The sequence below is a fragment of the Cetorhinus maximus genome, chromosome 12 (assembly GCF_964194155.1).
Source record: "Cetorhinus maximus chromosome 12, sCetMax3.hap1.1, whole genome shotgun sequence".
Classification (NCBI taxonomy): domain Eukaryota; kingdom Metazoa; phylum Chordata; class Chondrichthyes; order Lamniformes; family Cetorhinidae; genus Cetorhinus; species Cetorhinus maximus.
This window is the reverse complement of record NC_135890.1, coordinates 87889038-88033216: the sequence shown is the minus strand read 5'-3', so window position 1 is coordinate 88033216 and position 144179 is coordinate 87889038. Positions and strand designations below refer to the sequence as shown.

Sequence of the window (144179 nt, the reverse complement as noted above, 5' to 3'; positions counted from 1 at the left end):
CAGAGCTCCCTTTAATTGTAGCATAACTTCCACCTTTTTGAATTCTAGCCTGGGTGAGATAAAGACCAGCATTCCATTAGCCTTTTAAATTATTTTTTATACCCATTCACTAACTTTGGATGATTTCAGTTTATGAACTCCTAAATATATCTGCTCTTTGTAGCTCCTAACTTCTTACCAGTTAGAAAATACTCTGATCTGTTGTTCCTACGTTCAAGGTAGATGACCACACACTTCCCCACATTGAACACCATGTGCCACAATTTTGTCCAAGCATTTAATCTATTAATGTCCCTTTGCAGCTTTCTGCTCCCATATACATTACTTACTGTGTCATCGAACATAGTGTCATCAGCAAATGTGGTTCTCTATCCCTTTATCTAAGCTATTGATATAGTGAAAACCTGTGACCCCTGTAGAGATCCTAGAGGGTCACCACTAGTCACACCCTGCCAATTGTAGTACATACCAATTATCCTTATTCTTGGTTTTCTCCAATTCCATGTGCTTTCATTTTTGCTAACAGCCACTTGCATTGAATCTTATTGAATGCTTTCTGAAAGTCCAAATAAGCAATTTTCATAGACACTCCCTTATCTACCACATGAGTCATATCCTCAAATAATTCAATTAGGTTATGTAGACATGGCTTACCTTTTACTTATTTTGCCGGCTAATTCAGTCACTGAAACTCATACTAATAGTGAAAGACCAGTGAGTGCAGGGCTACCCGCATGTGTTTAGTTATGGATTTATAGAGCTTTGCCCTTACCAGCTGCATGAATGTGCTAAATGAGAGTAGAATATGCAGACACCCACTCACCTCTTGTGAAGTTAAAGCCAATTCCACATTCATCGGTACAGTACTGAAGCAGGCATAAAATTTAATTATGAAGACATAAAATGATGACATCAGTACACTTGCAGAGACATGGGATGATCAAAAGCTTCTGTTGGCATGAAAACAAGCAGCCATTTACTTGATATGGCCAGGGGGATGAGTTTCAAACCGCAGAATACCGTGGGTGGGGGCAAGGTTGCTGTCACAGGCAGAATTTATGTCTTTACTTTCACTGCCTGTGGTCAGTATGTTTGTGTAAAAGAGATGTGTTTCCTTACCCTCAGGATGAGAATACCAATTAAACCATTTCCAGCAACAAGTGTTTTGTGAGTTCAAAGATAAAGGAGGTTATTTATATCATATTCTTGCCCTGGAATTTAAAAAGTGACATCTCATTCACTTGCTTCACACACTCAAAGATTAGATACAGATGAAGGTAAAAACAATATGGTTGCAATTTATAATTGTCTCAGTCTCTTAAACCCATAGTTTCTTAGATGGAGATGTTACTTTAAAGTTGAAGTGAAAGTCTGGTAAAGCAAAGAGTTCTCAGTAAGCTGTGAGGTTTCTTGTAGTCGAATTTCCAAGAGTTTAGTTCTCAGGTGAACTCAAAGTTGGAACAGGTTGGGGAGAGTCCTCCCACTTTCAATGCCTAGCCAGTGATGCTCACGTCCCATGAATGAATAAAAATAAAAGTATTGCTGTTTATTACCTTGGCTGCATGGATGACACGCAAGTGGTCCGATGGCTTTTGGTCAAGTTTTCCCTCTACAAGTAACTTTTGCTGAATTTAAACCAGGCAACCAAAATGGCTTCCTCATCATGTGACTTCCACAAGTTCAAAGTCCTTTGTCCAAAGGGCAATTGATTACACATCCCATGTTGTCGTTTCATACCTTGAGCGTTTGAGACAAGCAGTGTCTATGTGTTTAAATGACCCATTCAATTGATAATACACTTTTGAATTAGTTTCAGAGAATGACGTTGATTCAATATCAGTCTGAAATGTTCCTTTTGTTCTTTCTTGAAATAGGAGAGTGGTTTCAATCCACAAAGAAGTTGGGTGATCCTTGGGTGGCCATCTTTTGCAGCCTTTTGTGGTCTACTTTTGAAAATATAAAAATTAGTTTGAAGTTCAGAATATGCTGGGACATGACATTCTACTCACAACTTCACTCAGGAGTGATACTTATACTGGATTCACTTCAGCATGAGTTTTTCAGTTTCAATGGCAAAATATTCAGACATGGATTATTGAAGTTCTTCCAAATCGCAAGTGAAGACATGTCAAATTGCCTATGTTTTGTTGTTCCAGATGTACTGACACTTTTTGAGTTCTCATGGGATTTTATGAAGGTTAAGAATTCAATCCTTTCCAATCTCATTTCTAAAATCATAAAACTTGCAATGGTTTCACTATTAAGTCATTTGCAATTCAGTTTTTTGATGCAACAAAATCTCAAGACATTTAAAGATTTGGTGGGAGAGGCTTTTGTGATGTAGAAGGGACATGTCACTACTAATATTCAGCTATTTATCCTTACTTATCTAGTTCCAGGCTATGGAGTTTAATTCAACCATTTATGACTCACAGAATAGCGTGTGCTCTTGTATAATAAATCATTACTGGTAATAAAATCCTCCAGGTCTGAATTGCTTCAAAAATGGTAATAGTAAGCAACTCCTCTGATGTCCTTGTTATTCTACACTTTAGGACAAATGCACCAACATCTTTTTCCCAAGAATGTACCAGAACCTTTATAAACTGCACAGTGAAGGAACCAACAAAATCAACACAATATATTGTCCTGTGCTGGTGCTATGTAGTACCACAGGCAATATCATTAAAAACTTGCCTATTTTCTGGATTGGGCAGCCCATAATCTATTGCACTGGGATGCCATAATGAATATGATCTCATTATGTTATGGTAGAATGTCTTATGTGAAATCTGCTAATGCAACCTAAGACTTAAATATTATGTTTTAAGAGGACATACATAACTGTTCTCATTTTGAATTCAATATCAGATCTCATAAATATAATGAGGAATAACATATCTGCTCTTCCTGCTTTCGAAAGTGAGCTACACATATATTTATCACGAAAGAGCTAGCTTTATAAAAGATGACTGTAGGAGAGCATGCCAGGAGCAGGACCAAGCATACTGTAAAATGAGGTGCCAACCTGGTGAAGGTGCAGGACTACATACATGCTTAACAGCAGAAGAAGAATGCTATAAACAGAGCTAATCCATCCCACAACCAACAGGTCAGATAAAATTTCAGCAGTCATGCCACATCCAGTCATGAATAGTGGTGGACAATTAAACAACTAACCAGAGGAGGAGGCTCCAAAAACATAAAAGCAAAATATCACGGATTCTGAAGATCTGAAATAAAAACAGAAAATGCTGGAAAAACTCAGCAGGTCTGTAGCATCTATGGGGAGGGAACAGAGTTAGCATTTCAAGTCCAATGTGACTCTTCTTCAGAACTCAAAAACATCCCCATCCTCAATAGTGGGGGCACATCCAGCACATCAGTGCAAAAGACAAAGCTGAAGCACATGCAACCATCTTCAGTCAGAAGTGCTGAGTAGATGATACATCTCGGTCTCCTCCTGAGGTCGCCAGCAGCATAGATGTCAGTCATCAGCCAATTTGATTCACTTTGCGTGATATCAAGAAATGGCTGGAGCTTCTAGATATAGCAAGGGCTATGTGTTCTGACAACATCCTGGCTGTAGTGCTGAAGACTTGTGCTCCAGACTAGCCACACCCCTAACCAACCCATTCCAGTACAGCTACAACACAGGTATCTACACTACAATTAGAAACATTGTCCAGGTAAGCTGTCCACGAAAGGCAGGACTAATCCAAGTTGACCAATTACCGGCCCATCAGTCTACTCTCAATCACCCCAATGCGATGGAAGGTGCTATCAATAGTGCTATCAAGTTGCACTTACTCAGCAATAACCTGCTCACTAATGTTCAGTTTGAGTTCTGTCAGGGCCAATCAGCTCCAGACTTCATTTCAGCCTTGGTCCAAACATGGACAAAAGAGCTGAACTCAAGAGGTGAGGTGAAGAGTGACTGCACATGCTATCAAGACAGCATTTGACCGAGTGTGGCATCAAGGAGCCCTGGTAAAATTGAAGCCAATGGGACTCAGGGGCAAAACTCTCCACTGATTAGAGTCATACCTAACACAAAGGAAGACGGTTGTGGTTAATGGAGACTAACCATCTCAGCACCAGGAAATTGTGCAGAAGTTCCTCAGGGTAGTGTCCTAGGCCCAACCATCTTCAGCTGCTTCATCAATGCCCTTCCCTATAATATAAGGTCAGAAATGTGGATGCTCACTGAAGAATATACAGTGTTCAATGCCACTGGCAACTCTTTAGATACTGAATGTACAAAATTGTGAGGGAACTGGACAGTCTGGATGGGGAAGGCCTATTTACTTTAGCAGAGAGGTCAGTGATTAGGGGGCATAGATTTAAAGCAATTGGTAGAAAGATTAGAGGGGAGATGAGGAAAGATTTTTTTCACCCAGAGGATTGTGGGAATTTGGAACTCACTGCATGAAAGAGTAGTAGAGGCAGAAACTCTCAACTCATTTAAAAGGGGTCTGGATATGTACCTCAAGTGCCATAAGTGCAGGACTATGGACCAAATGCTGGAAAGTGGGATTAGGCTGGTTGGCTCATTTTTTGGCTGGCGCAGATACGATGGGCCAAGTGGCCTATTTCTCTGCTGTAAACCTTCAGTGATGCTATGAAGCAGTTCATGCCCGCATGCAGCAAGGCCTGGGACAGATTTTGCCCTTATCAGGTGGGCACAACAAGCGGGTCCGGGTGCAATCGAGCAACCAACTGACTGCGATTTGAAGCTGGCTGGCCAATTAACGGTCAGCCAGGATGAAACGCACATTGCAGCTGGGGTGGGGTGGGGGGGGCTGCGGGAGGAGCGTGAGCACTGAAGTTCGCGCACACGCTCAGGTGCGCGCTGTAAAAGCCCCCGAGGCACAGAGCTGCCTCAGGGAGCTGAAAATTTTTAATCAATAAAAATAAAGATTTTTAAAATAATGAAAACATGTTCCCCCCTTGTGACTCTGTCACATGAGATTTCACCAAAAATGCAAAGGCCGCTTAGCCTCTTTGCTTGCCCGCCAAGCGAATGGTTGGATTGGCAGCAAAAAATTCCAATCAATTAGTTGATTAAGAGCCTTAATAGGGAAGCTTGCCTGACATCGTCACACGTCATTTTATGCTCGAGCATGTCGGGCTCATGCCTGCATGCTGAGTGAAACATTCTGGCCATGGACAACATTCAGGCTTGGACTGATAAGTGGCAAATAAAATTTGTGCCACACAAGTGTCAGCCAATAATTATCTCCAACAAGAGAGAATCTAACCAGCTTGCTTTGACATTCAACAGCTTTATCCCCGCTGAATCCCCCCACTATCAACATTCTGGGGGTTACCATTGACCAAAAACTTAACTGAATCAGCCATATAAATACTGTGGCTACAAGAGCAGGCCAAAGGCTGGGGATTCTGCAGCGAGTTACTCACCATCGACAAGGCACAATTAAATCACAAATATTATAGAATACTCTCCACTTGCAGCTCCAAGAAAAGACACTTAAGAAGCTTGACACTATCCAGGACAAAGCAGCCCACTTGATCGGCACCCCCCTCCACCATCTTCAACATTCACTCCCTCCTGCACTATGCACAGTAGAAGATGTGCATATCATCTGCAGCAACTCACCAAGACTCCTTTAACAGCACCTTCCAAACAATGAGCTCTAATGCTTAGAAGGGCAAAGACACCAGGCACTTGGGAACACCACCACCTGCAAGTTTCCCTCCAAGCCACACGCCATCCTGATCTGGAACTATATCGCCGTTCCTTCACTATCGCTGGGTCAAAAGCCTGGAACTCCCTCCCTAACAGCACTGGGTATATCCACATCACATGGACTGTAGAAGGCAGCTCACCACCACCTTCTCAATGACAATTAAGGTGATAAATGCTGGCCTTGCCAGGGATGCTTAAATCCCAAGCACGAATAAAAAAAAAATGAAAACGCCATCTTTGGACACAGGTCATGGTACAACTCCATTGTTCGCATCAAAGAATTTTCATGAAATCTAATTCATTCCTAAGAAATTAGACCGAATACACAAAACCTGTTTGTGAAACAATTTGCATTATACAATCAATTGTACTTAGGGAAGTTTATCAGTGTTGATACTGAAATGATTATATTTTCAATATTGTTTCTGTTTTGCCAGGACACTGACTTGTAAATTAGAATATTCACAATAACTTCAGTTTTAATTTTAACCAGAAATTGGACTATACATTATGTTCAGTAGAAGTGTCATTGCCATTCTCTGCGTAGCATGCAATCTGAAAGTCACAGTCCATGGTTTTGAAAGACATGGCGGCTGGAAAAATGCAATATCTTCTCCATGGGCAGAATTTTCTGCCGGTTGGGCGGGCGGGCCTGACCCAATCTCCAGTGGGCGGGGAACCGATCCCCGCCAGAGAAGTGGGCCCCGCCGCCATTTTAAGTGGGCGGGCCAATTAAGGCCCACCCAGCATGACGCTGGGCAGGAAGTGCTTTACGCTTCCTGTGCGGGCGGGGGGGTGGATTCCCCAAATGTGAGAGTGCGCTCTTTCGCGCATGCGCATGAAAGAGCACATATCTCCCTGAGGCTAAGGGCTGCCTCAGGGAGATCGCTGACAGTTGTGAAAACATTAAAAATAGGAAAAAAAAATTGTTAACATGTCCCCCTCATGTAAGTCACATGAGATGAGACATGTTCATAAATTTCACTAAAATTTTATTAAACTTTTTAAATCCCAACATGGAACCTCATCCCGCCGGTGGATGAGGTTTCATGTTTTTTTTATTCCCCGCTGGGGCTCCTAGCCTGCCCGCCAACCTTAATTTTCTGGTTGATGGGGGGGGTGGAGCCGGAGCGGACCTGATCACCACCTGCGATCGGGTCCGTGCTGCCATTTTACGCGGGCAGGCCAATTAAGGCCCACCCAGCGTAATGCGCGACTTCCGAGGATAGCAGGAGTGGGCGGGCGGCGGTTGAAGTGCACTGTCCACCGGGTCCAATGGCGACCCGGCGGCCTGTTTATCTGAAGCTCTGGCAGCCTTTACAAGGCTGCTCACAATGGCAAGTGGAAGGGCTCACCAGACGGCTTCTGGTGAGCAGGCCAGTCCGGAAGGTAGGCCAGCGGGGCAAGCCAGGCTGGAGGGTAGAGCAGGGGGCCAGTGTTTTTCAAATGACTGCCTTGCTGCCCTCCTCGAGGAGGTGGCAGCACGGCGAGAGGTGCTGGTTCCCCAGGATGGGAGGAGGAGGCCCCCCCACATGACAAAACGTGCCTGGGAGGAGGTGGCGGAGGTGGTGAGCTCCCGTGATGTGGTGCGGCGCACCTGGATCCAGTGTCGCAAGTGCTTCAACGACTCGTTGCGCTCTGGCAGGGTGAGTACCACGTTGACATTGGTCGTTTAACCCAGCAGGTCAGCTTTCCCTCCTGCTGCCCCCACCCTCCAAATCTGAGCGTAGTGACTGCATTGAATCAGTGACGGCATTTGTCCTTTTGCTGGGTGGGCAAGCAGATATTGCCCATGCTGGGGTCAGCCTGAGAGGGTGATGAAGAGATGTGCTTTGCCCCCGCAGCATGTGTTACACTGAGTCCCACATGACTAGTTTGGGGGCAACCTGGAGGAGCTGCACCTAGGCGCTGTGTTTGAACTCCAGGAGATGTCCAAGTCAGGGTGATGACATGCTGGGAGGGAGCTTCAAGGTCGCATGGCAATGAACCAGCTGCTGCGCTCTGCGCTCCATGTGCTTGCGCCTCCTTGCTATGGAAGGATATAGCATGTGGTTCCTAATGTGATGTAGGCAGCATGTGTCCAAGGAGGGGCGGGGGAGGGGGGGAGTAGGGGGGTGGGGAGCAGTCCTAGCATCGTTGTGTGAGTGTTTGGCAGCAGCGGGGTGAGGAGGCACTGGAGCCCTGATATGTCCCACTCTGGGTGGGCCGTGCAAGAAGAGAGTCCATATGAATTTACACTAATCAATTCTCATCTCTCATTTTCAGGAGAAGAATGCTCATAACATGGCAGAAGGACTGGTGGCGGCCAGGTGCAGATTGCCATTCTTAGCCGCTTCGAGCAGGAGGCCCTGGATCTGGAGAGGCGCCATGCACCCTGGCCCACTGGTGTCGGTGAGGCTGGGATGCCACGGCCAGGTATTTATGCCCAACAGTGAGGTCAGCATTGTTCTACTAACAGTCATAGCAGTGCGGAATGTTAAGTGATTTAATTTTGCAACATTGCTTGACCATTGGTTATGGAAGGATGAGCGCACAATGATCCGGGGCACAGGGATGCACTTTGACATTGTCTCCACGCTAACTGATCCACTGTCCTTGTTCTTCCTTTCAGCATCATTGGAGCAGGGCCGGGAGGAGGAGCAGCAGAGGCCCCCTCTCACACCTGAGGGCCCTGAAGTCTCACCAGCGTCACACCATCTCTGCCAGGCAGGCACGAGCAGAGATACTCGCACCTCGGTGGGAATTCGAAGATTGGCTAGTGTCCCGGGGCATAGTGATGAGGGCACTTTACAGTCGCTGGAGGAGCTGGCAGAGTCAGAGAGTGCCCATGGCGCCAACGGTCGGAGGACTGCAGGGAACCAGGCACATGCTCAGTCGGTGCCTGATGATGTGCCTCTGGAGCTGTCCACGACGCAGCAGGGGCAGGAAATGCGGCCGGGTATGTGGGAGCATCTGGGGGAGATATATGAGGCTATGTTTGGCTTGGTCTCTGAGGTGGAAGAGCCTACGCAGACAATCGCCGAAGCAATGAGCCACGTGTCTGAGCGCCATGCGCCCTCCATGGAGAGAGCGGCGACTCTCGTGGAGAGGCTCCTCCAGAAGACCAGTCGGGGCTTCCTTGGGATACGCTCTGACCAGCAAGCCCTCACATCGGCAATGACCTCAGCTGGTCAGTGCCAGTTTGGGAGATGGTTTGGGCATCAATTTTCCCAGCTCGGTGCCCATCGATCCACGGTGAACAGGGAGGTCCGAAGCGACCTCACGTCAGCGCAGCGGCTGCCTGTCATCTCTGTGGGCACCTCTCAGGGTGCCCGGATGAGGGCGGCAGCTCCTCCGCCCCTCTCCCAGTGACCGTAGCATCCGGTGAGGCTGCGACGACTGGGGAGATACCAGCTGTGGAACTGGCAGCTCCCGGCCAGGCGGCGCCAGCACAGGCTCCACGAGCCAGAGAATGACCACCAAGGTCATCGAGGCCAACAGGACAGCAGAGTCAGCAGGCTGTCTCAGATGCCACTCCCAGTGATGGGGCAGCACCAAGACGTAGCACCCGGAAACGTAAACATAAGACACCTTAGGCACACCACGGGTTTTTCACTGGTGCTTTTGTGTTGGCCTGAGATGAGGTCTTTATGGTTTGTTTTGAGTTGTAACACCATTGCCTTTTTTTTGGAATAAGTTGGTTTGCTTGACATATTAAATTCAGATATGTCACCATGGCTGAGGCTGCCTCTTTTCTTCTGCATGTGTATGATTTCCAAAACTGTAATGAGTGCTTTGTTGGACATTCAGCTTTATTAACAAGGCCCTTAATGACTGTGCCTGCCCTGGCAAATTTGGCACTTAGGTGTCGAGTATCGAGCCAACAGTCCAGGCTTGTCCTAGTGGTCCAACTGTGGTGTGCTAGCTGAAAATTCATTGGATTAAAGCCTCCCGGGTGTCCCTGCCTCCCTGGAGTATGCCCAGGTTAGCGTCGACCCCCTCAGCATTTCCCTGTGTGTGCTCATCCTCGGACTCACTGCTGGACTCATCATGTGCAGCCACAGCCACTGCGTCGACGTCTTCATCGTCCACTGCGTCCCCCCCTTTCCAGTGCAAGATTGTGGAGAGCACAGCATGCAACCACTATCGCTGAGACACAATCTGGGGGTGTACTGGAGTGCGCCCCCTGAGTGGTCAAGGCATCGGAAGCGCATCTTGAGAAGACCGATGCTTCTCTCCACCTCAGCCCTATTGGAGGCTCCTATTTTACCGCTGCTCAGCTTCAGTTCTTGGATGGTGGAGAGGGGTTATGAGCCACCTTTTGAGGGGATAGCCCTTGTCACCCAGCAGCCATCCATCAAACCAGGCTGGAGCACTGAAGAGTCCCTGCACCTGGGAGTGTCTGAGGATGTAGGCGTCATGGGAGCTGCCTGGGTACCTTGCACAGACTTGTAAAATCAGCATCCTGTGATCACACACTATCTGCACGTTCATGGAGTGGAAGCCCTTCCTATTGACAAAGGCACCGGGCTCACCTGCTGGCGCCTTGATGGCCACATGTGTACAGTCTATTACACCCTGGACGCGGGGGAAGCCAGCAATCACCGCAAAGCCTTTGGCTCACTGTGCCTGACTTGCCTGGTCCCAACAGTTGCAGATGAAGGTCAATGCGTGCCTGAACAGAGCATCTGTAACCTGCTTGACACAAGTGTGGACAGCTGATTGGGAGACACCGCAAAGATCACCCACCAGAGGCATAGAAGTTGAGGGCAGCTGTAACCTTCAGAGCCACTGGCATGGGGTGTCCGCCCACATAGTTAGCGGAGATCTCAGGGCCTATCATCTGACAGATATAGTTGACAGTCTCCCTTGAGAGACGGAGCCTCCTTCGGCACTGCACCTCAGACATATTGAGGTAGCTGCTTCGCCACCTTTATACCCTGGCAGCAGGATAATGGGGTCTTCTGCGGCCCCTTCTACCTTGGGCTACCTCTTGGCCCTGCGCCCCTTGTGCCTGTCCTCCCAAAGGTGGCTCCCCTGGAGGCTGCATGTGCACTCCTGGCTTCCTCCCCCTTCTAGCCCTCCCTTCCTCCTCAGAGGAGCTGCCTCCAGTGGAAGTTCAGCTCCCATTCCCAGGCTATGGGAAGGCTTCCAGAAACCTGCAGGCCCAGAAAAGATTCCTCTCTGTAGAGTGCTGACCTGAAGGTTAAGAGTCCAGAAAAAGCAGCTGGTATGTGTTTTGAAGTATTGCAGATCACAGAGGCAAATTTCAAAAACTTTGAAAAATCAATACTTGAGAGAGCGCACTCGCGACCCCAGTGAGCTCTCTTATCCTGCCCGTGGATGAGGTTAATACAAATGTGTCCTACCCGCCTGCCCTTTGCGCCCATGTGGCGACTCGAAGATTGCACGGGCGCTGGAAAATTGATGTTGATTGCTAAGTCAAGGGCCTTAAATGGCCCATTAATTAATGGTGGGCGCGCGTCGGACATCATCGCGCGCCCGCCCAGTGAAATATCACGATGGCGTGTGGTGATGTTGGGACGCTCGCCCGATGTCACCGCGCATCATTTTACATGTGGACACCAATGGGAAAATTCTGTCCATGGTATTGTATATGTCTTTTTTCTTTAATTACATCTTATGTTGGGAGTATATTCAAGTTCCATTTAGGACATGTGTCAAATCTATGACAAGTCTACAGCGTGGTACTGAGACATCCTGCATTGTCAGATGCCAACTTTTGAATGACACATTCAGCCAAAGTCCCAAGTGCCTACACGGGTGAATGGAAAAGATCCCATTGCACGATTCAAGGAAAAGCAGGGAAGTTCTCCTGGGATCATCCTTGTCTAAATTCATCTCTCAACCAGCACCTGCCAAAAGAGGCTATTGGGCAGAATTTTGCTCTTGGCATGCAGATCAACTGGGGCAGTCGGGAAGCCACCTGCTGCCCACGATCGACAGCGCACCGCGATTTCACGCTGACAGGCCAATTAAGGCCTGCCCAGCGTGATACGCGAGTGGCAGCGCTGAGCGCTGCCTGTGCGGGCAGGAGTGGGGGGGAGGGCGAGCAGGCCTAGCGCAAACTTCGCACATGCGAGCGGCAGAGCGCTGAATAATCTCCCTGAGGCACGGAGCTGTGGAGATGAAGAATATATTGAAAAAAGTAACAGTGATTAAAGCTATAAAATAACTCACTGATTATTAAGCACTTCGGGACAACCTGAGGCATGACAGGCTCTATGGAAACAAAAGTTCTTTCTTCCTTACTTCCCCAAGTCTAACTATTCATGAATTGCCCTTTATGTTACTTCTAATTTTGTTGCCTATGTTTTCAGGACAAGGCAATGGCAGTCTTATGATTCTTGTTACACACATCAGATCTGAAAGCCATGTTTCTCAGACCACTTTTCCCATAGGCGCATAGGGTGGAATTGAATGTTTGAGGCGGGGCTCCCATCCACCAGTGTCAGTACTACACCAGGGCTTTCACCAGGGGTCAACAATTGAACTGAAAAGAACTTAATGTAGACAGGATAGGGGTAACAGGGAGGGGGACACAGCAAAGGGTGGGTGGGGGGTGTCAACAGAAAGGGTGGCGGGGTGGCTTCCCGCGGGCCCCCGTCTCCAGTGCAGGGTCTTAATCAGGCACAAATGTGCCTGACTATGAGGGACTCACCTGGTAGGCAGCAGCCAAAACTGCCAGGTCTTGCTGGACAGTTGCCTACATGGCAAGTTCCCTGCTGTTCACTAGTAGCATTCCAGCAGTGGGGAGCTTGCCTACTTAAGGGCCTCAATTGGCCACTGGGTGGGAAAGACGCCCTCTACCTTTCCTGCCTGGAGCTTGATCTGTGGGAGTTGGGAAGGCGGCAGGGTCTCCACACTGTACCATTCAGCCTAATCAAAGGATACCCCCACCCTCCACCACTCCAATTCCAAACTCACCTCTGAGGAAGTGGGCATAAAATTCTGCCCATTGTGTGATTGTGCCAAATGCCTCCCATATACTACTAATCCAAACACACCTGGATCTTATCTTTCTAAGTCCTTTACCCTTCAATTGATTTATTAAATATGGTGCAGATTTCAAAGGCATGTGTAATATCAGTGATATATCATACAGATAGACATTGATATAATATCAAATAATGGTAATATCAAATACTGCTCTAATTTCAAATACTGGTATATTAAATACTGTTTTAATAGATATTGAAATAACTGATAAATGTACATCAAATATTCATACTTAATCAGCTGCTGCAGTAGACATAGACATTGGTATATTATCAGACAATATAATATTTGATACTGTTATAATATCAGATATATCTAATCAGATGTTCATATATTACTCGACACTGATATAATATCAATACACTGGCATAAAAGAGATTCTGGCACAATATCAAATATTGGTATAATAAGATACTGCTACAATACCAGGTTCTGATATAATATCAAATACTGCTGTAATATCAGTTAATTTTATACTATCTGCTAACTCTATACCATATCTGTACCCATAGTGGATACTGGTATAACTTCAGATACCGGGTTAATATCAATATTGTTGCAATGCTGGGTAACGGTTTCATATCAGAAACTATAACAACAATTTCGCATCTTTAACATGATAAAACATCCAAAGGTGCTTCACAGGAGCAGTTTAAAGCAAAATTTGACACTGAGCCAGTAAGAAGATCTTAGGCTGGATGACCAAAATCTTGGTCAAAGAGGTTTGGTTTTAAGGAGTGTTTGAGAAGAGGAAAGTGAGTTAGAGAGGTGTAGAGGTGTAGAGAGGGAATTCCAGAACTTAGAGCTGGGACAACTGAACGCATGGCCATCAATGGTGGAGCAATTGAAATCATGGATGCTTAAGGGGATAGGATTAGATGACCGCAGATATATCAACGGGTTGTAGGACTGGAGGGGATTATAGGGATGGGGAGGGATGAGGTCATGGACGGATCTTAAAACAAGGATGAAAATTTTGAAATCAAATTTAAAATCAAATCCCAGCTGCTTGACTGGGATCCAGTGAAGGTCAGCGAGCACAGGGCTGATAGATGAATGGGAATTGGTAAAAGTTAGCACATGGGTGTGACAACCATTGACTCAGAAGCAGTATAAGAAGGAACATTTGTAGATTCTTTAAAATATCTAGAGAATTTATAATTATTTTTAAGATTGTTTGAAAATGACTTTTGAGAGCTTGCATCAATTGTAAAGGGATCAATTGTGATTTTCTTAGATAGTAAGAAATACTGATCCATGTGACTTGGTAACCCTTGACTTGGAAGTAGGGCCAATAGGAATTTATGATACAGAGGCTATGTGGTCAGACACAAAGGAGAGCTGGCGGAAGTACCAATGAGTACCAATAAAATTTATCTAGAATACTACTTCATAGTAAGCTAGATAAACAGAATTGAAGGACAGAGAAGCTTCTAGAATTTATCAGGAGGCACCTTTCCTCAAAAGTTGGCTCACAAATGCCTTTCATGGTTTCCATGGGGCACTTGGGACTCTTGTATGGAGTCAGGGTCTTGCTGGTTGCTAGGTATTTACCTGTCTTGGCCCTAACTCAATGTCTACATGCAGTATTGGCTTAAAAGCAAAATAAAGTGAAGAACCCCCAACAAATTACCTCTAACCACAGAACCTTCAAACCAAGACCACTGTTTGGCCAAACATGGTCTTATGGTAATAGTACTGTAGAAGAACTTGCAAATAATTTTCTTTCAGAAAATAATATTTTGTGATAGAGAAAATAACTAACATGAAATATAACATAAGCCAAGTGTAACATGCTTGGTAGGAACAGGTAACTTGGGGCCTATGGTTCCATCACTGGGCATGTTACTTTAGCTTATCTGGATCTGTTGTAGACTAATTGATAGAGATTTGTCATCATTATTGATCAACAACTATATTATTGTTGTGTTGTGTGACTGTCAAGATGATAGAAAATGAACTAGATGAACCTTGGTCTTTTACTCCTAGAGCTCCTATATCTAAGAAGTGAGAGGTATTAATGTAACTGACTGCAAATGTGCCCTCTGCCTTGTATTGAATGCAGGGATGTTGTGGGAAGGCAAACATGTTGTCATCCTTTATTCCTGAAGGGGCAAGGTGCATCAAGTCCTGAGTGCTATACCTTCAATGTAAATATGGCATTATACGTTCAAAGAAGAATCCACTTATCTTAACACTTCTGTGGATGTCTGAAAATATATTTTTAATTTGCTCTCTGATCCACCAGTTTCCATGTCCATTGCCGCAGCTCCCTCAGTAGGATGTCCAGGTGCTGAAAGGGACAGTTTTTGCCATTGTTGCTCCTTGAAGTCAGAGATAATGTTGCTTTGGTCAAGAAAATTAAGGTTTCCCCTTTAAAAGCAAGCACCTTCCCTTTAAAAGCTGTTTTTTGACTAGATTTTGCAGCTGACAGCATAAATTTTCCATTTACTAGCAGCCCAGGTAAATGAATTGGATCCTAAAATTTGGTGCATTCTGCATAGGATTGTTAAGACACTGTGAAGAAAGCAGATTCCACATGGCTTTTAAACCAGAATAAAATAAAACAGTTGAGAAAGAAAAACAATTTAAACACTACAGTGAAAGGGAAAGCAAATGGAACCACCTCAACAGCTCTTTCATCAAACTGACACAGGCAGGATCTGCCCAGTGTCCTCCTTTGGTGCTGTAAAACTCTGTGGCTCAATGGTTTAAATGTTAATGTGCTGATGGAAGAATTACTCTAATAGACCTGGTAGTTAAGGGTAAAGCAAGCCCAACTGGTGACAGGGGTACAAACCATGTGATACAGGGACAGGAATTCTGTGACACAGTTCATCCAGCAATAGTGCCTACAAATGGGCCATGATACAAATGCACCTCCTCATATGAATCTCCTTGATCTAGACCCTGACTGCAATCCCTATTTTGTGAACAAGAGGCCAGATGTCAGATGGACTAAATGAAGTAAATTTCAATGTGAATTTGCTATTCACTGATGCTACAGGAGTAGTTGTCTGTCTGTGTTCATTCTAGCAACATATTTAACATTAGGAATAGGAGTAGACCAGTCAGCCCCTTGGGCATGCTCTACCATACAACTTGATCATATCTGATCTCAAATTAGCTTAAGCATTCCAAGAAACTAGTCAAACTCATTGTGAAAGCTCAGATGGGTGGGCTGATTTCCCGATTAAGCCCCTCCCAACGAGGAGGGGTACTTGCACAGGGTGCAAGTCAGGAAATCACAGACCTGAGGCCCCTGGTTTTCCATTAATTAATTTAAATGGATGGGAAATCACTGGCCCTGGGCCTGCAATTTTCTGATACCTGCTCCCTGCAAATGTACCTCCCTGGAAGCAGCATCTTGTTGAGGAATTAGTATTAAAACTAAATTAGTATTAAAGTTCTATAGTGGAGCAGGTCACCGCTTGCCCTTGCTTGATAACCACAAACCCAAATGTTCTGGAAGGGTCCATAGGATAACAATCAGGATGATAGTTTCCTTTCCCAAAGAGCACTTTGGCAAATTTTAGCACTTGAACTACTGCCCCAGCTGACATCAGCTAACCTTACTGAATGTTTGTTTAGCTCAGTATTGCACAAAGTAGAGCATTTTCTCACTAGACAAAGTTTCAGGGCACAACCCATGGCCCTAATCCCCTTTATAAGCTCATTTTATTCAGCCTGCTAAGTCCCTAATGCTTCTGTAAGACTCAACTAAATTACTTCAGTCCGACAGTTCAGGCAACTTGGGACAAAGATGTTTGTAACTGTTTCTTTACTTAAAATCAATAAGTAAGTTGTACTTTACTTAAAATTAATAAGTAAGTTTCAAGTAAGCATGAGCATAAAACATATGTATTAACACCAGCAAATGATCAATTCGATGGTGACTTGTAGGTTGTTCTTTCTGTGCGACCGATCAAGTAGTCCAACTGATTGCAGTAGCCAGCGTGTCCTGGGGACTGCTACCCTTATACCCCAAAATGTGGCAGGCTGCCCCTCCCTCCTTCCACCGCCACATCACTATCACCATCCCCAACAATGCATAGTATTTTCAGACCAAGCTGACAATTGTCTAATTGTTGGTATCTCTTCTCCTTATCTGTGGCCAGTGGGGCCTTGAGGCCACTGACACTAAATCTGCAGGGTAGCAGAAATTTGCAGAGCTCTCAAAGTCTATTTCCTTATTGGAAATTCAGATGTTCCAACGGTAGCCTTTTTGTTTACTTAGTTCTGTTGAAGAGTCATACGGACTCGAAACGTTAACTGTGTTCCTCTCCACAGATGCTGCCAGACCTGCTGAGTTTTTCCAGGTATTTTTATTTTTGTTTTGGATTTCCAGCATCCGCAGGTTTTTTGCTTTTATCTTCCGGTTTTCCATGTCTGACACCATTGTCTAATTCTTATCAGCTTGACTTTGCAGCTTGCCACAGACAATAATGGCTGCTTACTCAAGCAACTGTGTTTAGATTAGTAAGAATAGCTTGGAATCACAGCAATGTCATCCTACAAAAGTTGCCAACAGCTAAGCCCTCAGCTTTTCAAGGCACGCTGGTATATTAATTGCAGTCAAGTTACAGCATAGATTTGGTCAAATCCAAGACATCTGTACCTTTTAACACTTCCTTTCATCTTAGTATTCTTCTGCGCCAAACAGATTTTGATTTCTGCTCAACCTCAGTTCTTAAACCATTGACTGCTATAAATTTCAGAATATCCAATATAAAATAAATGTCTAAATAGTAATAAACTCTGGTTCATTCCTAGCAATCTGCCAATGTTACTAGCTGGGCCCTCGTGTTTGACTTTTAGGAAAGAGGAAATGCTGCCACATTACCCAGTCCGTCATTGCTACACAAATCAAAATCAAAACAGGATCTAAGTTCTGTTTCATGGATTTCAATGTGTCTGTATAATTATTTTTAAGAAGTATAATTTACTGTTGAAATCACAGGATTCAAATGATAATTCTATTTTATGTTCTTTTTATTTTTCATTGTTTGGGTTTGGGATTAGCATTCATGAAAATAGCAATGAAAGTTTTGGTTAAACAGTAGCTATCTGTGGCTGTCAAATCTTGACTGTAGTAATTTTATCTTGGCACCTGAATTAACAATGAGAGGTACACAGATAATGTTAACCTCGCTTAAGATCTCTGATTAGCATGCAGGCTCCAAAAGTTGCATGCAAGTCATTGAAGCAGTCAGAAGACCATAGATACTAAAAGAATTCTAATGTGAATCATCCACCAGAGCAAAAGATGAAAGTTTGTTTATAGGCATCAGTGAGCCAATATGTACATCTGCATTGACAACAACAGAACAATCCTTGAGATGATGAGTTAGTTTTTTCTACGGAAATGGCACGGAATATAAAGGTAACGTTGAGTGTAAAGAAATATAATTGAGAAAATAAAAGTCTTTGTCCATACACCAACTGTTATCACAGTTTTCGCAAAGTTTTGGAACAAAACATTGAACAACAGAAGTTACAGTTCTTTGTCTTCGAAAGAAAATCAGCATCATGGAGGAATATGATAAATAGTTGGACATATTTTAAAAGTGCTGTACATATCATATGAAGGCGTAGAATTTTAGTGGTATGATAGCGAGTTACAATGGGTACCAACCAGAAGGACTGCCAAGGAAAAGAACATGGGCGAATGAAACAGAGGAAAGCCATAACAATTCTGGATATGTGTCACTGGAGAATATTGTTGGAAGCTGATCATCAGCATAACGAAGATGAAGATGACTCAGCTCTGAAGAACTTTGTCCAAAATCAGGTAAAGGCTGCCAGAGCACAATTGTAGTTCATCACCAAAGCAAATGAAAATAAGCCCTATTTAAAACAAAGGAAATCCTTTCTTTCATATCATTATTTTAGATTTATACTATTCATGCCATTATTAGCTCCACTACTAGTTTACATAATTTTTCTAAACACTTTTGAAAACTATCTCCACAGACTAATTGCTGGAACCAAAGTAAAATCATACCTAAGTGCCTTTCAAGGTAAAAGCTCAACGCATCAAACATGGTCTTGTTTATTGATTTTTTAAAAAATTGTGCAACTTTAGCTTTGGCCACCACTGAGTTACAGGGTATTACATTTTCTAATTTAAAACATTTGTATTGATGTTTCTTCCACACATTTGCAAAGACTTCTTCCTTAATTTGGGGAATGTGAGGGTTTTTTTTATTCTTTCATGGGGTGTGGGCATTGCTTACAAGGCCAGTGTTTGTTACTTTATCAAAGAACCTGATCAAGTTAGTAAACACAATTTGTCTTTAACAAGTCCATGCTGAGTTTCAATGAAATTTTCTAAATTCTGATTAACCTGGGACAAAACTATTGTCTCTAAAATCTTTTCCACCACTGACATTAGGCTGACTGGCCTGTAGTTGCTGGATACCTCGCCCCCTTTTTTAAACAGGGGTGAAACATATGCAGTCCTCTGGCACCATCGCCAAATCCAAATAAGATTGGAAAATTATGCCCAGAGTCTCCGCAACCAAATTCCTTCTTTAATTTGAGAACTGCCAACCTTTTAAGTACCTCCTTGTTATCTATTTTTATCCTATCTTACATCGCTATAGCCTCCTTCTTTATTGCTAAATTTGCAGCATCTCCTGCTCTAATGAAAACAGGTGCAAAATAGTACTTCAACCTCAACTATCAGCTGTCACTCAGTTGATTGTACTTTTATCTCTAAGTCAAAAAGTTGTGGGTTCAAGTCCCATTCCAGGATTTGAGCACAAAATCCAGGCTGACACTCCAGTGCAGCTCTAAGGGTGTGTTTGAGGTGCTGCCTTTTGGATGAGATATTAATCTGAGGCACCTTTTGCCCTCTCAGGTGGGCTATAAGATCCCATGGCACCATTCTGAAGAGGAGTTGTCCCCAGTGTCCTGTCCAATATTTATCCCTCAATCAAATTTGCAAAAATGCCTGGCCATTTGTTTTTGGGAGCTTGCTGTGTGCAAATTGACTGCATGTTTCTATATTACAATAGAGACTACACTTCAAAAGTACTTCATTGGCTGTAAAGTGCTTTGGGACGTCATGGAAGGCACTATATGAATCCAAGCCTTTTTTTTCCCTCCTACCTCCACAGGAAGATCATTTTGGCCCTTAATCAGCCCCACCCTTCCTTTGATTACCCTTTTACTATTTACATGTTTAGGGAAGACTTTTGGGTTCCTTTCCTGTTGGCTGCCAACCTATTCTTGTGCCCTCTCTCTACCCCTCTCATTCCCACTTTTAGACCTCTTCTGTACTTCATATAGAGCGTGGTTTCTCTACTGTATTATGAACCTCACAATTGTCATAAGCCTCCTTTGTCTGTCTCATCTAAACCTCTATATTTTTTGTCATCCAGGGAGCTCTACCTTTGAATGCCCTTCCTTTTCCCTCATAGGAATGTGTCTGTACCCAATCAAAGGCCTCCCATTATCGAATTACTGTTTTGTCTACTAACCTTTGATCTAATCCACTTGGGTCAGATCCTTCTCTATTTAAGGATTGTTGTCTTAATCGTACCTTTTCCTTTCCAAAACTATTCTGAACCAGCTGATATTATGATTACTGTTCTCCAAATGTTCTCCCATTAAAATATGCCCCACCTTCCCCAGAATTGGGGCCCTTCCTCATTGGGTGGAAACACATTGACCAAGAAATTGTACAAACACAATGTTAGAGAAAATAAGGAGTGTCGCCCGGGTCAGAGGTGCATAATGATGTAATTATAATGTTGAAAGCTGTCCCTTACAGAAATATAGGGCAATTCCAAATTACAGCTCAATGCTATTTGTAGGTAGATCAGGTGTTTCTCACGTGTCGGTGCAGACTCAATGGGCCGAAGGGCCTCTTCTGCACTGTGTGATTCTGTGTTATAGCACATGGCCTGGTTTATAGCTGCTGCAGCAAAAGGCTACATCTTGATCTTTCTAAAAATTATAAATTAAAAAAGGGAAATATATTTTCCTATATTGCCCATAGCTAGTCTTTTCAGGTAGCTTGTGATTTGCATAACAGATAATCACATTGGAATTTATATAACCATCATCCATCCATTTTTTCTGTAACTCATTCTTGACTACCTTTAATTCTCTGATTCTGGCCTTCCCTGATGTTCTCCCCCACATCTCCCTTTGCCCCACCATCGGTGGAAGAGACATCGGGTACCTTGGTTCTACTCTATGAAACTGTCTCCTAAATCTCTGACTCGCTCCTTTTCATCTTTAAAACCTCCTTAAAACCCATCTGCCACCTGCACTAACTCGCCAAATGGTCCTTTTTAATTGTTTCCCCTCTGTGAAACACTTCAGGATTATTTTCTATATTACAAGCACTACATAAATGGAGGCTGTTGTAACATACATTTTATGTTATTAAACCACTTTGAAAGCACATGCCTGCTCCATAACTTGCTTTCATCGGGATTTGCTTTGTTACTTTGCCTCTTTGCAGCAGGAGCTGTATGTGATGAAATGCATGTTTGGAAACAACTGTTCCAATGCCACCGTAATTTATTTATTAGCCGCCTGATAAGGCTGTTAATGTTACAAAATCGGATTTTAATGATTAATGGTGAATCCTCAGAGAGACAAAGATTTGCCGCAAGGAGCAAGCACGAAATGTCTGTTTGATTTCCAATGTCAACAGCTTCTTGGGTAAAATGGGAGCTAATAATCTATTTTGCAATTGTTGCAATTTGCAAATTAGTAAAACATTCTTGTTTTATCTGTAAGTGTGGGCAATTGTGCAACTGTTTGCGAGGGAGAGTGGTAGGCAACACAGTCAATCAGGTCACTCATAACTTTAGATTTCTAATTTCATTCCACTCTGTTGCCTCACTGAGATTTCATGAGATCAATGCATTTGTAGGCCCTTGTCTAAAATGCCTACGTGCTTTCCATAAAACTAAAATAGTATACATATCACATCATCAATATATATGAAAGAGAGACAGGCAGAGAAATCATGTGCATTGTGGAAAACACAGAGGCATTGTCCTTATGTACTCATGAATAAAGTGAACTCCAAAATGCTGGAACATGCACCATCTAACGTAACAACAATTATCTTTTCTTTGTGCGAGAGATACCTTCTGACTTCCCTAGGAAATAAATCTGACTTGCAGAGCTTGCACGCCTCAAAAATATTTAAATCAGCCATGGGGTAAATATGAATAAAGCGGTGTGACTATTGTTGAGCTGCAGACATATCATTAACTTTAAGGTATATAAAAAAAATTGTACAGGGGTCTGACTTTAAGTTGCCAGCTTTTTGGACCTGCTGACCAGCATATGTTAGTTTTCTAGGTATGTATGTCTATGACTAACAGATGTTTTAGTTACACAAAGTCTAGATGTTAAAAGTGAAAAGGTGAGGTATGAAATGAAGTACTGATAGACATATTAGAATACTGCAGCTGCATAATGCAATGTACTTGGGCCTGTAGAGGCTAAATAATCCCTCGCAGCAAATAATGACGCCAAAAAATCTCCATGGACTCTCCCCACAAACACTATATAATCAAACATGCAGTGGTTTTGTGTGAGCAGGCGTAGAATGTACATGCCTTGGATATATACAGTAAATCTTTTAAATGAAAATGTTTGAAATGACAGAAGTTATTTTATCCTCATTTCTTCACGGAATGCATAAAATGTGTGCACATAAATTTCTAAAGTTTGTAAGAAATAGAGAAATATTAATAATCCTGTATAAAATTTAATAACTGCTAAACAAATTAGTAGCTGTTTTCTGAAATGCAAATTATTTGGAGCGACAGAAAACTTGTCTATAATGATGTATTTGTATTAATGCCCTTTTCACACCTCTCAAACAGCCAATGAGTCATTTAAATTGTAGAAATAATGAAAGTTAATGTTGCCAGTTGCAGAGTGCACAATCCTCATGTAACATAGCTCCAGAAGAATAGAGAAAATCCTGATTTATCCTCACATATAGTATAAATTCAAGTCAGCTGACCAAAATTGGTTTGAGGATCTTCAAATATTCAGTTATTAAGTAATTTATGTATAAGACCATTTAAACTTCTAACATTCCCCCTCTTCACCATTCTGCTTCTGAAACAGAAAAAAATCCAATTAGCTTGTTTTAACGTGGACTTCATTTATACTAAAAATAACTTTTGAAAGCCTCCTAAACCAAATTATTTAGCAAGCCAAATTAGCAGCATGAAGCTCACTTCTTTCAGTTAATTAATGTTGCAGATTTTGCCAACTTTGCAGTTTCCATTTGCGATGATGCAAAACCAATCAGTTCCAGTATGGAGCTGTCTTAGAACCCTGGCAGCACTTTTACAACACTGGGGATGGGCACTGCATGTAGTGTAACTTCAGTGCAGTGCCAAACTATTTTAAATAGTACATTGGACCTCCTCCGCATTTAATCAACCTACCACAGAATATCTTGTAAAATTTTGAGAGTACAGATCCTCTTATCTGCACTCAAAATGTTTAAAATTTATCAGCATTTGGAGCATACTCACCTACACCTGAGAGTGAAGATTCACAGCCAGACAGTATTAAATTAAATACCCTGCAAATCAATTCTGTAACTGCTGATCTTAGACTGTTAGCGATAGTGTTGACAGAACCTAAGGATACATTCGGTCTTAATGGCATTAAGCCAGCAGTCGTATGACTACACCGTGAATATTTTCTTCACTGACAGTTCACATAGAACATAGGTTTCTAAAACAACCAAACCATGCTAATCATATATTTGCAATGGATTATAATCACATTTTAAACTTTAGTTATAATACAAAAATGTTAGGGGCTTAGATTGTGAACTTGCTATCCAGGCATAAAACTAGAGTTGTGACCTGTGATAGAATATGCCAGGTAGAAAAGTTGTGTGGTTTCTATAAGAGGCAGTTGATCCTGAACAAGAGTATCACCTCCAGACTCCAAGCTGAAAGTCTATCCAAGGAGTCAAATTTGAAGTCTGTTTGATACTAAGAGATCTGAAGCCTTTTACACCCTCATTATCTAATACTGCATATAAATGAACCAACATTTCAATAGCTTAGTTAATAATCATGTAATTCCATTTTATTTGTTTATGGGGAAATAACGGAATATAAGTTATCCATTTGAAGTGGGTCTAATGTTCAATATAAAGCACTTGGAATTATGCTGTGCAAACACATTTGTTTAACAGCGGCCTGTATATTTTAAATGGATTATGGCTCTGTTAAAACACCAGACAAAAGAATTTTATATTAAAAGTTAAATGTTCATTCATTAATACCCCAACAGCATAATTTCAAGGCCATAGGTGCTTAAAAGCCTAAAATTATTTTCTAAATTATTTCTATGGGAGTTTATTCTTTCAAATGCACATTGGTAGTCTGTAAATTTATAGTTTGAAATCTATTCATATATATATATATAAAATGTGAGTTTCTAATAACTGTGAAATTGTAGAAAATGCTTGATTAAATCTATACCAATGTTGTGTTCAAAGAATTTTAGTTAGTCAATGCAAGCTATTTCCAAGAAAGTTTCAAATACCTGGAGTGAGCTATGGCGGTTTTTGTGAAGCCCAGAGAGGCATGCTTGAAGATTGGACAATGTCTGCTCCATTCAGCTCTGTCCTAAGGTGGCATTCAAGACATCATAGGACCCTGATATATGCATGTAAAGGGCCTATTGCATGAAGCAGGCAGACATTTTGGCCACCTAGCTGAAAGTCCCCTGTAGAAGTGGCAGTGAGCAGAGAGTCAGTGTTACTGGGACGGTAAGTTACCAACCATTAATGGCAATTTCAGCAAGCCAGAATTAACCCAATTGTTGGGTGAGATTCCAATTCACTCAACACCCATCCACTTGTACAGAGTTAAAATCAGGCTCAATAGGCAACATTTTCCCCCCATCGGTGGGGGGGGAAAGTGCGGGAGTGGGCGCGAGTTGGCGGGCTTCCGATTGGCGCCCCTGGTTGGGGTGCACCGCCATTTTGCAAGGGTGGGCCAATTAAGGCCCACCCAGTGTGACGTGCGCCAGGAAGCACTATGTGCTCCCTGTACAGGCCGGGTGGGGGATTCCCTCAGCCGGGAGAGCACTCTTTCGCATGCGTGTGAAAGAGCGCACAGATCTCCCTGAAGCAAAGTGCTGCCTGGGCTCCCAGCTTGCAAGCTTAAGGTTGGACGGGCAGGTCCATTAATGAGTTTAATTGGTTTTTAATGGCCTTAATAGGCCGTTGACAGGTCGGCGGGCATGCGGCTGACTCAGATGCGCGCCCGCCAAACTGACAATCTAAATGACGCGGGGTGACATCGGGATGCACGCCCAACGTCACCCCGCATCATTTTACGTGTCGGCACCCCGCTCGCCGACCGGAAGACGCTGGCCAATGTCCCTGAATAGGCCACTGGTAGGTTGGAAGAGAAGTGACTCCTAGTTCATCCAATTCTGACTCCCCTTGCTTGATGGTGCAGAGCCTCCAAATGCAACCTTACTTTAACAGATTGGCTAGAAGTGGGAAGTCATGCTGTGCAGATGATAAAACCATGGCTACCATATACTTCCAAAATCTAGTGTACTTCAATATACTCCACAGGTGTATGGGTACCATGGTAGTTCCAATGCATTGGAGGCAAAACAGCATATGTTCAATCCCGTTTCCCGAATTTCTGATCCCGATTTGTGGTTGCGGTATCAGGTAAAGGCCGGTTTTGCCCAGTAGAGAGAATTAGCTGGTACAGAACAGAACTTGTCCATCTTTCACCCATTGCTAATCTATGGCCAGAGGGACTAGCTGAATTGCTCTTGCAGAGAGGGTGGATTCAAAGGGCTGAATGGCCTCCTTCTGTGTTGATCTATTCTATGATTTCTCATAGAAGACCATAAAAGAAATGCAATAGCTGGCCATCAAATCACTTATGTTTTAATGGCTTAACAATGAGAAAGAATTATTTTAGGATATGTAATGTTATCTTACCCCTTCTCTATATGGGTGACCACCTCCAGCTCATCAATCCTCTCAGGTCTTTATGTTCCTGAAATTCCAGCCTCTTTTGCATCCCTGATTGTCATTACCCCACCGTTGGCACCATGCCAAAGCTCTGCGGTCCCCTGCCTAAACCTTCTCACCTCTACCTCTTCCCAGTTAAGATGCTCCACTTTGGCCAAGCACCAATCCTAACATTTCATTCATGTGGCTCCGTGTGGAACTTTGTGTGATAACCCTCCTGTGAAACATTGAGCCGTTTATACTTGGCACAGTAGAAATTGGAGATGCTGCTGCTGCTGTTGCTACCTGTTACTTGAGGCTGAGGTGCCATGAACGCACCTTGTTCTCGCTCTTCTGCTGACTCGGTAAGAAACAGACACCAGGTGACGTGAGAGTGATTTGGAGGCAATTCCTCCCTAGACTGCTGATTCCACTCAGTGATGGTATTGGGGATATAAGAGGCTACCATCCCAGCAAGCAAAGCTTGCGGTGCTAATATATTTAGGATTCCAACTGAAAACAGTAATTACTAATTTTAAAAAGTCCCAAAGTATATTATCCCAATTATCGTGAGCAACGCCCGAAGGCTTTACGCCAACTAAAAAGCAGGAATGACTTCAATCTAATTGGAGATTTGCTCTGTAATGATATCCACATCTCTCGTTTGCACTCTTGTTAAACCTGTCTGCTATCCTGCAGCACGATTTCACACCAACCTCCGTTAAACGGAGGATCGGTTGGTTATGTAATCTGGCAACGGATCCTGGAAACCAACCCTTAAATTTATAGCCTAATCCAAGCATTTGAACACGGCGTTTACACAAGATTAGCACCAAAAAAAATGGTTCAGAGATTTTGTCATTGGCTGCTGGGCCCTCACTTCATCTTCAGCGAGCGGCGAAATGCCAACCGTTTCTTCTCTGGACTTTTCCAATACAGTAAGAGTTTTCTCTCTCTGAGACGCCTGTAATCCTCTCGGAGATCAGTTATGGGACAGATCTGCAGTGCTGGAGCTCCACCCTGTGGAATGTATGCGAGCGTTCAGAACAGCAGCTGCTTCGCTCGATACGCAATGAGAATATACGGCCAGGCTTGCGTACATCCGTTTTGGTTTTTTTTGCAATGATATTGATGGCCAAAAAGAGCAATTTGGAGAGGCTTTTATTTATTTATTTAATTTTTTTTTTTTTTTTTGCACCTCTTTCGTGTAAGCTTACCAGCCCTTGGTGATGGTGTACCCGCGGGGCAATGTTTGGAGTGCTGGTACTTTCAAGCCCAGAGGCCGTGTGTGTGTGTGTGTGTTAAATTGACACGTCGCCTTTAAATTGCTGATCACCCATCACAGTGCTGCCCATTCGCCCGCCGGTTGGCTGGAGGGTGTGGAAAGGGTCAGTGGCGACTGGACGCCCCGGCGTCAGGCTTTAAGTGAACCGACCCCAAAAAACAAGTCTTGTCACTCCTGCTGAAACAAACAAGTGAACACCTTCCTATAGATGGCGCCTTACGCTTCAGCAGCCGCAGTAAATCCGCCGCCCCAGCTCTTTGAGTGACAAGAGTGGGGTTTGAGGAGGACACGACGTCAACATTTATTAATCGCGCGTGATCTTCCAGATTGATCATTATTGTACTCGATTAGCAGGATCCATTTCAAAAACTTAACCGACCTCTGCAGCGTCACTGAGTGCTGTTTAGATTCACTGGGGGGGGGTAAAAATTAGATTTCCATTGTTTCTGCTATCCTAAATAGCTCGCCATCAAATGGATTATTACTGAAAATCGTCTTCAAATATTCTCGTTTGTTTTGTACTTTTACCTGATACCAGGTGACCTTGAATTTGTCTCCATTCCGAACAAATGACTGCATTATATATCCGAATAGCAGGTTTCTCAGTGGATAATATAGAAAGCAGCCCAGCGGATAATTAAACTTTTTTTTGCAGAGGTTCACTGTTCTATGTAAATTTGTAACAACAGCCTAATTGGAAAACAAAAGGGAAATGGTAATGGTCCAATATCCTGACAGCATTTTCGTCAAAAGTTTCTTTAGTTAAAGGGAAAAAAAGGTATTTCGGGAAATTAAATGGTTTCAATTCGCAGCATACCTCCGCTGTTAATGGTCAGCAACGACAAATCGAGCCATTAAGTGGCATTGCACTCCGCCAGATTTGTGTCAGTTCTCCAGAACATGAAGACTTTCACGTTTTCAAATTTATTGCATGCGAATAATGAATTCTTTCCAACCTTTTTTTATATATAAAGAGAAGGCCACGGTTTCCAGCATTGAAATATATTTTCAATCATATGTTAGTTTATAAATCAGAAATATGGATATTAGAGTTATCGCAGAAAGCGACGCTGTATGGTTTATATTTGACTTTAGGAATAATTCCTTGTGCAAACATCTGGTCAAATAAAGAGGATTTTAGTGCAGTAACAATGCATTGGTTATGGCCCAGACTGAGCACTCCCCACCCCGCCAAAAATAAGGAAAATACTGCAGCTAAATGAAATGATTCTCAATTATACGACCAGACAGGCAAGCCTGTAATGAATTTTACGCCGACTGGCCAAGAAGTGACCTTTACACTCTGCCCGGGTCATTGGGATTATTCAGTGTGCCAACCCCTAGATGGCGCTCAGTCACCAGGAAAAGGTTCCCGAGCAATCAATCGCGGTGGCTGGACTGCTGCTCCTGAAATCACAGATCAGATCAGCGGAGGCGCCAGGTGAGTGATATGCTAGGATAATCCAAGTACTATTGCACATTGTTTACTCTGATCCACGAGCGCCGCACTGGTTATTTATTAACGTCACTGTAAACAGGTCAGTAGACGCTATTTCCACTTCACATTCTGCTCACTTCAGAAGTTTTTGTGGCCTGCCCTTTTGAAAGAGGGGTGACTTCTCAATGGATTTAGTTAATCTGTTTCCTTAAACAGTCACAGGTTTTAAAATGAAACCAATTGCGGCATGCATTACATATCATAAATAAGAAAACAATCAACGCAGAATATAGGCCGGCTGCCCTTTGGCTTTGCTGATTTCCCTCTGACATTACATATGTTTGCATTTCCTAATATGACCACAGCATTTTTATTAGACCCTTCTTCCTTTTAGATCAAATACAAACTACTTTGCAATTCCAGAAGCATGGTATCGAGAAAGTTGTGAAGGCCTTGTCTTTTTGTTAGGCAGGGAACAAAGTAGGGAATTATTTGACTTTCTACTAATGTACCACAGGAGATAGCAAATGAATCCTGCAAGTGCAGATGGGACTATTAAGACAATTTACAGATTATTTCCTCAAACCACAAGTGCAGATGTTTCACTATATGAAGAAATGAGATTGGGGATAGTGTTGGGAGTTTTTCTTTAAAAAGAACTGTATTGTCAAAATAAAAATAACGCTTAGTTTTCATCACAGGTTTTTCACTGGGACACTGGTGAATAATCTGCAAGAGGGTGGAAATACAATGGCAACATGATGATCTGAAAGAGACATTCAGGAGTGTCAAATGAGCTTAAATTTTATTAGTTACAGCAAATCACTGATATGGTGGAGAATAAAGCTATGTAACATGGAAGGGAGTCAGGCTAGGTAACACAGTGGGGAGAGTATGTAACACACTTGTAAGAGGTAGGGTATGTAACACTGGGACTGAGACTATGTAACACAGAGGGGAGTGAGGATATGTACCGCAACTGTATGTAACACAGTGGAGAGTGAAGGGTGAATATGTATCACATTGGGGAGGCTATGTAACAGAGTGAGGTGTGAAGATATGTACCACAATGGGGAGGCTATGTAACAGAGTGGGGTGTGAAGGTAGGATATGTACCACAATGGGGAGGCTATGTAACAGAGTGGGGTGTGAAGGTAGGATATGTACCACAATGGGGAGGCTATGTAACAGAGTGGGGAATGAGACTATGTAACAGAGTGGGGAATGAGACTATGTAACAGAGTGGGGTGTGAAGGTAGGATATGTACCACAATGGGGAGGCTATGTAACAGAGTGGGGAATGAGACTATGTAACAGAGTAGGGAATGAGACTATGTAAGTGAGTGGGGTGGCAGGGACAGAGGGTACAGACAGAAGCATCACCCTTGGTGAGAATACTCCACGGTTTGGTGACATCACTTGTGAGAATTCTCAAATGGAAACAATATTGGTGAACAATAAAAGTGCCCGATTAATTGGCAAACACATAATTATCATGCCAACCTCCTCTTTTGTCGGCTCTGGTGTAACAGAGTGGAAATGTGATTGGAATAACTGGGACAAGAGACTTGGATAAAAATTTATTGAAACTTTTTGAGAACTTCAAAGCGAAAACAAAAATAGTACAAGAAAACCAAGAACTTTCAACATTTTATAACACAAAATATACCTTCATTTATTTTGTTTTCAACTCTCGGCACTTTCAAGCTGTAAGCATAAAATTTCCATTCATTTTGACACACCAAAAAAAAACCCCCGAAAGCGTCTTCATTACTTCTCAAGCAACTGGTGAGCTCTTATTCCTTACTCTAGACAGTAGCACTTTAACACTGAAACAATGGTAAAAGCTAAACAAAAATGGCACGTCTTGTACTCGGAATCTACAAAGGTTTTGTTTTAATGTAGCATGATAACACATTGCTAGGTAAAATAGTGGTAACGATGTGGGCACTCTAGTTAATAAGGAGTTGTGTTGAAATGACTATGAGGCACGAACAAAGGCTTGGAGCCTTATATACAGATGTATGTACACCAACAATAAATTAAAGTATAATTTCGAGTATTCTAATTTCAGTATATTTACACATGTTATCAAATAATTACATAAATACTTTATAATAGGTCTCCGTTTCTTTCTGTTATTGCATATATATGAAAAGCAGATTGACGGCTACAAACGAAACTAGAGATGGTGCCTGGAGACTCCCATCTTCCACTGTTCGGCTACTTTTTTTTGATAAGTTGGGAAACTCGATAATATCAAGGCTCTACACTAGCATTAAAAAAGAAACAAGGCTGTACGTGTGTGACATGCAAAGCCCTTTTCCTGGCTTTCGGATATCACCTTTCCTATCAAGGGGAGCCGCTCCTGCTTGACCGATCTTGTTTGGTTTCTAGTCCGCTGACCAGGCGCTGGATGTTCTGGAGTTGGTTGGGCGTTTCTTTCTCTGAACACTGTTTCGGCGACAGGGAGACCGATCCCGAGGAGAGGGTCGAGGACCTGCTGTTCACCTCAGACCCCGAGTCCAGGCCGGCTGACACGGGGCTGGTTGCCATACTGTTCACCTTCGTCTCGCCTGCGGTGGCCATGGTTGGAACGGCGGTGGTCAGCAAGCTGCTAGTGTCCATCCCGGGCACGGGGAACGTGTAAGGGCTATACCTCAAGCGAGGCCGTACTGCACTGAGGAAGGGGTGACGGTGCACAGAGGACGCGACAGATGATGGGACTCCACCAGGCATGGAAGCCGCGGCTGCAGCGGCCATGTAGGTGTAAGGATAGGGGAAAAGGCTACCAAAAGGTGACATCGCAAGGCCCTGTCAATGTAACAAGAGGAGTTAGTTTATGTTCTCAACAACTGATGCTAATTACTGATATATATAAAGAATGGATGGATTAGACTGGATTCCCGCGTTCAGTAATCAATTGACCTAGAAATAACGCAACGACTTGTGTTAAGATTTACCGACATGCACCTAAAATGAAAGTAGGCACTGTAGAGCACTTTAAAACTTCTGTCCAAAGTACACACTTCGGGCTCTTTAAAGTTCCTGACAACAAAAGGGCCTGTAATTATATGCAAATATCTCTACTATTCCCCTACAGGTCGCTCAGAGAGACAGCCAGCCAGAGAGAAAAAGTGAAATATCTGAAAGATATAAATCGGGTGTTGATTCTCCCCAGCCAGCCAGTCGGACAGTTTACCTTGAGCAATATTCGATATTTTTCATTTAACTTTCACTTTAATATCATGTATCAGTCACCTAGCGTTTAAAATTATTCTTTGGGTGTCGTTAGGAACGAAAGTCAGAGACTTCATGTGTTTTTTTTGTGCTTCAAATGATTAATACTTCACCAGGCTGACTTCTAAATGTTGCCCTCCGAAAGTTTGCTTTTCAACATTGAAAAATGACCGAAAAAGTAAAGCCTGAATGTCCTATATATTAGTCTCGCACCTACCAAGAGAAGTAACTTTCTATAACACAGGGTTCAGATAGAGAGGAGGAGGGTGGAGCTTTACCTGAGAGGCCAGGACATGTTGTTGGAGGTGAAACGGTAGAGTTGCCGCTGATCCACCAGGTAGTCCCTGCTGTGCGGAAACAAGTGTGTCCAGGCCGCTGATCCCGCCCGCGGTGCCCGACATTGAGGCCAACAGGTGACCCATACCTGCTGCCATATTTGGGAAGGCCCCACCCATAGCAAACTGGCTGGGGTGCAAGAGAAGGGGATGTCCTGCGCCCAGTGGGGCAAAGAAGTGCTGGCCAGATAAGTTATGAGAAAAGGCGAGGTTCTGTAAGTGTCCGTGGTTCAGGTGTGAGATACTATCCGTCTGGACTGTTAAGGGCGAATAGGACTCCTTGCTTAAAACACTGGAATCATCCGCTTTCTGGTGATGGTCTCGAACTGGGCTTTTGATCTCGGGTCCCTCGCCATTAAGGGCTCTGGTGCTTGAGGATGTGTTTGTCGGGCTCTGCTGCGAATCCGTCAAGCTCTTATCAGTCCTGGAGTTTTCATGTTCCCTGATTCTGCTCACAGAGTCCGATGGGCGTGGATGCGATTTGGCGGAATTGCGTTCCTCCTTTCGCTCCTCGCTGGCGGTCGACAATTTTCCTGAGTCATTCCCTTCCGGAACGAGGTCCTCTTTACTCTCCAGGTCGCTTTCTTCTTCATCGCTTTGCAGAGCACCTGGAAATGAGGAGAAGGCGATTTCAAAAACAGAAGGACAGACAGCTAAAATATTCTGGCACTTTTGGTAGCCATACAGTTAGTGAGATTGCCGGCTCCCAGGGAAAGTCACAGTTAATGACAAATCCCAAAACAATGACAACACTGTTGAAATACAGACAATGACAATTTAGGTGCAAGGAATCCAAATTCTGTCTTTTTGGCTTCTTATTGCTGCACTTAAAACAGAAAATGCTATTTTGTTATATGTAGTTTCTCTGAAAGGAGATTTCTAATTCTAATTATCTTTAAAAGCTATTAAATCCCACAAAATATCTAGAATGTGCAGACAAGTGGTCATCGTTTCTGGTGACCTCATTGTACACCAGGGGAGCAGCCAGTAAAAGTAGTGCTGAAGTCCTGGGTTATTCGGTGGTGAGGTGATAAGGATCTTCAATACAAACATGCACTCAATTAATGTGCGCGTGAAACACAAATTTAGTCGCGCCTTATATAAAAAGAACAAACAAGCACCTTGTGTAGGTAACAAAATAATAACCTTTTAAGTTCGCAGTTCCCGGAGTGGAAAGAGCGGGGGACGTGGACTGACCGAAGCATTTGAAAGCCGGCTGCTCGCTGGAAGAATCGTCCGATGTCCCATTCTCTTTGTTACCCTTTTGCTGTTCTTCATAGACTCGGAGGGATTGAATTGCCAACTGTTTTCTGTTTAAAAAAAAACAAAGCAGGAGGGGCAATGACTTAAGCTTTTAGTTATCAAATAACTGCCCCTTGTCATTTTCAGTTTTTATCTCACCCTGGATATCGAACGCATTATGATTATGTTGGGTCATGACTTATGCAGCAAGATTCTGTGGGCATGTCTTATTTTCTTATTTACTTTCGCATGTTCTAAAAAAATTAAACAGCTAAGATGACACCAGGAGCAAACATCAAAAGTAAGGCGAAAGACAGAGCACTGCAGCAACATGCAACAAGCAGTCTTCATTCCTCCTTTCGGTGCTACTGAGACGATGACAGTGCTCTATCAGATTGTGGTTAACATCATGAAAAGAACAAGGCCCAATAGTCCACCCATGGACAAATAGACCTGAATTGAACTCAACTCACCTCTTCTCTCTTCTCCCATTTCCCGTGTCACGAAAGCCTTTGGCAAATGGATTGTTGTCGATTTTTAACTGGGTTATCTAGATGTAAAAATTGTAAGTTTAATATTTCTCGCTGCTTTGCGATATAATACAGCATCAACTGCAATCTTCACTGGAAATGCGCAGGCTCCAAATAACACTGCTGCAAGTTGCTAGTGAAATGCAGAGGCCAGACAGTAGCATAAACTTATCATTGTATTATTATTCCGGATTATTTTTTAGAGTAAAAAATGTCGAATTATGTTAAAGCAGCCACCGCATTATATACTTCACTACAATCTATTATCCGTCTCTACCTGACCTGTAGCTATAACATTTCCTTCTCTTTAACTCTGCAATTATCGCATTAAAGTTTGAGCCAACACTGAATAGAAGCATACTGCAAGAATGTATCGGTGCAGACACCGCAATGACTTGAGTTCAATGTTACTGCCATTTAACGCGGTGTATTGGTTGTACTAAATGTGAAAATGCAAGGTGCAAAATCTCTCCCCAAATGAAGCATCTTTGAATCACGCTAACCGCGTGTGAGCTAGTACAAGACAGGCAGGCACTTTATCAGGGAGAGATAGGGTGAAGCTGGTCTGGCGTCAGCACCATAATGTGCCCGCTATTGACAATAAGTCAACAGTAACTTTATTGCCCCTTCTCATCCTCCTTTCAATAGGATCGAGAATTTAACTAGATTGGAATTATTGTCCTTTAAGTAATGAACTGAAGATAATAATGATACAGTGCGAGAAACAATCCAACACCCAGCCTGTTAACGTCGTTTCATTTATCATGTTAGCACCCTTTTCGTTATCAGTTTTATTCTCTCCGAGACTCCCCTTAATCAACAGTGCGCCGGTCAAGAATTATCTACTCACTGCAGACAATGTACTTAATTGTAACTCTTATTAATAAGATTCGCTGACTAGCGAGAAGTCTGATGAGGAGTTAAGTTCCAACAAAGGGGTTCCAAGTCCCTTAAAAACTACTGGGGAGAAATGATTAACAATAATTAACTCAATTGTTCATCCTCCGAGGCTTGAACGTGTAAATGAGCACAATACTCCCATGTAACACTTGGACTTAAAATCTATAAAAATCTTCGGCGAGCTTGCTTTGCCTATTAACAGTACAAAATGTCTCATTTTTTAAATGACTGTAATTTAATAACAGTTTAGAAATCTATTAAATCCTATTACCTCGCACAACCAAATTGATGGAAGCCCACAGCCCACACAAGCATATGCATACAGGAGAGCGTTGTGACTACTGCCGCATAAGATAGCCCACGCCAAAACTGACATTACAAAACAAATCATAAAATCTAAATAAGACCTCGTCTGTGCAGCATATTCAACAAGCATTCTTGCAGATTAAATCAGATTGCCATTAAAATTACATTGCTCAGAATAAACTAAGCTACACAATCTACATGTATATTACAAGAAACATTCCGTTTTTGCAAATTACGAGCTTACTTTTTATTTACTCACCTTATCATTTTGGTACGCAGTCACCGCAATGAATTCTGTTTCAGGGAACACGTATGTCCGGAAAGTACTGTAAGGAAGTTTCAAAATGTCGTTCGCACGAACTATGTGAAATCTAGGTTGATACTTGTGCATGGAGTTCAAAATAGTCTAAAGAGAATAAATCAAGCAATTACAACTCGACCAAAGCGAGTGCAGTTGTACACATGGTCTGACTGCTTCAGATTCAGCCAGGCTGCTGCTAAACGTGGTATATCGTTTTGCTGTTTAATTGCACACTGCTAATTAATGGTTGATCGGCAACAATATAAACTAATAGCCAGTCAAAAATATTTTACAGGAAGGGACAGAGTTCAGCAGGAGTGTAAATCCGTCCCTCTGCATGAACAGCTGACGGCTTGGTAACATTTGCACTGTGGCCTCCCCCACTTGTTTGAGGACTTGCAAAATTAAATCTATCTGGTTTAGAAATATATTACGCCTATCTACATATATCTGCTTATGTGTGTGTGCCTCTCTATCCCTATATATATGTAAACCGGCAAGACAGTTCACAAACACTGACATGCATGTCAAAATTGAGAATGGTATGTGTTAAATGGTAAATAACTAATGTATAAGCATAAACATTTCAACTGATTTAGTATACTGCTTTTTGAAGGTCATATTAAAATACGTTGACTAACGGAACTACTGCTATCGTCATTGTTATTACAGTGGCTGGATTTTTTTTCTCTTCAGCCAGCATAATGCTTAATACATTGCAGATTTGCCAAATTGTGTTAGTTTTCAAATATTTTCCACTACAAGTCATCATTGTCTATTACTCCGAGATTTACAAACCGAAAATTGAGAAAGTTGACACGTGACTAAGCCTTATCACTTTCAGTACCATAGAAAATTGTAAAATATTATCCTAACGATCAAATACTTGCATTCCCAGTTACTTAAAATGGCCGATCTACACAGTACCTCAGTTTATAAGAACACATAATATGGAGAAAATAATACATAAAAACACAACCCTGTAAAGCCCTCATGTCAACACAAGTTTGCGCTTTTACTTAAAAAAAAATTGAATGGGGAAATATTGTAGTATTTTAACCGAGCACGGCTAAAGTAAATGCATATCACTCATTGGTTACTAGGTTTTTAAATCATTCGACCAATTGGAAATTAATTCATAAGTAAATATATCAAACTTACAAATCCATGTTTATCTGAAATGTTGTTTGTCAGCTTCAGCTTGTGAAAAGTGACGACTTTAGACATCCATTGCTCACCAGTAGCGGGACTATCAGGATGAATGTACATTCGCTTTGGCATTTCAGGGTCAGCTTTTCCGGCTACCATCCAGCGTGAGTTGTGGAATTTGTACCTACAGTCATCTGCCGCCACAATATCCATTAGCAAAATATATTTGGCCTTCTTATCCAGACCCGTGCATCTAACTTTAAATGGCGGGAACATTCTCCTGCAAGAAAACATTAAATTGACTTTTTTTTGGTACATTAAACTGTCAGTAATGTAACCCTCATGAACGCCAAATTAGAGTTAGGTAAAAATACTAAATTTTTGACCCAGGGGTTTTGATTCACAGGTATTTACTATGTGAAATATTGGAGCCAACACATTTCAGTGGTGCTAGTATTGTTAGACAGCAGCAAAGTTCATTAGATGCCTTGTTGAAAGTGTTTAAGGTTTATATATACAGAATCCTGCTCTTTGTAAAAGATGCACGACAACGATAGTGAACCAGTAGGTTCTATCTGGAGATGTTTTAGCTTAAATTTTAATGTTCCTGGTAAGATTAAGACAAACATGACAAACAACCCTGTCGGAGGGATAAGTGCGTTAGTCACCTGGATAAGGCCGCGGCTAACTCAACGTTTATGGTTTTATAATCACCAATTGGTGCCATAAAAAAAAACTCTGCGTGAGTTAAAATGTTCCATCACAGGTGTCGTGAAAATAATCTGCCACACGCTTTCCCCCCTCCCCGCCCCCCCTCCCACGAGATAAATGCAACACACAGCACCCCAGACAACCCTTGAAACTAAGTACCGTTTGGAGCCTTAATCCTACAATCGGTGCACGTTATTTACAACGCGGCTTACTTGTCCCATCCTGTTATTGCTCGGATCAAATGGATGGATAAATAGAACTTCAGCAAGTCCGGTTAATCAATCGGCCCTCTGCAGAACACATGTGACCTTCCCTATCACAAGGAAGAACCTATTTAAATTAATTTCATTAGCATTTATTAAAATTAAATATTTGATCCGAGGCCGTGCCCTTTATTAGTATAGCCATCTGAATTGTTCCGCCGCATTAACAAAGATGCAGACGAAATGTTTTGGGATTATGTCCATGCTATTTCAATAAATAAGTGATTACATTTATGGAGACAAACTGTATCATCGAAATGGATCATTACACAGGAAGTGTTGTAAAAACCCTTGACAGATTAGACGCTAATGCAGCTGACCACTTTTCTCAATTACATCTATTTTGCCTGTTTAAATGCTACAACGCTGTAATATATATAATGTATATAGTATCTCGTATCATAACTAATCACGGCTGGATATTCAAAGAACTCGAATGGTCTCGAATCACTGGGGTTGGCATTGGTCTCTTGGATGGAAAAGTGCGCTGTACCTTCCAGATTTGGTGATAACCATTTCAGTGCCACACTTGTGAAACTGATCCCACAAATCTTTAGCTTCGAGTATAACTTTCGGATCGTCTTCCACTTCTTCCTCGGGCTCCAGAGTCTTAAGAGGCCTCAGATGCGAGGGCTGGTGGCCCATTGCCGACAAAGCGATCCCAGCCTCACCTGCGCTCACAAGCTGATCCATAACGGGCTTGCTGAGTCCGCCCGGGAGTGTGAGAGCGGCCGAGCCGGTCGGAGGCAGGGCGAGAGCCGGGAAGAAAGGAGGCTGATGTCCCAGCACAGCACTCATCGCAAAGTCCGGTGCCCGGTGAGGTAAGAACGGATGATAAGCCATACTTGTCCCCGGAATAACTGGCTCTCTCATCGGTAAATTCATCCACTCCCCGGATTTCTCTCGCACTGTCGCTTACAGGCGCATCATTGTTAATATTATAATTTTTTTTGCTCTTCACATAAACTGAAAGTAAGACTGCTTGGTGGTGGCAGAGCCGAGACGCATCTCCCCAAACAGTCAACTCCGGTCTTTCTGGATGTGTGTGTGTATGTGTGCGTGTTGCGAATAGCTGAGCACTGTTGATTGGCTATTTGACGCTTTTGGACCAATTGTGTGGCTCCATAGGCGTGGTTTTGACAACTAAAGCCGGGGATAGATGAGTTATAAAAAGAAGGTGTCGGAAACTGTAACGTACAGCGAGCATCACTACTTCAGCCGTGTGAATATGTCAACATCATTAGGGAGGGAGGGGGGCACCAGCCAATGGAGACGGCGCAGGGCCGTCTCAGGTGCCTTTACCCACCATCGCCTACCAGGAAATCAGGCAAAGAATCATGTGTCTGTCCACAGGCCAGCCGGACTCTCAGCCAGACAGCCCCTTCTGTCCCATTCTCGCCGTTATAAGCAATCTCGGAAACATCACACTCCTCCCTTCACACTAATCCGCCGCCGCCTTCAAATGCCAGGCCCGGCGATTAGCATTCGTTTTTTTCATATATTCATGCTGATTTTGGTGTGGGGGGGAGAGGGGGGTGGGGGCGTCCTCTTGTCGTTCGCTTGTCTTGTCCTTATCCTCCCGGCCTGCCGCAGATTGTGATCTCTGCATTTTAATGTGGTTGGGGGGGGGGAGAGGGAGAAGGGCCGCGAGATGTCCAGTGTCTTAATTTTATTTGTTTCTTGTCGATGCTTTCAACAACATAAAAAAAAAGGAGTCTCATTTAACGAGGTGATTTAATTATCGGGACATGGCGCCTTATGGGCTGCCGCAGCTTCATGGAGAAAGGACATAGCTTTCTCCCCTCTCTCTCTCTCCCTTACTGAAAGCCCTGGGAGAAAAAAAAAGTTGTAACTGCAAAGCAATCACATCGGCTAAATGCGCGGAGATAGGAGCGGAACATCTAAAGTGATTAGCTCTTGTAACATTGCATTTTTGACGCACATGTTTAAGGGCGCTTGGCGCCAGGCTGCTGACGTTCAGCTGTAACTAGCGTCTCGTATCACTTTTCGGGTTTTTTTTTTAAACCCAAAATATCGCCTCTCTGATCTGTGAGTATATCCTGACGAGAAAGTCGCTCTGGCCACCACTAATCTCCCCCCGTCGGAGCTTGCGATCTGACGACGTTTCATTTTATTCCCGGTTTTCTTTCCCCCTTCTCTCTGTCGTGTTGTGTCCTTGCCCCCCCCCGCCCCCCCACCGCAACCAACCCCCTGCTCCCTCCTCCTCCTCCTCCTCTCTTTAAGCCGCGGATACCAAAAGCACGGCGCTTTCCTGACCTGTGTGGAGATTTGGAAGTCGTCAGATTCACTTCAAGGCGAGTTCCCCTGAACCTATATGTGTACATTTTTATTTGGCAGGCATCTAGACAAAGGGAGATCCCACTCAGATTTGTGCTTTTTTTAAAAATAATAACTATCGTTTTAAACGTCCCTTTTATAACTGTTTCTTTTTCTCTGCCTAAAGAGAAGCAAATGACCGGATCGTATTCTGATATAGTTTTTTTAAAATAATAATCATATTCTCTTAATATCGCGGTTGAGTAATAAATATTTACGAATTATGCGTTATAATGTAACGTTTTGAAAGGTTGCACTAACTTCCGCCAATTATGACTGACCTCCCAGGCTAAGCACCCTAGAGACTCGTATTATGAAGGGAGGGTGCACTAATCTAGGATCAAAAGCAGGAAGGTGCGAACTCTCTTTGTCTCTCCTCGCCCGACTCATTCACCCTCCTGTGTGTGATAAATCTACACTGGCGCCAACTACGTATAGGATGATTAATTTGCAAGCAAACAAAAGGGAATTGATGGCTAGCCATCTTAGTTAAACATTCGCCAATACCGCAAGCTACTTGTTAGCCGTCAGAGCCTTAAAACCTAGTAAGTGCACTGATGTGAAAATTAAAATGGCTTTGAAAGCATTTACGCCAGCACCGAGTCTCTCTGTAGTGCCTCTGCAACCAGACACCTCACTTCATTAGCTATAAGCAGACAGAGCAATAGCCCGAAATGATACAGAGGTTTGTTGATTACTGTTTATCTGAAAGAGGCGGGCACGTTTACATTGGCAAGTTTCGTGTAAATATTCTCTTAGCATGTGTGAGGTCCAGCTAGTGCCGATTACATGCTTATTCTTTCCTAAATGTTCAGCCACATTTCGCGAGCCCTTTCCAATTTAACCGAACGTGTGATTAAATACTGGTCTGACTTTATGCTGTGGTCCCTATTTTGTTCTGATGGCGACCAGTCGTAATGAAGTAACCTCTATGTTTAATCTTTTATCAATACATTGGTGATAGAATTCTCTAGCATGTGGGTAATTCAAATATTAAAATATCAATAAATTCATACACGCGAAATAACTCAGTTGAGGTATTGTAGCACGTATTGTAAAGTTCGTATGAAACTGATGGATTAGAGCTAATAATTATGTATCTGTACGTCATAAAGTCTTCAAGCATCGGAAATCGTGGTGGAAGGCAGCTAAGCTATATAATCAAAACACATCTTTATATTACATTGTGGCAACTGTCATAATAATTTATTGTGGATATTCCCTCAGTTTATCAATTGAAAGGACCATATTTGTAAAGGCAAGTCGTTCCTTCTGGCAAATAAAGGCAATGACTGTAGCTGTTAGCACTTTCAAATCGTAACTTGCTATATGAGCAAGTTGCAGTGAACGGGTAGCAAATAGCAGTGTGTATGCAACTTGGATTTGGCCTTCATATTGAAATATCTATATTGTTCCCCGCTCCCAATCCCACCTCACTTTCTGCCTTGAGTCCATCCAACTCGTCTTTTTTCACACACTCGCTGCCCTTTTCACTATCCTTCGCCATTTACTACAATTTTCCCTCCCCTTATCAAAATAGTTCCCTTTATTGTCCTTATGACCACATCTTTCCTTCAATACATTTAATAGATGTTTTTTTTTTAGAAACTGGCCCTTTCCTATAGCTAATCTATACCATAATGGCTTCCGCTTTGTAGCTAACATGGTAAATATAGCACTCTGTGATAAAGTTCATGAACTTAATTTCTAACTTCTAGAAGTAGTATCCTGCTCGGGTTCATAATAAAAACAAAACAGGCAAACGCAGCTTGTGACCTCTGCGCCGTTCTCTTGACAGGTACTTCAATTATTAATCAACTGTTTTAGTGACATAGGACGAATTTTGTGCGGATCGTCAAAAGTTGTCTCCTTCCAGACAGCATAATTTTTAGGCTATAGACCGACACTGGCGCCAACAGGTTTATGCTGCTCACAAACCTCCGCACGTTACATGTGATCATCCGTTTGTCAATTTTCATTTAGGAACATGTTCCTGGCAAAATAGCTAAATAGCCTTCGGATAATGACCAACTTCCATTTATCCAAGACTAACAGTCCTAATTACATTTTTAACCAAATAATGATTTGGACTTTGCGATGAGATGTCAGTTGAAAATATTTTTTCTTGTGGAAATTAAACTAATTGGAGTTTCCCTGGGCAACTTATTCTAGGTAGCTAACTACTGTATCAATGCTCTCTTTGTGTGCTTTTTGCTACAGAAACGCTGTACAATGAATAAGCTGATACATTAAGAACTGCCGGCAACATTATTGGTGATGCGCTTCTTGCAGATCGAATGTGACAAGCCCCACCACATGAAACTGTAAGGTGTCTTTTTTTTAAAATCGCATTTTACTATCAAATTATGTTTGCATGTAGTCGTACCAGTCAGCTCGTGCTGAAGTTCTCAAATTGTTTTTTTTAAGGTAAGTGACAGGAACATCGCAATTCATTGTTAGGATAATTTCGAGAATGTACACTGATATGACGGAGAGAATGGAATAAACCTTCGTGATGTACTTTTTGCGAGGGTTTCAGTGCTTATTTGCATTGATGCGGGCCCAAAGTACACGTGGCCTTGCATGCATTTAGTTGTCTAGAACTGACAGCAATTATTGGTGATTTTTTTTACTGAGCAAATTTTAAGCAGATGTGATGTAGGTTTTAGGTAATCAATTAATGTCTTCTTCGACGGGGGTGTTTAACATTTTTAACAGAAGGGCAGGGTGAGTATAACAAGTCTCTGATGTTTGCTACAGATTTTCTTTTACAAATACGTGCGCTTTTTACACCAACTGATTTAATATTACACAAGCAATGAGCGAGCGTAATGCTTTGTGAAACGCAATTACAGTTTTGTTCTCTTGTCTGAACGCCTTTCCATTTCATTTTATGGCGAATCGTTTGCTCACGATCATAGTTCTGCCAAGTTCCTTAAAGATTTTTCCTGGCGTTGGCCGTCGCTGGCATCTGCAGTAGTTTTCTGTAGCTTCCCCCAAAGGCTTCAGCAATTATACTTTGCAAATGGTGAAATATTAAGCTCCTCGTGACTGCTGCATGTCTGTAAATGTAAATAACTGATGGAGTCTGCAACTCCCCACTCCCCCCACCCCCCCCAACACACACACACATACACCAACATTGCACAATATATGTATTGCCCTTTCCTAAAATTACAATCAGCTTAAAGCGCAGATACTTCAGTCTCCTTTTGGGATACCGGACAATCACGATTGATGGCATTGATGATAAACAAATAGGCGACATATCTGAGTCTTCTATTGGAGAGGATTTGTTAACAACGCGCCTAGCGTGAGATACATCATCGATTTCCCCCTAAAGGCACAGGAAAGAACAATTTGAGAAAAGTTTGCTCAGGGCATCAATCGACCTTTCACGTAACTCAAATTTGTGGTATAATTCTATTATACAAGTAGAATGCATATTTTATAAATGGATCAGCCATTGCTCCCCCGCCTGTGATATTCTTTAATTTTCAAGGAACTAAGCTCTCTTTTGTTCTAACATACACAGTAACTGTCACACATCATGTAAAACGTTATCAACCTCGAGTTGAACAGTGATATGTAGATGCTCTCCAGAAGTTTTGCACGCTGAAGAGTTCAAACCTCGCTGATTATGTCCTAGTGATTTCAAAATCGCCATTGGTATTGTTCAATATTGAGACAAAAATGCATGCCTGTGGTAAAAAGAGACATGTTGTCACTAGTGTTCCTCCTAGCAAACATTTTCTGCATATAAACTGTAATAAAGTGATATTTCTTTAAGAAATGCATAGACTTGGTAGCGTAGTTGAAACTGCAAGTTTACTCTGGATTCATATAGATGTTTGCAAGGCCTCATTTGATTGGATGATATAGCAAAATTGAAAGGTTCTGATGTTCGTCTGTCTATCTAACTATTTTTCACATTATTTTCCACTCATCTGTCTTATTTCTTTTTTATTGTTGACATATAGGTAGGTTCTTTTCATACTTTCTCCTACCCCAGCACATTATGGGATAAAACGCTATTACAGCAATGGATTACTGAAATGCCCATTGGGGTGGTAAAGGGTGGTAATGCCTTATTATTAGTTGATGGGCAACAGTAGAGCCAACCAGCTCTAAATACCCAAGGTTTATTTCTTTAAAACAATCTGTACCTTCCTGCTCGCTACTCTACATTGCAGCAAATAATAAGTGTTTGTGTTTCTGGAAATACATATACATTCAACCATTAGAAAACACAGCATGAATTAAATGGCCGATTTCAAGAGAAATTTGTTTATTTAATACATTGATTCAGAATAGTTTAGTAAAATGTGGTAGAAAAATAATATAGTTACTATCATCTGTGATTATTTGAAGGTAAAATTGAACTAAATATTTGAATCATATCCACTATAGCATTTTCTTCAATTGTATGGACAAATATTGTTCAGCATTTAATATTTCCCTCTGTGATTTGAATGCATAAGCAAATGTAATGATGCTTCAATGTGACTGTGATGTTATTTTTTTTCAAGAGTCCCAGTATTTAAGATTGAACTTGTATTTAAGATTAATCTGTGGATTATACAGATTATAGTGGCATTTTGCAGTATTGCACTATTTATACTGTATGCATCGGTGAATCTATATTTCTAGTATGAAAAATGACATTATTTTTCAGAATACCTCTAAAATATGAAATGTAGCTGATTTTTGCTGTGCAGCTTTTGATAATCATAGTACTTCGGGTTTAATAATAATTTAATAATTTACTTTGGAACAAAATACTTGATAATTCATCATTGGCCTGATGGAGTGAGATTTTAAAAAAATCTTGGAGCGAGAGATTCGTTATTAAAATTGCAGTACGTAATATGCCCTGAGGTAATACTGTGGTGCGCACTGAGGTTAACTGTTTAGACAACTGATGTAATTTTTAAATATGTGAATCTGATAGACACTGTTTTGTTTCGGACCATTTTACCAAGGAGCAGAAAGCTTCAATGCATAACCCTTTACTAATGCGACCAGAAATTGATAGTAAGGATTAAAGCACATTTCAGAAATCAGTAAACAACCAGGGGCCAAGTAGTAAAATTCATACCTGATCGTTTAACTTTCGACACTCTCGTCTTTGTTCATATAATAGGGACTGACGTTGCAAACATGTTGCAGATCTCGCACTGAGCATGAGTACAGTGCATCATAATGTTGTTCGTTGTTGACTGATATGCTGTTTGTCAGTTACCACAAATTGAAGTGAAATATACTCTTAACATGGTTTGCAGTCGACTACGAAATGCAGCCCAGAATAATTTGAAAGGTAGATCATAAATAAGGTGGTAATTCACGTGCTGTTGAAAACATTAAAGTAAGTGAAGAAGAATAATATAAATTAGCCACCAGAAAAAGATCTGAACGTTTACACAGCAAGTAAGCATTTAGCCGCTTACATAAACAGGCAAAGGTAACGTTTATGTACCTTTAGTGACCATTAACTGATACCTAGAACAAATTAGCTCGCGTGCCGTGCATGCAAATACCATTTTTTTACGTTAGCAACTCTAATGGTGACCTGTGGAAACGTGTGTACTGATAGCGTTTCATTTCATGGCAATGTCAAACGTGTTTAGGATGCAGTTACAAGTGATTCAACTGTTATCAATGGCAGTTAGTGTTGTAAGGAACAACGTTATTTAAGGATCATATTTAAAGGGGCTCTTATGGAAGTGTCACTTTAAATGTTCACAAACCCGCTTCCACCATTAAACTTAGAATTGACGAAAACTCTCACTTTGCTTCCGTTTTAGCCACCGGTCTCGAGCACCGTTCTTGCAATCATTGCTTTGCACAAATTGTGTAAAACAAGCAGATTGGTGCCTGCCACATCGTGTGCAGCAGAGCCTGTTGTTAGAATTTATTAAAGACAGATGATTCTCGTGTTTTTAAAACATACGGAAAAGATTTACAATTCAGTTAATTGCAATGTACTTAGGTCTATCATCACTCCGCAGGTGTAAATATCGGTCGTTTAGATGTGTGACAAGTAGAACAGCATTCTTCATAAGTGTAACAAGTCCAGGTATTCACTGAAAAGCATCTGAGTCGAATATAGTGTTGTTAGTTGTAGAGAGAACAAAATGCAAACGTCACATTGGAGAAATGCTTAAGTATTTGGTACTTAATGTTGAAAGAAATGGAAATGTCAACGGTAAGTTTTATAATGATATATTTCATATACTTATGCAAATATAAATATTATAAATAACGGCAATCGTTCGTCATATAGAAAACAATGGACAAGCAATACTAAACTGGCGTGGATACTTTGAGCTCAAAAAAAGCCTTGTGCTTTAACTCTCCTATCGCAGATGTACATATCTCTTATTGTAACAGCGCCAAAACGCCCTGTGGTACCTCTTTAGCCACCGTAGGTCAAATTGCTCCCCCGAGAAATAGCAGCTATCTATCGCTTGATGGCGCTGTCTTTGGGTTCCCTGCTTATTCAACCCAAGATTTAACAGGGTACGTTCAAATTTACCTCTGCTGTTGCTTCTATTTCTCTGATAAAAAAAAACGTCTTTTTAATAAGCGAAAAGTCAACTGTAGAATATTATAGTTATGTTAGTTTTTTTAAAAAAATCAACGTGTCAATCGCACTAGAAAATATAAATCAGCCTTCTCATCTAGCCACTGTCTTGCTAGTGCCCCTTGTATCAAACTTGCTATACCTTCAGCGTTTTTCAGCTCCATGCAAAAGTCCATTTAATGCAAAAAAGTTCATCCGAAGTTCAATTTCTCTGTTGTAGGTTCGCCCTTTGCCAGTGTGACTATAATTTCCATGGAGCTATTTAGCTGCCCCGATGATATATGAACGTCAATCAAACTGATTAATATATTTTTCAACGGTTTCAATTGCAATGTTAAAAATGGAGGCTGGGCAGTCCCAATACTTTAAATTGTAACATTTTGATAAAACCTGGTATGGTTTTTATAGTTTGGAATTCTGTCGGGCGATACTTTCAAAGGAAAAACTTAAATTTGGGCATGAGTGGACTCAGGTTGTCTCCACTGGTTAGAGCGTTGGCCGATTCTTCAGTCCTGGCATGTTTTGCTTTTTGTTTAATAGTCCCCTTCTTTCTGGATAACAAGCAAAACTCATAGACTGACCTCTTTAATGGCGTTTTCACCAGGTTAGCGTCAATCAATTCAAAGGTCATACGGTCCGAAGCTGAAGTCGATATAGTCAGTAAAATCGATTTTATTGTGTTACACCTCAGCTTGATCAGTAAAAAGGGAAAGAAAAGCTGCATTTATTCTCATTTCAACGGCTGCTATATTTCTATTACTTTTATAACATATGTTCTGCCTCATTATGAAGCCTGAAATAATCTTTTGATATAAACTCTATAGTTGTCATCCCCTGCTACGTACAGTGGAGGCGAATCAGCAACTCCCAGTCTCTCCTTAATTAGGGTATTACACGTTATTCAAAGCAAAGCTGGCTTCAAAGTGTGTATGACTGTACATTTATGCTAATTAAACTCATTAGCATGTGTTTAGAATGCATTTCCAGCATAAGATATATTTTATGTTTGCACGATCATATCTAAATTATCCACGTGTTAATTAGATTTTCTTCAAATGAGAATTGTTTTCCTGTACCGGATATTATCCGGCCGCTGAATTACTCGACAGCGCTGTATTTTGACCTACCCCCTCTCCCCCACCCCCCCACCCCCAAACCACAACGACACCGCTTTAAATTTTGAGCCCAGACACGAATCCTATTATCAAAGCTTCAAGTTAAAGACCAGGGCACTAAAAAAAATCTCCGCGACCTATTGCACGAAGAAGCAATGCCTTAATAAGATCAATATAGAGAGAAAGACAAAATCTTAACAAAGGTTCACTGGAAGTCTAACGACCTCTGACGTACATTGCAAATTAATTGGAGACTATATGAGAGAAGGTGGGATTCCAGTTAATTAGTCGAAAATGAATAAAATTGAACATTATATGATTTGTCTCCGAGTACCGCTTTGTTAGTGCGGATTTAGAGATCAGAGTACAGAACAAATTGGATGTGAGTAGCGTGGTGCACTGTTACACTGTCGTTTTGTGCCCTGGCGACAGCTTCAATCCTGGGAAAAGGTAAAGGGGATCTGGGCGATCACAGCCCTCATTATCTCATGTCTGAGCACATCTTTGGGAACAATTCATAATCAACATGGGCACTCAGTGTTTGGACTCGCTTACTTGCAGCACAAAGTATACGTTTATTTTTTTTAAAAAAAACTTTATTGCATGTAACGTCTTAGTTTTTTTTAAGAGCTCCTGATATGTAAAACTTCAAAGGGAGATTTCAATTATATTTCTGTAGTGGACTTGTTGCACAATTAGGAACTTATTGTCCTTATAAATGTGAAGTGTTTATCTCGTAGCTGTAATTAGACTCTTCTTAGTGATGCAATGCTGGCGATTCTTGTACTGTTACAGCAGACAATGGCCGGAGAAAATGTGGTTGTGTTCTGAGAAGTTTCAGTTAAACAACACACGTGACAGGGGCTAGTTCCAGGTCCACATCCAGCGCTGTGCGCTTGTGTGTGTGTTGGGTTGAGCCGGGGGCGGGGGGGTCAATAGGAATGGAGGAGGGAGACGAGGAAAAAGCTCGGTACACAAAAGTGCACCCGTTACCGATTTCTCTGTTGATGTACCGAATATGATTACGGCGTTTGCACGGCCCATTTAAGTGAGTTGCAAAAGCGCAAACACACGAGGATTTTAGGTGTAAAACATGTTAAAATGCAATGGAAGCACCAGATGAGTGAACAACAATAGTTAACTAACGGAGAACCTGTAGAGGGAAATAATAAGTGAATACTATAATAGCGACACATGACTCTTGAAATAAACTTAGCTCAGAAAATGGAACATTGGAATATTCACGATTGTATTATTTCATAGTTACCTTCTGCAACTAACTGTATCCATACATTGATTAGTCTTAAAGGGTCGACATTAAAATGAAAGTTGACGGAACCTAAATCCAAACAAGCGTTTTTCTTCTTGAGTATTTAATACTTTCGGGGCCACTGTTTAGGTTCAAACCCAACAATAACTTGAGAAGTATTCTAACCAAATAAAATGTAATATATATAAGCACTGAACCCTTTAATTGCTTCTTTAATTAATTTATGTTCGATAATATACTGTAAAAAATTGAGGAAACGTGTCGGCAAGTTGGGTGAAAGCTCTTAAAGGATGGACTAATTCCTAGCACTTGCAGAATTAACTCCTTCAGTGTGGGAATGCCAATGTTTAAAAGCACTGAAATGCCGATTTCCCGTCGTGAGTTCTTATGTGTGACCTAATCAAGACCATAAATAGCAACAAAAGCACATCCAAATATGTGTGTTAAACGGTGAGGTGGGAATATTACAGTTTATTTTTATTATCAGATTATACATAAGTCCTAGACTAACCTGTTGCTCAGCCGGCGTTGCAGGCTATACAATTGCAGCATTCGGCAATGTTGCCTCGAACACGCTGGCAATAACTTCATTATCACGAATCTGGACTTCATCATTACGAAGCAGAGTGTTACATGTGATCAGCGTGTTAAAAGAAATATAGTTGATTTTCTCCAAGTAATAAATGAGTTTAGCTTCAGGTAAGGACACAGGGTGGAAATGTGGAATGTCAACGAGATTTACACCTGTCCTATGACTTAAACTGACAGACCTATTGCCTACAGAGATGACCACTGGTGCCAGTCTGTCTGGGACTCATCAGCAATACTTTGTAACTTTAAATAGACGAGACGATCTAAGCAACCTAATAACATACGTATCGTTTTATTACCAGAAACCACACTAGCGAAGAAAGACAAATATTTATTTTTAAATACGCATCATAATTGCTGTGTTTTCTTGTTCTAGATCTTGATTGCTAAAGGGGCGTAGCTGAACTATTATTGCCAAATAGAGGGTGGTTACCCTGACAGCATCAACAGTGATCTATGTTAAAGTTACCCCAAACAAATAACCCTTACACAATTACCCAAGTGTCCCACCCAATGGACATTTCAGTGACAGATATTAACCAGACGCCAACGGAATCCTGTTCAACTGCAAACCCCTCTTTTCCAACTCGTCGCATTTGTTGTGCAGGGCGAACACATTACCATTTCGCAAGGGCTGTTGCCATCCTATAGGGCTGTTGAAAACATTCATCATATTGGTCAAAGTGGAGCCAGGCCCACTCAGCCACCGTATTCACACACAGGTAGCCTAATGATTCCATTAAGCTAGACCAAACCGTTCTGGATCAGTAAGCACATGAGAGGCTAGAGAAACTAATGCCCCACTGTCACCGTCATTTAAAGGTTTCAGGAAAACACCATCTGACATCCTAACACTGTCCTTCACCAGACATTCATTACTTGTCTTTCGTCCAGCCAGAGTAGCATAATCCCATAAAGCTCCCTATATTTATCTAACTACACTTCTTGAAACATTTTCTTCAAATATTTACCAACAGACTCATCTTCAATTTACTTTTCCAGAATTATGGCCTTAATGTTATTTTTTTAACTCATCGACAATTTTCATTAAAGCATGTTGTAACGTGTATCTTACAGCTTCAGGATTTGCACCAATCATTTGAGTAATGCTTCCAGTTTTATCGAAACTCATTTCAAAATGCTCAATTGAAGCTTCTACACTCATATCAAAATAACCGTTTAACACTCCCACTAACAAGACGCAACATAATCCTATTTGCAATTTGGAGCTTTGCTGTGTTAAAAGTCTTCGTACCTACACTTTTTAGAAATGTTACTTCGAGTGTCTTTCGAATGTCACTGTCAAAATCAATATATCTACCTGTTGATTGAGCACTATATCATGTTTATCCTCGAGTTAGTATTTTACCAGGACAGATTTTGCTTTTGTTGAAGTCAGGGGAGTTTATGCAGAACAATCAGCAGTGTCTCGGCTCATTGTAGGCCACTGAACAAGACATTCACCAAGCTTCCAGGATAGATCAGTAAAACAGAGTCTGCATGACGATTAATTCGGTTTTAATGTGTTAATTGTCAAATTATTTATTAATTTAGAAAAACTTCGGCCACTCACCATTTGATGACAATGAATTCAACTTGAAGGAAACGTACAATTAAAAAGCATGACTCACCAATCGTGAGAAGAGAAACACATATAGCGAGTTTATTTAATATTAGTGAAGGCATTTGTAAATCAAAACTCATCGAGAACTCTGCGTGTGTATGTAAATTGTGTGTGTGTGTGAGAGAGAGAGGTTATTCATGCAAACAAGACAACTAGGCCGATATAATTTTGTGATTTATGTCTACAGTGTCTCACATATCCACGACTGAGTCCTTTAGAACTTATTGCTCGACCGCAAGAGACAATATATGTTGTTATTTACAAGTCAGTGCACTTGGACCTGGAAATTCTACTCTTTTATTTTCAATTTCTGACTCCTTAATAGAATAAAACTTCAATTGGCATTCAGTCATTGTAATTTGCATTAATCATATTCACTTAATGTTAGAGAAGAGTAAGCAATATTTTCAGCATATAACATATCGATGTAATAATTACCATGGCCGTCAAATATGTTTTTAATCTAGGAACTCTGTAAATGTAAAATAAATAATGAAGAATGTTATGTTTGGATCTATCTTACTTGACATGATGTACGAGGGCTAAAATGAACTCTGTTTCAGTTGCTTACTCAATGGACACATAATTTTAAGGGCACGTCAAAATGCAGCATTTTAAAATCTTTACATCAACAACTAAGACTTCATAGACTTCAAACTTGCGCAATGATAAGCGAGATGTTAAAAATGTGAATTATTATAAAGAATAAAATAACAACATATTACTGACTGCCCAGAGCTCCTGATAATCCAAAGAAGCCTAGAAAGACTTACAAAGATGCAGCTTTGCTTTGCGAAGGAATGAAAACTTTCAGACTTACTGTTCAGCTGCAACAATAATTTATTGTTGTTTACACTCCGGCACCATTTTAACTGCTAAACATTAATTTCTAGCTTTCTGCTATTTCCAACTTTTGAATTCTTAAAACGTTAAAACAGCTTTAACAGGGGCCACAGCGGCTGAGGTCCGGATGGAGTTCTCCTCCTCTAGCAATATAATGGATTTAATTACACCGCTCTCGCAATCAAGATCTATAACACAGAAAATAAGGAGAATGTCAAAGCTCGTGAATATGATCACATTCGTGGCAATCTCCAAAAAAAATGCAGCCCGTTACTAATCTCTCCTTTGTTCATTTACAGCACGAATGATGTAAGTGCCCAGCTGTTTCGGTCTGTTTATATTGTTGGATTTTGCAGATTCCATTATTTTCCCAGAACAATTACAAATCTTCGAAATGCATATTTACCTGCAAGTTTTATACCACGAAGGTTTCACTTGCCTCTAGAACATAACTCCCCAGCTATCATCTATTATCTGTGGGGATAAATTCTCCACCTATGGAGAAAAGTCTTGCAACATTACATAAGTTTATATACTTACTCCAAGACTATGTTAAAGCTGCTTGAAAATTTTCCGTCAGGCTAAACTTGTGAAAGCTGACAGCGCTCTCTATTCCATGGAGACATATTCAATGAATTTTGAAGTTTCCGAATTTGCATAGCAATCAGAAAATGATTAGTGCCTTAAATGATTTAGAATATCGCATTCCTATCAAGAAAATAGTCCCCACTTTAGCATGTTGCTGCTTGAAGCAGATGTAATGCTGGTTTCCAAAGGGACATGCATATGATGCACTCCTTTGTTCCAAATTATTGACTTGATATAGTTTCTCAGGCAGCTGGGTCCAAAGTTTGAAAGAGCAGATACATGAAAAGACGTGGACAAACTATTGCTGTATTTTGTATAAGATCAAATGTTGTATTTTTGGTCAATTGTTTAACACCCAAAACAACAATTAGGACATGACGCTTTCAATCTTTCCAAATATTCAGTGCATGGCCCTCCAAGTTATTTTGAGGAGGACCCAGGGTGCTAGTGTATAAAATAAATGGTGACTGATTCCACATAATCGTAGCATGAGTTGGCTCTACGTAATTGCAAAGTTGGGGAGTCTTGTTAATTTCTTAAAAAGCTGCATTAAAAAAATAAAGACATATCTCTTTAAATGCTGCCCCCTCCCAACCTCTTTCCACCCACCTCGTGGGGGACTGAGGACAGACACTTGCTCTAAAGATAAGAGAATCTCAGCGTGCTCGTGGACACACGCTTCGCACTGTATCAACAGATAAAGTTGACTTTTGTTTGGGGGTGATATGTGGGAGGGATCAGTAAAGACACGAGTCCCAGCAGTTTGGAACATGATAAGGCAACTCCAAAGACAGAACAAACTAAAGTCGGGCCATTTAATCCAAAACTTATTAACTAGCACAATGATTCCAGTGCCTTATAGGAAAATCAAAGCTTAAGGGCACATATTGCTTCCCCCCCCCCCCCCCCCCCCTGTTCATAAATAACTCAGATGTGTAAAGAGCACAACAGATGAATAAATCCTACACGTTACTGTGAGTGGACATTGTTGTAGCGAAGCTTTGAAGTTTTATGTTTAGTGGGGAGTAAACATTTTCAATTTATTTTGTAATATCACATCGTTACAGGTCTGTTTCAGTGTTTTTACTGCAAAAGGACAGACATCACCCAGCTTTCACTAAAATGGTTTAGAAGTCTTATCGTAGTTGGAGGAAAGCCAGCAAGGAGACTATAATTTCACATTTTCGTCAATAATTTACGTTTCCTTTATCTTTCGGGGTTTTCAGCTTCCCACTTTGAAACAAGGTTAAATACAATGATAACTGTTCTACACGTGTCCCAAAAAGTTACACGCTAATCCTGAATACTGGGCACCGTCCCAGAAGAGTCCACGGGAGACAGTCACATAATGTGTAAGCTGTGCAGGTGACAGTACTGAACTCCACGATCAATGTAAAAGCAAACTCGGTTACATTGAGAACTGGAGCCACATTTTCGGCGTTAATTTCCGCAAATTATCCAAGCAGGATGCAAGTTAAACTAGGAAAATTATAAAAGGAAATAAACCATTCACAGATGGGGAAAATGCATGAGGGAATAACCTACATGCTAGAACTGAAAGGAAACAAAGAGAGCACAGAGGTGCTTTACTGAATGCGAATGTCGCTGATTGAAAATACGCAAGGTAATAACTGGCTGGCAAAGCCAAGCATAGCTCTGACCACCTGAGCGGAAGACCATCAAATATGATTTGTTGTAAATTTTGGCTGCGCATGAAGCAGATATTAAATTAATTTCAGCTTGTCAATATTTAAAAGCCCCTCCTTTGCCCAATAATATGAGTCCACTGGAACTTGGGGGATACATCAAGGAGGCCCAGGAACTATGAAATGGCGGGTCTGATTATTCTGAACGACATCCTCATAAACATTGTTTCCAATTGTAGCTAACCAACATTCACCCAGTCGATCCCCCACGTAACATCACGCTTTGAATTAATACCCAATATATCGCGTTCACGTGTATGCAGCAGTTGGCTTCAGTTCCTGGTGTCGTGCACTGCTCCTCTCGAAGCAACAACTGGCTGCGACACGCACTGCAAAACTCACAGTTGGCTTTTGGGACCTGCAAGTATCCCCTTTCTCGTCATGTGCAGTTCAATGTATTTCATTTTCTGGCCGAATTTCAGCCACGAATCTTTCAGTAGCGAGTTATTCAAAAGAGAAGAAAAACATGACTCAGAGCAGATATATTGCACATGCAAACATTTGTATTATGTTATAGATTTCATGAAACCTCTATCCAACTCGGAAGAAGTAATACTTCGTCCTTAACGAGTGGTAAGTTAGAAAGTGTCATCTATTGCCAAATTTTTAAGTATCCTATGAAGGAAAACGACTGAACTCTAGTCAGGAGGCTGTCGTATTCATGTGTTTATGGGTCATGTTCCACGTTCAAAAACTCCTGGAACTATACATTTCACTGCGTGTAGTTCTGTGATATTTTAATACACTTGGCTTAAGTAATCAGCTGTTCAAGCTGCCATGTAGATATCTGCTAACCATTCAGATCATTGCTGAACCATGCACAGATTTAATGGTTACAGAGGCGAAAACATAAGTTAGCTGACCTTCATCACCCTCCCGTCATTTCCCCCTTCCGCCTCCCTCTTATAAGACAGAGAGAGAGGCAGACTGGGAGACAGGGAGACAGACAGGGGGATAAACAGAGACATACAGGGAGAAGAGGGCTTGACTGCTTTAGAAATCGCGCGAAGTTGTCTGCGTGCAGCAGTAGCAAGCAGAAATTCCTGGCTCCAAAATGCCCCTGCTTCCCAATCAATTATTAACTAGCAAATTGGCTCCAGTGACCAATTTGTGCGATTCTTCCATAGACTCTCAGTGTCACTAATATTGGGAACAGCGACCAGAGCGACATCACATTCCATGCTGCTTACGCAGCCAAATCAAGGGATCCGTTTACGTCTCCAGATATAAAATCTCATTCCATGAAGATGCAAACTGAAGGAGTGCGCATCTACCACTAGTCCCATACATTTTATACACTTCACATTCTTCTTGTGGAAAGCAGTAGGATACAGTCCATGCTGTAATTTAAGAACGGATGATTTAGGGATTATGATTACATTAAGCACGGTTGAAAGATGGAAACGTGCTTGCCGTGGTTTTTGCACTTGGGGATTTGACTTTGGCATTCGCTATCATCTCACGCAAGCATTCCGTGGGTGATCACTGCAAGGCATTGGTCACGTTACATCATGGACATTTTGGCCAGTTGTCGGTTACATTGTCAGCCTGCCGAAGCTGATTACGATAAGTTTATAACCGTTCCTGCAAATTGATCCCAGGATCGCAAATTTATGATTTGCTTTTCTAGCAACTGGCGGTGCCGCATATAAAAAAACTCCTCTGGGTTAATATTAATCATGCTCCAGTCATCAGGGATGGGAATAGGATATCAGAGAGGTGACCAACCATGCAATCAGATGACACGATTACATTGATTAATTGGCTTCCATCTAGTTTTTCATGGAGCCAACTCTTGCAAAGTTGCATACCATTCACTGATCAATAAGACCGCATCTTTTAACAGATCTCTACATTAGTGTGCAATACTTTCAAAGTCAATTCTGCACAATATCCTTTGTACAGTTTTAGACATCGTTTCTGATTGTGTCTTTGATATGTTATTTGCTGTGAATGTCGTTTCTGTTAACTATCAAAGACACGCATGCCTTTTCCCAATTTACATTGACAACCTGATACATCTGTCGGTTCTTTAATGTTTAAATAAGACATACGCCGACTAAAAACAAGTACCCAGAAAGTTGGCTGCAGTGCGCCACATGCATCGCTCTGTTCATGTTAACCCTTCCATTGCCCCAAGCAGTCTTCAGGCCGTCAGTAAGGATAACGCTGGGACAGTAGGTGAAACGTGGACTCGGGGTCACATCAGTCTCTTTTGATCCTCCACGCCAGGGGATGTGAAACAGAGGTCACACATTCTCAGCGAATGAGTTGCAGCCGACAACACCAACTGCTGGGAGTTTCCTGGCCATGCAATACCTCGCACTCATCACTTTTTTTTTAAATACCACACTGTGTCCCCCTGTGTCCGTCATGCTGTAGCAATATGACCGATGCGTTTTTCTGTGAAAGGCGACGCCGCCCGCCCCGCAAACTGAGCAAAATTCGAGTTGCTTACAGCCGCCGGGCGGGCTTTACGCCATCGTTTTGTTGGCGGGAGGGGTGAAGAGGGAAGTCTCGCCATGAGAGGCAAAAAATGAATCTGTGTCAAGTCAGGGCCCTGCTTTATTGGCTGTTAACCTTGTTGGCACCTCTGTGACTTAACCAGGCGCAGGGAGAGCCGCAAACGTGCCCTTAGATTGCAGTTACCGCTTGGACCTTTGCACAGTTGCAAACTTCTCCATGAGGCTAAACTTGAAAACAGGAGTTTCAGGTTTCAATAATTGCAAACCCGTTAACCGTCCTTCAAACAATAACAGGTCAAAATCTTTTATCCCTCCTGTGGGAGCGAAGGGGTTTAAGTCAGGTTAGAGTTTCTTGTACAATTGAACCTCGTATTTGCGCATTTTCTTTCATAGCGATATGCTGACAGAATCGGTTATGCCGTCCTGAACACAAATGAACGGTTTAAGGATATCTGAACACAGCAGTTACCTTTGCCACCTCTCTCTGAGTAAAGATTCATTGCTGTCAGTTTTAGAATTGGATGCGGAAATATTGCCACGACCATGAATGGAAAATAACAGCACCAGATAGCGTTTAACTTATTCAGTGTAATGCGGAAGGTTAGGTGTGGGGAAAGGGAAAGGATCCCATCCGTCCTGGTGTGTAGCGACATCCTAAATGTGCTGATCGAGAATGTCTTTGTTCGCAGCCTGCAGCGAAATGCTATCATATCAATCTTTGATTTACTTTATAAATTATATTACAACTTCGCTAGAAAGAATAGCGACCAGAGGAAACCTCCCCGAAAGAAAGGTTCCCTCTGGGGCTACACACAGCAGCCGAGGGAATCATCTCAGCAAAGTTCTGCGTCGTTAAGCTCATTGATTTGGTAAAGGGTGATTTAAGTATATGCTCATGGAAAATATGTATCTATGATCTGCAGTAAATCTTTAACAATAGTCATCCCCCACAAACAAGCAACAACAGATTAACGTGTGAAGTGAAATATTTCAGGTATGGGGGTCAAAAGTTCATGTTTTTCCCCGGAGTAACACTACGGCCGAAAGATGATTTTTCTTCCCAAGATTTGGGTGGTGGTCGGCTGCTGGGGTTAAGAGGGGGTTAGAAGTTTTCTCATTTGTACTGGATTGGAAGAAGTTCATTGCCTTGCCGGGGGAATGGGTGTGAAACATTTTTCATTCGACGTTTGGTATCAGAAAGTAAACATTTTGTGGTGTATTACCAATTGTTTCCTCTGATTCTGCTCCTTATCTCTCAGAGAAACGCACAAATCACGCTCAGATGACCAAGAGGTTGCAACTCATTTTCGTGTTCCTCTCTTTGAACATGAAAGTTGGCATACCGGGTGGGTGAGGGCGGTTTGCGGTTCCGATGCAATCTAAAGATAAATGGCAATACGCTAAAATGAACAGCGCACATCTAAAGCATTAGATTCTAGCAGAAACCACAATAGCAAAAATAAAAGCTTGGAAATAGTTTGAATATTATACGCCTGGAGGCTACGATAAGCAAGTTCATCATCTTCTTTGCTTCAAGATATGCTCCCCATTTACTATATATCCTGGGTTGTTAAACCGACAGCCTAGAAATACTTGTGATGTCGTTGGACTGTAGTGTGCTTGAATGTTTTAAATTAATGCACCATAAACCTACATAAAATTCATGAAACGTTTACTCAAAATACAGGCGGGAACTATAAATGTAGCCTCAATGCATACTAATATACAGTCTAATTTATATGCAAACAAGACACAAATAGTTGAACCTCAGTTTGTTAATCATGGAGATCGCATATCTTTTCCCATAAACTTTTCCTAAAATTAACCAAATTTTAATATTTAAACGGCGGACCGCTTACTTAACTGCAACTGTAACTATAACTGAAGAGCTGTTATACAACACTGATCCTTTGCTCGTGTGTGACAGGTGACTGGGGTATGCTGAACTTACTATATGCGATGCTCTCTGTAGTAAAATTACACAAAATAATAACATTATATGGCTGGACTGATATTGTACGGAGAAGTACTATATCAAATTCTATATAGTGTAATATACGAATAGGAACTGTTTAGTCTTGTACTTACATTGAAAAATGGTAGAACAATATAAACCTTCTTTAATGAACGCTTAAGAAAAGGATAGCGGAGCGGATGAATGTGCATCCCGAAATTTGTTGATGTTTCTCTTAATAATCAAGTCTATGGTGAAATAACGAACAAGAACTTAATCATTTAACTAGATGGTCACGTGCTTATATTGGTATTTTATAAAGTCAAAACATTGAAACGGGTGCGGCTAGCGCAAAGCGGAATTAAAAGTTCTGCATCTGAACTTTTGCGTTGCAATTTATGCCGAATGAGTTCATTTGTAAAATGTTCCTGGTCTATCATTTTTTTTCTGATCATTTAGATTCGACACTGCTACATGATCTCAGGGACGGCCGTGTCTCTGTTATATACTGGCACTGGCACTTGCCACTTGATTCCCTCACATTAATGATTGATTAATTAGGCTATGTGAGGTTGCATTGTTTTGGTATGCAACCAGTTTCTCATTATCGTCCAATAACACATACATAAATCCAAAAAAAAAATTGAAAGATTGTTTCATGCACGCTCAATGTAAAACAAGTTAAAACTACCAAGCCCATGAAGATTACGAGATCAATTTAAGAAATTGAATATTCTGTCTCTGCGTTGGCACTATTATGTAGTTTACCAAACTGCTATATTGGAGGAAAACAAACTGTAACCGGTCCTTACAGTCCTCCCCTCAAAGATGCTGCCTTGCATTTTCCATACCTGCTATACAGTTTACCAGGGCTGCGGGTCTCCAATCACTCACATCGCCTGCTTTTCAATTCTAGACTTATTGGTCAGGTAAAGGGGGGAAAAAAGTATTGATTGTTCCGTAGTGTGTTCCAGCTGTCTGTATTTCTGTCTACATATTAGTTGCATTTGCAACCTCTCGTTTGTCCTATATTTCCTGTCGTTTTTTCTGATTTTTAATATTCTGCTTGCCCCGATTCCTTTTCTCATTCCCTATACTTAGTTGGATTCATTTTGCGCCTGCTAGATTTCATAGTTTGGTATAGGTTATCGGGGGTTGTGTCAATGGTGGGTGGCTGAGAACAGTTTGCACCTCTGCAGTGCCATTGATAGTCAATGTCAAGTAGCAGCATCTAGCGGTCACAATTCAGGATTACAATAGTTCCACAACAATTTCCTACATTACACTAGTGACTGCGCTTCTAAAATACTCAGTTGGCTGTAAAGTGCTTTGGGACGTCCTGAGGTGCTGAAAGGCCCTGTCTTTCTTAAAGGAGTCGAGATGCGGTCATTTTGCAATGCTGATATTTCAGCATTAGGACAAAAATATCAACGATCTATACAGTTGGAAAGAAAATAAAAAATAAAAAACCTCTAATGCTGGAAGACAGAACAGCCAACTTCACAATATTGGTTTCAGGAACTTTTTTGCACATTTTAATGTTGTCCTGCTGTTTTTCAACACGTCAGTGTTTTTATTATGTGTTAGAATTCGCGGGGTTTCCCATATACGGTGTATTTTGACAACGGTTTTACCGATAGCTGATCCCCTACCAATTGCGCAGATGTCCTATAGAGGACAAGATGAGGCATTTGCTATAAAGTTAGACCCAGGTCGACGACCCCTCTGGTACACATGCGCTGTGCACTGGGTTTTGGCGGTCAAATACCTGCGAGCGTGCGGGTGCTTCTCTGCTGCCAAGCTGATCCTGCCAAGCCCTGTCAATGGTACCAGTGTGGCGGGAATGGTTAGCACGGATCAAACAAGGCATCATCTGTACCAAGATAAAAGTACAAACTACGGATGCTGGAAATCTGAAACAAAAACAGAAAATGCTGGAAAAGCTCAGCAGGTCTGGCAGCATCTGTGGAGAGAGAAAAAACAAAGTTAACGTTTCGAATCCGTATTACCCTCCTTCAGGGCTCTGAAGAAGGGTCATACAGACTCGAAACGTTAAATTCTCTCTCCACAGATGCTGTCAGACCTGCTGAGATTTTGCAGCGTTTTCTGTTTTTGTATCGTTTGTACCGTTAGATGGTACAGCATAACAAAAAATACTAGCAGCTTTGAAGTTATGCAACTTATACTGAATTCACTTGGCTGTAATATATATATTATGGATATTTTGTGTGTAATATTCCATCCACAATCAAAATATTTTCCAAATAAAATTAAAGTAATTTTCTGACCGGGGAAAGGCAGTCAAATCGTGTTCAAGAACAAATTGCTGACAGTATAATTTCGAAATCATGTTGATGTATTCGAAATTATAAGTTACATCCGTTCCAACGTATTAAAATTGTCACTGAGAGAACATTGTGTTCACATTCTCTACAATTATTGTAGGGTTGGGAAAGTAAGGTGTGGCGGATTTAATGCACAATAAAGGAGATGTTATGCCCATTTGATAACATCGCCACCCGGAACATATATCACATCCCTTACAAGCGACCTAACACGTAGAACAAAAATATCGTACAGGTAAGCATACAAGCATGTAAATCTAAGCAAACAGATAGAAACACATGCAATCCCATCAGTTATATTTTATTCACATCGGCCAGTATCTGGAAAAGCGAGAAAGGCTAATGTCCTGGATGCAACTCCTCAATTTCCGAGTTGCTTGTGCGATTCACTTAGAAAGTGGACGCTTCATTATTGGATTGTAAAGGCATTATTCTTCTAAACCTATTACCTAATGGTGCCTTTATAACCTGCAAATCCAGTTATTGACTCGCGAAAGTCACTTATATGATTTGATATTGTCCGGCTTTCATTTGTTACTGAACGTTGAAAGTTGTTTGTACTTTGATAGATCCCATCGTGGCGCAGGTTTTGTTTTCTGAGGCCCATACCTGAATACCGAAGTGACTGATTTATTCCTAGAATTCACTAATTAGTTCAACCTAGATGCTGAAATAGTTGTTATTCGCTTTTCTCTTTTTGTTACATTTGAATAATTGTTGGTGATTGAAATAGATGATTGACCAGTAGAGCAACCAATGGGGATTTTCAGCCGTTGTTGATGTTGGGGCTATAAAACGACATACCTTGCCATCTCCTGGTAGCATTGGACCTTGCTCCAATAATAAACGCCTGCCAGTTCCGCAAATTGAGTTCACAATCTGTGCTCATGCAAATGTTCATTTGTACCATTTTGTCATTGCCATTATTTAGTCCATGCTGACTGTGGCCATATGGCAAGCTGTGGAGGTAAATGACAGGCTGTCTTCAGTATAACTTTATGAGTGTGTTTTTTCGGTTCTTTAAATTAATCTGCCACAACTTTTCGCCCCTCCCGCCCACCCCCGCCCCCCCTCGGTTCCTGATTATTGAATAGAAAGGCAGCGCTTACAATTGGTTAGACAAATCGATTCGTTTTGGCCTGGCGGATTGTTTGATCGTATTTGACTCTAATCTTCGTAAGAAATAACATTTCTATTCTCCGATCATTTTTTTTTCTAAATCGGTCAAGGAATATTCTTCAATCCAGAAATAGTTTCCTGGCGTTTCGGTTCCTTCCTGGGCAGGCATTTCCTCGGGGATAATGTTAGGTATTGTTTCGCCAGACTACTATAAATTTACACGCCAAATTGCAGCCTTTGATCGCAAGCATATCTGTACCTGGCTCTGACAGTTAAAAAATGCAGACCTGTTTGGAGTTCATTTAACTGCCATCAGTAAACTCTCAATAAGGTCATTCAAACTGAAAATCCACTTTTGTTCTGGGCTAGAGGTGGGCACAAGGTCGCATCGAAGGTAAACGTGTCCGAATTCAGATATTCATTACACAAGATAGTCATCAAAAGCCTATCTTTAATCGTCACGCAGTCATTGACAGTTAACGTGTGTGTGTGTGTGTGTGTGTGTGCTTTTAAATAATATTGTATTTTTTTTCTGGGGTTGTGACATTATGTTAAAACGACTCGTCCCCCGAACAGCCGTCCAGCAAATTGAATGTTAATCCTAGTCGAAAAGGCATAGGGCTAGAAAATGACCACTGGAGTTCTGTTAAACTGAGAGAAGGCAGAGGTGGCTTTGAGCATCACTGGCTATTTAATTAACACATATTACAGCGTAACCATTACCCTTTGTAATACCATTCGTGGGTTGTCTGTTCCCTCTCTCTATACATTCATCCAGCTTTACAAGCCACCGCCTAAAAGCTCCTTTCTCTGTTCTACCCTTCCCCCGGACAATTGTCAGCTCCACTTTCAGCCACCCGGGTCCCACGCTGTGGGTTTTCGTCTCTAAATCCCTCTATTCCTTTACCTCTCTCCCATACTTTAAGGCCTTCCTTAAACTCCTCCTTCTTTGGCTGTGCTATCGAGCATGGCTCCCACACCCTCCTCCATTGGCCCTGGGTTCATTTTTTAAAATTGGGTTTCTGTTGAGTACCTAGGGACCTTTTCTACCGAGAAGGCTGTATATAAATGCAAATTGTTGCTGTTGCCTTTTAGCAAATGAACGAAGGGCGTCGATAACTCTCTCTCTCTCTCTATATATGAAACACATATACATATAGACAAACATCCTTCCAGAGACGGAATTCCTGACCTGTTGCAGTAAACTGTGGGCCAAATGTAAATGTCATGTAAATATCACACCGAATGTGTAGAAGATTACTGGCATGAGTGCGCGCTCTTAGTGACTGCATTTGCAAAACAAATCTGCATTTAATCAGTTAGCAATACTCTGAACAATGTATTTATTGTAATTATATTGACTTTTTTTTACAGTACTTGAAAAGCAAATAGTGAGGCAATTTCCCGAAAATATTTTTTATATTCTAGTATCCAGACTACCTTGTGTTATGTGGGATGCTAGCCAACAACCTCTTAAGGCATGTTACGCAACGCAGTTTCAGGTGTCAGCCTTGTAAATGGATAAACACCGCAAGCCACACTGACACACCATTATCTTTCCCGACCTTTGCTAACTATTGTGAATTTATTCATATAAGACCGAAGCCCGACTTAGCACCGGATCATGCTCAGGATATTTCCCTTCCGTCAATTTATTTGATAGGTACCGATCAAAATTCTCCCCCGTCCGAGGCAATGACAAGTAACGTATGCCACGCTAATGTTTCCCGATGTAACATCTCTTCAACACAACATAATGCCGACCAAACCTGTATTATCATGTCTGTAGGAACGTGCCACTTCAAGCCTTATTTTTACTCATAACCTGTTCCACTTCTTTGCTGGATCATTTAACATAACCAACATCTTAGAACGTCAAAGTACCCATTTGTTTTTGACAATTTGACACCTGAATCTGAGTTTTCATGGTGCGCTCGGACTAAATTAGTCACAACACCATTGCCTCCAGGAACTGAGAGTTGAATCTGGAAAATGATCTAGAATAGTTACTTCATCGGACTTCTGCAGAGTCAGCAGGGCTTCGTGGATATTGAATGTTCTGATGAAGAGTCGGATGGACTCGAAACGTTAACTCTGCCTTCCTCTTCACAGATGCTGGCAGACCTGCTGAGTTTTTCCAGCAATTTTTGTTCTAATTATGGATTTTAAATGCTTAACTACATAGTACGCCTACATGTTAGATATCTATTGAATCTCAAATCAATGATTGTCTACACACGCACATAGAATTCTTTCATTTTTTGACTGAATTCCGAATACAAGTTTGTTTGCGGAAATTTAATGTAAGATGATCTTCCAGTTTACCACCAGTTGACGGCTCACGAACCTCGCAAAGGAGTCATGAAATGATTCTGATTAAATTAATGTCGGATGAGATCACACGCCAGTGTACGAACTGCTTAAACAAATTTCAGTTGCTTAAAACATATGTATAATCGTAACGTTTCCTAACCAAGAGGATTACTGTTGTAAACTGCATGATCTCATCCGAGAATGTGCAATCTGCGCGTATCTGTACCCTCACACCTTTGTCATTGACGAGAGATGGCCATTACGAATTGGCCCCTCCTGTCTACCCTACTGGAAATACCAGACCTACTTTCTTTTACCAAATGTTGGGAAAATCATTATAATTTCTATTATCAATAGTGGCGAATAGCAGTGCACATGAAAATACATAACGCCAATAAAGTGGTAGCATTAAAACGGTATAATTATTTGTCAAAGCAGATTCAGTCACAAGAAGAATATAAAATGTTTACCAAAATCATGTTTTTGTTCAGCTCAAAGCCGACTATATATATTGACACATGGTATAAGGTAAATATCTAATTGTGAGATCCAGGTAAAGTGATCGCCACACCAAAAAACATTTGTGGAGCCTATGTCGTTAAAGTAGAATTTAACAGTCTGTGATCACAGTTTATTCATGGCTTTTATTTACTCCAAAGTTATGAAGATATTTATCATGTGCCAAGGTTGGCCATGATATACATTTTGTTTTCTTTAAAAAATAATTGTCCTGAGTTTCACTTTAGAATGAGCAAATTGACTTATGGAATATGAGATAATCGTTGATGCTGTGAGTCAGAGTACTTTCACTCATTTCCTCCGGCAATTTTTCAACAAACCTTAAGGTTTTAACAATGTGTTTCAAGTTCATTTAATTCACCAGCATATCCTTACGTTTGTCAGATCTTCTCAGTTTACGAACATTCCATTTCCTGCCAGCTCATGCTCCCCAAAAGCTGTTTTATTGAATGCCATTGGCCAGTAATTGTCCCCTCTCACAGTACAATGCCTCTGAACATCAGATGTATCCAAGATACAGTAATAGTCTGATAGGAAATATATTAAAAGAAAGGGGCTGTGATCGGTGATCAATGGAAATAATTAAAATATTTTGATATACAGTACTTGGCAAGTGGAAAACAGGAACAATAAATATGTATCATTTTCAAATAATTCAGAGAACAGCTAGCACCACTAACAAGACACGGAAGTTGGAGAGATGTTGGTGATTGAAATAATCTTTTTTTGTACTGTAACACAAGCTAAAGACCATCAACTAATACCAACGGATAGTTTCACACTAAAAAAATAGCAACATGAGCCCCTGTAATGATTCAGTTGACAGTAAACTCTCCACTGCAAGTCTTAGGGAAAACACCCTGGGATACAATCAGGTATTGCAACACTTGTGGATATATGTGTACATATGGCCATTAAAAAATAATCTTCATCGAAATGCATTGAATTACCTTGTAACTCTTATCTGGATCAGAGTCAGGTCATGTTTATATTTGGGGAAAAAATGTGTCCCTTTTTATAGAAAAGGGGAGAAAACAAATGAGGGGAAAAAGTCATAAATAAACAGAGATGCGAAAACATCAGGTTGAAAATTCCTAAGAGACATAGAGAAAGAATGGAGGACAAACAGAAAAACTAACGAACAGAAACAATAGATAGTGGGAGACAGGCAGAAAGATTAATGCAGAAAAATAAATATTTTTTTAAGTTTCCTCAGTGATCTTTCCTATGATGGATCAACAAGAGTTATATTAAAAGAAAACAAGGGATGTTCAGTCTTGATTTGTTAGCTTATAGGCAAGACTTATAAAATAGTAAGTTTAGACTTGCACTTCCGCATGCAGGAGCCTCGAATCAATTCTGACTTATATGCTTGCTGGATATGCTTTGAGATGTTTTATTACTTTAAAGGCACTTTATAAATGTAAGTTGTTGTTGTTGCCCTAATTAACTCCTGGATATTCAGTACTCTGTTGTCATATTCAGTATCTCAAACAATTACTAAAACATCACTGCTTCATTGCTAACACATCAATTGTTCATCAGTAGAAATGTGCATTATAAAATAAAAGCTTTAATGAGGTCTGTTATGACCCAACAGTTAGTAAAGCTCAGTTATTTAAAAATCCCAGAGGGAAACTTTAAACAACTGTCATAACCTATATTTTTATTTTTATATGTTTGAGATGCAGCTCTAAATTCAGGAATCAGACCACCAGTTCTCGAGAGGTTTTATATCAAAATACATGAGACATTTATTAATTTACTCAAGTTAAATATATACACATGGCTACAAATTACTACTGTCATAACTTTTAATAAATTTCCAAACTAATCTCCAACAAGGCAACAGCAAACCATAGACTTTCAGCAGACACCAGGCAAAGCATTTTTACCTTACAAATTTAAAATGAGGTTCCTTTCACTTTGGTTCCTGTGGAGACAATTGTAGGCTTACAGCTGCTTTGATCTTACATTGCTTCTGCCCTGCACACACAAAGCTGCTGAAGTTATACCCAGCACAGCTCATTGAATGTAAATTCTCATTGTATCACCAGCCCTTTGAACTCCACCTCTTCCAACAATAAAACCCCTTTCATAGTACCAATTTTATTAGTAATATAAACAAATTTCTTGGTCTCTGCTAGCTAGATGCCAGATTTCACCCCGCTTCTTGAATGGTCTATTCAGAAAAATGCACGCTACCTCTCTTACATCTCAAAACTAGTACACATCAAAGCACCCAGACTAGCTGGCTTTAATCCAATTAAACACCCACAGACTAAACCTCGATTTTAAAAGGCAAATATTTTCCAACAATATTATATACATTAATAGCTTCATGACAAGGTCATGGAACAAAACAATGGCTAGAAAGGATGGATGAGCAGCAAAGATGGTGGAAGCAGAATCTTTGACTGAGCTATCATATTTCTTTGAGTACCTTGTGAATTACTGCAAAATTAATTTAAAACAACTCTACCCTATACAAAATCATAAACGATTGCTTTGATTATAGTTGTGATTGGAATTTTCTGTCATCATTCAGCTACTTCCCAGCACTTTTATTTTAAGGTTAGTACAAAAGTCGGCAATCTCACACTTCCCTTAAATTGAAATAGCCTAATGCACCAAATATTTAGATTAGCATGCTGCTGACAATGAACCCTTCGATTGGGCTATGTATCAGCAATTATGATCCATCTGCCAGGTGCTTCCTGTCTTTCCAGATTAATAGAAAACACCGGCCAAGATGTTCTAATTTCTGGATCACCGGAGACAGGACAGACGCCCCGCACCCTCCCAACCCCGCCCCCACTCACCCCCACCCAAGATGCTCCATGCTTCGGAAGTCCATATACAATGACTTTGGGAATTTCTCGGGAAGTTTGTTCTTTTGATGGACAATTCCCCTGCTCCACCGAATCTTCTGAAAAAGTCCCCGATTCTGAGTTAGAGACTAAGACTTTGGAAGATTATGACTTATTTACCTGAATAGGTACCCAGAGCTGATTCTAAAGCATACAATATTCTAAGCTTCATTAATAGGGGCATAGAATACAAGAGCAGGAAGGTTATGATGAACTTTTTTAAGACCCTGGTTAGACCTCAGTTGGGGTATTGTGTACAGTTCTGTGCACCACAGTATAGGAAGGATGTGAATGCATTGGAGAGAGTGCAGAAGAGGTTTACAAGAATGGTTCCGGGGATGAGACACTTCAATAATGAGGAAAGATTGGAGAAGTTGGAGCTGTTTTCCTTGGAGAGGAGAAGGCTAAGAGGAGACTTGATAGAAGTTTTCAAAATCATGAGGGGTCTGGAGAGAGTAGATAGGGAGAAACTGTTCCCGCACGTAAACGGATCGGAGAACCAGAGGGCACAGTTTTAAAGTGTTTTGCAAAAGAAGCAAATACGAGGTGGGAAAAAACTTTTTCACACAGCAAGTAGTTAGGGTTTGGAATGCACTGCCTGAAAATGTGGTGGAGGCAGGTTCAATTGAGGCATTCAAGAAGGCATTGGATGATTATCTAAATAGAAGCAATGTGCAGGGCTATGAGGAAACGGCAGGAGATTGATACTAAGTTAAAATGCTCAGAGATCCCGGTGCAGACATGATGGGCTGAGTGGCCTCCTTCTACACCATAGCAATTCTGTGATTCTGCAAAATAGTTTAAAACCTAGTCTAACATTCAGGTAACTGCAGAACTGACCATCCAATTACTCACATTGACCTCCCCCAAATCCCTCTGTCCCACTGACTGCCCCTGACCCTGACACCACTTGATTAGCCACACTTTCTGACTCCCCACCAACTACTCCCTGACTCCTTCAATTCCTCATGAACCCAACCACCTGACTACCCAAACCCTCTGACTCTTCCAACCCCCGACTACCCCCCCCAATTCAACCTGATTAGCCACAACCACCTGAACCCCCAACACTCCCTAATACTCCCCCTCCAACCTGACCTGATGAACCCACGCCACCTGACTCCCCCACCAACCCTCTGACTTCTTCTCACTAATTCTGATTAGCCACAATCATATGACTACTCCCCCAACCCACACTGACCCCGACTCCCCCATTGACCCTCTGACTTCCCGACTCCTTCCTGACTGGACCTGACTAGCTCCCACCGCCTGCCTACCACCCCACCCCCACCGGCTCCCTGAGCCGACCTCATCACCCTAACAACCTACCACCCTATCCGCTTACCCACTTACCTCACCCATCCTATCCTTTACCCACCCTACCCCTTACCCACCTCACCCCCTTACCCACCCTACTTCCCTTACCCATGCTAACCACTTACCCACTTCCCTTACCCACACTATCATCTTACCCACCTCCCTTACCCACCCTACCCTTTATCTATTTACCTTACCCGGCCTAGTCCTTTACCCTCCCTACTCCCCTTACCCACCTACCTCACCCACTCTACCCCCTCATGCACACTAGCTCCTTACCTACCCTACCATCTTATGCACTTACCTTACCCACCCAACCTCCTTATCTACCCTACCCTCTTGCCCACTTACCTTACCCACCCTACCCTCATACTCATCCTACCCCCTTAGCCACTTCCGTTACTCCTCCTTAACCGCATAGCTTACCCACCCTACCGACCCCACCAACTTACCCACTTACCTTCTCTCTGTAGCTTTTCAAAGAAGCTTTTGGACATTTAAACTCTTTACTTACCAGAATATGGCAGCTAGTGCCATAAAAAGGGAAATAGTTTCTGCTCAGGTTCTCTCCACTGCTCCCTCCAAGGTTTCCTGCACTGACTGAGTTCTGCAGGATCCTCCATTGAAAGGTTGCCCAGAAGAATTGGATCAAGGTAAGTGTGTGCTTTTTTTTGGTCTGATCAGGGTTGGAAATAGGAGTTCCAACCCTGACTGGGAGATTTTGGCCTCCACATTCCCAGCTCAGACTGTAACATAGAAAATTACATTTAATAAAAAAGAAAAACTATGCCAAAGCTAGAAAAAGTCAGCAAATTAAAATATTCTTAACCATAATTGATGCTTTTAAGTTATTTTTTTCTAACCAAATAACAAAGATCTTTTGATGTGTATTTTATAGCAAATGTGCATCATTTTGCGCACAGATTTTTATCTACCACAGCCACCCATACACGTGATGAAACTGTATGAACAAAACTAAGGAACTATTAAAAGCTTAATAGCCTGGATTTTGTAGCAAAGGGGCAGCACTCACTGCTGACTTGATAAAAGCTGACCATAAAGATTTACCAGCATAAAAGGGCAGTGACTTCCTCTGTTCTGATGTGAATTTGCATCTGGCACCATCTATAGGGGACCTGTGCTATATGGGGACATTATTCCCAAGAGGTAGGCTGAGAAGCCAATCAGATTAAAGAATTCTCCTAGTCAGCAAAACAGGAAGTAAAAATGATGAATTATGACTCACTTGTCAACCATCACACAGAAAGTGAAATAAAAATTTGGGGTTACACATGGAATTAAGGTAGAAGCTGAAATATCATAAGCAAACTTTAAAAGTAAATTAAAATATATATTTTTAATGATTTTAAACATCATATAATTTTAAAATATGCTGAAAGAATGACAATTCCTCAGTTGTAAAATTAACTTTTCATTACTGGAGAGGTTGTTCAGCAGTAATTAAAAATTCAGTTATGTCTCATCCAACAAGGTTTAACATTTTCAATGATTTTTACAGCAAGGTTAGTGTGTAAAAAGTTGATGTTCATTTCAGTTCACTGATTCTGTATTGATTGCATCTGCAAAGACTGCTACAGTGTGGTGGAGCAGGGTGTCAATGATAACAACTTCTGGATTTCCATCTTTAATTGTGCATGCGTGAATGCCAGAATTTGCTGTCAGTTTTAATGATAATGGCGGTGAGTGTGCTACTTTCACCTACAAATTCTGGGCAGTTAAATATCTTTAATTCCTTTATTCAGGCTGCATCTGTCAAAGGAACTGTCAATCTAGATCAGAAAAAGGACAAGAGATGGACCATATGTCTCAAGGATCAGTGCATATACACTGCACCTGCTTCAATCATGTTTACTTTAACATTGTAGGCATTCTTTGAAACATAAAGCTTATTTTAATTGTTCAGTCATTAAGGCTGCAACATGGTTTCTTCTTGCAGTGATGACCTTAAATATATTGTAACATATTACAAGCCTGAGTTGTCTGCTCTATCAATACTGAAGGATTATTCCCAAAAAATCAAGAAAAAATGCAGATCAACACCACCCCAACCCAAAGATGAGTGTCAAACACAGGTTGTGCATTATCTACTTACAAACAAAACAGAAATATTTCACAGAAGCAGTGATAATAGTCATTTTTAAATGTTTACAATATTAGGCATAGCTATAAGTTTCTCCATAAATAGATAAGGTGATCTGAAATAGGAATTTACACTAATTATATAAATCACATATCAATTATATGCATACCTAAACTGATGCAATGAACTCCTCTCTTGATAGCAAGCACATCATGCAGTAAAAACTGAAACTCATACATTTGGTGGGTTTAAAATGCTTTATATGAACTGTGGATTAGCCCTCAGTCTCTGAATGTAAATAAAAGCTTATATCCTTTATTTTATATTTTTACAAGGCATTTTGCCATCCTTTTATAGAGATTCAGGAGTGCTTCAACGAATAATATGATTGATTGATTTCTGATTTACAATGGAAGCTCTTCCATTGCTTTGTAAATGAAGAATACAATTGTAAATAAAAGCATCAAAAAGTAAATTGTACTCAGAATAAATCTAGACTAGAGCCAGATTTCCCCCTCTTATGTTATGGAGATTATAAATCAGCCTAATGCACTAGTTCAGAGTGGTTGCACTGTTGGGACTCTATCAGGAATAGCCAAGTATCAAATAAGCCATCACTGTGATATTAGCAGACAAATTCTTAATACGTTTGAATTCTTGTACTCATTATTATGAGCAGGCATTAACCTGTTTATTTTAACATACAGTATGCCAAAATACTGGACAAAGCGATGTTATTACAAAAATGCAAAACACCTATGCAATGCTCAATAATTTCTCTGTTACAAATGTTAAACCTGTCTTAAATATTGCCTGGAAGTAGTTTATTTCTGACACATGGAGGAGCCAATATACATGGTGCATAAATTTGACATTAATGTGGGGGTTGCAGTGAATGTGGTGGTAAGCATTGGAACTCCCCTATGAGTGGAACTGGATATTATGTCTCCTACTCTCACCTCTGATTTTTTAGTAGTGGGATGAGGCCAGATACAAATCGTTAAGCTTCTTTATTTCATAGGCAGCAAGTGAAATTACAATTTTCACATTAACTCAAATAATATGTCATAAATTAATAAAAATACAACACACTATTCCTGGTCAGCTTTCTAGTTTCGACCAGCCCTGGAAAAAGAGAGTTTTCTTTCATTAGACAAGATCTCCTTCTTAGCTTGGTGACTGACCATCCTTGAGTCCTGACCCTCCTTGAGTCCCAACCCTCCTTTCCTTCTCCTGAATTCATAGGAAGTGGGAGATTGGTGCCTCAGGTCTCATTCAGCTTTGGGATATTAACCAAACTGACTAGTCTCCTCTCCCAGATTGGTGGGACACATGAAACGAACCATTTCCACTATAATGAGTCTGGATGTTACTTTACCACCTGAGAAGAAATAACAAGGTATTTAATATCTACAATTATTGTGGCAACTCTTTCTATGCTTGCTTCATTAATACTTCAAGCTCCCCCCCAACTCCTCCCATTCAGCCTCAGTTCTGTATATGAGAATTCACTTTGTTGCAAAAACCAAATATAACTCATTCTGAAATACTTACTTGAAAAAAAAGATCAAAATCAGAATCAAGTGATAATTTCTGGATTATGATCGCTCTTGAAGGGCAACAGTTTGGGCGTGGTAAATGGCATTGTTGTTTATGATACTCTACTTAGCAACAGCAGTTTTTGGCACTAAGAGTGGCACCCTAAATAATGGCACAAGGAATGTTTAAGGAAAGATATCAGTACCAATGAGAGCTTTGTAATTGTCACGATATGTTATTGGTAGGTATCTAAATGTACTGCGAATCATTTATAGCATGTCTTGTACCATAGATAAATGGTAAATGCTAAATCATATTTCAAAGGGAACCTAACAAATGAAGTTGACTTGTTTTTGAACAAGATCATTGTGAACTTCTCTCGAATGTTCTTTTTATTGCTCAGCTTACAGAACATTATTTATTACACATATTTTTCATTTATATTCATGCATTACAGGTATGTTTCTTTCTAAACTAACCTGAGATACTACACACAAAAGGTACAGGGCCAGAAAGAAAATAGAAAGTTAAGTTTTCCAGTCAATTTTTACTTCTTAATTAATCTTAAGGAATTTAGTCTGGACTCAACTTGAAAGTTAATTTATTGTGTAAACCCCTCACAACTTTAAAGCCATGGACTTCATTTGGATGTGACATCAATAAATACACATTTGAGATAGCAGAGTTTTATTGCTTTCAAGCCTGTTATTATAATGGCATCTTTGCATTATGACATTGAGATTGTTTGCTGAATGTTTGTAAGATCAATGTATGTGAGATTTATTTTATGAAGACCTCTGACCATTCTAGCTAACCGTAGCAAGTGTAACGCCTGTTTAGTTTCAACATTAATAAAAACGTTGGTGCTTTTTTGCTCTTTCTTCTTCTAGTTGAAAAGGATCACTATCTTGCTAGTTTATTTTCTTGCATGTAGTAGAAACTCCATTGTTAATAGAAGGTTGATTACCTTGAACCAAAACCAGAACATGTTGGAAACACTGAACAGGTCAGGCAGCATCTGTGTGGAGGGAATGGACCAGTTACGACTTTGGGGGTGGACAATTCTTCAGAACTGTAATTCCAGCTCCAGTGTTTGCATCTGAAATGTAAACTCTTCTCTTCACAGACGCTGCCTGACATGTGAGGCTCTTTCTAACATTTCATTTATTTTAGATTTGCAGCAACTGCTCTTTTATTGATAAACATGCATGTCCTTATATCCAGAATTCTTTGATCCCTTTGTAGTGTTTTGAACAAGCAGTGTTAACAGTGTAATAACTGGAGGAACAGTACCTCATCTTCCGACTAGGCACTTTACAGCCTTCAAGACTGAATACTGAGTTCAACAATTTTAGATCATGAACTCTCTCCTCCATCCCCACCCCCTTTCCATTTTTTCCCCCTCCTTTTTGTTTTCTCCAATAATTTATATAGATTTTTCTTTTCCCACCTATTTCCATTATTTTTAAATGTATTTCCATCCATTGTTTTATCTCTACCTTTTAGCCTTTTTAGATTCCTTCACCCCACCCCACCCCCACTAGGGCTATCTGTACCTTGTTTGTCCTGCTTTCTACCCTTAATTAGCACATTCCTTTAGACCACCTTCAACACCACTTTGTTCTTTTGTCTGTGACATCTTTTGGTTATCTCCACCTATCACTGGCCCTTTACCTAGCTCTTCTTGTCCCAACTAACCCCCCCCCACCCCCTGCCCTAAACCAGCTTATATTTCACCCCTTTCCTATTTTTACTAAGTTCTGTTGAAGGGTCATGAGGACTCAAAACGTCAACTGTGCTCTTCTCTGCCGATGCTGCCAGACCTGCTGAGTTTTTCCAGGTATTTTTGTTTTTGTTTTTGTTTTGGATTTCCAGCATCCGCAGTTCTTTGCTTTTAACAGTGTAATACTTCAGTTCAAAAATTGAAGTGACTACTAGTGTGGTGACGAACCATCGGGAAGTGGAATCAAGGATTTGTCTTAATTTTGATACCTCCCACAGACATGACTGTAAGACTTCCAGTAAGTTTTCTATTTTTACCTGTGCACCACAATTATCATCTCCAAATTAAAGAAAATCAAAACTTATTTTTAATGAAGAATTAATTCCAAAATTTGTACAAATTTACTGATGATTTTTTCAAGCTAAGAAACCATGACAGATGTTTGACATCAAATGTCTAATTTGATCTAAAAATAGCAAAAGTCACAAATAGCTGGCTTTTATTTTCTAATAAAAATAACAACATTTAATTAGATAAAATGATGATGACAATTCCTGAACAAGAACTTATTTTGTGTGGTCTTATGGGAGTAAGTGAAATGGAAATATGTGCCCCAGCAGTTAAATGCAACAAAATACTTAAGCATAAATGTCAATAATAATTAGATTGCCCAGTCTCTCTGCTGACTTGACATCCTGACATTCTCTACAGCCCTAAGTTGAAGTGTTCAGTTTTATGAATTCAAAATAATGTTTGGCATTAGGACTGAAAACAGATCACAATAATATTATGAGAGTCTCTGTGGGAATAGGAATACAATTAAATGGAGCAGATGGGCTTTTCTCTACTCAGATTCTTCATGGATCACTTGTTCATTTCCCAGTTCTGGTTGACATTAGTTTGGCATGTTGTAGGAAACGCTTTATGGTGAAAGATGAGATGAAATATGTATAACAATCATTCAAGTGATATAAATTTCAAACATTTAGGTTCCAATAAATCTTTGCATAAATACTCAAAAATATGTGTTTCATTGCCCTTTTAAGCTGATGAGTTCACATTGTAATTTTATTCCTTTTTGAGTACATTGCAACCATCAACTGAGTATAGATTTGAAAAATTGTGGGCTGGAGTTTCCAATCAATAGTGCTAGTTCAGGGCAGATTTTGCATTTGGCAATATACAGAGTCGTGGGGGAGAAAATACATTTTCAAAATGGGTGTAATTTGTGCTGGAATTCCTAATTTCAGCCAAAGTAGGAATTACTCCATTATATATGAACCAACTTTTATAGTAGAAAGGAGAAATCACTATTTTCAGGTCTTCAGGTATGTTTTGCAATCTGGAGTCCACTGGATCTGTCAAGGCTTTGGGAAGAATGTTTCTTATTAGCCTTATCATATTTTAGAAATAATATGTGAAAATAGGAATAAAAAAATTCCAGTGCATTCTTAATTCAGTAAAACAGTGTGAAATTTTAGGGGAAACTGAAGTTTTCAGAAGTAAGAGAACAAAGCGAAGCAGACAACCAAACACTCGGAAAGGCAAGGGGTGGAATAAGGGTGGCGGGGGCTGGGGGGAGTCAGGGGTGCTCAACTAAAGGAATTAGCAGTTGGTTAGGAAGATCCCCTTCCCAACCTCAAGGTTTGCACTATATTGAATTCCCTGGAGTAGGTGCAATTATCAAATGGGATCTGGGACCATTGGTAATGGGTGAAGCGGGGAATAGAGCAGAGCAATATATGTGGGAGCAGGGACTTGATTTTTGTGGGGTGGCATTTTTTGTGTGAATTCCTTATTGGAAACAAGCCCACAATTTTTAATTGGTGCTGACGATAATAACTCATAAGCAGTTGAAGCCTTGCAGATAATATATTTGCAAAGTCTGCCATCATTGGTTGAATTTAAGGGGGGATGTTTGGCTAAATACTTTAGGTACTAAAGAGGTAATGAGATGGTCAAGATGGGGTCTTAAACTGGAATCTCAGGTTAGCCCTCAATTAGTGGAAGATGCCATCTTGGTAAAATGTTTATGCCAACACAAGTAATGGCTGTCTGCAAGATCATTAAGCAGCTGATCGACAATTAAATTATCTGCTAACTCTCTTTACAAGGTTGCATGCTCTTTTGGTGGATAACACTTTATTTAGCAGCTTTTCCGCACAGCAATTAGCTGCACAGGATTAAACCAGTCATTGCAGGGAATTTTGAGTGCTGCTTAAAAGCACATCACATTTTACTATGCTGTTGGAGGACTGAAGAAGAGCTTTGAAACACATCAGAAGATTTTATTGGAAGACTTTGTCACGGCCCCATCAAAATTTATTCTGGAAATTCTCTGAGGGATTCACCTAAAAAGAATGAGTCCTTATTCTTTGTATGTATCAGGAGGAGAAAGGGCGTGCTTGGTCACTAGTATCTTGCTAGGGGACCCCTTGGTTTGCAAAAAGAATGGGAAGAGGAGAGGAGGCCAGGAGGAGCAGAATCAACTGCTGCAGAAAAGAAGGGCACAAGGACAAATAAGGTGCACTGCTTCTCCCCTGTGGGTACAGGACATCTTTCCTCCTCCGGAGCTCCTCCTCCAGGATGTTCAAGTGTCTGATCTGAAGGCCTGTGCATTCTTGTATTTGGTCCCTGACACATCCTGAAACCTGTCACTGTGTCAGCCAGCACACTTCGCACATTCGGTTGAAGTGACTGCATGGAGCCAATATAAACTGCTCCACAAAAATTATGCCTAATCAGCTTTTGATTGTTAAATTCATAGGTATCTGTTTTAGCACCTTGAGGCAAGTTCACATTGTGGTAATCAGTAACTAGGACCAAAACTGTGTCCTAAAACCAGACTTCAAACAACACAGCACCCATTTAATGCCTGTTTTAATACTTTCACCAAAATAGCCCCCATTACTCCACCAAGAACAGTTTATAAGGCAATAATTTTGGTTTATGGAGTTTAATTTTCATCTAAAACATTACCTGTAAAGAAGGCACTCCAGCTCTTTGCTGATTTAAACCTTGGAATGAAGTTGTGTTGCTGTAATATGGCAACTTATGGTAGGGAGAAAGGGGACAGAATGAGCAATCGAGTTTATTGCTATAATATGCAACAACTGCCAATTTTTTTCAAATATGGTATACAGACCCATCAAAAGTATCATTATCATTAGAGAATGGTAACTACTCCTGAAGTAATAATGAGTTCAAAGAATCATAGGGCAGAATTTTCCCAAATTTGCACTAAGTGTGGTAGCGGGCAGGCAAAATTGCGTTCCGCCAACGATGGCGGGTTTTCATGCCGTATTGTCCCGAGCCCGCCACATTGCTTATGCATTCCCGCGAAACACACCATTTCCATGGTGGGCAGGCTCTCATTCATCCTCCCGCCGTTGCATCACGCCAGCCGCCATGTTAAAAGGCAGCCGCCAGCACAGCGCTCATTGCCACCAGCTCACCACCACTGCCCAGGAGAACTGGCCAGCAAAGTAAAACAGACCGCAGACCCCACTTCAACGACGGGTCCCTCGAGTGACTGCTGGATGCCCACCAGGATGTCCTGGATGGGCAACAATGTGATAAATCTGGCTTGGGAGGCGGTGGCAGTGGTCGTCAGCGCCAATGACCTTCAGATGAGGACAGCAACCCAGTGCTGCAAGAGGATGAATGATCTCCTCCGTTTCACCAGGGTAAGTTACTCTTCTCATCACTCTCAACTCACACACTCACAAATCCATCACACATCCACAGGACCCTCACTCACTCCCAGTTCAAGGGACATCACCATTCACTCTCTCATACTCACCGTCATTGTCCTCATCCTGTCCATGGGACCACTCACCACCAACTCAGGCCAGGCATACTTATCATCTGGCCTGGCAGGTGCCCTGCTTACACTTTCTCCATCTCTATCCATGCAGGACAAGCTGGCACACAACAAGAGAGAGAGGTCTCAGATCGGTGGTGGAATGCCCGAAATCAAGGTCCTCACAGACTTTGAAAACAGAGCCAACCAGCTGGCTGGCCATGATCTGGACCGGTCCTGTGCTGACAGTGAGGTCGGTGCTGCTCTACCAAGTGAGGTTCCAGCAGCGCAACATCCATTAGACAACCATGCCGTGAGTGATGTGTCCTCTTTCACAGGCCACTGCCATGCGCTAATTATCTCCGTTTGCTTTCACAGGCACATCTGCCAAACAGCCGACAGAGTCCATGACCCAGAGCCTCAATCAAGCCCCTAAAGCAACCTCTGAAGAGGAATCTGGACGCACCCTCCCTGAAGTCTCGTCACAGCGCTCACCCACACCCTCCACCAGCGCAGAGACACACACCTCGGTGGGACCTAGCTTTAGAGTAGCCTCGGGATCATAATCTGGTGGGCACATCGCACTGTCTGATCCACAGCAGGCAGAGGCAGGGACTTCCCAGGTCCCCGACACGCGGAGGACTGCTGGAGGCCAGAATGTTGCTGAGTCCGAGTCAGATGAGGAGCCTCTGAACTCGGTCATGTCACAGTTGCTGGATTTGCAAAGGCAAGCTTGGGAACATCAGGAAGGGATGTCTGCTGCACTCCTCAGATTGCAAGGCACGATGGGGGAGTCAGTCCGTCTTCAGGCTGAGGTGATAGCGCCAGCATTGCAATGCACCGAGATCGACACTGGCAAGATGGTGGCCTCCATGGAGACCTTGGTCCAGAACTTCGCTCCTGCACTGTTGCATGGGCTGAACTCCATCACTGATGTCATAGTTGTCCTCTAACAGTGTGTACGTGAGAGGGGTGTGGGGCAGCTCAATCTCACTCCAGCTACCCCTGTTCCTCATGAAGTCATCCTGGGGCTCCCAGGTACCCATAGGGAGGAGGATCAGCAGGTGCACACTCCGGGCCCATCCATCCAGGTGACTCCAAGAGTGTCCAGTCCATCTGAATCCCCTCTTCCTGTGCCTTCAGCAGCTCCAGCTCCACAGGCCAAGGAGGGTGCCACTGCTACACAGCAGGACCCTGAAAACAGGCCAGGGCCCTCTAAGTCTCGGTTCTCGTGAGAGGACACTCACCGAAGTCATCACAGACAGGGCGTTGCAGTCAGCGGGCTGCCTCCACCTCCACTGTGGATGTCTGGGGAGCACCAAGACGTAGCGGCAGGGTTAGGAAGGTTAAGGAGAATTAGTTGCACAGCCTGGGCACAGGCGTTAATCACTTGTACATAATGCTCACTATTGGAAATAAACTCCTAAGAATATCTCCCTGCCTTTGGCTCCTTGTTCTGATGAGCAGTATTCTTGTCACTCAGATGTGAAACCTTTCTGCACAAGATAAAAGGCAAGTGTCTCAGTCCAGGGCCTCTTCCCTGTGCTCTGTGCAGCCTTCAGACCAAAGTGGTCTGGCCTCACACTCCGTGGAAACATTACTAATGTTTGCACCTCAGTGATGCTGGTCATTGCTGTCAGAATGTAGTGTGTAGGCGCCACAGAGTGCTCTCATTCTCTTGATCTGCTCTCAGCGCCTTTAAGGTGGGTCTGGCCCCCATCTCTTCAGCATCTGTGACCACTGATGCTGTGCTGCAGCTCCTGATGGGCTCAGGTGCTGAAGGCAGACACAGCATTAGGTGCTTCTAAAGTTTCATGGCTGAGTCTCTATGGTATGATCCTGATCACAGAGCGGAAGCGAGCTGCCCTTGACCATTCGGGAGTCAGACATTCTCCAAGGTTATGTTAAGATTCATGGAGTGTCCTCACTGCATATATCATCATCCTCCTGCAATCGAGTGACTATTAGGGCTTCCATTGCATCTCCATGACAGGAGCATTCTCACAGAGGGTATTGGCACTGTCATAAGCCAGACTGGAGTCAAACATTCACAAAAGCAATGTGGGGATCTATATGGACACCACACTGCATGTCGTCATCATTCTTCACAAATCTAGCAGCTATGAGGGCCTCCCGGGTGCGCCTGTCTCATCTAGCCAGTGCGAGGGCTTCACCCCGTCATCATTGCCTCAGAGTGCCCTCCCTACCCTCATCCCTATTGGAGTCCTCCTCATCAGAGGAGGCATGGAGTTCCTCCATTCCCTCCTCAGCCAGCTCGTCTCCCCGTTGCAGCGTCAGGTTGTAAAGGGTGCAGCAGATGAAGATGATGCGTGACACCCTCTGTGGACTGTATTGCAGGGCTCCACCAGACCGGTCCAGGCACTGTAACCGCATCTTCAGGGTCCTAATGGTTTGCTCCACCAAGTTGTGAGCTGCAGCATTAGCCTCATTATAACGTCGCGCTGCTGCAGTCTGAGTCCGCCGCACGGGTGTCATCAGTCACGGCCTCTGTGGGTGGCCCTTGTCCCCAAGGAGACAACCCTGCAGCTTCTGTGGATCCTGGAAGACTCCAGGGATCTGTGACCAACTGAGGATGTGGGCGTCATGCACATTCCCTGGAAACCGTACGAACACCTTCTGTATGCATTTCTGGTGGTCGCATAACAGCTGCGAGTTCAGAGAGTGGAAGCCCCTGCAGTTGATATAATCAACTGAGTGTAGCAACAGAGACCTGAGCGCCACATGAGTGCAGTCAACCGCACCCTGCACCTGTGGGAATCCCGAGATCCAGGAGAATCCAATGGCCCTTGCATCCTGGCTGATCCGGTCCTGGGTGAAATGCACAAAGTTGTGTGCCCTCAAGATGGCATCCGTGACCTCATGGATGCATTTGTGGGTGGCGGATTGCGATATCCCACAGAGGTCACCTGTGGAGCCCTGAAAGGAGCCACTGGCATAGAAATTGAGCGCCACAGTCACTTTCACAGCCACTGGCAGTGGATGCCCTCCATGTCCCCTTGGTGCCAAGTCCTGCAGTAAGTGGCAGATGTGAGCCACCAGGTCCCTAGACATGCGCAGTTGTCGGTGACACTGGTTCTCAGTCATCTGCAGGAATGGCAGGCGGCGTCTATGGAACCTGGGTGTTGCCAGCCATGGCTCGCTGTCGCTCCTGGGCAGCATGTGCGGGAGCCCCAGCAGCCCCTTCTTCATGGGGTTGCTGCTCCTGCCTTTGCACGGCCAGGTGCCTCGGTCGCCCTCTCTTCCGTCTTCTTCGCTCTCTGTAGGACATCAGGCGTACAGTTAGGTCACCAGGCTCCATGCTCCTGATGTGGTCCTCCTGCAGCATGAAAGAGAGAGAGACGTGGTTATCACGGCTGTACTTAGCATCTTTCCTGGCCCTGTGTGACTGCCCCTTAATGCTTCCCGGAGAGTGCTGGTCGCCCCTCAGATGGCCAGAGATGAGTGCGCTGCGTGACTGCCCTGTCAACCTGCGACATGGTGGACACTGGTCCAAACCAGGATGCTGAGATTGCAAGGGGCTGTGAGCACCTCCAGCAGTGACCTACATGGTCAGCGTTGTCTTGGAGATTGTACAACGTGTGCAGTCCAGTTGCTCCACGGTCCAATAAAGTGATCATGGACCCGCAGCCTGTGCCTATGCGGGTGGGTGGTGTATTGTCTGGAGAACTTGGTGGCACTTTTGTGCCCCCCCGTTGCTTGCGTGGACGGGCAGTCTAGGAGCCCGACCCCAATCATATCACTGTGGCTGCACCTGACCTGTCTCAGCTGCAGAGGCATGGCCAGTTTATACAGGTGTCCCTACTGTGTGGCCACTTCCCTCTCCTACTCTACCCCCCACCTTGATTTCTTGTGCATGGGATCCAATGCCAGGGCAGCAGTTGCCCCCTCCCCCTGACAACAATCACCTCCGAGGCTGGGCAGCAGTTGCCGCTGGACAACCCCCCGACAACAGTTGCCTCCCTGGCAGGGCGGCACTTCAGCCTGGCACCCCGGCGCCCCTGAAGACTGCAAAGCAATAGGCGACCCTGGCAAACTCTGCAGAACAATGCTGTTCACTCACCTCCACTTCCCCCAAAGTTAAGGCCACCAAGTGCACGTCGCCTGTGTGCTGTTGTGAAACACGTCGATGTGTTTTCCCGCCAACGTGGATGGACGATCAAGCGGGGATCCAAGAGCCAGGTGGGATGGCCTTTAAATGATATGTTGATGTATTACAATGAGCTCCCTGGTGACTGTTGGCGGGAAATGTGGCCCGCCGCTGGTGGGCTGAGCAGATGATTGCAACCTGCCCTCCGCTGTCATGGAGCAGGTCCGCCATATTGTCCGCACTTACCACCTATCACGCCTGCGCCGGCTGGCATGGAAAATTCCACCCATAGAGTGATACAGCACAGAAGGAGGTCATTTGGCACATCATGCCTGTGCCAGTTCTTTGAAAGAGTTATCCAATTTGTCTCACTCCACAAAGCCTGATAAATAATTCCTTTTCAAGTATTAATTCAATTCACTTTTGAAAGATATTGTTGGATCTGCTTCCCCACCCTTCCAGGCAGTGCATTTCAGAACATAACCTGTTGCATGTACGATGTTTTCACCTCTGATTCTTTTGCCAATCACCTTAAATCTATGTCCTCTGGTTACCTACCCTTCTGCCTCTGGAAGCAGTTTCATCTATTTACTCTCCTATTTACTTTATTAAGTCCCCTTATGATGTTCAACATCTCTAACTAATCTCCTTAACATTTTCTGCTTTAGGAAGAACAATCCCAGTTTCTCTAGAATGTTCCAGTGAAGCCTAATGCAAACTGGAGGAACAGCACCTCATCTTCTGATTAGGCACTTTACCGCCTTCCGGACTTAACATTTAGTTCATTAGCTTCAGACCATGAACTCTCTCCTCTATATTCTGTTTTTGTCCCACATGTTCTAGTCTCTCCACATAACTGAAGACCTTCATCCTGGATACCATTCTAATAAATTTCCCCTGCACCTTCTATAAGGCCTCGGACATCCTTTCCAAAGTGTGGTGCTGTTGGTCGGAATGCCAAAGCTGGGGAATAATCAGGATTTTATGAAGGTTTAGCAGAACTTCTTTCTTTTTGTACCCTATGCTGTGTTTACAAAACAAGCATCCCATTTGCCATTTTAACAGCCTTCTCAACTTGTCCTGCCACATTCAAAGACCTGTGTATACACAACTCACAGGTCTCTCTGTTTCAGCACACCCTTTAAAATTGTACTATTTTGTTTTTATTGCCTCTCTTCATTCTTCCTACTAAAATGAATAACTTGAGTTATCCTTCAAGTGATTTCGACATTAACTTTACATGTGTGAATGAATTTAGTTGAACGCTGCATTTCTTTACAATTAAATTTGATGAACTGCTTGACTTGCATCAAGTGCATAAGTGCATATTTTATTATGCCTTCATTCAAATATGTAGATCAGATTAACTGAAATAAAAGTTCCAAAAAATTTGTGCCTATTGACCCATTTATGTATTTTTGATGTAAAATCTAGTGAAATTAAAACTGAGTTGAGCCTTACCAATGGTCTTTTCAATGCAGTGTCTGAACTCCAAATGGCCCCCATTGGTACTTTCTATGAAGGCTCTTGTTTTGTACCAGCTGATTAATTTATAGATGAAAATTTCAATCCCTGGAACAGTTATGAATAGTTGAACAGTTCTATTGACAGCTATCCAATATCATGTATAATATCTGACTACCAGATGGAGGTAATTTTAACCTAACTTGCCCAGCTGGAAATTGTTGGGATCAGATCAATCCATTGAAGTCAACCTTGTAGAATTTCATCATGGTTGTTGCTCCATTCCTCTGCTTTGACTGTACTGTTCCAAGATTCTCTGCCATTCTACTAAATTTCAGAAATCAATCAAGGAAGTGTTAGACAATCAAAGAATTGAAAGATTATACCCATAACAAATGTTAGAAATTTATTTACAAAAAGTAGTTTAACTTATGCCAAGGGAGTTCTGTGCTTTTTAAAGGTTTCATTTTAATGTGTAATCTCTCCCTTCCTGCAAAAACTGTTTATTTTAAAATATGCATATATCTCTTGCCAAATATGGCAGAAAAACATGTTGGACCCTGAATAATGGAATATGGAGCCAATAAAGCAAACTGTTTGTTTTCCTTGTTGTGAATTCACTTACAGATCTCATTAATTTGCAACAAGTGTCTCGTGTTCATATCTGTTCTAATTATTCAGAACAGATCTTATGATTAAGTGAAAATGTTTTGAATTGGAAGAGAGTAGGAACTGAAGCACAGATGTTCTGCTAGTCTATTGGGGATATTTTATGGTCTTTCCCATATTTTTTGGATTCAGTATTTGGTTTGTCATTTTTCCTACTCAATGGATTGTATGAGCCAACTATAAAGAGACAGATGGCAGTTGGAATTAAGTCGATTTTTAGATTTCCTCCAAAATTTAAGTTTCAAGTACCAGTTAGTTCTGCCAACCTCCTTTCCCATACCATATTCACCTCATTTATCACCTCAGTTCTATCACCTTCACTAGGCCCACATCATCGTCATTAAATAAATCACTTTAAGTCTTGCTCCACTCTCTTCTAGCCCAATGGCTCAGATTCCTCCCTCCATTTGGAAAATCCATTTAGGGGAATGGTTTGCATCTCTATTGAAAGAACCTGGAAAGATGTTTTTACTAAAACTTCCAGAGATGTATCCCTTTTGATAGACTTTTCGAAAATCAATAAGTAAATAACATGTTCTTTCTCCATTGCCGAAGATTAAAATTTGTCCTGCTCACAGGTCACAGTTATAGATGTAGCTTTATGTAACATGGCAAACAACTGTTTATCTTTACTGTCCATCTTTTTTAGTGTGGAGATTTTTATAGCAACAGCTAAGAAATAGTGTAAGTGATGGAGAGATGAAAGAGCACCTCAGAAGTGGTCCGTAAACGATTTTTGGATTGGCCACTGTCACATTACTTGTAAAAGTTGATCTTTTGAGACCAATTTTACAGGCCAAAAATCATGGGGTCAACTTTTACATGGGTAATCTTTTCAAAGGGATTAACATGCGTGCTTGGTCTATTTATTTTATAATGTTATGCATGAGATATATATCATCCACATTAATTATCTAACATTTATTTATTCCATAATGTTATAAATTATATACATTTCATCAAATACAATATAAATATTTAATGAAATAACTACAACCCTTCACTTTGAAATCCTTCAAAATCACTCTGCTCACCAATATTGGGATCAAGTTTATTTCATGCATCTACAATCCATTGGTACAATGTTGCTAGCGAGGGTGTTCACCTATTTCTGCTCTAGAGAATGTTTTTTGCCTTCCAACATGCAACATCCAATTGTTCCATGATACAGTCTTTGAGGGATTTGCTTATGCACAGATTTCTATCAATACTCATTTTCATTAGTATTTATACATTTACAATGAAATCAAATCATTACCATCTCCAGGATTATACTTTGGTTCTGAAATTTTTGAACTTTTATCCCTTAAAATCAAGGGTTGACTTTTACATAAGGTACATGAAAAATTGATTTTTTTAGGTCAAAAATGATGGTGTCAACTTTTACAGGAGTATATATGGAAAATAAATAAATCTGAAAATATGGAAAATAGATAAATAAATCCTCTGCACAGTGCCGGGCAGGTGGTGGCGTAGTTGTAATGTTACTGGACTAGTAATCCAGAGGCTCAGGCTAATATTCTGGGGATAAGGGTTAATATTCTGGGGATAAGGTTTCAAATCCCACCACGGCAGCAGTGGGATTTAAATTCAACTAACAATCTGGAATTGAAAAAAAACAGCTAGTCTCAGTAATGGTGACCATGAAACAATTGTCAACTGTTGTTAAAAACCCATCTGGTTCACCAATGTCCTTTAGGGAAGGAAATCTGCTGTTCTTACCTGGTCTGGCCTACACATGATTCCAGACCAATAGCAATGTGGTTGACTCTTAACTGCCCACTGAAATGGTTCAGTGGGTAATAAATGCTGGCTTTGCCAGTGATGCCTACATCCCATGAAAAAAACAAAGAGCAACCTTTTACATTTACTGCCCTTATATTTGGGATGTGAGTTTTAATTTCTAAGATATTTCTAGAACTTAAAGAAAGATTAAACTAAGTTATATCTTGCCTTCTCAACCAAATATCTTAACAGTAGTACTCAATGTTGCCAAAATATTTTAATGAAGTAAACATAATTAACTTTAGACTTTTATTCAGAACGTCCCTCCATATTTGAAGAATGTACAGTGCCCCTAGAACTTATTGCTGTTTAAAGAATGATGGTTATTTTGGCTTATAAAGATAAAATACATTTTTTACATGAAGTGGGTGTATCCATTTAGAATATTTTACAAAACTTAAAGAACTGCTCTGAGACATTTATATTTTTATCCTCAACTATATCTGCTTTTGGCACTCGCTGTGCTTGTGCAAGATAAGTTGGTATATAGTGTAGGTGATTTCTGTTTCAAAGTTGTCCCAGAAAATGTTGAAGAATTTATGCTATTACATTGTTTTTTGATGTTCTACATTTGAAAAAAAGCATGGGATAATTGAATATATTGTATAATACTTTACTTGGCACTTAAAGTGCTCTGTATTTTCCTCCTTTAATCAATAGTATATCATTCTTATACATTTTATCTACTAAAATTAATAGGAGGTATTGAAAATTAATACTTTCAAAGATTTCATTGCTCTGTATTCACTGTTAAAATGTGTAACGTCATCCAGATGCAGCACAATTTGTTTACAATTAGCAGTGATTGCAATGTTTTCTCTATTTGCAACAAATCTTTCCCAATTTCTCTAAGTATAGTACACAGCTAGTATTAGAAAGTTAAAGAAAGCAGGCATTGATCATGTTTGTGCTATTCCTTAGTTGGGGACTTGGAAAGAGCTAGTGAAATGCTCCAGAGACAGCAAAACCTCTAGAAAATTCTGAGGGCTAGGTTTTATTACTATCTTTCCATTAGCACGCTTTGATATTGTCATAAATAATTCCACATCAATAATGAATTATTCTGGCGATGGGACACAAAGATATACAGGCTGTGATCGAAAGGACAAGGAAAGAAAATAATTCTTATTTTGCACATACAGGTAACATTACAGTGTGAAAAATCATCAAAAAGAATGAGGGAAAAGCAAATCTTTTGTATTGTCCAAATGTATTGTCCAAAAATCGTGTCAATCTGTCATATCATTCAATAATTAATATGTTGTGGAGGAAGCCATTAAACTTGGCAGTCAATATACATGATTGAAACCTTAATTAGAAGGTTGTAACCCAATTGTAAAGATGAAGAACACCCAAAGTTACACCTGTTGTACTGCTGAGATTATAAAATTGAATAACAGTCTACCAATGTTGTTATCAGTTTTCTACTTTTGGGTAGTACAGTGACATGTATTAAAGCCTGTCTTTTCTTTTGCTTAATTTGACTCTGATTATGTAATGACACAATATGATTTGGATTCTTTAAATTAATATTGTGGTATTTAGCACTCATCTGTAAGGGAGAACTAACTTATGTCTGTTGCTTTATCTAATCATAAAAATTAACCCAAATCCCTTAGTCCTGTTAGCAGCTAGAGTATAATTGGGATTTTTAGCCATTGCATTATGATTTGAATATTACTAATAAAGAGTTAAGCACGAGCACATGAATGCATTCAAACCAGGACTGAGTGGGTGTTTTGTGGACCAGAGTACATGGAATGTAAAGAATGCAAAGAATGAAAGAATGAAGAGTATTGCAAAATAGTTTCTTGCCAAACGCAATTCTCTGGAAATGTTTCCATGGATTATTTCACCTGGGAATGCTGTCTTTTGGCTACGCTATAAAATATGAATGAGACATTTAAAGAGAAGTCCATGCTCTACTTGGAGGAGAAACTTATGCCCTCCACCTCCACCCCTGCCCCGCTGCCATATTTATAGGGGGTGGGGGAAAGAAAACAGGATGAGCGCTAGCCCACTGTCTTTCCACCCACCCCCGAACTGTCCCCCATAATACGGTAGGCGAGAAAGGCACCAGTCAGCCCACTTACCCTTAGGCCTCTTGAAGGTCTTAGCTGGCCTTGAGGGGCTGTGTCCATTCCTGTTGCAATAATATGTATGGCTGGGAAGGTGGAACGAAGGATGCCACCTGCTGCTTCACCATCTCAGGTGAAGAGGGGGGAAGGAAGTTGGTGGGGGGGTATCTCCTTCGGGGTATAAATTTTGTGCCTCTCCTCCTGGCCTCCAGAACCCAGGCACAACCACTTTCCCTCCTCCGTAGGATCCTCGATTCCACCCTAAACATTTTGCACATACCTTAGTTGTCTCCCTTTTCAGAACAGCTTGTAGTCCCAGCAGTGGCCATTACTGAGCTCTGGCACTGCTACAACTCTACAGCTTAGCAGGCAGATTTCAAGAGTGGAACTTCTTTCTTGTTCTGAGGGGCAGAATTCTCACAATTAGGTTAAAGTTGCCCACAGCGTATTATTGCTGTGGGGCAGTCTTTTTTAAAGTCGGCTCGTGACCAGATTTTCTAAAATTCGGCCTTTGAAATGTGAAAGCTGCTTTTTGCTGAGGATGAAGAAATGGTGACAGTGGCAAATTAGGATCAGTAGTGTTCATTCTTTCGGTTCTATGGATGCCGTTTGGAGACTAAAATGCTGTCTGCAGTACACGCACATACTTTTGGGATGAGTTGTGTTGGGTGCAATATTGATGAGGGCATTAGCCTGCACATAGTGAATGGCCACTGGAGTATGCAGAGCAGGCAGATCATAAGTCAAACAGCATGAAAAACTATTTAGGCACCAGCAGCGCCATTTTAGAGCTCAATGCTCCAGCTAATGCCCTCTCTTAACTTCGCACTGCTGAGCACACATTCAGCACCAGGAAGGACCCTCCACACAAGCACTAGATTATCAACTCATTACAGGTTAGTTGCTGGTTGGTCTTTTTATGGCTGTTGCTTTGATTCTACGAGTGGTTCATATTTTCTACAGTTGTTTAAAGTTATAAAAGTTGACAGGTAGCGCTGCACTGGTGTTGAAGTGCATTTTGTTGATTTTAAAGCTTCTGCACAAACTAGCTGCTCCATAACATGGGTGCACCAGTCACCATTCCTCTTGGAATGCAGCATGACTTGGAGAATGAACGTAAGTTACACAGAGCAGGACAAGCTACTGGAAGAGGAAGCATTTGCAACAATCTTCAGCCAAAAGTGCTGAGTGGATGATCCATCTCGGCCTCCTCCTGAGGCGCCAGCATCACAGATGCCAGTCTTCAGCCAATTCGATTTAATCTACATGATAAAAAGAAATGGCTGAAGGCACTGGATACTGCAAAGGCTATGGGCCCTGACAATATTCTGGCAATAGTATTCAAGACTTGTGCTCCAGAACTTGCGATGCCCCTAGCCAAGCTGTTCCAGTACAGCTACAACACTGGCATCGAACCGGCTATGCGGAAAATTGCACAGGTATGTCCTGCCCAAAAAAAGCAGGACAAATCAAACCCCACCATTTACCGCCCCAGAATGTTTACTCTCCATCATCAATGAAATAATGGAACGGGTCATCAACAGTGCTATCAAGTGGCACTTGCTTAGCAATAACCGGCTCACTGAAGCTGAGTTTGGGTTCTGCCAGGGTCCCTCCGCTCCTGATGTCACTACAGCCTTGGTCCAAACATGGACAAATGAGATGAACACCAGGGGTGGGAGTGACTGCCCTTGACATCAAGGCAGCATTTGACCGAGTGTGGCATCAAGGAGCCCTAGCAAAACTGGAGTCAATGGGAATCAGGGGGAAAACTCTCCGCTGGTTGGAGTCACACCTAGCACAAAAAAAGATGATTCTGGTGGTTGGAGGTCAATCACATCAGTCCCAGGACATTGCTGCAGGAGTTCCTCAGGGTAGTGTCATAGGCCCAACTATCTTCAGCTGCTTCATCAATGACCTTCCTTCCATCATAAGGTCAGAAGTGGGGATGTTTGCTGATGATTGTACAATGTTCAGCACCATTCACAACTGCTCAGATGCTGAAGCAGTCCATGTCCAAATGCAGCAAGACCTGGACAATATCCAGGCTTGGGCTGACAAGTGGCAAGTAACATTCATGGCACACAAGTGCCAGGCAATGACCATCTCTAACAAGAGAGAATCTAACCATTGCCCCTTGACATTCAATGGCATTACCATCACTGAGTCCCCCACTATCAATTTCCTGTGGGTTACCATTGACCAGAAGCTGAACTGGACCAAGCATGTACATACTGTGGCTACAAGGGCAGGTCAGAGGCTAGGAACTCTGCAGTGGCTAACTCACCTCCTGATTCCCCAAAGCCTGTCCACCATCTCTAAGGCACAGGCCAGGAATGTGAAGGAATACTCTCCCCTTGCCTGGATGAGTGCATTTCCAACAACACTCAAGAAGCTTGATACCATCCAGGACAAAAAATCCATTTGATTGGCATCCCTTCCACAAACATGCACTCCCTCCACCACCAATGCACAGTGGCAGCAGTGTGTGTCATCTACAAGATGTACTGCAGGAACTCACCAAGGCTCCTTAGACAGAACCTTCCAAACCCACGACTGCTACCCTCTAGAAGGACAAGGGCAGCAGAAACATAGGAATACCACCACCTGCAGGTTCCCCTGCAAGCTACACATCCGTCTCGACTTGGAAAAATTTCACCCTTCCCTCACTTTTGCTGGGTCAAAATTCTGGAACTCCCTCCCTGTAGGTATTCTTATACTTAAGGGAGTGCAGCAGTTCAAGAAGGCAGCTCACCACCACCTTCTCAAGGGCAATTAGGAACGGGCAATAAATGTGAGCCTAGCCAGCGATGTCCACATCCTGTTAAATTAATTTTTTTAGAAAGTGGAGGTCATAGGCAACCCACAATATTCAAAGAACAATTATCTTAACTGATCCTCCACAAGGAACAATGCATGGGCTGTCTACACATTAGTAAGGCATCCTCACTGAAATCTGACACTTGCTGCAGCCATAACTGCAACCCAGAGAAGGGCGAGTTCCGCATTGCCAGTGGCTGTGCAAGTGACTGGTAATGAACCTTTATATGTCTGGCTCCTTCCAGGCTGGAACTGGAGATATTTGCAACATCTTGCCCTTTGCTGTCTATTGTTGCATAAGGGAGGACATTAGCATTCTCTAATCATTGAGACTTGACCACAATCTTGTTGCCAGAGAGAAGCAGAAGGAGCGAGAACGCCACTTTGCTAGGATTGCAGGCATCCCCGTGGTGCAGGATGCTATTGACTGCGTGCACATCTCCTTGTGCCTGCCACATGTCATCACTTCCCCTAATAGAGTTGAAACAGATTCCACTCCTTCAAAATCCAGCTAGTGTATGACCATACAAAGAGAATCATGCAACTAAATGTGCTGTATCCTGTCAGCAGTCATTTTGCCTTAATTCTGTGGCAATCTGTTGTGCCAGCTGCATTTGTATCACCATGACAGAGCAAAGGGTGGCTACTGAATGACATGGGCTTTCTGCTGATGACATAGCTGATGATTCTCATACGCAACCCACACATACGAACACCGCATGCAAACGATGAAAGCCATACTGCCGTACAAAATCTGATAGAGCAGATCATTGAGGCGCTGAAAGAAAGCTTCTGTTCCCCGGACCACTTTGGAGTACTCAGCAGAGCAGAAGTCAATGTTCACTGTGGTCTGCTGAATGCTGCATGACCCCAGCATCATGAAGGTGCAGACCCTGCCATGTGGAAAGGAACTAAGGAGCAGGGGTATGAGGAGGAAAAACAGGAGGAAGAGAAGAGGCAACTTGTCAGCCTCTTTCTGCCCATGCTGTCCATGAAGAGCTCATCGCAGAGCAATACCAGTATTTTTATAAATGAAATCATTCCATACTGCATAAACATAAACTATTTATTGTTGGGCTTTCCCCTGCCTTCTGTGTGCCTTTGCCTGTCCTAGTCCTCCTGTGTGGTGCTACTGCAGTGGCTGCAGTATAATTGGTGCAAGACAGGTCCTTTGTACACTGTAATCCACAGCCATGAAGAGCAGTCTGAGCTTGAATGGAAGCAAGTGCATTTTGCAAAAGTTCCTCTGCCGCACTCAGACTTTTGTTAGAAGCTACTTTTATTGTAATAGAAGCTGAGACAATGGGCATCAGATACTGCATCCTGGTTGGGTCTGTAACTGTGTAAAAGCAGTTGGCCACCATTTCCATGTTGGAAAGGATGGGTCTCATGCTCTATGTAAAACCCAGTTGGTTCTGAACTCCTCTATGCTCCTTAACATTGACTGTAGGCTTTCTGGCAGGCCTGCCAGTGCACCAAATATGTCATTGTTCCTGTCCCTCAGCTTTCTTCTGTACACTACCCAGTGAAATTCTCATCTGAGTCCTCTGCAGCAGAATTTGGTGTGTCATCCCATTTTCTGGTGAGCTGATACCTGTGCTATCCTTCCACTCTGTTCTGTTGGCAGAACACTTATGCCTAGTGTCTTATTGTGTCCCACCTCTAAACCATGCAGTTCTAGAATCTGAGCTGGTGGTTACGAGTGTTAAATTGAGTGAATATGAATATGTATATGTGGCGTCTTCATCAGCCTTCTTGTTGTCCCTCCATTGCCTGGTCAGGTTGCATATCTTAGATACCTGAAAAAATAAAAGGCACATGAGTAAGGTTGTGGTGCAGGAAAGGAGGGCATTGTAGTATGAGATACACCATCTTTAGTTTCTAAATCAGAGGAGAGTTTGTGATTAGGGGGATGTGGGATGTGAGAAGAAGGATTAGGTATGAAGGTACTGTCATCGTTGATGGTTTCAACCCCTCCACCAGCCATGGCCTCAGTAATGGACATCCATATGATGGTCAGCACTGTCTTGTCCATGGGCATCAAGCCATGAGGCTCACCTGTTCCCATTCAGTTAGCTTCAGCTGCCTCCAGTTGTATACCACCTTGTCCCGGAAGAGAGGGATTTGTGTCAGCGAGTGTGGTTCAATCTGTTTGAGTGATTTGGCTGTCATGATTGAATGTTTGGGGAATGTGTGCAAGCTGTGAGGTGTCAGTGTGAGGCTTGCAGCAATCCTAAGTGTGTGAGGGTACAGTAGAGCATATAAATGTCAGGTATGAGTCCTGATAGAGATTGTTGGGAGGTGAGTGATAGGGGTGTAGTGAATTGAGGAGTGTATGACGCTAGTGGTACAGTTGGTGGGATTTTGAAGATGCATTCACTGATCTTGACTATGCATCTGAGATCATTGAACTTCTTTCTGCACTGCATCCAGCTCCCCAGGATTTGATCCCTGGCATTGATATCCACAGCTATCCATACAGATATCTCTCCTATGTTCCACCTCCTCAATCAACGCCTCCAGTCAGCATCTGACAACCTTGGAGCCAGCTCCTCCTGGGTTTTGCCAACATGCAATGTTTCACAGGTCAGATTCACTTCCTGCGTGGCTACCTGCACCTGCTCCAGCAACAATGCACTCCCCCTTTAAGAGGTGCAGGTTAATTAAAATTGGCATTAGCTACTCACAATGTTGGCCCCCTGCTTAGGCATCCAGCTAATCAGCCGCACAGTTAGTGCTGGTTGGATGCTGAAATCATTTAAAACAACTGGTAACATGAAGTTGGCATGTTGCCTGCTTTGCAGTCAATGGTAGTGGGTTAATCATGCGTCACAGTCCCCGTGTCCATTTTCAGGGACTATCGAATTTAGCCCCCTTTATTTCTTTCATTTTGTAAATGCAAACAAATTTATATTAGTATCCATTCCTCGAAGGTAGCTAACGTAGCACAGCTTGATTTGAATTGCTAAACGGAAAGAAATTATTGGTTCAAATGTTAAAAATCTGAAGTCTAACATTGTACTTTGAACAAAAGTGTGATTGCAATGTAAATAAGTTACTTGTTAAACAGGTGTTACTGTACCTTGCCCCGTAGCCACAGTTTATCTGCTGCACTGAACATTGTCTTGGTGGTACTTTAGTCTTTCCTCTTCAGACTCCAAAACATTGTCCTCGCAGAGATTTTGGCTGAGGACTTGTAAGATTGCCTGGGACTCAAGAGCTTCTGAATTCTACTTGTAAAATTCATTGACATTGAATTAATAATTGCAAACCATTCTAAGGAGGTTAACAAGGACCAGTTGCATTGTATTATAGGTATAATTCCCTCCTTCTTCAAGATTGCTTCGTGCATAAGTCACAGAATTATGCTAAACCACATGGATTGCTAGAGCTTTAACTCTCATGAATTGGTTAATACCAACCTGAGCAGTAGTGGAAACATTAATATGGGCTTCATCAGGAGCAATTTTAAGCCAACTCATCTGTCATGAAACTGATAAGATCATGTGCAACATTCATTTTACATCCAGCCCGAATTTATTCCCAAGTGAATGGGGAACGATATTGGATGGGAAGTAAAACTGATGTTTCACCCAATCCTGATAGATTCCTGTTCCATCACATTATGGATAGAATATTCCATGGCTGTCAGCATCTTTTTTTTCTTTGCTTACTGGTTTCTCAATAATTTTGTTTGCTTAAAATTACCCCCTTTCTGAACTAGGGAGAGAAAAACCAGCTGGGGCTTCCTCCAACAACCACCCTGCCAACTGCAATATATTGACAGTATCCTCATTTCAGGCGGGGGCAGGATCAGGTTCAGTTCTAATGCCCCAAAGGCAAATGGGCTTGCTAAGAGTCACTGTCTGTGAATGTGAGGCCATTTAATTGAAGCTGTCGAGATTTGCTGATGCCTGTGAAATCATGTCCCAGCATGAACTAATACCTTCAGAGGAGAAAACTGGGTAAAACTCAGGAAACATGCCCCAAAATGTGCTCACCAAAATATGTGAAATTTATAACTAAAGCCATTGAACAATGTTTTGTCAGTTTAGCACATGTGCTGCTGACCTGTCAATATGCAAAACCAATATTATTACATGTCTTGCAGTAAAAATATCAGTCAATTTTTGAATTATAAGTTGTTGTATTACATAAATAACTTAATTGCGATAAACATCAACACTTCTCTAAATTGAATAAAGATTTTAAAATCACATGGAATAAATCATTTTAAATTTACGTGCAAGTTAACACTTGTAACATTTTCTTATGCACGTCACATAAAAAAGGGCCAATATAGCCACAAAGCAATGCTTCTGTGTTGGAGTTTAACCTAAGTAATTATTGAAGTTTAAATGTTGGTCAGAGAGGGAGGGCTAGGAAAAAAACATTCATAAAGTACTGCCATAATTGAAACTTTCAAACATAAGCAGATTGCTATTTTCTAATATACCTTGCTGCAAAATTACCCAAAAACGATCTTGGAGCACGACATTTCAATTTTAGAAATTTAAACTGGAAAAAATATATGTGGAATCCGTTATCCAGTAAGGCACAGAATGCAGGATGCAAAATGCATGTTTCATGTGACTCGCACAGCGGTTCAGAGATTTTTCAATTGTTTGTCTCAGAGTTGTATGGATTTGTGCCAAACCAGTTTCCAGGCCTGTATTTTCAGTTCATTCACAAAGTAAGGAGCAGATAATCTTCCAAACAAAGATGATTTTGTTTATTGCTGAACTTTCACTTTCAATGTGAAGCTTTTCAAATGAGCCAACGTCTTCCAGTCTCCAATCATCGGGTATACAACCCAAGATGCGTGTTGGGAACCCGGGGAAGCCCTGATGCGCTGACTCCGTGGCAATTGCCTGGTGAAGTTTGAACTTCTGATGGGTGATTTGCCTGCTTCCTGGGGCTCTCCAGAAAAGTCTCCAAATCTGAGTTAGTTGGAGACTTCGAAAAGTTCTGCAGTACTTAACTGGATAGTTACCCAGGAAACGTTAGACATAAAAATTCTAGTCTAACCCCTTGGTAACTACAGAACTGACACCCATCTCAAACACTCATACTGACCTCACAGACTCCCCCTCGACCCCCCAATTAACCCGAAAACCTGTTGTAAGGGTTTGTTCAGTAGGTCTCACTAAGAGACCCGATCTGACTAGTTCCTGACCTGACAACCTGTCCCAACCCAACTACCCCCCAATCCACTCACCCACCTACCCACCTCACCCACCTGGCACCCTACACATTTGCCAGACCACCACCCACTTGCCACCCTACCACCTCATCCACATGCTATGCTACCACCTCACCCATCTGCTACCCCACCATCTCACCCACTGGCCATGCTACCACCCCAACCACCTGCCATCCTACCATCTCACCCACCTGCCACCCTACCATTTCACCCACTGGCCAAACTACCGCTTCATCCGCCTACCACACTACCCACCTGGCACCTTACCTGCCTACCACCCTAGCACCTCACCCATCTGCCACCATACCCAACTGCCACCCTGCCACCTGCCATCTCATCCACTCTGCTACTCTACCCATGCCATCCTGCCACCATACACACCTGCCACACAACCCACTTACCTCACCCTCCTGTCTACCCTACCACCTTACCCATTCACTCATTCATCCATTCACTAACATTCAACCATCACCCATTCACTAGCATTCACACTGGATATTTAAACTTAAACCTCACTGCAGCTCATGCTGTAAAAAGGGGGTGTTTCTTCTGTGCTGATTCTCACCGCTGCTCCGTGCTTGGATTCCTGTGCTGAGGGAGTCCTTCTGTAACATGGATCAGAGGGCTGGCCATGCAAATGGGTAGTTTTCAGTCTGATCAGTGTTGGACGCTACAGTTCCAACACTGATCGGAAGATTTGAGCCATCAAGTTAAAACTCAAAATTCCTTTTATTGGGTAATATAGCAAACTGTTATATTGAATAAGTTGTTGAATTGTCAGACATGTGCATCATACCATATAGTACAACCCACCCGACCAGGCCTGACTGGCCCCGCCATCCAATCACACCCACCCCCCAACCGACCTGTTTGTAGTTTTCCTCCTTAAATGGTAGCACAGTTGACAGATTTGACCAGGCAAAAGGAAGATAGTCTGAGAAATGACTATTAATGCCTGAAAAAGAGTGTTCAAATTTATCATTGATCTAATATCACAAGTGATGTGAGCCCATTTACTTGAGCACCTAGTTTCTAGCAGATGTGAGTCCATCTGATGTCATGGATTATGGTCTAGAAGGCCTTTAATTTGTTTTTTTCTTTAGGCTGTTTCCAACTCAAAATTTTTCCTGCAAGGACATTTTGCTCCCAAGTAAAACTAGATCAGCCAAGCAATGCCACAAGTTTTGCTTTTGTTTAAGTTGGCTCGCAGTACAGAACTGGAAAAGCATTGCAGGCTAGAAGTTCAATGTAAGACTCACCTATTTGGTTCTCTATTTACAGTGCATTTAAGTATCAAATCTAAAACCAAAAAGAAAGTGAACAAACAAGAATAAATGAAATGGAAATCGCAAAATAATTTTGGTGGGGAAGAGGATTAACTGGAATGTCTGCATTTATATTTTAAAAAATACCTGGACTGATATCCAATTGACAAAAAACTGGTGAATTCTACCTTTTGAAAAAAGCCCTAAATGCTCTTAACTACAAACATCATATATAGATGATTTTTACTAATTGATTAATGGGATATGGGCATCGTTGGCAAAGTCAGTATTTATTACCCATCCCTAATTGCCCTTGAGGAGGTGGTGTGAACTGCATTATTGAACCACTGCAGTCCCATAGTTTAAGTACACACACACTGCTGTTAGGGACGGAATTGCAGGATTTTGACCCAGTGACAGTGAAGGAATGGCAATACAGTTCCAAGAGAGTTTGGAGGGGAGCTTGGATGGTGTTCCTATGCATCGTCTACTATTGTTCTTTTAGATGTTCGGGGTCGTGGTTTGAGCAATGCTGTTGAAGTATCCTTGGCAAGTTATTGCAATGCGTTTGTAGGTGATATGCACCATCGCCACAGTATGCCAGGGTGAATGTTTAAGATGGTGGAAGGGGTAATAATCAAGTGGCCTGCTTTGTCCTGGATGGTGTTGATTTTCTTGAGTGCTGTTGGAGCTGCACTTATCTGAGCAAGTGGAGAATGTTCCATCACACTCCTGACTTATGTCTTGAAAATGGTAGAAAGATTTTGGGGAGTAAGGCAGTGATTTGCCAGTTGCAGCATCTGACCTGCCTTCGTAGCCACAGGATTTACGTGGCTGGTCAAGTTAAGCTTCTGGTCAATGGTGACTCCCAGGATGTTGATGGTAGGGACTCAGTGATGATAACACTATTAAATGTCAAGGGGAGGTGGTTAGACTCTCTCTTGTTAGAGATGGTCATTGCCTAGCGCTTGTGTGGTGCAAATGTTACTTGGCACTGATTTGGCACTCATTTCCATTTCTACTTGGCACTCATTTCTACTTCTCTTTAGCTCTGAAGAAGAGTCATACGGACTCGAAACGTTAACTCTGTCTTTCTCTCCAGAGATGCTGTCAGACCTGCTGAGTTTTTCCTATACTTTTGTTTTTGTTTCAGATTTCCAGCATCTGCAGTGTTTTATCTTTACTTGGCACTGATCTGCTTAGCCTGAATGTTATTCAGGTCTTGCTGCTTGTGGGCACAAACTGAAGAGTTGTGAATGGCACTGAACACTGTGCAATCATCAGTAAATGTCTCCAATTCAGATCTTATGATTGAGGGCATGTCATTGGTAAAGCAGCTGAAGGTATTTGACCCAGGTATCTGCCCTGAGGAACTCCTGAAGTGAGGTCCTGAGGTTGAGATTATTGGCCTCAAAAAGCAATGGCCCAGGTCTTGCAGTCTCTGAATTGTTGGAGACCGGATGAACACCCGAAGATGCGCTTCGGGACCCTGTTGGAAGTTCCAATGCACTGGCTCTGTGGGAATTGCCTGGGAAGTTTAAACTTCCAATGTGCAATTCTCTTGCTCCCTAGGGCCCTTTGAAAAAATCCCCAACTCTGAGATAGAGTCACAGACTTTGGACAATTCCAATTTGCTTAACTCGATAGTTACTCAGGAAATGTTAGACAGAAAAGTCCTGGTCTAACTCCTGGGTAACTATGTAACTGACCCCCAATCACTCACACTGAACCCCACTCCACTGACTCCCCCACCGATTCATCTGCCCACTTACCGACCCTATCCACTCACCCACCCTACCCAGCTGTCAATCTACCCAGCTACCACCTTACCCAACTACCATCTTACCTAGTTGCCACCTTACCCAGGTTCCGCCCTACGCACCCCACCTACCCACTTACAGACCTACACACTCACGTGTTCACTCACATATTTACCCATACACTCATTTACAAACACACTTAGAAGCTTGCGGACCTTTAAACTTTCACCAGAATATGGCAGCTAGTGGTTTCTATGCAGGTTCTCTTCGCTGCTCTCTGCGCAGATTCCTGCACTGAGGGAGTTCTGCAAGGTCCTCCATTGGAAGTTGGAGACTTTTCAATGTATGCAGGAAAGTGGGTAGTTTTCTGTCTGATCAGAGTTAGACACAGGGGTTCCAATTCTGATTTGAAGTTTTGGGCCAATATTCCTTTATGCTAGGTGTGAGCCAGCCAGTGGAGAGTTTCCCGCAGGAGTCAGACACTTTGTGTTGAATTTTCAGGCCCCACTGAGGTTGGGAACGAAGATGAATGTAGCCCAAAAATTAGTCGGCCAGCTGGTGTGCCGATTTCCTGGCTCCATTCCTGACTTTGGCTATTTTGGCCAAAGTGGGTTCAGGGCCGAGCAAGGCTGTCAGCCCAACAAGGCAGGCTAGCAATTAGGCTCATTAGGAGCTTTGTTAAGGGTAAGAAATGGAGGCTGACTGTGAGATTTTCCATTTGGCTTCCAGTTTCCTGACATGACAAAGGAGGTGGGCACCCAGTGGCAGGCTAGGGTGTCAGCCCTCTGCCTACAGGCCCTCTAAAGGGATTCCTCCACCACACACCCCTCCACAGTGGCTGCTTTTTCTGGTTTTAAATTAAATTAATGAAAAATGACTGAGGAAGCAGCTTTCTGCTGAAGCACACATTCAGTAATTTAATTTTACAGCAACTGGGTGCTCCTTGAAGCCAAAAGGTCTCCGATTGTCACTCGAACTTCGAGAGCCCGCTTACTGCTCTTAATTGGACACGGAACCTGTCTTCATGTGAGCTAGGGGACCACCCCAATCAACAATCTAACCAGTGACTGGTTACCCCGGGAGCGGGTTTCTCCTTTTGATACCCGATGCTTTCCTTTTTGCATAATAAACGAATTGTAGACTATGTGGTTATTTTAATTTGTTGTTCAATGGTAGTAGTGTACATGTTTACATGTTTTCTTGCTACCCTTACACTTTGTGTCTCCAATTGTACAAATTCCCTAATACCATTGCTTCTCTAATTGGAATATATATAGTGATGACTTGCATTGCAAGATACCAAGCTGTAAGGGATGCAGGGGTTCTTATTACTGTGGGTAACCCTGTTTCATTGATATCAGAGCTGGGAACTGGCTTTTCTGCAGTTAACAGTGGGCCCACTGTTTTCAGAGACTAATGCCATGTGCAGTTTTGTGATGCCACGCAACTTAACTAACGTGCATACCACAAAGTCCTTTATGTATTATTCCACACATGCGGCAGGGAGGGCTTGACTAATGGGAGCACCCTCATCACTGAATCAGAAGCTGTGGTTTCAAGTTCTAGTCAGGAGATTTGAGCACGTAGTCATGTCTGACACTTCAGCACAGTATTGCACTTTTGGGTGTGCTGGCTTTCGGATGAGATGTTAAACCAAGGCTCTATCTATGTCTCCAAGGACCATAAAAGATCCCATAGCACCATTTGAAGAAGTGCAGGGAAGTTCTCCCCAGTCTCCTGGTCAATATTTATCTCTCAAAAAACATCACCAGAACAGATTTCCTGATAATGATCTCTTTGCTATTTGTGGGAGCTTGCTGTGCTGCTGCATTTTCTGCATTACAGCAATGGCTGCACTTCAAACTTCCTGTATTGGATGTAAAACATTTTGGATGTCCTGGGGTTGTGAAAGACATTCTATAATTGCAAGTTCTTTCCTTTCTTTCTTTAGATTGGCTTCACAATGTTCATTGATCTGTCACAGCATGGAAAAATGTATATTTAGAAAGTCTCAGAATCCCTCCATTAAGGGTTCAGCCATTCTTCAAAAGAGTTGAAACTACCTATGTCTCCAGTTTTGAGTTCAACCAGAAAGCTTCTATAATAACAGAAGGAACATTCATGCAAAATACCCCTCCTGGCCTGTTTACCTGTGATTTTCACTGCATGTGATGCTGGTGGTTTTACATGCTCAATGCCAGACTGCAGTGCAGACAAACATTCAGCAACAAAGGATGCTATTCTGAAGATTGATCAGCCAAAGCAAAGTTCAAATTGACACTATATAGCCACCCTACACCTGCATGAGCTATGTAGGCTGGGTACTACAATATGTGCTATATGACACCCAGTTTGGGTTCTGCCAGGGCCACTCAGCTTCTGACCTCATTACAGCCTTGCTTTAAATAAAGACATAAGAGCTGGACTCCCGAGGTGAGGTGAGAGTGACTGCCCTTGACATCAAGGTCACATTTGACCGAGTACGGCATCAAGGAGCCCTAGCAAAACTGGAGTCAATGGGAATCAGGGGGAAAACTCTCTGCTGGTTGGAATCATACCTAGCACAAAGGAAGATGGTTGTAGTTGTTGGAAGTCAGTCATCTGAGCTCCAGGACCCATCACTGCAGGAGTTCCTCAGGATAGTGTTCTAGGCCCAACCATCTTCAGCTGCTTCATCAATGACCTTCCTTCCATCATAACGTCAGAAGTGGGAGTATTCGCTGATGATTGCTCAATGTTCAGCACCATTCACGACTCCTCAGATACTGAAGTAATCCATGTCTAAATGCAGCAAGACCTGGACAAAATCCAGGCTTGGGCTGACAAGTAGCAAGTAACATTCACGTCACACAAGTGCCAGGCAATGACCATCTCCAACAAGGGAGGATCTAATCATTGCCCTTTGACATTCAATGGCATTACCATCACTGAATCCCCCACTACAAATATCCTGGGGGTTACCATTGACCAGAAACTGAACGTGACTAGCCATATAAATACTCTGGCTACAAGAGCAGGTCAGAGGCTAGGAATCCTGTGATGAGTAACTCACCTCCTGACTCCCCAAAGCTTGTCCACCATCTACAAGGTACAAGTCAGGAGTGTGATGGAACACTCCCCACTTACTTGGATGAGTGCAGCTCCAACAACACTCAAGAATTTGGATACCATCAAGGACAAAACAGCCAGGTTGGTTGGCACCACATCCACAAACATTCACTCTCTCCACCACCGACGCACAGTGGCAGCAGTGTGTACCATCTACAAGTTGCACTGCAGGAACTTATCAAGGCTCCTTAGTCAGCACCTTCCAAACCCACAATCACTACCATCTAGAAGTACAAGGACAGCAGATAGATGGGAACACCACCACAACCTTGGAAGTTCCCCTCCAAGTCACTCAAAGTCCTGATTTGGAAATATATCGCCGTTCCTTCACTATCACTGGGTCAAAATCCTGGAACTCCCTTTCTAACAGCACTGTGGGTGTACCTACACCACATGGACTGCAGCAGATCAAGAAGGCAGATCACCCCCACCTTCGCAAGGGCAATTAGGGAAGGGCAATAAATGCTGACCCAGCCAGTGAAGCCCACATCCCGTGAATTTAACCAACAAGGTTATTTCTGAACAGACTTGGTCTCATCATAGTGGGGAGAAGATTATTATTGTTAAGGTATTTTACTCTGTTGAACGATGTTATCCTCTCTTTTCTTTAATTTACTTTTTGTCATTTACATTCCATGGGTTTTCTATCCACATGTAATGTAAAATTGTTAAAAATGAAATTTTGCTTTGCTAGAAAACCATGAACAATGTTTATTTGTATCAGTCATCTCACATCAAAGAAAAGGAAGCAAACTCTAACTGGTTACCAATGCAAACTGTTAAAAATGGAATAAAATGTTTACCCATAAAAATAATACAAAACAATTTCAAACGCCAAAAGGTGATGGTAATTATAGTGTGATTTGCTTTCATGTTCCATGATATTGTACCAACTCCTTAATTAGGCTACAGCTGCTTACTCACTCCCAAGAATCCATGTTTTCCACAACATCTCAGATTAAATGGAGCTTTACTGCATTTTTAGCTGCTGTGAAATGATTTTTTGTAACTATGCTGCATTATTTTTATGATATGAATTTCCTACTCAACTGGCATAGCGGTCAGTACAGCTTATCTTCCACAAAGGAGTTTTTTTTTCCCCCTGCCATGTGCTAAAGGCACATACGTGCTTGTTGGTGCATGTGGGATAATTTGTGGAAGGGTTGTTTATCGGGAGTGTGCTACCAGCTTTATTTTCAACTGGGCTATGCTGAGACTCACACTGCTAGTAAAAAGCCAGTTTCATAAGGATTTGGAAAGGATAGAGACCTGTTACCTCTGGGGCATCATAACTTGGGGGTACCCCAATGATACACTAGGAAACTGCCCCCCCCACCACCACCCCCAGAAGACCCCAGGTAAGAATTGCCTGGCAATTGCCCAGGAAATTCAAACTTCCATTGGGTTATTGCCCTGCAATTGGAACCATCCAAAAGTAGGGTTTATATCATGAACTTTGGATGGTTCCGACTGTCTTACAGTAATAGCTGCACAGGAAGAGTTATTAAAACTTAACTCCTGGGTAATTACAGTACTGACCCCCACTCTGACTCCCCACAGCACTCCTCCCCCTACCTCCCTAACCTCCCGACGGGTCCCCCTTCGACCACCTGACTCCCTCCACTGACCACCCCCCCCACTGACCAACTCCCAACCACCTGACCCCATGCCCACAATCACCCAACTGACCCCCCCATGACCACCCAACACCCACCCACTCCCTCACCAACCACATCCCCCCATCCCCACATGAACCGAGGGACTGCAGAGGAATCAATGAAAGGGAGGACAGAGTCCACCTGAGGTACGTTGCAATGTCTACATAAAGAGAGACCTGCCAGAGCCACTTGGACATGTCAGAAGTGTTGTACCTTTTCCACCTTTCTATTAAGTAAGTCTTTCTGCAGGTTAGATTGGGCCCTTGATGTATATCTTGATGCACAAGCAGAAAAACACACCGGAGATGCTGAAAGCTGAAGGACCAAATGCACTTTCTTGTACACGTACCGAGCATGTATGTCTTCTTGGGTGTCAGTACATGACTAATCTTTATGCAGCTAGATTGGTTTACAACAGTTGTACGTTGCATCTTGAGGGTGTGCTCCACTGAGGTATAGGTTTTTGTGTGAGACTTGTATGTATAAGTGATAAACCTGGAACAGATTGACAGGAAATACCTTTGTGCCTTAGAACCTTTGACTATTGACCAATATGTTGTCTTTTTTACAGGTTCGCCATCAAAACCTGGTCAGGTGACCTGCTCCTCAGTCTCCAGCAGTGTCAAAGAGTTAACAACTGCTGAGAAAGATGCAGGAACAACTTGGGTTGACTTGTTCACACCAGGCTTCTCTTGGGACACACCTCTACTTAAATGAAACAGTTAAGTATTGTGGTACTTAAAAAAGCTGGTTACAGACAATAATCATTTATTTTAATATATTTTCTGGAGATATTTGTGTGAGGAAAGTGTCCTGTTGATATCAGAAACTCTGATTTGGTTTTTTTATCCTAAGAGTTTATCGGAATTTCATTAGTAAATAAATTGCTAATGATACCCGGAAGTGTGGATTAACAATGCCATCATAAATATTGCATAAACTGAATAAACCCATTCCACTATAATTCATGATGACAACAGCTAGTTTTCAGGTTTCCTTTGCCCATGAAATATTTCCACAGCAAATGATAATTTTTTGGGGAACTCTGCAAATATTCTCTTGTTTCAGCTTTAATCAATCTCGATATATTTTAAAATAAATTCTTTAAATACATGTTTTGTAATGAATTACAATTTCTAGCACACCTACATGAAACAACTTTAATATAGGAAAAGTAATTGGCTTAGTAGTTTGGGAGGCATCAATTTCTTCACCCCTTGGATTTTCATTCGAACTCACCATTCAGGGAGAAGAGATGAAAGATTTCTCACTCATGATTACTAAGTCCCAAGTGAAATGAGTTACTCAGCAGAAAAAGCCATCTTTATTTGAGATTATTTTTTCCCGAGGCTGGATGGTGTGAGAAGTAGAACCATGGTGCTGGTGTCATGGCAGTTGTCTTTTTCTTGGGTTTGAGGCAATTCTGCGTTGGGGAAAGAAAACCCCAAACTGGGAGAATTTTTGTTGTATTTCATGTTGTAAGTTACTTTTCTCAGTAAATATTCCCCCTCCCCACTATTGACTTTCTATAGTGGGAGAAAACATTTCCAATGTGGATATGCAGAATGCAGAATGGGTAGACATTTCTGACTATAAAGCGTGTTGAGAAAGTAGGATGAACCATACACCTGATGAAATTGTGTGCTTGAAAATATATCTCCACTCTACAGGGATGAGTGAATGGGTGGCATTTCAGGTCTAACTGTGAAGGGACATGTGAAGATAAATTTGCATGTAGGTTATGTCTGGAAAATGTGCATTCCCCGGCATAAAGTACAGGAAATAGAACAGAACTCTATAAAGCTGGACATCCGTCCCCTTTACCTTGCCCCAGGGGCTCAGGTACTTCCTCCAAAAAGGTAGGAGAGATAACTGAACTGCTGCACCTACACAGACACAATCAGAGCATCTGATTTAAATGAGGGGGGAGAGGTCTTTTCCATGCTTCCCATCTCATTTTCATCCAGGTTCACCACCACGGCTCACAGTTTCAAGGCTGTCTAAATGAGTTGGCATTGAGTCTTGATCCAGGGCCCCCTTTATAAATCAGAAGACCTCAAAATAGTTGTTTGGTAGTACCGAACTTGAGTATTGCTGAAAAAAGAGATACGTCTAAGCTTTTTGTTTTGCATTCATCCGGACACTCGCAAGAATAGCAATATAAGGGGAAAAACAACAATTTATACTGTATGTGAGGAGAGTGCTGATTTGTTGGCAAGTGGCGTTGCCATGGAGAATGCACCTGTGATGGTAACTGACAGTTAATGACCAAGCATTGTTTGAAATTTAAACCAGGCAATTTGACCCTGATTGGTCAAGGCATTACCCTGAGGAATGAGTCAGTGAATGGCTGTCACTTATTTTGTTTAGTTGGAACATGGTGCATGTATGTACATGTTCTTTTTGTCTGCAAAGAACTGGGCCCTGTGTATTACTATATATATCTTCTAGTACATGAAAATGCACCACATTGCGAGCCCAACTGATGATCTTAAAGTGGTTGTCAGCATAATTCTTAGCACAGTGGGGATTATTTAGCAAATGTTGTCCAATCACGGAATCACATCTAACGTTGGACACTGTCTTTTGAGTTTTGCAAGGACGGGCTGGTTGGGCACAGTCTGTACCTTGTCCGTTGCGAACAGTGGCTGGGCTATGCTGTTTGATACGATCCTCCAGTCTTTGGGATGTATGGCCTACATACCTAGCACCACAGTAGCACTGAAATTCATATTCCACATCACTTATTTGTGTGATAGGCTTGATGGCAGCATTGTTTTCGTGGCGAATACCACTCAGGTTGCAGACAGAAAGAACATGTGCATATATTGCGCCTGTTTCAGTGAAACAAAATAAGTGACAGCCATTTGCTGAAGTGTGTTAGAAAGATACTGGGGATTGTGATTGATATCAAACCAGATACTTAGGGTTTTGAGAGAATGATATGACTTTAACCAAAAACAACATATTTAAAGAACTCTCATGGATTTACTACACTTCTGCCCCAGAGGAATAACATCTGCTTTTTTGATATTTTACATCAAATAATCTATTGCAAAATGTATCTCACTCTGTTTTCAGATCCTGTGACTGTATTTGAATAACATTTGCAATAAAAAGACAAAATTAGTTGAAAACACTATTCTGAAGTTAAATCTGCGTGATATTTCATTTTAAATCCATGTATAACAAAGAATGAGTTAGATGTCATGGTTTGTTTTCTATATCCACCTGTATCTTGATTATATTAAAAACTTTACGTTAATCAGCACTTCATGTGTATAATTCCTTACTTCTTGCTTCCACTTTTTTTTCACATTTTTCCGTCAACTATTTCATTATTAATTCCTATGTTTACATTTATAATTTCTAAGGGCTTCCGATCAGCAGTCTCAAAACACATAACCCCCATTTCCAATGCTTCCAGATCCCTGCCCTTGCAGGACCATCACCTTCCAAGATTCCCTCCCCAGTGTTCCTGGACCGTGACATTCTACTGCAGCAGCACTGTCACAAACTGGAACCCCATCACGTTACCAAATACAAATGCTGCCAGAATGCTGCACTCATCTCCCGCCAGGTACCACCAGGGCTCCCATACCCCACAGCCAAGTTTCTGACACTATGAAGCCATCATGTTGTACCCTTCCAGTTACAGTGAGTACCTGCACCCCATATGGACCATCCCTTCTTCTATCTTCTTTTGCATCCTGGCCTTTAAGAAGAGGTAAGAGGTAAAATTAACATAAGTTACATGAACATATAATCAACATCACATGTTACAACGACCATGCAGAAACCGACATAACCAAGAAAGGTAAGCTGTAAGTTATCACTAGTACTTCTACAATACTGTGCAATAAGATTATAATTCAGCTTAGTCAATTACTGTAATGGGCCTGATAACATATTGTACTTAACATAATTGAAACAGTATATGCTTCAACAGTGGCCACTGTGTTTGTGTGTGTGTGTGTATAATGGGCGGACTTTTCCCAGAATTGCACTAAGTGTGGTCGTGGGTGGGTAAAATAGAGTCCTACCTGCTGATGAAAATGACAGGTTTTCATGCCGTATCATCCTTAGCCCGCCTCATTATTTATTAGTTGTCAGGAAACATGCAGTTTCCATGGCGAGTGGGCTCTCATTCGCCTGCTTGCCAGTACCCTGCTGGTGCATCACACCGGCCACCACCTTTGAACGGCAACTGCCAGCAAAGCGCTCATTGCCACCAGCTCACCACCGCTACCCGGGAGAAATGGCCAGCAAAGGAAAAAAGGTTGCAGCCCCCGCTTCAACGACGGGTCCCTCGAGTGACTTCTGGATACCATGGAGGCCACTGGGATGTGACCCACACCCGCTCTGTTGGCTGGATAGGTGGCAAAGTCGCCAACGCGGCTTGGGAGGTGGTGGTCAGTGCAAATGTCCTGCAGAGGAAGACAGCCACCCAGTGCCGCAAAAGGATGAATGATCTCCTCCGTTCCACCTGGGTAAGTCACTCTTTACATCACTCCCAACTCACACACTCACAAACCCATCACACATCCACAGGGCCCTCACTCACTGCCAGTGCAAGGGACATCACCATTCACTCTTTCACACACACCGTCATTGTCCTCATCCCATCCATGGGACCACTCACCACCCACACAGGCCAGGCATTCTTATCATCTGGCCCGGCAGGAACCTGATACACTCTCCACATCTCTACCCATGCTCACAACAGGAGGGAAAGGTCACAGACAGGTGGAGGGATGCTGGGGATCAAAGTTCCAACAGAATTCGAAAACAGAGCCATCCAGCTGGCCGGCGATGATCGGGACCGGTCCTGTGCTGACGGTGAGGTCGGTGCTGCTCTACCAAGTGAGGTTCCAGCAGTGCAACATCCATCAGACAGCCATACCATGAGTGATGTGTCCTGTTTCACAGGCCACTGCCATGAACTAATTATCTCCCCTTGCTTTCGCAGATACATGTGCCAAACAGCCGACAGAGTCCATGACCCAGGGCTTCCAATCAAGCCCGGAAGAAACCTCTGAAGAGGAATCTGGACGCACCCTCCCTGAAGTCCCGTCACAGTGCTCACCCACACCCTCCACCAGTGCAGAGACACACACCTAGGTGGGACCTAGCTTTAGTGTAGCCTCAGGATCACAATCTGGTGAGCACATCGCACTTTCTGACCCACAGCAGGCAGAGGCAGGGATTTCCCAGGTCCCCAGCATTTGGAGAAATGCTGGAGGCCAGAACATTGCTGATTCTGAGTCAGATGAGGAGCCTCTGGACTTGGTCATGTCACAGTTGCTGGAGCTGCAAAGGCAAGCTAGGGAACAACAGGAAGGGGTGTCCGCTGCACTCCTCAGATTGCAAGGCACGATGGAGGAGTCTGTCCACCTTCAGTCTGAGGTGATAGTGCCAGCATGTCAATGCACCAAGGTCAACACTGGCAGGATGGCGGCCGCCATGGAGACCTTGGTCCAGGACGTCACTCCTGCACTGCTGCACGGGCTTAACTCCATTGCTGATGCCATAGTTGGGCTCCAACAGTTTGTACATGAGAGGGGTGCTGGGCAACTCAATCTCACTCCAGCTACTCCTTCTGTTCACGGAGTCAGCCGGGGGCCCTCGGGCAGCCATAGGGTGGAGGATCAGGAGGTGCACACTCCAGGTGATTCTGGGAGTGACCGGCCCATCTGAATCCCCTCTTCATGTGACCTCCACAGCTCCAGCTTCACAGTCCGAGGAGGGTGCCACTGCCACACAGCAGGACCCCGAAAGCAGGCCGGGGCCCACCAAGCCTCGGCCCTCCAGAGGACGTCTGCCAAAGTCATCACAGACAGGGCGTCGCAGTCAGCAGGCTGCCTATAGCTCTGCTGTGGATGTCCGGGGAGCACCAAGACGTAGCTGCAGGGTTAGGAAAGTTAAGTAAAAGTAGTTGCAGATCCTGGGCAAGGGTGTTGGTCACTTGTACATGCTGTTCACTATTGTCAATAAACTCCCAAGAATGTCTCCCTGTCTTTGGCTCCTTGTTCTGATGAGCAGTATTCTTGTCACTCAGATGTGAAACCTTTCTGCACAAGATAAAAGGCAAGTGTTTCAGTCCAGGGACTCTTCCCTGGGCTCTGTGCAGCCTTCAGACCACAGTGATGGTCCAGCCTCACACTGCCTGGAACATTACTGATGCCTGCACCTTGGCGGTGCTGGTCATTGCTGCCAGAATGTAGTGGGCAGGCGCCACTGAGTTCTCTCATCCTCTCTGTGTGCTCTCAGCACCTTTAAGATGCGGCTGGTCCCCATCACACCAGCATCTGTGACCAGTGTTGCTGTGCACCAGCCCCCGAAGGCTGAGGTGCTGAAGGCGGGCACAGCATCAAATGTGTCTAAAGTTTCATGGCTGCGTCTCTGAGATGGCCCTGATCATGAAGCACAAGTGAGCTGCTCTCAGCCAGACAGGAGTCAGACATTCTCAGGAGCTGTGTGAAGATCTATGGAGCGTCCTCACTGCATGTTGTCATCATCCTCCTGCGATTGAGTGACTATTAGGGCATCCACTGTATCTCCATGAAAGGAGCATTCTCACAGAGGGTATTGGCGCTGCCATTAGCCAGACTGGAGTCAAACGTTAACACTGCGATGTGAGGATCTATGGGGACACCTCACTGCATGTTGTCATCATCGTCCACAAATCTGGCAGCCATGAGGGCCTCTCCAGCACGTCTGCCTCATCTAGCCAGTGCGAGAACCTCATCCCTGTCATCGTCACCACCGTTTACCCCTTCACTCTCATCCCCATCGGCGTCCTTCTCATCAGAGCAGACGTGCAGCTCCTCCATCTCTTCCTCAGCCAGCTCCTCACCCCGTTGCAGTGGCAGGTTGTAAAGGGCACAGCAGACAATGATGACGATGCGTGACACCCTCTGCCGACTGTATTGTAGGGCTGCACCAGACTGGTCCAGGCACCGGAACCTCATCTTCAGCATCCCGATGGTCTGTTCCACCAAGCTGTGAGCTGCTGCATGATCCTCATTATAACGACGCTCTGCTGCAGTCTGAGTCCGCCGCACGGGTGTCATCAGTCACGTCCTCTGCGGGTAGCCCTTGTCCCCAAGGAGCCAACCCTGCAGCCTCTGTGGACCCTGTAAGAATGCAGGGAGCTGCGAGTGACTCTGCATGTAGGCATCATGCACACTGCCTGGAAACCATGCGCACACCTGCAGGATGTGCTTCTGGTGGTCACATACCAGCTGCACGTTCAGAGAGTGGAAGCCCTTGCAGTTGATGCAGTCCACTGAGTGTAGCAATGGAGACCTGAGCACCACGTGAGTGCAGTCAATCACACCCTGCACCTGTAGGAATCCTGAGATCAGGGCAAAACCAATGGCCCTTGTATCCTGGCTGTCCTGGTCCCGGGCGAAATGCAAAAAGTTGTGTGCCATGGAGAAGATGGCATCCATGACCTCATGGATGCATTTGTGGGTGGCAGATTGTGAAATCCCATAGAGGTCACCTGTGGAGCCCTGAAAGGAGCCACTGGCATAGAAATTGAGTGTCGTGGTCACTTTCATAGCCACTGGCAGTGGATGCCCTCCATTTCCCCTTGGCGCCAAGTCCTGCAGTAAGTGGCAGATGTGAGCCACCAGGTCCCTAGACATGCGCAGTCGTCGGCGACACTGGTTCTCAGTCATCTGCAGGAATGACAGGTAGCGTCTATAGGCCCTGGGTGTCACTAGGGACCAACCAGCCACGTCTTGCTGTCACACCTGGGCAGTGTGTGCAGGAGCCCCAGCAGCCCTTTCTTCATGATGTTGCTGCTCCTGCATTTGCACAGCCAGGAGCCTCAGTCACCCTTTCTTCCATCTTCTACAGTCTCTGTAGGCCATCGGGCGTACAGCTAGGTCACCAGGATCCATGATTCTGACGTGGTTCTCCTGCAGCAAGAGAGAGAGAGAGAGACGTAGTTATCATGGATGTACTTAGCACCTCTCCTGGCCCTGTGTGCCCCTTAATGCTTCCCGGAGAGAGCTGGTCGCCCCTCGGATGGTCAGAGATGAGTGCGCTGCGTGACTGCCCAGTCAACCTGCGACATGGGGGATACTGGTCCAAACCAGGATGCTGAGATTGCAAGGGGCTGTGAGCACCTCCAGCAGTGACTGCTACATGGCCAGCGTTGGCGAGGAGATTGTACAACGTGTGCAGTCCAACTGCTCCGCGGTGCAATAAAGTGGTGGCAGACTCAAAGTCTGTGCTGGGGGGTAGTGGGGGGGGTTTGGGGAGGGGGTTAATGTATGGAGTGCTTGGTGGCCTTTTGGCGCCTCCGCATTGCTTGCATGGGTTGGGCAGGCTAGGAGCCCGACCCCAATCATATCACTGTGGCTGCGCCTGATCTATCTCAGCTGCAGAGGCATGGCCAGTTTATACAGGTGCCCCTAATACGTGGCCACTTCCCTCACTTACCCTGCCCCCCACCTCGATTGTCTGTGCGCGGGATACAGTGCCAGGGCAGAACTTGACCCCCCCCACCCCCCACTGACAACGGTCACCTCCAAGGCTGGCCAGCACTTCCCCCTGGACACCCCTCCCACCCTCAGTAGTCGCCTCCGAGGCAGGCCAGCACTTGCCCCCGGACACCTCACGCACCTTAGCCGTCACCTCCGGGGCCAGGCGCCACTTGCCCCCGGCACCCCGAGGCCTGTAAACAATGGGCAAGCTGTGGAGAACGCTGCTGCTCACTCACCTCAGTTCCCTCAAAGTGAAGGCCACCTAGTGCACACCGCCAGTGTGCTGTTGTGAAACACATCGGCGTGCTTTCCCGCGGATGTGGACGGACAATATGGCGGGGTTCTGGAACCTGGCACGATAGCCTTTTAATGATGCGTTGATGCGTTGCAATGAGCTCCGCGATGACCATTGGCGGGAAACGTGGCCCGCTGTTGGCGGGCTGAGCGGACGATCTCGACCTGCCTTCACGCCATCGTGAAGCAGGACACGCCATATTGTCGGCGCATGCCACCTAGCACGCCTGCCGCCAGCGGGCTTGGAAAATTCCGCCCAATATATAAAATATATACATTGATAATATTAGCTGTGCAATTGCCCTGAAGAAAATGAGAGAAAGCAAAAACAGATTCAAAATCAGCACTCAAGTCATAAATTCTTTAATGTGAAACTGAAGTCAACATAAAACTAGCTCTGGTTATTGTAAGATTTAGAAGAATTTCAAAGACTGCAAAGCATAGAATAGTCAGTTGCATGGTGTTCGCCTGTGTCTGAACAATGTCAGAGTTCTGAAAAGTATCAGCCATGTATAAAGCAATGTAACGTATCATGTTTCCACCAACAAACATTGAATTCCTTTTCCATGTAAAGGTTGCTGCCTTTCAAAAGAAGAGCAGGAATATGCAGATACTGTGTGGTCCTCCCACCAACAAACATTTTCAAAATCTTTTGCTGATGAAAATATTATTGAATTGCAGTGTGCCTGGTGGTTTAAGTGAACCATTTAGTTTCAATACACTGTAGTCCCTAAAAGCTTCTTTTCTTTCAGCACATAAGAAGTTATTATGACTGACTAGTTGCAACTTTCTTTAGAACCAAAGCCTGGCCTGATACTTCTAGATCTGTGCTATGGTAACGTGAAATAAACACAACATTAGTGATCAATGGAGTGTGATTATGAGAGAACCCAGGCAATAGGAAATGTTCAGGACAGAGAAAAATACAATGTTGATGTGGTAGTCACAATGATGGTACAATATTAAAAATCACCACTCACTTCGGTATTACACTAAATGGTAGAGTTTCTAGTACATTTATACAGTATATAACCTAAAAGGATGCTCAGTATGGTTCTACAAAATACATTCTACAAATGAGGGACCTTCAATAATTCTCACGACAAAATTACAAATTCCTTGTATGTAGAATAAATTCATTCCTGTTAAGTATTATATTGCTGAATTCATGTTTTAAGTAATAAAATGAAATGTTGAACAAAGTAAGAAAAATAATCTAATGAGTTAATTCTGCTGGTCACTTATTTTAAACATTATAATTGAGATTCTCCCCTGTTTGCTAACATTTTGAAAGAGGATATCTTCACTAAGGCACTTACAAGCCAGGTTACAGCAATGAGAGAAATTCCTACTCCAAAATATTTTAGCTTGTTGCTAGACTTTCTACATATTCACATGTCATAAATAACATGTTGATAAAACAGGGTAGAAATTTATCTTAGGCAAAACGCGGGAGTTGGGGAGTGGAGGTATTGAACCCACTGCACGTTATGCACACTGCCGGATATTTAAATCCATTGGCCACAGTGGAACTGAACATTGTGCTTAACGGGCAGCCGATCCATTCCTCCTTGTTTCGTTCTACTGCCCAAGATGAATCTCTATCCTGAGATACTGGGGTGGGCCTCTTTAGAGTCATTTTTTTAAAGACAAAAGCAAACTGTTTTGTTTTGCTCTCTGCTTAATGCAACAGAAAAAAAAAGCTATGAATTTAAGTCAAGAGTTTCTTGGCATGACTGAAATTCAGAATACAGCTTTGTATAAGCAGATATTTCATTAAGCCAGCGCGATGTTGATATTACAATTAAGAGACAATAATAAGACGTGCTTGGTTTGTAGCAACCATTGCTTAATAATTTACAACTGTAGGATAATTAATAATCATCAAATCATTCAACAAAAATAATTTATGGTTCCATTATCGAGAATTATTTGCAAAGCAGGAACTGCTCACTTTTTAGCGCCACACTCGGTTATCTTTCATAATATGAGTTTAAACATTATGAATCGAATTTGAGGTTTTGCAAACATTGTTTAATATGTCAGAGCATAGGAAAACTGATAAAGCAATATTCTTGGGTTTAAGAATTAAGTAGAAATATTCAAATAGAGGAAACAATGTTGCAGCATTCCTGTAGTTTCATGCTGAACTTACTTGAAGATATTCAGTTTGATATTTATGATGGTAATTCATTGCATTTACTCTACTGTAATAATTTAGGCAGATAATTTATCCCAATGATGTATTGTAAAATGGTTTTGTTATCTGTCTTGCTGTATCTACATACCTGTTACCATCTCCGTAGAGACTGATTGGGCTGAATTTTGCCATCGGCGAGCAGGGGGCAGGTCCCGCTCGCTTACAGGAAAATGACGCGGGATGACGTCGGGTGGAACCCCCGACGTCATCCCGCCCCATTTAAATCTTCAGGAAGGCAGGGGCACAGTGAGATCAGCTGTCCGTCCGCCGACCTGTCAATGGCCAATTGACGCCACTGACAGGATAATTAAAACAATTAAAGGACCAGCCCGTCCAACCTTAAGGTTAGTGGGCAGGCCGGGAGCCCCGGTGGGGAATAGAAAAAACATGAAACCTCATCCACCAGCGGGATGAGGTTTCATGAAGGGTTTAAAAGAGTTTATTAAAGTTTCAGTGAAATTTATGAACAGGTCCCATCTCGTGTGACATTGTCCCATGCGGGGGACATGTTAAGGAATATTTTTGTTTTTCTATTTTTAAAATTTATACAACTTTCAGTGATCTCCCTGAGGCAGCACCTAGCCTCAGGGAGATGTGCGCTCTTTCGTGTGCGTGCGTGAAAGAGCGCACTCTCGCATTTGGGGAATCCCCCCCCCCCCCCCCCCCCCCCCACTGCACACAGGGAGCGCATAGCGCTTAAAACTTAAAACGGCTGTGGGGCCCGCTTCTCCGGCGGGGATCATCTCCCCGCCCGCCGGAGATTGGGTCGGGCCCGCCTGCCCGACAGGCAGAAAATTCTGCCCATAATTTTTAAAGAGATATTGGAACTTCCAGTTATTAGCTGAAAGAAGGGCACACAACAAGATTTCCCATTTTCAAAGAGCTTTCACTGTATCAATGACTAAAAATAAAACACTACTAACTAAACAATATTTTTTATAGGCAAGTTGTACTTTAATCCACTGAACAGAGTTTGACCTTTTTTACTTTCAATGACAACCAAAACCTCAATATTTTTACGTTACTCAATCACACAAGCAGGCATCCAATCTCCTGGATCCAATCCAAAGTGTTTTTCAGCTCCCAAGGGTTTACTTACGTTTTTCCCCCTTACATAGGAACATAGGAACAGGAGTAGATCATTCAGCCCATCGAGCCTGCTCCGCCATTCAATATGATCATGGCTGATCATCCGCTTCAATGCCTTTTTCCCATACTTTCCCCATATTCCTTTACGTCATTGGCATTTAGAAATCTGCCAACCTCTACGTTAAACATACTCAATGACTGAGCTTCCACAGCCCTTTGGGGTAGAGAATTCAAAAGATTCACATCCCTCTGAGTAAAAAAAATTCTCATCTTGATCCTAAGTGGCTTCCCCCTTGTTTTGAAATTGTGTCCCCTGGTTCTAGACTCCCCAACTAGGGGAAACACCTTATCTGCATCTACCCTGTCTATTCCTTTAAATATTTTGTAGGTTTCAATGAGATCACTTCTCATTCTTTGAAACTCTAGAGAATACAGGCCCACTTTCCCCAATCTCTCTTCATAGGACAGCTCTGCCATCCTGGGAACAAGTCTGGCGAACATTCGTTGCACTCCCTTTATGGCAATAACATTTTTCTTAAGATAAGGGGACCATAACTACACAGTATTCCAGGTGCGGTCTAACCAAGCTTCTATACAATTGAAGCAAGACTTCACTAGTCCTGTACTCAAATCCTCTTGCAATAAAGGCCAACATACCATTAGCTTCCTAATTGCCTGCTGCACCTGCATGTTAGTTTTCAGTGGATTATTAACGAGGAAACCCAAGTCCTTTTGTACATCTACACTTTCTAATCTCTTACCATTTAAGAAATACTCTACACATTTGTTTCTCCTACCAAAGTGGATAACCTCACATTTTTCTACATTATATTCCATCTGCCATGTTCTTGCTCACTTACTAAGTTTGTCCAAATCTTCGTGAAGCTGCTTTGCAATTTCCTCACAGCACACATTCCCACCTAGCTTTGTGACATTTGTGAACTTGGAAGTATTACATTTGGTTCCCACACCCAAATCATTGACATATGTTGTGAACAGCTGGGGCATCAAGTATTGACCCTTGTGGCACCCCACTAGTCACAGCCCGCCAATGCGAGAATGACCCATTTTGTTCCTACTCTGTTAGCCTGTTAACCAATCCTTGATCCACGCCAGCATTTTACCTCCAATCCCATGTGCTTTAATTTTGCTAACCAACCTCCTATGGGGGACTTTATCAAAAGCCTTCTGAAAATCGAAGTCCACCAACTACCCTTTATCAATTCTGTTAGGAACATCCTCAAAAACTCCAACAGGATCATCAAACAAGATTTCCCATTCATAAATCCATGTTGACTATGCCCAATCAGATCATTGTTATCCAAGTGTCCATTTATCACGTCCCTCATAATAGTTTCTGGCATTTTCCCTTTTATTGATGTAAGGTTAATAGGTCTGTAGTTCCGTGTTTTCCCTCTCCCTTCCTTCTTAAATAATGGGGTGACATCTGTTACCTTCCAATCTCAGGGATGCAGGTCATCAGGTCTCGGGGACTTATACACCCTCAGTCCCATTTATTTCCCCAATGCAATCTTCCTACTATATACAACTTTTCTTTAATTCCTCATTCTCCCTAGTCCCTTGGGTCCCTAATTCTGGGAGATTTCTTGTATCTTCCTCAGTGAAGACAGGCAAAAAGTAATCATTTAGCTTCTCTATGTTATGAACACTTTAATCACAGAAAATGGTTCATCTTCAAGAACTTAGGACATTTTGGAAGAATTTGTGTTTTAAAATACACTGTCCCTTAAAGAGTTAATGCAGGACTCTGATTGATATTCCTGAAAAAAGCATCGTTAAGCAGTTGAAAAAAGGCTGGAAACCTCTTGACCCGGATGAACTTTGTAAAAGGGGGTCACGTGGGTTTTATTGCTCTGAAGGAAAACATGCCTGGAAGACTTTAAAAAGTGGGGTTTGGGTTTTACTTTGAGAAGAGAAGGACCAACTACTTGAGAAGGAAGACAGCAGCCTTTTGCAGGCCAGAGCCAGTTCACAGCTGGAAGTGAATATAAGCTGCTCTTGAGATGCTCTACATGCTGGAATAGAGAACCCTTGTGTATTTCCTGATTCTGCCTGAAAATCAGTGCCAGGGTCATTGATTGTTTTGGGGGTCAGTGTTGAGAGATGACAATTGTATAACCCGAAAGCCATTTCAAGAATTCCACCATCTACCCTTGTCTTTGAACCATTGACTTTTAAGCTTTGGCCAAATTCCTCCACTTCTATTATATTTTCATTGTTTTTTGAGTGTATGTGCGTGCGTGTGTGTGTGTGCATGTGTGTGTGTGTGTGTGAGACTTAGGGTACCTTAAAAGAGTAATTAGTATAATTTCCTATACCATACTCTATGTTGATAAGCTTTGCCTTTCTATTTGACAAGGCTGGTTTTATAATATACTAATAAGCTTGTTGTTTATTGAAAGAAGCCTGGTTAAAGTCTCTTTTATTTTGGGAGCAGTAGTGAAGATAAACAATTGGCCACATTGGTGAGTAAATTAAACTTTTAAACTAATGATACAAACTGTGGAGTAGTAGGGCTAGATCAACTGCGCACTCCTCCCATCCCGGTCGTAACATCTGCCATTTCTCTATTCCCTATTATAAATTCTCCTGAATTTCTGTAATGGACCCATAGTTGGCTTAGACAAATGGTTCATTTTTATGTACCTATAGGGCTGAATTTTGCTGACAGCGAGCAGGGGGCGGGGCCTGCTTGCCAACGCATAAAATGACGCGGGATGACGTCGGGAGGAACCCCCGACACCATCCTGCCCCATTTAAATTGTCAGGAAGGCGGGCCCGCAGCAAAATCAGCTGCGGGCCCGCCGACCTGTCAATGGTCAATTGAGGCTATTGACAGGATCATTGAAATAATTAAAGGACCTGCCCGTCTAACCTTAAGGTTGGCGGGCAGGCCAGGAGCCCCGGCGGGCAATAGAAAAAACATGAAACCTCATCCACCGGCGGGATGAGGTTTCACATAGGGATTTTAAAAGTTTAATAAAGTTTTAGTGTAATTTTTGAGCATGTCCCATCTCATGTGACATTGCCACATGAGGGGGACATGTTAAAGATTTTTTTTTTCTATTTTTAACATTTTTAAAACTGTTAGCGATCTCCCTGAGGCTGCACTTATCCTCAGGGAGATGTGTGCTCTTTCAGGCGCATGTGCGAAAGAGCGCACTCTCGTTTTTGGGGAATGCCCCCCGCCCGCTCAGGAAGCACATAGTGTATGTATTCTAATGTATTTTCCCAATCCACCTCAGCCAATTTGTCCCTCACACCTTCATAATTTCCTTTGTTCGAATTTAACACCCTGGTTTCAGATTGAACTACCTCACTTCAGACATAATGGGCAGGATTTTTACCTCGTTGGGTGGGTGCGGCAGGCGGGCCTGAGAGCAGCTGCAAAACTGACCGCTGCCTGCGATCCGGCCCCGACCACAATTTCAGCATGAATTGCACGCTGAAACGCTCAGCGCTGCCTGCATTGGCCAAGTGGCCTTTGCATTTTTGTGAAACCTCATCCACGGGCAGGATGAGGTTCCAACCAGAGATTTTTAAAAAATAAAAACTTTAATTTTTACCATGTCCTTGTTCATGTGACAGAGTCACATGAGGGGACAAGTTTTCCTTATTTTTCAATGCTTTATTTTTAATGTTAAAAATCTTCAGCTCCCTGAGACCGGGGGAGTGCGAGCGTGGAAGTCAGCGCATGCACGCGGATGCGCTCAGTGATAGCTCACTGAAGGCACAGAGCGGTCTCAGGGAGCTGAAGATTTTTAACGTTAAAAATAAAGCATTGAAAAATAAGGAAAACCTGTCCCCTCATGTGACTCTGTCACATGAACAGGGACATGATAAAAATGAGTTTTTAAAGTTTTTATTTTTTTAAATCTCTGGTTGGAACCTCATCCCGCCCGTGGATGAGGTTTCACAAAAATGCAAAGGCCACTTGGCCTCTTTGCCCACCCGTCAACCATAAGGTTGGACAGGCAGGGAAAAATTCAATTTCGTTAATTACTGAATGGGCTTAACAGCACTCTTAATTGTTGGCAGGCATGCTGCCGACTCCTGTGCGTGCCCGCTGAAGTATCACGTGACTGCGTGATGATGTCGGGACGTTCGCCCAATGCAAAATTCCGTCATGTCATGTCACTTACCCAAAAGGTTCTTTTACAGCAAGATTATTAATTAGCCCTTTCTCGTTACATAACACTAGATATAAAATAGCCTGTTCCCTAGTTGGTTCCTCAACATACTGCTCTAGAAAATCATCCTTAACACACTCCAGAAACTCGTCTTACATAGAATTAGTACTCATTAGATTTATCCAGTCTATATGCAGATTGAAGTCACCTGTGATTACTGTATTACCCATGTTACATGCCTCTCTAATCTCCTGATCAATACCATGCCCCAAACTACCACTACTGTTTGGTGGCCTATAAACAACAAGTACCAATGTTTGCAGCCCCTTACTGTTTTTTAGCTCCACCCAAACAGATTACAGATTTAGTTCTTTTGATCTGAGATCCTCCCTTACTAATGTGCTGATCCCATCCCTTATATTCAGTGCAACACCACCTCTTTTTCCTTTTTGCCTGCCCTTCCTAAATGTCGAACATCCTTGAATATTCAGTTCCCAGTCTTGGCCACCCTGCAGCCACATTTCCCAATACTATCTCCTACTGTGAGCGTTTTCCTGAGAATTCTCCCTCTAGCTTCAGCTAGGTGAACCTTCCAGCTTCTTTTGAACTCCTCATGAACTAGGTCTTCAAACTGAGTGCAAGCTCCCACCTGCATCCCACCAGCATTTTCTCTGCTTAAGGTGCAGGACTGGCTAACATCTAACTCTTTCTCCTTCCCACCTCCCAGTCGGTTGCAACTGCCAAAACTCTGCTGTCTGTTTGTGATAGACATGGGTTTATAAGTAAGCCTGCCACCTGACATCAAAAATGGTTCCTCTATCCCCTTCTCCATGCCAATGGGAAATGCATTACCTTTGTATCAAAGTAGGAATGGTAATCAGCATTCTCTTGTTCACCACTACATTTCATCTTAGAAACAAAGGGACAGCACAATTGTTTACAACTTGATATTGATAACACCTTTCTGGGTCTTAGGAGACTTAGGGTTGCTGTTTTGTGGACTTAGAAATGGCTGTTATTGTCCCCAAGTATAAATATTTGGCACCTCCCTTTCAATAACATAATCTGAATCTTCTATTTGATCTTTAACAATTAAACCATCCAGGTTTTCTGTCAGGTAGAGGCCAGCACAGGTCCCATGACCCTTTCAATTTAACCTACATTTAAAGATACAATCCCAAACTATGATAATCTTATAAACCAAAAGGTATAGTTCCAAAACATAATGATAATACAAACCACACACTTTTAACAACCAATCTGATTGCTAAATCATTTTGTCTTCATGCCACAAATCTGTATATAAAATTTCAGTTGTGTTTTTTGCTCTGTCAGCGCCTATAGAGCAGATCCTGTCATTCAGTTTCTGACAGCCTTGCAACTCTGCTAACTACAGCTGATTTTCAAAAGCGTGTCAGCAAGACTCTTCTTCTTGAGTTCTCTGTTCGAAGGCAGGTCCAACCCACAGTGTCACAAACACAGGTAGGGCAAGGAGGCAGGTTCTGAATTTACCCTGGTCAGGACAGGGATCAAATTTCATGCTGTTGGCACCAATCTGATCCACACTGGCCACCCAGCCAACAAAAGAGTCTGAGTTGCTGTGACAACATACATGCATGTTGCAGCCAAGAGCTGTGAATAATGATGGTAGAGGTTCCAGTTACTTTCCATCATGTGGCTGACCAGGATTCTCTCCTGCTCTCACCACCTGCTATTAACATATGTTAGAAGTATTTACAAGTTGATGGTCAACCTGTTTGGCCACACTATGAATGCACCTTGACCATCAAGTCCTTGAGTGGGAAGTGAACCCAGAGCTTCTGGCTCAGAGACAGGTATGCTACCACCATGCCAGAAAGCCCCCCTGCTTGAGCAAGATTAATTTATACCAATATATAAGTACAGATTTCTTGCTCTGTATGAATTACTGGAAAGGTTGCAGATTCTTCATATTACTGGAAATAACTCATCTGACAGTTCAGCTTGAAAGGTCTATTTCTTTGTGTGGTCAAGATGATTGCACTGGAGAGGCAAAGTTGCCAGCTATCTTGCAAAATGCATGATTCTACTCAAAAAATAAAGGAAATATCTACTCGTCAGCATTGCAGCAAAAAGTTGAAATTACAGTTTAATTCTGCAATGTTGGGTCTGAAATATATTGCGATACACCAAATATGTACATTTCCCTCTACCCAGAAAAAAAAATCTGAATAACTTTGCACAGTAAAAACAGAACCATTAGAACGTAGCTTGCAGACAAAATAATTGGCAACAGAAATCCATTACAAGGTTGTAAAATACGTGAAGTATCAAAATTAGTCATAAGGTACAAAAGCAAAGCTCAAGTGTTATTTTTGAATACTGGAATGATGTTGGAACATTGAACACACTCTGACTCATAATTGGATTTGCTATAATATGTGCAATCAGTCATTTTCTCCACTTGTTGGCTTTCTGGTTCAAGTTTTGCTGTTAGAGCCAATGGGAGTGGGCAGTGGGCGGAGTTATGGCACCACCTGCCTGTTGCCACTGGTGGGAGGTCCAACCTATTTTGGTGATTGGCCCTCAGAATAATAAAACTGGCAAGTTGCCAGTGCTGAAGTACTGTTGGCAGATAGCTCGCCAATTGGAGAGGGGAAGGGGGTGGAGGGTACACAGCAAACCTGGCAGCTCTTCCATGGAGCCAAGTTGGCAGGCTCATCTTGTGGGAGGTGGGGGGGAGGGCAGTTAATAGAGCAAAGCGACCGGGAGTGGGTCGGATGATTTTTTTTTATGAGGCTAGGCATTCATGCCTCGACTGAAAATTATTCCAAAATATTCCTGTTCAGGGCAGCCTCCTGCGGTGTTTTTAAAAACCATGTTCACTGCATTGTATATTTCAGCAGTAGTTCCAAATTGTTAGGCTCCTCAGTTTTCTTTTTTTAAAATGAAATTCTTCTCTGTTTTCAGCTTTAAAAAATTTATTAGCTCCAGAAATGTCAGCGTTCCTATACATCTATTTAAATTTCAGGGTTTCTATACATCTATTTTTCTGGGCTGCTATGTGCTGAAAGCTTGTGCTGTAGTAATGGCATGTCTACAGTGCACATCATTATTATGGTGCAGAAATTGCAGGAAATTATGATGTGAGTGATTTATGCCACTACAGTTGGCAGGCTCAGTATGTTCAGTGCAATCACAGGAATCGTAGATTAAATGAAAAAATAATTCGGTTGTCCTATTAGGTGCTTTTTATAATTACTCATTGGTGCAGTTCTGAGAGTGCCTAGAGTCACAGTTACAAAGTAACAGTTTATATAAAATATATATTAAAAAATGTATATATCTGATGTGGGGTGGGGCGGGGGGGTTGATGGTGGAGGTGGTTCATGGGGCAGAATTTTGCCCTTGACGGGCGGGCGGGCCCAACCGACTCGGCAGCGGGTGGGCAGCCGATTGCCACAGCCGAAACGGGCCACGCCGCCATTTTCCGCGGGCGGGCCAATTAAGGCCCGCCCAGTGGGTTAGCGACTCATGTGTAGAACGGGAAAATAGTCGCGGAGGCGGGCGGGCTCAGACCGCCGGTTCCAATGGGGAACCAGCAGTTTGTATAAAGAGTGGCCAGGCAGCCTCGTTGAGGCAGTGCACCATGGCCACTCACAGAGAGAGAGACAGGCTGCTTTCAGAGCACAGGAGCAGGATCAGGAGCAGGAGGAGGAGGGGGGCAGGCTGCATGATAGGCCAGCGGGGGGCCACCCTGCCCCTTGCTTCTCAGATGCCTGCCTTGCAGTCCTCCTCGAAGAGGTGTCCAACCATCAGGATGTATTGTATCCAGATGATGGGAGGAGGAGGGCCCCCCCCATGTCGCCAGGCAGGCGTGGGAGGAGGTTGGTGACGCTGTCAGCGCCCATGATGATGTGCGGTGAATAGGCACGCAGTGCCGCAAGAGATTCAATGATTTGCTGCACTCTGGAAGGGTGAGTACCATGTCAGTCTTCGCCATTTGACCCAGCAGGTAGCCTTAGCCTTTGAGCCCCCCTCCCCACCCCGTCTTACTGTCGTTACTGCATTGGGCATTTGGCACACGCTGGGTGGGCAAACAGATAGTGACCATGCTTACATCAGCCTTAGTGGTTGAGGAGAAGATGGGTTCTCCCCGCAGCATATGTTGGTGTTTGTCGCATTTGAGTAGTCTGGGGGAAACCTGCAGGGGAGGCAGCTCGACACATACTCAGAACTCCAACACATGTCATATTGATGGCAATGAGATGGTAGAAGGGGAGCCTCAAGGTGTTGTGGCCAAGAGCCATCTGCTGGCCTCAGCGCTGCACCTAGTTGCGCCTCCTTGGGGAGGGGGTTGGGACCAGCCGTACTATCTTCTGGGGACTGATCACCAGTAGTGTGGACAGGAACCACTGGAGGCCTCAGATGGGCCACTATGATTGGGGTGCAGCATGCGCATGCAGAGTACATGAGCAATCAGCCCCAATAAATCCTCTTCTCTGTTTTGCAGGCAAAAACTGAACACAATCCCAGGGAGTGCCAGAGGACTGGTGGTGCGTGCGCCATGCTCCAGCGCCTCACCACCTATGAGGAGCAGGCAATGGAGCTGGGGAGGAGGCAGGCGGCCAGGGCGGCAGGTGACGGTGAGGCTGAGGTACAGCGGCCAGGTATTTGAGGTCCACAGTCCCATCCACTCTGTCTCCCCACTATCCACACTACTGATGGTTACTGCAATCGTTAATGCTGCAACACTGCTCATTCATAAACTGAAAAAAGGTTCCTCAGCCCATTGAGGATGTGTGTCTCCAGCACCTTCCAAAGTTGCCTTATCCCATTTGTGACCACTAACCCCATGGCCTAACATGCCATGGCATCACTGCTGCACAGCCAAAGACGTTTTGCATCTTAGGAGGATTGGTACCTCCACCACCCTATCAGGCAGTATGCCCCACATTACTCTGTCCAAAATGACCTGAGCACCTCACCTGTCAATCTCATGGCATTCAACTTAAATAAATGCCACCACGTTACTCATCCCAAGGGGAAATGTTGCCTTCTGCCCACCCGGTCTATGCCCCTCATAACGGTATGAAGGTCAATAATGTGACCTGTCAATCTCTTGTGCTCCACGGCAAACGTCGCAAGTGTTTGCAATGTTTCCTCATCACCGCAACTCTCCAGGCCAGCATGCATCCAGGTCAGGTATCTCTGCACTCTCCCCACTCCAATGGTACATAACATTCCATGTGGTATTCCTTAGGCCATCTGACCAGCCTGGCTGTATGCGTGTCTAATGTTTGGGCCTCCACTTGATTCTTTTCAACCCGACTAATGTTCATCTCCTTAGGGTCTTGAAGGGTGAGCGACTTATGAGGCTGGGTGGGAAAGGGATGAAAGGTGTTACTGACTGAACGCTAACTGATGCACTGTCCTTGTTGTTAATTTCAGCATCACCACCGCATGGCTGCGGCCAACAAGACCGGAGCCTCCCATCCACACCTGAGGGCCAAGACGTGCAACTTGTAGCACATCATTTCAGCCAGCCGGGCACCAGCCCAGACACACACACTTTGATGGGGAATGTACCGTCGGCTAGTGTCCCGGGGCACAGTGGAGAGGGCACTTCACAATCGCTGGAGGAGATGGCAGGGACAGAGAGTGCCGATGGCGCCAACAGCTGGAGGGCTGCAGGGGACCAGGCACATGCTGAGTCCGGCACTGATGATGTGCCTCTGGAGATGTCACTAATGCAGCAGCTGCAGGACAAGCGGCAGGATTCGCGGAAGCATCTGGCAGGTTTGCACGAGGGTGTGCTTCAGTTGGTCTCTGCGGTGGAGGAGTTCAGGCAGAGTGTAAGTGAAGGCAGGGCCTCAGGGCAGAGCTTCACGCTTCCTCCACTGAGAGATTGGTGACTCTCATGGAGAGGGGCTTCAATTGGATTGAGAATCTTCTGATTGGGTTACGCTTTGACCTGCAAGCCCTCACAGCGGTAATGGCCACGGGTGGTCATTCCCAATGTGGGAGATGTTCTGGGCACCAACTGTCATCGCTCGGTGCCCATGCATCTGCGGTGAGCAGGGAGGTCCAATGTGACCTCACGTCAGCACAGCAGCTGCCTGTCGTCGCTGCGAGCTCCTCTCAGGGCGCTCCGGATGAGGGCAGCAGCTCCTCCGCCCCTCTGCCAGTGACCGTTGCATCTGTTGAGGCTGCGACAACTGGGGAGGTGCCAGTTCTGGAACTGGTCACCCCCTCCCAAGCAGGACCATCACAGGCTCCACGGGCCAGAGGATGCCCGCCAAGGTTATAGAGGCCAACAGGACAGCAGATTCAGCAGGCTGTCTCACAAGCCACTCCGAGCGACGGGGCGGCACCTAGATGTAGCACCCGCAAACAAAAGCACGAGGCACGTTAGGTACTCCACGGCTATGTCACTGGTAATTTTGTGTTGGCCTTAGATTAGGGAACAAATAGTTATGTTTGTAAGAGAGACATTTCTCTTTGATGTTGGACAGAATAAAGCCCAGTTTTCTGACCATGGCTGAGGGTGTTTCCTTTGTGCTGCATTTGTATGTTTCACAGACATCTCATGAGTGTTTGAGTGGACATTGATGTTTCTGCACTAAGCCCTTAGTTGCAGCTGATGAGGTGGAAGATGTAGCACCTAAGTGCCACGTGTGGAAGTGCCAGGCAATGCTGGTCCTGCTGATCCATGTGTGTGGAGCTAGCTGAAGGTTCGCTGGATTAAATGGTCCCGGGTGTCCCTGCCTCCTTGGTGTAGTAGCGGGTCAGCGTGCTGCCCCTCATCATCGCCCTGTGCTTCCTCATCCTCTGAGCCACTGCTGGATACATCATGTGCATCCTCATCCACTGCATCAAGGTCTTCATCATCAACTGCATCCCCCCCCTTTCCAGCACAAGATTGCGCAGGGCACAGCATACTACCACTATCAGAGAGACACGATCTGGGGGGTGCTGGAGTGCACCCCCTGAGCGGTCCAGGCAATGGAAGTGCATCTTGAGAAGACCGATGGCTCTCTCCACCACAGCCCTTGCGGTGCCCTGGCTCCTATTGTACCGCTCCTCAGCTACTGTTCTTGGACGGCGGAGTGGTGTCATGAGCCACCTTCTGAGGGGATAGCCCTTATCACCCAGCAGCCATCCATCAAGCTGGGCCAGAGCACTGAACAGCCCCAGCACCTGGGAGTGTCTGAGGATGTAGGCGTCGTGGGAGCTGCCTGGGTGCCTTGCACAAACTTGCAGAATCAGCATCCTGTGGTCACACACTGTCTGCACGTTCATGGAGTGGAAGCCCTTCCTGTTGACGAAGGCACCGGGCTCACCTGCTGGCGCCTTGATGGCCACATGTGTACAGTCTATAGCACCCTGGACACAGGGGAAGCCAGCAATGGCCACGAAGCCTCTGGTTCGCTGTGCCTGACTTGCCTGGAAGTGGGTGAAGGTCAATGCACATCTAAACAGAACATCTGTAACCTGCTTGACACAAGTGTGGACAGCTGATTGGGAGACACCGCAAAGATCACCCACTGAGCCCTGGAAGGAGCCAGAGGCATAGAAGTGGAGGGCAACTGTGAGCTTCAGAGCCGCTGGCATGGGGTGTCCACCTACACAGTTAGGGGAGGTCTCAGGGCCAATCATCTGACAGATATAGTTGACTGTCTCCCTTGAGAGACGGAGCCTCCTTTGGCACTGCACCTCAGTCATATTGAGGTAGCTGCTTCGCCGCCTGTATACTCTGGCAGCAGGATAGTGGCGTCTCCTGCGGCCCCTTCCACCTTGGACAACCTCTTGGCCCTGCGCCCCTTGTGCCTGCGCCTGGCCTCCCAAAGGTGGCTCCCCTGGAGGCTGATTGTCCATTCCTGGCCTCCTCCTTATTCTATCCCTGCCTTCCTTCTCAGAGGAGCTGCCTCCAGTGGGGAGATCAGAACCCATACCCGGGTTAAATGGAGGCCACCGGAAAGCTGCAGGCCCAATAAAGATTACTGCCTGCAGACTGGTGAGCTGAAGCTTCAAAGTATACAAAAAGCTGTTGGAAATCGATGTGAACTGTTAGCAATTACACAGGCAAGTTTAAAACACTTTCTGCATTAAATACTTCATGAAAAACATGAACAAGCCCTCTGAGTCCACATATCCCGCCAGTGCATGAGTTTTGATAAAAAATCACCTACCCGCCTGCCCGTTGGGCCCGTGCGCTGAGCTGAAGTTCGCACAGGCCCCTCAAAATCCTCGTCTATTGCCAAGTTAATGGTCTAAGCGAGGCCTTGAATTAATGGCAGGCGCGCGTCCCACTGCATAGTGCGCCCGCTGACCTAAATATCGCAATGCCGCGTGCTGATGTCAGGACGCTCGCGCGACATTTTAAGCGCTGACATGTGGGCTCCGCCACCCGCACGTCAGCCAGAAAATTCTGCCCATGGCTTCTTGTCTTATGTAACCATTTGAAAGTGACCTTTTTTATGATTTGGATTGTTAATCCTATGTGTTGTGTACATGAGGTAGTAATCATAATGTGTCCATTTAACTTTATTATAATCCAAAGAGTAAATTAGAAATAGCTCTGGGATTGCAGACTGCTCGAGTGATTGAAGATCAGAAGCCTCTGGTTTCCGTGTTGTTCGTGCAACCTCAATAGGAAGAGGAGGGGCCACTGTTCCGTCTTATGAACTAACCAGACAGATATAAAAACAGCCCTCAAGGCAAATGAGCTGTCTACAATTGGAATTTGTACTGGTTTCTGCCCATTAGTTCAACCTTCAAAATCTATCCTAAACATTTGCGTGTCTGAGTAGCATGACATTGCAATGGGTATTTTCTTTGTCCATTGTCCTTCTGATCTGTTGCTATACTCGCTGCAGCCTATTCTAATTACATTCTCAGCAAATTGTGGCATAAATTCGTCATGGATGATTAAGGAGCCCAATGGTCCAATGTATTAGCGTCTGCTGCCAATATCGCCGTTACAGTGAATCCTGGGGAATAAATCAATTCTGAAGTGGCACCTCAAAGACTGTTCACAGGCTATTTTTCCACCACAAGTTTCAATTGTTGCTTTATGTTGCATGATATTAAGTTCATAAATTACTGGTTGGAAGAACAGCTCCCTACAGTTCAGAATAATAACAGGGTTGAAAATTCCAATTTAATTGATCTAGTTCAGCACAATCTGGCAAATCTAGACTTCATCATTATAGCATGCCCCCCAGAATGAGCTGCTTTGTCAATTTTATTAAACCAACTAACCAGTGAGCTCTGAATATCTGATTATAGAGTATTGAAACGTATCCCAAAAATTCATTCTGCAGCTATGAAGCCATACCAAAGAACGCCACAACTTCTGTTCTTCAAAGTATAAAGTGGAAATGTGGGCTTTGTACTGCAACATGTTGAACCAAGGGCTGGTGGAATGCCAATATGTGTCAATAATTTACCACATGGCAAGATCTCAAACTCACATTTGCAAATCAGGAGAGGTGCCTGACCACAAGGGTGGAGGAGAAGTTGGGAAAAGTGAGTCACCCTACTGCTTAGCAGCTGCCTGAATAACTGCAATGGCACACTGTGCATGTGGGCGAGAGAGTGAGGGAAAATCACCTCTCTGACAGTTAACACTGATATTGTTGTCGTAACTTATGGTGGGTAAACATTAAAACAGAGTTGGTCTTTTCCACACCTTACGAAGTAAGGTGCAACATCTTATTCACACAAAAAACACATTAAACATTTTGTTTTTGATGACCATATGCCATAGGCTATGTTATAGAAAGAATGCACTTTCAATACAGTAGTAACTTCTGTATTAATTAAAAGGCTGAGATCCAAAATGGTTGAAAGGAACAAGAAATTGTTTATAATAGTACATGCCAGTTTATATTGTACAACATATGAAGGGTACAGGAGTATATTTTTATTGAACTTTATTTCGAATAGTTAATCTGTCATCAAAAGTTGATCAAGCTTGACCCTATGCCAATTAATCTAATAATGAATTCAGGAATTACACAGAAAGCAGAACATGCTAACCACATGGAATGATTGATGCAAATAGCACAGATGAACGTAAGAGGAAGTTAGAAAGTACACAGGAGAGAAAGGAACAGAAGGATATTCTGAAAGGCTGAGATGAAGCAAGTTAGGAGGAGCTTCAGTGGAATGATAAGCACCAACATTGACCATTTGAGCTGAATGTCTTGTCTCTGTATTGTAAAATTCTGTGTAAGTATAAAGCAGTATTTTGTGTTCTCCATTGGTAATGTCTGAGAGAGATGCCTGTGCAGCTGGTTTTGTATTTCCACTAAAAGCAGGTTGAATAAAAAGGATGGACAACAATAACAACTCTTGATGGAAAACAATGAAAAGATGCCAAAGCCCACCTGTTACAATCACGTGATATATTTAACAATGTGCGAGCGTTTTTGCAATGGAAATTACTGTTACATCTATCTCATGTTGTTCTCAAGGGATTATTATTCAGTTGTAATGGATTATATATTTAAACATGTAATGACTGTAATTACTGGATGTTGGTGCTTTCATTTATTTTCATGCACTTTCTTAAATAGATACAAATGGCAAACACAAAAATCTGGGAAAATGTAGCTTTCAAAATGGAATTGGATAAACACCTGAAAGGAAAATATTGCAGCAATACAGGGAAAGGACAGGGGAGTGGGGCTAGCTAAATTACAGAGAGCAAACTCTGTTTTGATAGGCTGAACAGCCTCTTTCTTTGCTGAAACCATTCTATGATTATACTCTATGTAATCTGGCTTTACTTGTGCAGGTCGGATATCTTTTATCAGAAACCTTTGGGGCTGATTGCATTTTGGGATTCAGATACTTGTAGTTTTTAGATTTACCTTATATAGTAAGTCCAGGCCTACTTACATTACAATAGCCTGAGCCTAGGCTAGCTATAGTCTACAAATACTAGGTTTTGCACTAAATTAAGCACGAATTAACCACAAAAATCACAAGGTAAGGTGAGAGTGTGTGAACAATGCGGAAAAACAATTAGACTTCCCGCGCTAAAGATCAGGTCCAGTTGGCGGGGTTCATGTCAGTTCGGGTCACAAACCTCCTGCGCAAAAGGTCGGTGAGGTCCATGTTGGCTCACATTAGGGTCCGTTTGATTTTTGGATGTGTTCTTTTTTCGGATGTTTGGATAACTGATATCCTTCTGTAATAAACTTCATAACAGTTTCCAAAATGCTGCAACTGTTGATGTTAATTGTTTTTGGTTGGTCTAGCAGTAACAAAATCTCACAAAATTCTTCCTTTTAGTGAAAAGAGAAAAGGTCCGCAATTTCTGTGTAGTAATCTTTTGTCTTTTATGACTATGACTATATCTGTCAGCGTCCGATTTGGAGAGGAATTTTTCCTACCAGACCTGCTAGCTAGAGTGAAGTGTGGGGTGTTTATATCATGATGGACAAAGTATCACAACTGTAGGGGACAGGCTGAATGGACCAATAGGTCTTTTTATGTCTGTCATTCTCAGTTATGTTTGTATTTTCTCAGTTTCTAAGGAGAGGATTTTACCCCTATTGCGGGGTTTGTGCGGGGGTGGGCGTGGACCTGATTGGCGCCCCCGATTGGGTCTGCACTGCCATTTTACGTGTGTGGGCCAATTAAGGCCCGCCCAGTGTGACGTGCACCCGGAAGTGCTGTGCGCTCCCTGTGCGGGCGGGCGGGGGGGAGGGGTTCCCTGAGTCAGGAGTGCGCTCTTTCGTGCATGTGTGTGAAAGAGCGCAGAAATCTCCCTGAGGCACAGAGTTGCCTCAGGGAGATTAGTTTAAATTCCCAAAATTTTAATAAAGAAAGGAAAACATTTTAGACATGCCCCCTCATGTGACAGTGTCAATGAACATTAATGAAAAAATTTATTGAATTAATAAACCCTTCATGAAACCTCACCCCGCTCGTGGATGAGGTTCCATGAAAAATTCGAAGGCTGCCTGAGCTCTTCGTCTGCCCGCCAACCTTAAGGTTAGACGGGCAGCTCACTTAATTAGTTTAATTACTATTTAAATGGCCTTAATAGGCCTTTGACAGTTTGGCGGGCGTGTGCCGAAGTCGGCTGTGCGCCCGCCGAGCTGAAAATCTAAACAACGCACGGTGACGTCGGGACGCACGGCCGATGTCACCGCGTGTCATTTTACGCTTCGGCGAGCAGGGCCCGCCCCCACTCGCTGAGCCAAAGGTTCAGGCCTAAGTGCTTCTCTTGTTCCTAATTCATTCTTTCTCACAATTGCAATTTTTTCTTCTTTGTACACTTGAGAAGACATGAAATGTAGGTGTAGTTGTTCACCTTCCAGTACTGCTGGATGCACAGGTCCCAACACACCTTCCGGGACACGTCAGAGGACACCCGCCTTTTCCTCCTCTTCTTCACCATCATTGAAGCTGCCATTGATTTATGCCATTGGTTGACCTGCAAACAACTGTGTCCAGTGATTCCATGATCTTTCTGGTACTTAAGCATTGCAGACAAATGGAACAGAAACAATACGTTATACATTTCCATTAACTGTACATTAACTACCATCTTACAACCTCCTACCACTGATTGCTAATTGAATTTTGCCCCGCCAACATAAACTTCTTGAAAGAAAAGGAAAAGAAGAAAGAATTTACATTTACATAGTACCTTTCACAACCTCAGGACCGTCCAAAAGTGCTCTACAGCCAATGAAGTGCTTTTGAAGTGTTTAGTCATTGGCATCATGTAAGAAATACAGCAGCCAATTTGTGCACGGCAAGATCCAACGTACAGCATTTAGGTAATGCCCAGATAATCTATTTTTTAGTTATATTGGTCAAATCATAAATATTGGCCAGGATATCAGGCAGAGCTCCTCTTTCCTTCTTCAAATAATGCCATGGGATCTTTTACATCCACCTAAGAGAGCAGATAGGGCTTGATTTAATATATTATTGAAAAGGCAGCACATGCAAAGGTGCAGCACTCCCTCAGTACACTGGATAATGTCTCTAAAGTCTCTGGAGCAGCATTTCCGGGTAGATGTCAGTGTTGTAGCTGTACTGGAACAGTTTGGCTAGTCGTGCGGCAAACTTTGGAGCACAAGCCTTCAGTACAATTGCCAGAATATTGTCACGGCCCATAGCCTTAGCATTATCCAGTGCCTTAGCCATTTCTTGATATTACATGGAATTAGTCGAATTGGCTGAAGACTGGCACCTGTGATGCTGGGGACTTCCAGAGGAGGCCAAGATGGATGGTCCACTCGGCAATTCTGGCTAAAGATTGTTGAAAGGCTTCAGCCTTATATTTTTCACTGATGTGCTGGGCTCCCCCATCATTGAGGATGGGGATATTTGTGGAGCCGCCTCCTCCAGTGAGTTGTTGAATTGTTCACCACCATTCACAATTGGATGTGGCAGGACTGAGGAGCTTAGATTTGATCCGTTGTTTGCGGGGTCGCTTAGCTCTGTCTATCACTTGCTGCTTATGCTGTTTGGCACACAAGTAGTCCTGTGTTATAGCTTCACCAAGCTGACACCTCATTTTTAGATATGCTGGTGCTGCTCCTGACATGCCCTCTTGCACTCTTCATTGAACCAGGATTGATCCCCTGGCTTGGTGGTAATGGTAGAGTGAGGGATATGCTGGGCCATGCGGTTGTAGATTGTGGCTGAGTACAATTCTGCTGCTGATGGCCCACAGCGCCTCACGGTTGCCCAGTCTTGAGTTACTACATCTGTTTGAAATCTATCCCATCTATTACGGTGGTAGTGCACACAACATGATGGAGGGTGTCCTCAATGTGAAGACGGGATTCCATCTCCACAAGGACTGTGTAGTAGTCACTCCTACAGATACTGTCATGGACAGATGCATCTGCGGCAGACAGGTTGGTCAGGATGAGGTCAAATATGGTTCCCTCACAACCTGCTGCAGACCCAGTCTAACAGCTATGTCCTTTAGGGCTTGGCCAGTTCGGTCTGTAGTAGTTGCTACCCAGACACTCTTGGTGATGGGCATTGAATTCCTCCACCCAGAGTACATTCTGTGTCCTTGCCACCTTCAGTGCTCCCACCAAGTGGTGTTCAACATGGTGGAGCACTGATTCACCAGCTGAGAGGGGGCGGTATGTAGTAATCAGCAGGAGATATCCTTGCCCAGGTTTGACCTGATGCTGTGAGACTTCATGGGGTTTGGAGTCTGCATACATATTTTCTGGTGGGTACTCAACAGGCATATGTCACTGGGCAAATCAACTGTGTGTTATTCAACATTGTTGAAATACAACTATGCAGTAAAGGGAAAGCAGTTATCTTGTCATGAACCAGCCCCCAAGGTCACTACACGTCATTAGTTTTTGTGTCATATGAGCTATTCCCACATAGTAAAACAGTGGCCCAGGGTTTCCTGAAACAGCATAACCAGCTGTTATGTCAAAATTTGCACAGGTGTCCCCATTGCCAAATTTAGACAAAATTTAAGATTTTATTAGCATATGTCTGAACAAATAAACAAATGTCTGAATAAAAACCCAATGTAAAACAAGAGGAAATTAGTGGAGCCAATTGAGACTGAAACAAAGGGCTGAACTTACACTATATTCCTCCTTTAAGTCCCTCTTATGCACGTAAGTTAGAGTTTAATCCATCAAACCATCATTTCCACACATTAATCAGGTGAGGAGGAGCCAAATGGTTCTCCTCTTTTCCCTCTCTTCATTTGACCACAACAGTTTAAAAAAAGACACTGCTTGCCAATTCCATGAGTGTTTAACAGTTTACATGCTATGATGATAGAAGACATGATCAGATAGGTTTGCTGCAGTTATTGTTTTAAAAAAGAGTATAGTTTTTATTGTACTTAACTCAGTCTAAGTAAAATTATATAACGCTTTGACTTTCACACACACATACACACACACACACACTTGAGGTTCACACACACACAGATAGATTATAGAGTAGGGAGGATATATTAAGTGATTTAAAATCCAGTAAAATTAAATGGGCATATGGCTCTTGAAGGTTGGCTGGCTCCAGGCTAAACTCAGTAGTCCTGCTGCTTTCATTCAGTGTTCCTGCTGCTGTCGACATTGAGGCAGTGTAAAGTTGTAGACGGATGACGTATCTGTTCTTCTGGGACAACAGTGTTGGGTTGAGCTTTTTTTAAAACTTCTTTCTGCGACACCTTGATAGTCAAAATCACCAGACAGAGTTCTAAACTTGCAAGCTTGATGGAGAGAGAGAGGGAGGGGTGGTGGAGGAAACTACTCAAGGTCTTGTTCCTTCGGCAAGTCAGTTGCTTTTATAGTTCTGTAGAAAAAGCAGATGCTTAAAACACTCAATGGGTTGGCTTATCACATGACCTCTCTCCAAATGCCCAGTGACCCAAATATGATCACGGCTAGTGTATTCCAGTTATCTTGATTAGATCATGGCTAGGAATGTCTCTCTCAGACATGGTCCAATTGTCCAAGTGATTATGTCTAATGGGTTGTCTCCACCCGGTTGAGTACCCAGGTGATTGTCTGGATGCTTCGCTAATGGGATTGGAGATGATCCCCATTTTTCAAGGCCATTGTGACCTTGCAGACAGGTTGTCTCTATTTCAATAGTTTTGGAATGCAGGAAGTCCAGTGATGAAAATGTGCAGTCATCTTTTATATAATCCCAAGTCACTGGAATGTGGCTTTAGTCTTTTTTTTTTAAATAATTCAATTAGGGGTTTCCAGCCAGCAAATTCAAAAAACATTTTTTTTTTGTTATAAAGCATGGTTTCACCACAAGCAATAGTTTGTTTAAGAAAAACGCAGTGGTGAAAGTTTTTCAGGTTTTAATGCAAATTATTTGGATGTCATCAAGGTGCATTCAAAGATACAGAAAATACATTTTAATTCTCAGCGGGGAGAGATTTTTTAAAATCTGCATAACACAGCAGAATTTGGATCTTGCTTTAGGTGCAAGTTTATAGCTTGTTCAGAACTGATATAAAGTAAGGAAATTGGCATCAGCTGCATTTTTAATGAGTGGGTGAAGCTATGCCAATGGAGGTTTATAGAATTGGTGAAAAAGGTAATTTAGGCATATCTTAGCCCTGTGAGAGCTGCTGCTTTGATAGATTTACCAGCTCCTGGATGATTGTGCTGCTGACCAAGAACTCTGCAATATTTTGTTTGTGGAGGGAGCCTATTGAAAGGAAGAACAGGTGGGCTAGCCTCATAAAATTCAGTGAGGGCAGCCCTCCTAGCTACCAGCACAGGGCTTACCAGTTCCATGGGTGACATTGCAACATTGGAATAATGATCTTTGAAGAGCTACATTCGAGAGGTGAGGTGAGGATATGAAGGCAACATTTGACCAAGAATGGCATAAAAGGAGCGCTAGCAAAACTGAGGTCAATGGGAATCAGGGGGAAAGCTCTCCACGGGTTGGAGTCATACCTAGCACAAAGAAAGATGGTTGTTGGAGGCCAATCATCTCAGTTCCAGGATATCATTGCAGGAGTTCCTCAGGGTCATGCCCAAGGTCAACCCATCTTCAGCTTCTTCATCAATGACCTTGCCTCCATCATAACGTCAGAAACGGGGGTTTTCGCTGATGATTGCACAATGCTCAGTCCTATTTGCAATTCTTCAGATAAGCAGTCCATGTCCATATGCAGCAAGACCAGGGCAAAATTAAGGCTTGGGCTGATAAATGGCAAACAACATTCATGCCACACAAGTGCCAGGCAATGTCCATCTCCAACAAGAGAAAATCTAACCATCTTCCTTTGGCATTCAATTGCATTACCATTGCTGAATCCCCATCCATCAACTTTCTGGAGGTTACCATTGAAGAGAAACTTAACTGGACTTGCCACATAAGTACTGGGACTGCAAGAGCAGGTCAGAGATTGGGAATTCTGCAGAGAGTAACAAACCTCCTGACTTCCCAAAGCTTGTCTACCAACTACAAGGCACAAGTCAGCAATGTAATGGAATACTCTCCACATGTCTGGGCGATCGCTACTCCAACAACACTCAAGAAGCTTGACACAATCCAGGACAAAGTTGTCCACTTGATCAGCACCCCATCCGCCACCTTAGACATTCTGTCCCTCCACCACCAGCATAGAGTGGCAGCAGTGTGTATCGTATTCAAGATGTACTGCAGTAATTCAGCAAGGTATCTTTGACAGCACCCTCCAAACCTGCGATCTCTACCACCTAGAAGGACAAAGGCAGCAGGTGCATGGCAGTACACCACCACTTGCAAGTTCCCCTACAAGCCTCACACCATCCTGACTTGAAACTATATCGACGTTCCTTCACTGCCACTGGGTCAAAATCCTGGAACAACTTCTTAAGAGCACTGTAGGTGTACCTACATCATATAGACTGAAGTGTTTCAAGAAGATGGTTCATCACCATCTTCTCAAGGACAATTAGGAATGATTGAAAATTGCTGGCTTTGCCAGCAACACTCACATGCCACAAAAGCATTAAAAAATACTCATTTATTGCTCTGCTTATTTTCAGAGATTATGTTCATTGGTCTATTAAGAATGTCTTGTAACAGCGGTAAGATGCCAATATATTGTGGACCATGCTACTGTTATGCAACACATGCGATGTGGATGAAAAATCCTGTGTGGCACACTGACCTCTGCATCTAAATTCTGATATGCACTTCTCAACACTAGATATGTAGATTACTATCCATTTTCAACTTTAGTTCTCGATATAATCCCGTGCACTCACAGCATTGTAACAAATCCTAGTTTAATCATCTGTGAACCATTTTAGAATGAGGACCATCTGAATGTTCCAGGTTTTGAAAAATTTGGATGCTTTCTTGTTCTGTGGTATTTTTTTTGTTGCAATGCGTGTATTGATTTTGTTTGAAATACGTTCTTTGGTGAACCCCATCCATTTCCGTTATGCTTGACTTGACAACTTTGTGTTTTGCATTGTCTCTCCCTATCAATTTCTGAAACATGACACGCATCAAACCAATTTTGTTTATAGATCAGTGACTGTTGTCAAGCAAAGAACCGAAACAAAAAAAGAGGAGAAAAGGAAAATCCGTTATGTAGTAGCAGCTGACAGTGATTCAAGAGCTCATATCATTCAGCATTTGCTTTTTAAAAATAAAATTCATACTATTGATGCTATATATATAGCACATGTTTGCGTGATCTTCTTCCGCTGAAAACGTCAGTCAAAAAAATGAGATGGTCCCACAAAAATAAAATGTACTTGTCTCATATTAGCTGCATATTTAATATTAATTCTGAACATATTAATGCTGCTGTAATTTTATAGATACATCAAATACAATCTTTATATATTTTACATTTGTTTCAACAATTTTACTAGACTAATGTGCTTGCATGGAGCATTTGCTTACTAGTATAAGACCATACCCTTCACTTCTCATGCAGTTAGTTCCCTGCAATGTCGCTGGCTTTTACAGAGACATGTTAATAAAGGAACTGCACAGGAGCTACAAGTTGTAGTGGTTGCATCTTTTATTCCCTGCCTTTCTGCATTCTATGTGCAACTGGCTTTAAGTTGTCTCTCTGGTTCAGGGCCAGGGAGAGAAATCATGGGCCCTGGTGCTTCTCCAGTTTCCCTAATCCCCCTCCCCCATTTAATCCTCCCACTCAATCATGCATGTTATTATTTCCTCTTTCAAGATTCACCAATCGATTCACCAAACAATCACAGAAAGGTCCTCGTAAAATGATAACTCCCATTGTTGGCATCCGGTTACAAATATCATCCGATATATATGCAGCGTGTGTCATTAATATTAAGAGCAGCAATGGTATAAAGCAGTGTTAGTTTGTGTGCAGCCTATAGGTGATCTCACCATGACTAATAAACAAATCAGGGAGTACAAACTTTATTTTAACAGGATCGTGCAATATTGTTAATTCAACAGGAAAATATCCCATTAGTTACGTGCACTGTGCAGATGATAACATTGATTTTGGCGACTGTCTCATTAACATGTTCTGCACATTGCACCCTATGTAAACAATGACAGTAAATTCATATTTGGGGGGAAAAATTCAACACTTGCAACCCAGATTGTAAGAAAACCTTTCAGATTTTTAAAATATATTTCGACTATCTGTTCTGTATAGAAAAGAAAGGCCATCTCCATGCTGCAGCATGCATTGTTTCATTGTTGGAGAATTATAGAAGTGAAAGAGGGAGGGACGGGAGGGAATGGTTCCATTTACTTGTTGCTTCCTCCCTTCTCAAACACACTGACGCAGCACAGGCTCACTTCACTCAGGATAACTCAGTATCACCGGGTCCGGTCTGGTGCAAGGCTGAGTGACAGCTTTCCTGGGCCTGCTCCAGCCCCGTTACCAGCAGAGACTCCATCCTGCTCTTTAATTTTCTGTTTCTCCTCCTTGGCCTCCCGGATCACAAATTGTTGAAAGACTCCTGCATAGTGGCCAATGGGAATGGCCAGAATAACTGTTCAGCTCCTCCAATCACAGGTTCCCTCTCTCCTGCCCTTGCTGCTCCTCCAATCGTATATTCTGTCTCTGGAGAAACGGCAAGAACAGGAGAGAGAGAACCTGTGATTGGAGGACCTGGAGCAATGACTAACCTGAATGCACAGTCTTGTCTCGTCTCACTGGTTTCCCCAGCAGATTGTATTCAACAGTTCTTAGCAACTTCAGGAAAGATAACATGAGAGCTTCAAAAGAAAGCCCCCTGTAGTACCATCACACCTGCAGGTCTATTCATATATTATAATTTGTTCATTTCTTTTTCATACATAAATTGAAATGCATTGTTAGATGACTTTTATAGACCAATCAGCATGAGGGAGAGAGGAACAGACAGCACCACACATAGCCACTGGAAAACTAGCTTAGCAAGTAAATCAGCATGAATCAAGGAACAAAAGGAGGAACTTGCATGCATCTAGCATGGGAGAGAAATAATCTGTGATTGGGAGGAGAAACTCTGCCTATCCTAGGCCTGCTGCTCCTCCAATCACTGCTCTGCTGTCAGTTCCCACTCTCAGCAAATGACAGCTTAACAGTCATTTCTTTTTTTAAAAATCCTTACAGGTGCTGAGAGTGAGAAAGACCTTTGGGCAGTTTCATGGTTGACTGGCTTAAAAAAAAATCAGAACTGTCAGTTTCACTGACAGGAGTAGGTAATTGGCTACAAAGTGTTTTGGAGTATCCTGTTGTCATGAAGACTACTTAAATTGCACAATATCTTTTCCATTCTGTCAAAGGCTTTTTTCCTGCCTGGGTGCATGATATTATTCAATATAATTATTTCATACAAGAGGTGTAATTAGATTCTATTTTATCAGTAATTTCTAGGGTAGAATGATCAAATGACTCCTGGGCAGCAAAGCGGAATGATTGAACAACATAGGTCTTCACTGTCAATGAGAAGCATTGGAGCCCTCAGATGCCTTCGTGCAATACAGTTTTTAAGAGGTCAGAAGACCAAGACTGAATGGTTACAACTATATCTGTGTTTTCTTGATCAGCAGGTCTGAAGACTCTGCTGATTGCTGCTTCTCACCACAGTATATTTTCACTATCAACTATGTAGCACAACTTAATCACAATTTTTCAATGCCTCAAAAAACTCAAAAAAGCACCAAGATAGAGTGGAATAATATGTAAGTAGATAAATGGGATAAGATTGAAGTCAATGGAAAATATTCTTGAGAATTATTTTCAGTGTAAAACAGATTACTGATTCACTATGAGCCAATTATGCACTTCTGGCAATTTCATACCACAAAGCCTGTTCACAGTAAACTTCCATTAGTGACAAAATCAACAGAACTCCAGCCATGATTCCACCCTCTGTTCACAAGATAATTATGGATGACAAAGACCATCTAGCCCAGCCCAGCTCATCCACCCAGAATGACCTTAAAAGTTCCCACCCGCCCATCTCACAGCATCCAATTGGCTCTAAAATGATTCCAGGGATTTCACTTATCAGTTTTCGATCAGATGTTCAAACAAGAACACTCTCGTGACACTGAGTGTTGTTGCAAGTAAGGACTGCTGCTGCTGATCTTCAGGTAGCTTTGTGGTTTTTTTGGCGGGCTTTGCAAAACAAATCAAAACCACGAAGCTGCCAAAGGTCAGATGCAGCAGCGCAGCAACTGTCCTTGAAACTGACCTGAAAGACTGGCTTTAAAAAAACTGGAACTGTCAGGCTGTCATGTCTGATTTTTTTTAAAGCTGGTCTTTCAGGCCCTGAAGCTCTGAATGTTCAGCCTGGTCAAAGACAACAACACCATTTACAACACCTAGTCTAGGCACCCCCCTAGCCCCAGGGCTCTGGTTTTTCACCGTGTGCACCCCCCTCTCCCGGGCCCTGTTCTGGTTATATGAACATTGACAGATTAGAGAAGAACCTCTGGTCCAACCAGACAGTCCTACACAACTGCAATACATTGTACATCACAATATATACACTCATCACTCCACCTGGAAGCCATGTAATTGCCTGAGAGAGGCAAGAAGTAAGATAAACACCCAGGCCCAGCCAAATAAGGGGAAAACATCTGGCAAAATCCTTTCTGAATGCATTAGGTGATCAAAACTGGTCCAGGGGATCACTCTGGCCCTGATAAATGTCAGATAGTACCCATCTCATGCATGAGGTGATCTCTATGCCAGCCAAAAACAGATCCAGATCTTGTCTGAAAGAACTGAGTGAATAGGACTTCACCATACAACCCTGAAGCCTATTCCACAGGACCACTATTCCCTAGGAGAAGCACAACCTCCTAACATTGAACTTAGCTCTGGCTGTTACTTGGGGCTGTGTCCCCTGGGCCTCTCGAACCTATTTAGTTGAAACAAGCTAAAGATGTAGTTAAGCAAAGCATGCAGACTTATGAACCAGATAGTATATAATCTTTTAGGAATATGAAGCAATATTATCAATATGTTGGACATTACACTCCAAATCTCAGCTGTAAATTTTGTTGACTAGTGCACATGCTAATATGCTAAAAATAGTTGACACACAAATCGACTAGCTTGAGTTCCTATGAGTCTAGATTATTTTTGACTCAGTTAAGACTCAGCATGGAATTTAATATCAAGTGGTAGTCACTTAAATATTAAATGTGGTACCCTAGTTAAGATGCACACACACAAACATGAGCAAAATAAGTCATCCTTTCTTTCATAAAGCTGAACTTCTAAAGAGAGTAAAATGTGACATATTTCAGGGTTTTACTTTTAACTGTGATCAAAGTGTCCTTGCCTGTCAATGTGAAGATCTCCACACGGAAAAAACTAAGTGACCAGATCCTGGGTCTCCAACGTTTATAATTTAGGGCTACTAGGCTACTGCAAATCTTAGCCCTTAGTTTAGTGATGTGCTCCACATCAGGCAATGTAAACAATTAAACACTGTCATCTACATCTTGCACCACATCCATTTTGCTTTCAGCGAAGGAGTTGGACCAGAGCTAATTAAGGAGCCATTTGCTTCCTAGCTGAAGAAGTTCTTTAAAGGTTAGTATTCTTCTGAAGCAAAATAAGGAAAAAGGATGCAAACTTTTTTTTTTAGTAGCACAGCTAGTTTCCGCTAGCCTCTGTTCTGAATTGCACTGTGTACCCAATCATTTCTGCTTGTTGCATGTGTTATCAGGCATTACGCCATTCCTACACAATTTCATAATATTTTGGGGGGTAAAAATTAAAGCTCGCTGTGCTTATTTTAAGCTTGATTTTAATTCAGTATAGTTATAAAATAATTACAAGATATTTATTATTAGAAATATTCAACATTACAATAAGAGCTCCCAGCCGCAAAATAATCTTTCAAACTGATTTAATGTAAATGCGACAGATGAACGTGCATTCTGTGATTTGTTTTTTTTTTGGTTACACAAGCTTACATGGACAAGTTAGTTTGCTGAACTGCATGACATGTGACTTTAATGCTAAGACATGCATCTCATTCTATACTATTCAGCAATTTTATTTTTAAAAAGCATAATAAATCATGTTTTCTTGGCAATGGGAAATCTTGTTTCCACATACAATAATGGATAGAATATTTATAAAATAAGCTCATATATAAATATGCCATAGGGTGGTGTTTTTTACTGGTCTAACATTTCTTCAGAAGCTCCAAAAACAAAACTATTCTTCTGATAACAGACAGGATTATATCAGATGGTACTTGTGTTCAGCATATTTTCACAAGCAAAGCCAGGAAATATAACAACATCCTTGGTCGCTCTGAAATGTTATTATAATACGTATACTATATCTAAGTGTTTGTTGACTCTAACCACTTTTCCTTACAAGCAAATGCCTTTCAACTACGTTATCTGCAATTACTTTTTACATATTTCCGACTAAAAGGAAACCTCGTATTCTATTGCACCTTCCCCGTCTTTGAGTTACTTTCTCCATCTCCTGTACTGAATCATCTCTGGATGCACAGTGACATCCCTTATGATTGATATCACCAGAAACAACTATTCACACAGCTCAGTAACAGCAGGAAAATTGATGTTTTCAAAAGGAGTCAAATAAATTCGAAGTACACTTCATCTTATTCTTCCATAAAAACAAAGTGCTTTAAATAACTAAGCATTCCCCCTAGGCTTTTCCTTTAAAGCTAATTATTGGAAGAGAGCAGGGAGCTTTATTTAGCACATGGCCCATGCTGTATCTCATCTGGTAACATTTTGGGACAGACACTGGATGTACAAAATTGAACTGTATCCCATTGTCCAGGACTAACAATCACCTCTGCCGTGAGCACAAGAATAATTCATTGTAAAATGTTAAAGAAGACCTACAAAATTTCTAATCGTAAAGGTTTCCAGGCTTCCTTGAATATTATGTATTGCAACAGAAACGGTGGGGCGGAATCTTCCAGCCCTGTCGCAGTGGGGC

General features: G+C 42.7%; 1 protein-coding gene and 2 long non-coding RNA genes across 4 annotated transcripts; 1 reads left to right on the top strand and 2 right to left on the bottom strand.

The window, feature by feature from the left end:
- Positions 1-29993: 29993 nt before the first annotated feature.
- Positions 29994-39712, bottom strand: tbx3a (T-box transcription factor 3a). 2 transcript variants are annotated; one of them, XM_078554041.1, is made up of 7 exons: positions 37897-39712; positions 36442-36709; positions 35239-35385; positions 33717-33793; positions 33148-33311; positions 31945-32609; positions 29994-31240 (listed from the first exon to the last, which is right to left on the bottom strand). In XM_078554041.1, the coding sequence occupies exons 1-7, from the start codon at positions 38286-38288 to the stop codon at positions 30779-30781; spliced, it is 2175 nt and encodes a 724-aa protein (XP_078410167.1). In that variant the 5' UTR covers positions 38289-39712; the 3' UTR covers positions 29994-30778. The 2 variants fall into 2 exon arrangements, with proteins under 2 accessions (XP_078410167.1, XP_078410168.1); XM_078554042.1 differs by lacking the exon at positions 37897-39712 and adding an exon at positions 37098-37171.
- Positions 39713-40783: 1071 nt separating this feature from the next.
- LOC144687662 (uncharacterized) lies at positions 40784-107310 on the top strand. The gene is made up of 3 exons (XR_013578190.1): positions 40784-41844; positions 41961-42064; positions 104617-107310. It is a non-coding gene; the product is annotated as an uncharacterized LOC144687662 (long non-coding RNA).
- Positions 42100-49815, bottom strand: LOC144687661 (uncharacterized). The gene is made up of 4 exons (XR_013578189.1): positions 49220-49815; positions 46905-47014; positions 44839-45088; positions 42100-43077 (listed from the first exon to the last, which is right to left on the bottom strand). It is a non-coding gene; the product is annotated as an uncharacterized LOC144687661 (long non-coding RNA).
- Positions 107311-144179: the final 36869 nt, after the last annotated feature.

Bases quoted from the DNA above. Each gene is read 5' to 3' on its own strand.
- tbx3a (XM_078554041.1), bottom strand. From the start codon at position 38,288: ATGAATTTACCGATGAGAGAGCCAGTTATTCCGGGGACAAGTATGGCT. The intron at 33,312-33,716 runs GTGAGTTGAGTT...TTTTTTAAACAG, and splicing joins AATGGGAGAAGAGAGAAGAG to AAAACAGTTGGCAATTCAAT. The intron at 32,610-33,147 runs GTTATTATTTTG...CCTCATTTCCAG, and splicing joins GGGAACTGCGAACTTAAAAG to GTGCTCTGCAAAGCGATGAA.